Raw genomic sequence first — 137,668 nt, forward strand, 5'->3', positions numbered from 1 at the left:
TTCAGGCTGCCCGTTGGCGGCCCTCCATCTGCAGCAGCCCCTCTCAGGGAGGCCAGCTGCTCAGAGCCAGATCACTGCCCACCAATCCCCCTCAGACTTCTAGGCCTCTTTGTTTGCCCGATCATAAGATCCCTCACGCCTGGTTGATGCTGTTCCTTGCTGAAGTTTTTCTCCCAATTATTAGCAGCCTGTATTACCAGTGCTTGTGTATGTTATTTCTTATTTGGAAATCCAACAAGCTTTTAATTAGAGAAGCAACAGGAAGAGATATTAAGCTATATTAATGCACCTGAAAACCCAGCACAGCTAAAAGAAAAATAATCTCATAGATAACAGCACTGTTGAAAATTACAGGAACAGCTTCCAGTAAATAACTAAATGGAAAGTCCCAGAGAGGGTCAATTGTTGCCGATTAATATTTGTAGTAAAGTACAGCACTTGATAATGCTGCTGTTTCTTATTCTTATGGGAAGCAAACAACAAGAGTTGGGCTTTCCCCTTGAGATCCTAATTCCCAGATCCTGCTACAATGAATTTAATGAAAGTTTATCTTATAAATACTTCCTGCGCCAATAACTCCTAGAAAGGTCTCTAGGATGCTTTTCTTTCCAAGAATGTCACAGACATGACCATATCTCAGGTCTGAAGGCAAGCACCAAAGTATACTGTTTGCAAAAATGCCTACAATTATTCCCTTCCTTGTATGCATTCCTTGAATCTGGGCTCCCTTTGACTTATTTTGTCCAATTAAATACCGTGGAAGGCACTTGTTAATGCTGAGCCTGGGCTTCAATAAGCTAGCCAAGGCACCAGGACATTTGAGAGAGCTCAGCCAAGATCAACAAAGCCATCTGTAGCCAAGTAGGGGACCCAGAAGGAACCAGAAGAACCTAGCTGTTCCCACCCCAAATGGTCAATCTTCAGAATCATGAGCTAAGTAAATGATGTTTTGGATTTTTGGGGGTTTTTTTTTTGGTTGTTCTGTTTTTTTGTTTTTGTTTTTGTTTTTTGTTGTTATTCTTGTTGTTGTTTTGAGACAGAGCCTTGCTCTGTTGTCCAGGCTGGAGTGCAGTGGCACGATCTCAGCTCAATGCAACCTCCGCCTCCTGGGTTCAAGTGATTCTCCTGCCTCAGCCTCTCGAGCAGCTAGGATTACAGGCACCCACCACCATGCCTGGCTAATTCTTATATTTTTAGTAGAGATGTGGTTTCACCATGTTGGCCAAGCTGGTCTCGAACTCCTGACCTCAAGTGATCTGCCCGCCTCGGCCCAGGATTACAGCACCCGGCTGATGGTTGTTTTAAGACCCTAACTTTGGAAGTGGTTTGTGATATAGCAATAACTAATAGACATAAGCATTATGACTAAATTGCATCCTAAAAAGTTTATGTTTCCTGACTGAATGGAAAACCGTGATACACATTTTCTTAAAGGGGGCATTTGAGGGACAGGCCAAATAGGATTAAGGAGGTTGGGCCTTCTCACGTTGCTGATCAGGGAAGTCTCTGGATTTCCCTTTGGAGTCATCCAAAGTAACCCTGGCTGTAAGAAAACCTATTCAATCATTAGCAGATTCTAGTTAAGCAGATAGATTAAATTTTAATAAGGTATAATTCTGGTTGTTACTATACTTACCTAACTTCCTCATTTATTTCATGCCTAATTTATTGTAACAGCTAATTTCTCTTACCCTAGATTTATTTCTACTTCAATTTATATTGTTGTCTACACTCAAACCAATTTTTGTCCTAATGTCTCTTTCAATATGCTGCTCCCCTGCTGAAAATTCTTCAACATCTCCCTATTTCCTACCACACAAAAATAGTCTCTGCAAACAAAGTTAGCAAAATTAATTAATTAAAAGTTAACAAATTAGACAATAAAAATTTTAAATGTCTTTTCTTCTAAAAATACGGTTAAGACATTGAAGACAAGCCACAAACTGGGGGAAGATATTTGTAAATCACATATCTGATGAAGGCCTTGTATAAATAATATGGATTTTAAAAACTCTCACAATTCAATAAGAAATCAAATAAGCCAACTTTTAGAAAAACTGGAAAACCATGTAAACAGCCAAAAAGATATGAGTAGCAAATAAACACATGAAAAGATATTCATCAGCATAGAGAAGTGCAGATCAAAACTATAATTAGATCTTGCTGCACACGTATTAGAATAGCTTTTTTTTTTTTTTTTTTTTTTTGAGATGAAGTTCCACTCTTGTTGCCCAGGCTGAAATGCAATGACTGACCTTGGCTCACTGCAACCTCTGCCTTTGGAGTTCAAGCGATTCTTTTGCCTCTATATCCTCTGCCTCTGCAGTTCAAGGGATTCTTTTGCCTAAGCCTCCAGAGTAGCTGGGATTACAGGTACCTGCCGCCACATCCAGCTAATTTTTTGTATTTTTAGTAGAGATGGGGTTTCACCATGTCAGCTAGGCTGGTCTTGAACCTGCCTCAGCCTCCCAAAGTGCTGGGATTACAGGCATGAGCCACTGTGCCTGGCCAGAATAGCTTTTTAAAAGCTAACAACACAGAGCACCGGTGAGGATGTAGAGCAACTGGAACTCTGATATATTTCAGGTGGATATGCAAAATGGTACAACCACTTTGGAAAATGGTTTGACAGTTTCTTACAGGAGATAGGGAGAATTATTACATAAACTTTAGCACATTCACTCCTTGAAATTGTATACAGACTTTTAAAATAGCTAATTACAAAAATTGAGTTGAAATATTAGAAAATGATGAAGACATTAAATATAAAAAGTGGAGTTTATTATATTATAATATTAGTATAAAATACAGTTTACATTGGATAAAGATGAGTAAAACTAAACTTCTAATGTTTAATATCATTATATTGGTTAAATCTGAATTTACAGATCCTCCCAAATATGTCTTACTCGGGTATTCAGAGGTACTTACAACAATGTTTCTAAACACTTTTAGCTTTTTAAAAACTTTATTGATATGTAATTCAGATACCAACCAAGTCACCCACTTAAAGTATACACTTCAATGGTTTTAGTATATTCATAGATATTTGCACTCATCACCCCAGTCAATTTAAGAGCATTTCATCAACTCAAAATGCAACCTCACACCTTTTGCAATCATCCCTGTATCCACCACCCCCATCCTCTCTCAGCCCTAAGTAATTACTATTCCACCTCTGTCTCTGTAGACTTCTCTGTTCTGGAATTTCACATGAATGGAATCATATAATGTATATTCTTTGTGACTGGCATCTTTCACTTAGCATAGCATTTCCAAGATCCATCCATGCTTTTGCAGGTATCAGTACTTCATTCCCTTTTCTGGCCAAATAACAATCTATTGTATCATGTAGCACATTTGTTCATCTGTCAGTTGATGGCATTTGGGTTGTTTCCACTTTGGGCTACTATGAAGAATGCTGCTTGAAACATTTACATACAAGTTTTTTTTGTTTTTCTTCTTTCTCAATATAGACATTTACGATGATAAATTCTCCTATAAATGTTGCTTTAGCTGCATCCTATAAATTTTTGGTATATTGATCTTTATTTTCATTTACCTCGAAGTAGTTTCTGAATTCTTTTTTTTTTTTTTTTTTTTTTTTTTTTTTTTGACAGAATCTCACCCTGTCACTCAGGCTGGAGTGCAGTGGTGTGATCTCAGCTCACTGCAACCTCCACCTCCTGGGTTCAAGCAATTCTCCCTGTGTCAGCCTCCCGAGTAGCTGGGACTACAGGCATGCGCCACCATGCCCAGCTAATTTTTGTATTTTTACTAGAGACAGGGTTTCACCATATTGGTCAGTCTGGTCTTGAACTTCTGACCTCAGGTGATCCACCCACCTCGGCCTCCCAAAGTGCAGGGATTACAGGTGTGAGCCACTGCGCCCAACCACTTTCTGAATCCTTTTTTTATTTCCTCCTTGACTCATTGGTTATTGGGGAGTATTATTACATATTTGTAATATTTCCTGTTTTTTTCTGCTATTGATTTCTAATTTTATTCATTGTGACTGAAGAGCACACTTTTTATTATTCTACCCTATTTAATGTATTGATGTTTATTTTATTCCCTAGCATATGTCTTTCCTGGAAAATGTTTTATGTGCACTTGAGAAGAGTATATATTTTGTTGTTAAGTGACATGTTCTATAGATGTTGTTAGGTCTAGTTGGTTTGTAGTATTATTCAAGTCTTCTATTTCCTCAGCAATCTTCTGTCCGGTTGTTCCATCTATTATTGAGAGTAGGGTACTAAAGTATCCAACGATTGTTGAATTATCTTTCTCTCACATTTCTGTCCGTTTTGCTTGGTGTGTTTTGATGTTTCAGTATTAGGTGCATATCTATAGCCACTTCCACTTTCTTGTGGTTGTTGTTTACCTGCTACGTCTTTTTATCCAGTATTTTACATTCAACCTGCTTGTTTCTTAGAATCTAAAGTTGGGTCATGATTTTTAATCCAGCCTGACAATCTCTGCCTTTTGATTGGATTGTTTAACTTTTTACTGGAAAATAAATACATATATACACAGTATGCAAAAATGCATAGCTTAATGAATTATTATAAGCTAAATACCCTTGGAGCCCAGCACACAAATCAAGAAATGGAATTTTTCCAGGCCACCCACAGTCCATTCTCTGCCGCCCAAATTAACAATGATTCTGACTTTTACAGTAATCACTTCCTCAATTTCTTTAAAGTGTTGTTATGCAGTGTAAATCCCTACACACTATAGCCTCTCCCATTTCTTTGTTTTTCTAGTAAGCTTCTTTATGAAAGCAATATGGTTTGGTTCAAGCTGGCCTACCTGAAATGAGAATGGAAATGAGGCTCAGGCTCATTAAGAAGGCCTAGGTATTCAATAATCAGAAAACTGAACATCTTGCAGAGTTGCAGAATGTCAAATGTCTGTCGTGTGCTAAATGTCTGCCGTGTGCTAACGCCTATATATGAACAGAGGCAGAAGGTGGCAACATGATAGGAAATAAGATTGGGGCCGGAGAGGAATCGCATAAATGGGCAAAATGAGATCTGCAGTCCCCTGCCACCCTCTGCTGTCTGCCAGAGATAATGCCTCTTGCCATCATGGAGTGCCAGCCCTAGAAATGAGGCCTGAGGGCAAGGAACAGCTGGTTTCTACCCTCTGCTACTATTGTTTACCTTCAGAAGCAGAGGAAAGCCGCCACCTAGCTGAGACCTAGGATATGGTAAGAGACAGGAACTCTAAGGGCAGGATGCCCACTCAAGGGTCACAATGCAACATGCTTTCTGAAATTAGAGAGTAGAGCAGAGTCCCCAGGAATCAGATTGTTGATCAGCCTTTTAGAAAATCCTCAGAGCCGTTAAATGAGGGGGCAGGGATTACTTATCCCCAGATCTTGCCTGGCTTTCTCAATGATGCAAACAGGAAGTGAGCTGCTGGTGGAGGAGAATCCTCCTGAATCCTGCTCTCAAATGAAGCTGTGGAGAACAAGGGAAGAGGGAAACCCTTCCAGGGCCAAGCTGGAGGTCAGCCAGGTATGCTGTGTTGGAGAGCGAGGGCCGCCAGAAGCTGGAAACACCATTCTCTCCAGAGCAGCCAAGAATACGTACTGCTTCCATTGTTCTCCTGTTCCGCTTGGACAGCTGTTCTCAGCTGAACCAGCCCAGCCATGCACCGCCAGCTCCAGGGAATGCTGTGAAGGCACTGACGAGGTGGCGACCCCAGAGATCATCATAGGAGGTAGGGGAAGGCTTTGTGGATGAGCTCTCACAGCCAAATGAGGGAAATTTAGGGATGCTCTGGAAATATCCATGGCACTTGGGGGTGCTGGCCTGGAGGGCATCTCTATGTTATCCAGCCCTTGGAGTGCCACTGTGCTGTCCTATGTCATGGGCCCCAGTCCTGCCATCACAGATAGAATCCTGGAGGCTCAGCCCATAGGAACAACCCTTCGTCATGTGCTGGCAAGACAAACCCAGCTTAACAGAATCGACTTTAAAGAGCTGGTTCAACAGAGTCAGGAAGCTACCTTCAACCCAGCTCTGTGCCGGGTGCTATTAGGTATTCAGACGACACATAGGTGGCATCCTTCAAAAAGGCTTCGGTGCTCTTCAAGAAGGGGAAAACCAGCTTCTAAGGGCCACTTTGGCAATACTGGGGACATTTTTCATCATCAACATAGTTGGAGCTGGGATGTGACTTGCATTATCCGGCAGGGTCAGGGATGGTGGATGTCTTGCAGTATTCGGGGCAAGTCACACTAGAAAGAACTGTCCCATATCCTGCACAACTTTCCAGGGTCCTAACAGACCTTTACATAGGCAAAAACATGTAGGGTTTTACTTAAAACCTAGGCCAAGTGTAGGTTTACATTTAAACCTAGATCAAGAATACAACTCCTGGGCAGGGCACGGTGGCTCAAGCCTATAATGCCAGCACTATGGGAGGCGGAGGCAGGTGAATCACCTGAGGTCAGGAGTTCAGGACCAGCCTGGCCAACGTGGTGAAACCCTGTCTCTACTAAAAATACAAAAATTAGCCAGGCGTGGTGGCACACGCCTGTAATCCCAGCTACAGGGGTTATGGGAGGCTGAAGTAGGAGAATCGCTTGAACCCTTGAGGCAGAGGTTGCAGTGAGCTGAGATTGCACTACTGCACTCTAGCCTGGGCAACAGAGCAAGACTCCGTCTCAAAACGAAAAAAAAAAAAAAAAAAAAGAATACAACTCCTGTTTATACTTAAATGCAAAGTATTTGGGGCATAGTTTCAAATCCACTGCATTTTCCCAGGAATGTAACTGCTTTGCCAATTAAGGGAGGATTAAACTCTCTCTTGTCAAAAACTTTCCTAACATGTTCATATTTTCGGGTAATCATGTCAGCGACAACAGTGGCCTTTGGGTCACTGGCACATGGGTAAGAGTCTGCACTTGCAACTGCTGCATTAAGGTGATGAGATATGTAAGTACAAGGCTGCACAGTGGCTCACGCCTGTAATCCCAGCACTTTGGGAGGCCGAGGCAGGCAGATCACGAGGTCAGGAGATTGAGACCATCCTGCCTAACATGGTGAAACCCCGTCTCTACTAAAAATACAAACCGGGTGTGGTGGCGGGTGTCTGTAGTCTCAGCTACTCGGGAGACTGAGGCAGGAGAATGGTGTGAACCTGGGAGACAGAGCTTGCCGTGAGCCGAGATGGCGCCACTGCACTCCAGCCTGGGAGACAGAGTGAGACTCCATCTCAAAAAAAAAAAGAGATTTGTAGGTACAAGCATCTACTTCCTTATGCCTCCTTGTGTTTTCAGATGAGAGCATTTACTTATTGAATATAGGTCATTACAATTTAATGCTCCCTCTTTCCCCTTTATATTGCAGTTAGATCATTATAATGCCTTTGAAAAATTAAGTAATATATATGCATACACATACAGACACATATACAGACACATAGATACTATCAATTTCATCTCAGGAGAGTAAACTAGGTACAACAGTCAAGCTACATTGTGCTGAAAAAGGTTATTTCTGGCTCAAATTACATGTGCACATTGTTCTTTGCTCCAGCAGAGGGAACAAGAGCGTGCCAAATACACAGATTTTTAGTGTTTCAGCAACAAAGTGGCTCAGCTTTCTGCTGTTCATTGACCACAGCATGCCACATGGTCACACCCAACTTCAGGGACCTCAGGCCAAAGTCATCCAACACTGTTCCCTGAAAGAAAAGGATCAGAATATTTGGAAAAGCCTTAATGACAACCCAAGTGTTAAAAAAAGGAACGTGCAATTTTGTAGAGTTGTTAAGTCTTACGTTAGGAAGATCCTATCCCACACAAATTAGAGAAAAATAACTTCAACTCTAAGGTCAGTCTGCATCAGAGTAACCACAGGAGCCTCTTTGGAGGAGGTGAGATTTGCAAGGTGGGCTGTTAGGTTATGGGAACAGAGGAAGACTTTTCAAAAGTGGACTGGGTGGAAGACGGATGTCATTCAGGGTGCTTTAAAGAATACTAGAGAACGGGTGGCTTATAAGCAACAGAAATTCACTTCTCATAGTTCTGGAAACTGAGAAATCCAAGATCAAGGTGCCTGCAGAGGTCCCAGATCAAGGTGTCTGGTGAGGGTCCACTTCCTGACTCATCCATGGCCGTCTTCTCTCTGTGTCCTCACAAGGCAAGAAGGAGGAAGGGAGCTCTGTGGGGTCTCTCTGATAAGGACACTAACTCTATTCATGAGAGCTTCACCCTCATGACCTAATTGCCTCCCAAAAGCCCCACCTCCTAATACCATTCAGCAGCAGTTAAGTTTCAACATACGAATTTGGGTGGAGAGGGGGCCACAAACATTTTGTCTATTGTAATGTGGAGAGCTAGAGAATGAAGTATCTTGAGCACCTACTGTATACTGACAGGAGCTGGACGCTGTATGCAAGATTTCTGTGGAGAAGTCATTTGCCCTAAGTTACACACTTTGGGGTGCCTTTCTGTTCTACCAGGCAGCCTCTGAGTGGGAGAACAGGCTGAACTGAGGCACAATGGCTGGAAAGCTAGAGGCCTGTTGAATAGAGAGAGGATTCTGGCCTGGCTATTGGGATCCTAAGAAGGAAAGGGCAAGTGGGCATTGTGGAGGACCCTGGAGTTCACTTATTTCCACCAGCTTCACTGGTTAACGCCTGTGTAATGGGATTTTGCTGTGCCCATGAGGCATAGGAAGCCTGCCACCAGGCTTATAGGCCAAAAAAAAGGACATTTTCTCTTCTGAGGCTACAGGCCTTAGGAAGGCTTATGGGATCAAAGGACAGTATGGTTGTAGGACATTGGCACGGAGAATGGAATCAAGAGAGCAGCTATACAGGATGCATCGACCCTGGGCTCTCTCAAAGGCACAGTTCTTTTGTCCCAGGAGCATCTCTTGGGCAGCCACAGGTATTGGTTGCCAGCAAGGACAGGGACTACAGCATCCCTGGTCCTTTAGACCAGAGGACCTGGGCCAGACAGCAGAAGAGAGTGGCAGGTAAGCAACCATTACCGCCTGAGCTCTGCCTCTTGTCAGATCAGCAGCTGCATTTGATTCTCACAGGAGCTCCAGCCTATTGTGAACTGTGCAGGTGAGGGATCTAGGTGCATTCTCCTTACAAGCATCTAATGCCTGATGATCTGAGGTTGAATGGTTTCATCCCAAAACCATCCTCCTGCCACCCAGTCCATGGAAAAATTGTCTTCCATGAAACCAGTCCCTGATGCCAAAAAGATTGAGAACCACTGCTTTAGAAGGCTGCCTCTCTGCAGTGAGTCCAGAACCCAAACAAAATGCTTCAATGGATGTAATGTTATATGGAAAGCTCAGAGAATGCTTCAAGATCCCAACTACAGACTTTGGTTTATTTTAGGTTTTGTTTTTTGTTTTGTTTTGCCTTGTTTTATTTTGTTTTGTTTTTGAGACAGACTCTTACTCTGTCACTTAGGCTGGAGTGCAGTGCTGCAATCTCAGCTCACTACAACCTCCATCTCCCAGGCTCAAGTGATCCTCCCACCTCAGCCTCCCAAGTAACTGGGACCACAGGCATGCACCACCACGCCCGACTACTTTTTTTGTGTGTGTGTGCGATAAAGATGAAGTCTCACTACGTTGCCCAAGCTGGTCTCAAACTCCTGAGCTCAAGGGCTCCTCCTGCTGGGGCCTCCCAAAGTGCTGGGATTACAGGTGTGAGCCACTATGCCAGGCCCCAAATACAGACTGTAGAGTAAGTATTTGAAAAATGTTTGGTGGTCAACGCCATGGTTTAAAGTGAGTATCCTCAGCAGGAACTCAATGGAAGCTGACATTGACTGAGCCAGCACCATTGGAGATGAAGAATTATGACAGGAGAAAGGTTCCAATGGTTATAACTAGATATATGAATCACCTAATTTCTCAAGGGTAAGTTTTTGGAGAATTGTAGGAAAATGGATCTGGTGACAGTAGCTGGTTGCCATATTTTATTTTCACTACTGAACATAACTTATCCGGGTACAGTAGCCACACCTGTGATCCCAGCACTTTGGTAGGCTGAGGTGGGTGGACCACTTGAGTCCAGGAGTTTGAGACCAGGCTAGGAAATATGGAGAAACCCCATTTCTACACAAAATAAAAATAAAAATTAGCCGGGTGTGGTGGTGCACACCTGTATCCCAGCACTTTGGTAGGCTGAGGTGGGTGGATCACTTGAGTCCAGGAGTTCCAGACCAGGCTAGGAAATATGGAGAAACCCCATTTCTACAAAAAATAAAAATAAAAATTAGCCGGGTGTGGTGGTACACACCTGTATCCCAGCTACCCAGGAGGCGGTGGGAGGATCAATTAAGCCCAGGAGGTTGAGGTTGCAGTGAGCTGTGATCCAGTCACTGCACTTCAGCCTGGGGGACAGAGTGAGACCCTGTCTCCAAAAAAAAGAAAGGAACTTAACTGAATTCATCTTATTCTCCATTGTTTATTTCCTGTTTTTTTCCCTCTCTGCTAGAATTATTGTGCCAGTGATAACAAGATTGTCATATCTGCTGCTATGCCCCAAGGCCTAAAAGAGTGCCCAGCTCATTGAAGGCACTCAGTCAATATGTGTCAGTGGGCTAGATGAACAGTTCTTCCATGCCCAGATCTAACCTGACCTTCAAGGCAAGTTTTCCCTAATCCTGAAACTGGATCTTATCTTTTCTGGGCCTTGTTGATGGCACATGTTTTTGTCTAGATTCTGTAGCAGTAGAGCCTGAAGTAGAGATCCTTGAGCAGGGAACTTACAGAAGGAGTGCACTGGGAGACACCGAAGGGCAGTGAGGAAGCAGGGACAGGTGGAGGAAGGAGCCAGGCCTCAGAAGAATCAGCCTTATGCTGATTCAGCAGGAGGCACTGATGTGAACCACAGAGGTTGTCCCACCCAGAAGCAAGGTGGCTGGGCAGTGTTACCCCTACACCCCTCAGTCACTGGCTACTGGCCACCCTGGATGAGAAGGGTGAAGGGGGTAATGTTACCCCTCAGGATTCTGCCAACAATTGTCTGCAGAAGAGGGCAGGTAAGCTCTTAGCAACCCAACCTGCAGCTGCTGGACTGGGGAAGGCACCTGGTCCTGGCACTATCAGCTTCAGCGAGGATGCATTTCCCTGTTTGCCTGCTTTTAGAGTCTTTACTAACTTTCTTAAAAACAATAAAGCGTCTTGGGATCAAGATTCTTATCTCTTTAATTTTCATGTCCTCAAAAGCATCGGATGATGGACTTAGTAAATATCTCAATGAAAAGCCGAAGATGGATGGATCAGCTATGTTAGTGTTTACAATTTAGTGTGAAAATTCTTAGACACACGTTCACTTTCTAAATGACACCAAAGCCATGCTTCTTACATTTATGTGGTCTCAAGGAATAAATTTTCTGTATGATCAGAAAAAAAAGTAAATGTGTGCTTTATCAAAAAGAAATATAAAGGGTTAAACCACTGCAAAATCCTCTGTAGGTCACATTCTTTCTACAGGCAATGTAAGACTAAAGTTTTTCCTCCAAATGTAAATTATAGTAAATATTTTAACTTGTTCTTGCCCCTCATTATCTCACTTATGAGTCATTGTGTGGAAACAAGCCTGGTTGGCAGAAAAATCGAAACTGGGAAGAACTGCTATTTCCAAAGGGGAGCTCTTGGCTGCTCGTGTTAACAACCGAATGACCAGAAGAGGGCAGTGCAGACCCAGACGCTGAATTTTGCCCTAAGAAACCAAGATGGGGAACTTGTTGAGGGGCAGCTTGGTTGGGGGAGGAAGTGGCTCTGAGTTTCAGACATGTTCTATTGTCTGTTGCCTCACCCGCCACTCACGCTAAGTGACTGTGGTTGGGTCACGGCCCGCTGTAAGTGTTCCTCTGCTTGGGATCTGCCTTTCTGTGCTTCCAGGTTTGCTGCTGTAAACCAAAAAGTGCCTGCGATAGGTCTCAATTTAGACATTTATTTTGTCAAGGTTAAGGACTCATGCCCGAGAGACAGGTCTGTGCCTTTCTCCAAAGATGATTTTGAGGACTTCAATATTTAGAGGGGAAAGGGCAGCTAATGGGGAAAGAGGAAGACATTTTTAAAAGGTGTGGGTACGTAAGAGGCAAACAGTCGCATTCTTATGAATCTGATCAGCTTTTCTCTATGCGAGAGGGGGAAGAGAAACAGTCACTTATGCTTTCATCTAGCTCAGTAGATCTGCGCTTTTACAGAAGATAAAATAAACATAGGGCAGAGGAAGCAATCAGATATGCATTTGTCTCGGGGGAGCAGAGGGATGACTTTGAGTCCTGTTCTTTGTCCCGTTCCTATGAAGAGAAGCTATCAGTGTACTTTGTCGGGGTGAAATTCAACAGAATTGTTTTAGGGTTGAGACACTGGGGCCCCACAAGGAATTTCCCAGTGGGCAAATCAAATTGTGAGGGAGAGAGGGAGTTTATTTATTTATTTTTTTTCCTTAAATCTTTGTAGCTATCTCATTTAGCAATAAAATAAGACAAGTTTGCCCCCAGTTCCCAGCTTCACTTTTCTCTTCAGCCAGTGATTTGGAGGTCCCGAGCATTTTTTTTTTTCCTTTCACACTGCCCTGTGGGCCGGGCCCAATCTCAGGCCTGGTGTTGCTGAGAAGCTCAGTGCAGCCTGGGCCTCCCATAGGCCACAGGGCATGCAAACCTCTCCTCAGACTTGAGTATGTGGTTCGGATGGGGCTCCAGCCAGTCACTGGGGGGCCAGTCAAAGCTGAAGAGGGACATTCTGAGGACCAGGGCTGGGTCTGATATTTTGATTGCTTGAGTGGGCGACATAGAGTGGTGTTTCCTTAAATTCCCCCCAAAGATAGAAATCATTCCGTTCCCAACCTAATCCTTTCTTCTGTATCCCTTTCACTCTGGTGGGAGGACTCCTTTGCAGCAAAATTGTGTCTTGGAGAGAGGTGGCAATGTGCTAGCAGCCCTCGCTCTCGGCGCCTCCTCAGCCTCGGCGCCCACTCTGGCCGTGCTTGAGGAGCCCTTCAGCCCGCCACAGCACTGTGGGAGGCCCCCTCTGGGCTAGCAGAGACCAGAGCCGCCTCCCTCTGCTTGCGGGGAGGTGTGAAGGGAGAGGCACAGGCGAGAACCCGGGCTGCGCGCAGCTCTCGTGGGTCAGCGAGAGTTCTGGCCGGCGAGGGCTCTGCGGGCCCCTGCATAGGGAGTGGACAGCTGGCGCTGCCGGCCCAGGACAGTGAGGGGCTTAGCACCCGGGCCAACAGCTGCAGAGGGTGCTGGCCTGCACTGCCCTCGAATTCTCGCAGGGCCTCAGCTGCCTAGCCCCGGGGCAGGGCTCGGGACCTGCAGCTCACCATGTCCGAGCCTCCCCCCGCCGGCCCCGGGTGGGCTGCCGCGAGGCCCGAGCCTCCCCTATGGGCGCCACCCCCTGCTCCATGGCGCCAGGTCCCATCAACCACCCAAGGGCTGAGGAGTGCTGGTGCAGGGCATGGGACTGGCAGGCAACTCCCTGGGGCGGCGCCAATACAAGACCCACTAGGTGAAGCCAGCTGGGCTCCTGAGTCTGGTGGGGACTTGGAGAACTTTTATGTTTAGCTAAGGGATCGTAAATGCACCAATCAGCACTCTGTGTCTAGCTCAGGGTTTGTAAATGCACCAATCAGCACCCTGTCAAAATGGTCCAATCGGCTCTCTGTAAAGTGGACCAATCAGCAAGATGTGGGTGGGGCCAGATAAGGGAATAAAAGTAGGCTGCCCAAGCCACCGGGTGCAACTTGCTGGGGTCCCCTTCCACAGTGGTGGGAACTTTGTTCTTTCGCTTTTTGCAACAAATTTTGCTGTTGCAAACTCTTTGGGTCCATGCTGCTTTTAAGAGCTGTAGCACTCACTGCGAAGGTTTGCAGCTTACCTCCTGTCAGCGAGAACATGAACCCACCAGAAGGAAGAAGCTCCAGACACATCTGAGCATCTGAAGGAACAAACGGCGCATACACTATCTTTAAGAACTGTAACACTCACCGCGAGGGTCCACAGCTTCATTCTTGAAGTTAGCGAGACCAAGAACCCACCAGTTGCGGACACATTGGGAGCAAATAAGGACTGAAAACTGCCAGGTTCCTTTCCCAGGGAGGGGCCTTTCTACTGCCACTCCATCATTTCCAGGGCTTGAGTGTGAGGCCTGGAACCTGCTTACTCCTTTGCCAGGAAGTGAGAATGAGGATCAGGACTGGACTTTCATGGGAGAACTCTCCATGGCCTCTCCCAACCCTGGGGCCACTCCCAGTGGATCCTAGGGGCAACAGAAGACCCCCAACTGAGCCATGCTGCTCCAAGCCAGCTGCCAGCTCTTCCTCACCCAGTCATTTCTGCTGCCTGGTTCTCAGCTCTGGAGCCATGGGGCAGCCTGGGATGAGGCCTGGGCTTTGGTGAGAGTGGCCCCCTGGTTCCTAAAGGTGTGGAGCCTGCCCCTAACTGCGAAGATAAGTGTGGACTGCAAAAGGACCAACCAGTTCCCTGTCTCACCACTGTCAGATGACTTCTAGGTCTACAACCCCTGGGGAGCCAGAATGAATCCTGGACCCTCCTGGGGAAAGCTACTCTGGTTTATATAACACTGCCCTGCACACCAGGCCCAAACTCAGGCCTGGTGTTGCCAAGAGGCTCAGTGCAGCGTGGGTCTCACACAGGCTACAGGGCATGCAGACGTCTCCTCCAAGCTGAGTGTGAGGTTCCAAACAGGGATAGGGCTCCAGTCAGTCCTGGGGATGCCCAGTCAAAGCCAAGGATGGAGACCCTCAAGCCTTCTTCTCTCAAGCCTGGGGCAAGAGATGACCCAGCCACCTTCCTCTCAGCCAGCTGTTGGTTTCCGTTCCACTCTTCATAGACCATTAGCAGCATTTAATCCAAATGACTGTCCTCTCCTTCTAGAAACTCTTTCTTGGCTTCCCTGTCACTATACTCCACTGGTTTCCTCCTACATCCACACCCTAGATTTCTGTTGTCAACTGGCATCATTCAAATATATCCGGGTAAAGAATTTTCCAGAATTAAAGACTTGAATGAACAGATTGGCAAAAGCGTAACATGTGCCAAGCAGGGTAAGAATGAAACTGTACATCAATAATAAAGACCAAGCTTAAAGGCAACCAAAGAAGGAAAAAAAGTGTCAGACTATTTTTATCTTCAAAAACAATGTCAGTAGCAATCATAGTGTAAAAGTACTGAAAGAAAATATCTGCCTAACTGAAATACATAACCACTTTCTGAACGTAATCCTATAAAGACGGAGTGTTCTTCCCTACACAGATCTACTTTAAAATATTCATTTCGACAATAAGGCAAGATTAGAAATCAAATATTTTAAGCAAAGAAGCATATTGATAGAGCTCAATAAGCTCAAACTACAAACAATTATAATAACTATATTTAGAATTTTAAATAAGGTGTGTCTAAAAGAGTAGACAACAATAACAGATTCTGGAAATGTGAATATTGGAGAAAGTTACACATGCTTAAGTATGTATCTTGTTTTGGAGAAGGAAAGAAGGATGATCAACTTTAAAGTTTTATGGAAAAACATAAAATTAGGTATTTTGTTAAAATTGCAGAGGTAAACAACACAATTAGAATAGAATGTATGTTTGCCATATCAGTAAAAGAAAGGGAAGGGAAATAATGCAATGGAAGGCAAAAAAAAAAAAAAAAAAAAAAAAAAAGAGTTGAAACAAAGGCATGGCATGTAGACTGTAAGATAATGAAATAAGTTCAAAATGTCCTCAGTCGCAGTGAATAACCATAGACTAATTATGCCCATCTAAACATAGGCTATCAGTTTGGATTAAAAGAATTTTTTCAGCAATATGTAGAAAAGATATATCTAAAATATAAAGAGATAAGAGGACACAGTGAGAAGGCTCCATCTATGAACCAGACAGCAAGTCCTCTTCAGACACCAGATCTGCCAATTCCCTGATCTTGGACTTCCCAGCCTCCAGAAGTATTTAAACAGTCAAGTAAAATCAAGCTGGGTAATCATGGCAGAAAGTGGGCTTGATCCCTATGAATATGTTTGTTCTCATAAATATGCGATGAGAAGGCCGACCAGTCTGTTGTGGCAGCCCCAGTTCTGCTGCACAGACACAGATGCCTGCAAGAATGACCAGGACCCTGTGATGATAATGGCATCAGTGATACTATGATCTTGATGGCCTGAGTGGTGACTGCAGTGATCTTGTTCCTACTGAGTCCTCCTAATTGAAGAGGATCCGATGTACCTGAAAAGCCAACCAGTCCTCATAATGAACAAGATCCATCGGCTCCTCCTGTGGCTAATTTTGTGATACGGGAAGTGAAGGTGGTTAACACCTTGCAGGACCAAATGAACAACAATGACCAGAGTACTCTTAACTCTATAAGGACTGTTTTTCTTTTTGCATTTGCAATATGGGATGAGATGGTTTCCACCAGCCTCTAGAAATTTCACTTGCAAGCTTAGTTTTGCTTCCTTTATTATCGCCATTTCTAATTACAGCATATTTGAGTAAATGATTGCATTTTTAGAAGTTTCATGGGGTCGGTTGTCCTAAACTTAAACATTCCACTCATTCTGTTTGTAACTGTGATCATAATTTTTGTGATGATTTCTGGCCTGATGGAAGGAAATTTGAGCACTCTGCATTTAAATGCTTTAAATAGTTTTGATAACTTTTTAAATTCCTTTTTGATAAGGTATTTATAAAATTATTTGAGGCTGTCTGGGATTGTACAAAAAAAATTAGAATCATACTGTATTTATGTTTACTTTGGTATGTTATTTGTGGGTGGCAGTTTTCTCTGGTTCCTGGGACTATGGCAACTCTTGGAATATTTACAAATTGCAGCTGAAACCTGTATCATCCATTACAACTGGCTTATGTGGCTAGAGTAGAAGAACAGAAGAAGTGAAATGGTTGTTTACTTTTTTCCTACCCCCATTAAAAATGTCTAATGTTAAGAAAACTTTAAATAAACATGATTGATCAATATGGTAGGTGATTTACAGTCCATTATCTGACTTTGTAACGTAGCCTTACACAGTTCATGAACGGAGGAAAACATTCATTCTTTCTGTCTTTGCTCAGTATAATCTATATAGTAGTAATTTAAGCTATGATTTATGTTTAAAATGAGTCCCTCTTGGGAAACTTCTTTTCTGTGCTAATATTTCCCTGCTAATATGAAACTATCTGAAAGCTGTATTAGGGCCTGTTAGGTTACTAACATTTGAATGCTTATTTACTTATTTACTGTATAATTTTATTTTAAAAAGTCTTTGAGGCTTTTATTATCCTTATAATGACTTATTTAAAATTTTAATGAATTATTAGTTTATTTCAAGGAAAATTAGAAGCACTCAAGGATCTTCTCCCCTCTTATCTCACTCCTGTTTTATTGGTAATGGGATGAGTTGAAATGAGAAGGAACATTAATATAAGTACAATTGTGAAATGTGTAAAGAAGTAAAAGTTGCATTGTTTTGCTCAGTTTGAAACAAACTGAATACAATAGCATTTTAAAAGTCTGCATGACCTATGTGGTTGTGGAAATGTTTTCTATCAAGTGATTGCAGATTATTTATGGGGGCTAGAAGATATTTTGATACCAATGTAAGGAATTTTTCCTCTGGAAGTCTAGCTTTTTACTTTATAAATTTGAGAAATTACTTGTATAAACTGAATAAACTTCTGTATGTCATTGCACAGTTAAAAAAATAAAGAGGCAAAAAATTGCAAGTGAATGGGTAGAAATAGATAACACCATGTGTACATTAACCAGAAAATTGTTGCAACTATATTACTATCAAACAAAATGGAATTTAAGGCAAAAAATGATAAGCATTAATAGAAACACAGTGAGGCATCCCTTAGTAGTAAAAACGAAATGCTATCCACCTCTCCTTCCTTCTTCTCTGAGAATTGTTGAAAATTTCACACCCTTGGATCCAACTCTTTCAATTCTAAGTCTAGAGAAACTCCTGCACGTGTAATAACCAGATCTTCATAAGACATTGTTTGAAATAAGTTCAAAATGGAAACTACATACGTTTCCACAAGGAGGACAATGACTATGCCTGGCATGTTTCTATGATGTAATATTATACAATTAAAAGGGAATCATCTAGATGTAAATGTACAAGTATGAATAAATAAGTAGCACATAGAATTACTTAGGAAACAAAGGCAGAATGATAGATCTAGTGTGACGCCATTGATGGAACTTAAAAGCACACAGTCACACATACTAAATAATGTTGATGGATATTTAGTATAAGTACAAAAACATAAATGGCATGGATACATACTAAGTTCTCATTAGTGGCTGCCTCTGGAAGGGGAGAGGGAGGGAAATCAAACTGAGAAATGCTACAATAGAGACCAAATTCCATCTGTCATGTGTTCTTTCATAAAAAAATTAAAATATTTGAATCAAGCATAATAGCATATTGTTAGTTCTGGGGTGGACACAGAATTTGTTATGTTGGTCTCTGCACTTTAGTGCATTTATTTTAAAAATTCATGATAAAAGGATGCCTTTTCTATATCTTGTCCATTCAAATAAGCCTCCTACTCATCAGTCCCTAGGAAAGTCCATGAGTAAATCAGCCTTCAGGTGAGGCCTGATCAAGTGGTTCCAATGATAATGCCAAGGACCCCATTTCCTTCTCCTCTGCCTCCCCTGTCGTCTGATTCATCTTGAAGATCCCTACCATGTTCTCTGAACAGCTCCAGTTGTTTCTCTCATAATTACAAATGACTGTGGCACCTGCCAGCCTCACATTCTCATGTCATGCTTTCCAGGGGACAAGAGGGTGTCTCTCCAATAAGCTTCCTCACAAAAGAGGAATCCCTCTTTCCCAGAAACCCTAGAAATAGACTCCTCACATGACCTGTGTGCCTGTCCCAGAGATAGTCACTATAGCCAGAGGAATGAGTGATAAGGGCCATGTGGCCTGGCTTGTTTATCTGGGCCCACCCCAGGCTAGGAGTGTAGGCACCCAAACCTTGTGTTTGATCATGAAGTGGGCACTTTCCATAAAACAAAATCAGGGAATTATTGGAGGGAGCTCAGGGCAACGGAGGCTGAAGCAGCAATTACAAATATTTATTAACCCACAGATCCCTTAATACCTTAATTATACCTTATCACACACCATGCCTGGTTGATTTATTTTAGTCTTCTCCACCTGACTGTGAGGACAAAATGTTTCTGGTTCGTTATTGATGCCAAACTGTGCCCTCAGTGCCTCTACCACATAGTCAGGTCCCAGTAAGAGATTCTTGAATGGAGGGGTAACAGCCACCCATCTAAAGAGTGACCTGAATGCTCCAGAGAGCACATGAAATCGTTTGAAAACAGGGACCTCAGAAATCTCTGGTTCTCTGCATTACAGGCTTAAGTCTTGTAAAACTGAAAAATATCTTCCTATGATGATAAATAGATAAATGTGGGTCATATCCAGCACTTTCCAAGCCCCTCTCTCTCACTTGGATCTCAGAAATGTGTTCACAAGATCTTATGTTTTTGGAAAAGTTGGAAAAGTAAATTATTTGCCCCAAATTGGATAAGCCTGCAGCATCTCTCCACCCTAACATCTCCTCTACCACACCTTCTTACATGCTTGGTAGCACTCAACTGCCAGGAACACTTTGGGGATCCAACGGAGGGGAGGTTAAGTTAGACAGACACTCAGTTTGGTTCAGTGGGTTTCACATGAGTGTGTGCCATTGCTTCATTATACAGTGATATTACAATGTCCTTCCAGGAATACTCCTGTTGTTCACTCAGCATTATGTACAAAGGCAGAGAGAGGGCCAGAGATCATATCATATCATCATATTAAAATGTCCTACAGTGCCTGGCAATGTGCACAGTGCTGGAGAAACAAAGTTGGATGTGTATGGAGCCAGGTGCTAGTCTGTGAAAACAATCTTCCAGTCATCATATCTGTAAAACCGTAATTGGAGGATTCTGTTTTCATTGGTGCTGAGTCCAAATGTTCAATAATAAAATACACATTTTTATTAACTATGTGACTAAATTACACTTAAATTTTATGAATAGAAAATGATATAAATGTTGTCATCTAATAAAGAGATGATCAAAGAGTATGCAACCAAAACAAGTAGGCAAAAACCATCAGAGAGTAATTAATACAAAGATGATGTTGTTTTTCTGGATTTCATAATGTTTATGATAGTTGTCAACTTTTCTCATTCAAAAAATCCCTTATTTTTATACCTAATTTTAATTAAAAAGTTTTCATTTTGTATTAAAGAGGACTCCCCAAATTATATGAGTTTCCAGCTTCATAAAACCTAAATCTGCCTTTTTCATATCAGATAAAAATAGACCAGACAGACTGCCAAGTAGGTACAGTCTTGGAACTCTCTGTGGTGCTGGACCCAAGGTTCACTTGGCTCTCTCCATGGTACTTACTGCCCAAGCCAAAGCTGCTCCTGGTGGTGAATAGTTGGGTTTATTAATGGAAGTTAGGCTTAGTGTCATAGGAACGGATGCCTTTGTCCATGGAAAAAGTGTCTCAAGAGGGTTAAGGAGAACACTACAGATGACTCTCAAGTATTGGGGACACCCAAAAGATAAGGGCACCAAGAGTATAAGCTCAAAGAGAACTTGCCCCAAGCCATGCCTGAGTTTACATCAGGGGCAGAGGGGAGGAGGGACCTGGGGTGAGGGAGAAGAACCTAGAATACAATACAGTGCAAGTGGGGGCCTTCTGAAAGGGAAGAGAGAAAGAGGGTGACTGAAAGGGGTGGTCCTGAGAGGGCCCTGAGGGTCAGAACAAGGGCCCTCCCCATTGCATTGATGGAAGATTTGCTGACTAAAGCTGAGATATCACGGCAAAGTCCCCATTCAGCTGAGAGCCTGTATGAATTGGAATGGATACACATGATGTCTTTGTACAGTTCTGCCATCTGCTAAGGACTGCCTCTCTGGCCTAGAAAGAGCATATGGAAGAGCTCTTGGTGACTGGGTTTCACCCACAGAATTTACAACCTTGCATCCAGGACAGTGGCAGAGGGAATTTCCATGTTCACACCAGAATAACTACTGCAATGGGCTATCCACAAGGGCACAGTGTAACAACACTGGGAGGCTCAGAGCATCTACATGAGTTCATTTGAAGGCAACTGACAGTCAGAAATTACAAGACCTTTATCCCTCCCAACACCCCCATCACTACTCTGAGGATCCCCCAAATTAAAAAGAGACTACTTGATGTAGAAACCACCAACGCACAGAATCCACTCAAGAACTGCAGCCATAAGAGAGAGACTACCAGAAATTGTGCAGGCATGCTCTCACCCCTTGAAACTAGACTAGGTTGCAATGTGTGGGAAGACACAGCTGCTCACTTCTGATAAGGGGGGCTTTGTGGTCCAAGCTGGAGACTGTATTTCTGAGTTTGTTCCCAATATAGTAAAATAAGACAAACATACAGCCATATGACTCTGGTTTTCCACAGGTGTTGGATGAACCCAACTCACCACTAAGGACTGCCCAAAGATTTGGAGATTTGAGATTATGACACAAACTACTTTTTGCTGGTCAATATCCCTTCTTTCCTTCCAATGTTATTAAGGTTGCACTGCATTACCTGTCTTGCAGTGAGGTGTGGCCATGTGACTACACATTGGTTAATGAGATGTAAGCAGATATAGGCCTCTTAAAAGAAGATGACTGAAGAAGGGGAAGAGTTCTTTTGCCTTCTCCCATTTGCTTCTAAGTCCAGTGACATCCAGAGCTCCAGGGGCCCTGGAGCTTAGGGTGCCCTCAAGACTAGAACTCACCTGCTAAAGATGGAGGAGCAAAAAGATAGAAGCTTGAGTCCTCAGAAAGACCACAAAGCCACAGCACCGGTTCTGGACTGTCTACCTCTGGACTTCATATGAGAGAAGCAAACTTCTGTCTGCTTTAAGCCACTTTTTTATTGGAGTTTTTGCTGTCATATCCCACTGAACTTGATACTAGTTGATTCAGAGATGGTCTAATACTTACACTGATTGAGACTGAATGGATATGTGCAGGCTCATTTCCTCTTGGAACTTGTTGCTTTCTGTTCTAAGACACTTGCCTGAGAGGAAAAGGAAATTAAAGCTCTTGTTGCAAATGTCTATGCTTGTGCTCTGCCTCCTGGAAAGGTAATCATTGTCCAGGTCCATGGTTCACAAACAGGGACTATATTGCCCTTCCAGTGTCCTCAGTTAGAACCTGTAGAACAGTGGATCTCAAAGTACTGTCTCAAGACCAGGAGAACAGGCACAGCTGAGAACCTTTTACAAATGCAAATGGTCCAGCCCTACCTCAGACCTGCTGCATCAGAAATTCTGGGGGTGGGTCCCACAGTCTGTGTTTTAACAGTCCCTCAGGTGACTCTGATGCAGGATAATGTCTAAGAATCACTGGGTTCCCAAGAGGAATTATACACAGTACCAGTAAAACAGAGAGCATCATGAGGAACAGCCAAGATTCAAGGCATTTTCTGAGGGGCTTGTGAGAAATGAGGGCTTAGTCTATCAATGTTGGGAAGTGGACAGAGGAAACAGAATTTTATAAATGCTCACATGGACTGAGGAGTTTGATGATCTTCACTGTTGCCAAGAAATTCAAGCTTAATGTGAAATTCAAGCCTTTCAACTAAATTTTGGCTCTTACCTTTGCTTTTTGGACGTGACCTCTTTCAAAGAACAAAACATATGGAAGCTCAATTCATTATGGTCACATCAGTGAAAGTAATATTTTTCTGAACACTAGGGAAGTCTTCCTTAGGAAAGCAGCCAGCAGAGGCTGACACACAAGGAGACTAATGTTCAGCCTTTGAGCATAGGTTCCTTTTTGGAAGCAACTCAAAATATCTGCTAAGTGGGTCATATAACATAGCCTGGTCATCTCCTTTAGAACTAAAAGAAGAGATGAGTCTGGAGAAAGAGGAGCAGCTACAGCCTCTGGAAGCAGAACCAACCAGTGTCCCAGCTTAGGAACACCCCCATGAACACCTGGGAGGCATCTGGTGAGTGATCTATACAGCCCTAGCTGATTGCAGGGCTAGCACACTATTGGGCTAAAATCCATCTTTTGATTGATTTGACTTCTTCACAGTGGCCCACCTGATTGCCAGAGGAAGCTGGCCCTGCATTTGCTGTAGACCTCAGGCCTGTTGTGGTAGTGGGCATTTATTATTCCCAGGATTTTATTGTTATGTTTAGAAAATCTTCAGGCTTGTGACCCTGACCTCCAGGTAGAATCCAGAGAAGTCCAATTTCCAGTCTTCCTTGTAGCAAGGACACAGCCAATCCAATGGTGTTACATGAAACTCTGATTCGGAAGTGGGCAACTTGAGGAAGAGGGCTGAAAGTAAAATCTGATTTGATGGTGAGAATAGCAGCAAAGCTCTCTGCTTTCAGAGGTGGCAATAATTGCAAAGCCATGTCCCTGGCATGGAAGAGACATCACGGGGGTGGCAGCAACAACAGTGGCAGCAGGTTCGTCATCAGTCATGCAGCATGATATGGCTTCAGATACCTTTTCTAGTTTCTCCAGCCTTAAGAGAAATCTATGACCAGCTCAACATCTTTTTCGTAAATCCCTTTTCTGACCTAGCCAAAATTATCTTCTTTTACTAGCAACTGAACATTATGACCAATATGAAAATGGACACTGGGATTGTGACAATCAACAGAACCTCAAGGAAATGAGGGTTACCTTGAATTGATTATCTGGTCTGGCTGGGACTGATGGTTTGGGATATCCAGAAATATTAGGGGATGGGATCCTGGAAGCCAAGGATATACCTGTAGTTCCCTGGGATGAAATGCTCTCTGCAGTCAAGGTTTTGGGATATCTGGTAGGTACTCCCAAGGTACAATAGGAAGGTCATGATTTCACTCAGTTTCCATGACCCCTGGAGATCCTTTAAGGCCAAGACTTCTAATTTACTTTTCGGGTTTCATCCTAGGCTCACTCAGGCCCACTCTCATATTTCTCCTTTGGAATCTTAAAGGCCACTGGGCCTTGTATACACTGGATTACTCTGGGATGATCAAATTTTGGGGGTAGTCCTCTCCCCTTCCCCTTCCCCCTCCTCTCCTCCCTTCCCTCCACTTATGCCAAGTTACAGCCACCAGGAAAAATGGCAAAACATTTATTGAGTCATCTACAGCAGTCTGACATTCTTAACATCCTGGACAAGATTATGAGCACAGCATTAATGGCAGCAGCGGTAGCAGTAAGGTCTGTGGGGCTTATCTTTATTGTGGGAGATGAAACCCAGGCTGGTCCAGCTCCCACGAGTGAGGCAGGAACCATGTCTGAGATGCCAGGGGCTGCACCACTCCAGCCCTGACAGGCAAAGCTACAGAAGACAGACATAAGACAAGACACACATGGCCAAGTGCAGAAACATCCCAAGACTGTGGGTTCAGGAAAATAAGGAATGGGCACACCAAAATGTCCCAGATCCTTGAAGATGACTCCCAAGGGCATGGCTGCTGTCACCCATATGGAAGTATCCTCTCTCTGATCCCAACAGAAAACTGAATCAGCTGATGCAGATAAAGCTAGAATTCTGTGTCCATCTGAGCCTTCTGGCGTCCCCCTTACTCCTGATGCTGGTGGTTTTACAAATGGGGCGAAGGTTAACTCAAGAGGGCTCAAAGCAGTAGATAAACAGCAAGGAGTCCCTTCCAGCAGTTTTCATCCCAAGAACAAGCCCACATCTGTGTAGTTTCCAAAATCTTTTCACACACAAGCCATCTCATTTCAACCTTATCCTTGGCCTGTGGGACTAACAATGCCAATGAAGTCCTCCCCATTACTCAGATTAGGAGGCCGAGGCCCAAAGAAGGTAAGCCCTGGATCACAGAGCAGGTGGCTAAGTCCAGGTTAAAAAGCAGGTCTCCCCACACCACACTGACTCCATTGCTTCTCCTGCAATAGAGTCCTGGAAAACCATCGGTCACCAGAGCCCCTCTCCTGTGCAGGGTTACATGCGTACTGCGTGGAAGCCTTGAGTGTCACATTCTGTTCATGTGCAGGGCTGTGCACAAACTGGTGAACCATTTACTCATTCAGATTTTTAAAATATACTGGATCCCACCATGGTGGCAGGCACCATGCTAGGCCCACGTGTATCTTCTCATCAGCCCAATGGGGAGGTTTGACCTATAGATCTCCAAGTTTCCTCCCAGCTTTAGTATTTTGTGAGCCTCCTCAGAGACATATGGGGAATGAGTCAAGGTCAAATAAGCCAGGAGCAAAGCTTGGAGAAGCCCAAGTCCCTGCTCCTTGCTCAGGGCTCTTCTAGCTGACTTCCATGGTCCCTGGGCTCAAGGAGGACTTTGTGATAAACTATTAATACTTTATGATAATACTAAATGATAAAGTATCAATACTTGCTGGCTTCACTTTGAAGTGGCCATGAAGAGGGCAAGGGACTACTCAAAATAAAAGAGTCCCTTTGGGCTTTCCCTTCCACGAAGAGTGAGGGTCAGATGAGAGAGGTGAGTGGGCATCCTTGGCGGGGATTATAGATACAAGTGTTTCTCAAACCTCGGGCTTGGCTCTAGCTCCCTGGCCCTGTTCCACAAAGAACCCAGCTTGGAGGGGGTGGGGTTAGAGAGGAGTCACTGTAGGCCACTGGATGTGTCAAACAGGGTGACAGAGCTACACACTGGGACAGAGAATGTGGCTTGGACTTAAGTGGGGAGTCATGAAGTCTGCAGTGCTGGGGACCACCACAGAGCCACCCACATCCTGCACTAGGACCCCCCTCTCTGGCTCCCTGACAGCCTCAGCATCCTTGACTTGGAATCCCATTTCCCCCAGGATGAGTGTCCCTCCCTGACACTGCCTCCCTGCTCCCTGGCTGGACAGTTGTGACAGGGAAAGAGCGATTTCTTCATCCCAAGGATAATTCAGCCTCCCATGGGTGAGTTTTGTCCTTTAGGATTGCATAGAACGAGAACCCCCTTTCCAGGAATGATCATCAACAGGGGTGGAGTCTGACAAGCCTGCTCCTCCCCAGCCCCACTTTTCCCAAGCCTCTCAAGCTGTCTTCACTTGACAGTATTTCTTATCCTTTCCCGGCCCAGGCAAATACCACAGTCCTGGGGCCCATTCCAAGTAGATGGCTGGTGTTTAGACAGAGTTCCAGAGATGCGTTGGGCTACATACAAATCATCTAGTCTTGCTGCCCATTTTACCGATTTGAAAACAGAGGGTCAGAGAGGGAAGGGTTTTACACAGACCTTATGCTGTCCCCCTACTGCCTGTGACCCTGAAGGCCAGAACCTCCTGGAACATTGAGAATCCATCAGGTATATCTGCTCACAAGACTGGCAAAAATTCATTCAGACAGAAAAACCAACCAACCAACCAACCAATAGGAACCCGGAACCTCTATGAGGACACAGGGCCAGGCTCAGGAAGCAGCAGACTGCATGGGGTTCAGGATTGATTTTCTTTTTACTGTTTTGTGATGATGTCTGTGTAATGCCAAAGTTTCTTCTTCCACAATGAAACAGATCTGCTGTTGGGAGTGATGATGAATGAATGGGGTCCATCCCCAGGGAGCTGCTCCTTGGATCTGGAGGTGGCCACTGGAGGTGGCACCCCACCCCAGCAAGGTATATATGGCTGCATCTATATATCATGCCCAAGGCACCTGTTCAAATGTCCATGACCTATTCCTTCCTTCCAGGCCATCAGCTTCCACTGTGGTGTCCAAATGGAAGGGACAGAGGGTCCATTTCCAAGAAATGGAAAATAAACAGCATCCTGTCTCCATCCTTCTACACACACACACACACACACACACACACACACACTCATCAAAACCTGATAGGAGGCACAATGATGCATGCCCTTTTGCCTGCCTTGGTTTTGAACTGGAAAAATCACTTAAGTACAGGGCCTAGAGAAGCAGCAGAAGTTGCCTCATCTCACAAATGGGAAAACTGGAGCCCAGAACAGGGAGCATCATGTCCACAGTCACAGCAGTCTGAACCCAACTGGGATAGAGTCTAGTTTCCTGAACCCCGGGCTCCTTCCAAGCAGCCCAGACCCCCTAGCAGTACCCAAAGTGCAAGATGGCCACAGGACCCTTGCGTCAGTGCAGGTGGAGGGGATCATGAGGTCAGGTGCAGGGCAGAAGGACCACTGCACACTCCATGATCAATCTGAGTCGCCAAGCATGCCCAGGAAAGGGCAGGTAGCTCCTTTCTTCCTCTGGTTTTGCCAAAGACCCAGGGACTTACTTGACTGGCCAAGGACACAGAGCTCCTCTCTAAATTACAGCAGCAAGAGCCTTTTCCAGCCACTCTGAAAGCCTCTCCAGAAACATTTTCCCAAGTCCCCCAGGCCCCTTCCTCTTTATAAAATGAAGCAACATCCTCCTCCACCCAAAGTCCCCAAGCATTCCAGAACATCATCATGAAACAAGTCCACAAACAGAACTCGGACAGGAGTAATACCAAATGCTGACACGGAATGAGCTAGGCCACACAGGGACCACGTACTCTAGCACTTTCCTCTGACTCCTCAGCTGGGCACTGCCCTATTGTACATTCTCAGGCTGAGGGTGTGCAACCTGCAGCTGGGGAGCCAGGGCGGGTGGTGGGGAGCAGCCGCCCCATCAGCAGCCGCTTCTGCTCCTGGGCATGGTGGGTGTGGCTTCTCCTCCCGACACCCCAGCAGCCCATGGTGAGTCAAGGTCAAGGGCATATAAGGGACATCTTTGCAAAGGTCTCAGAGATTTCAATAATTGAGTCCAGGCCCGAGGAGCTGGTGTCTGGGGCTCCACATCATCCATGGGGGTGGAGGTTGAGGAGCCCTGGGCCCCAGACTCGGGTGCAGGTGCTTCAGGATTCGCCGACATCACAGGCAGGCGGCTGGTACATCCTAGTCATGGCTTTGACTTAGGGGAAATGGGGAGGGGACGGCTTAAGGGCTCTCTGTGGTGGGCATGGTTGGAGACAGCTTCTGGAAGGCATCCATGAGGGTGGAAGAGGTGGAAGGGAGGTGACCAGAAGAATCCTGTCCATCTTAAGCTGGGGGTAAAACAATGGAGATGGCGAAGGTTTTCTTCCATGGGCCTCCCAAACTCCATCTCTTTCCCAATCACAGCCACATTTCTGGCTCTCAGCTCCTTTTGGATCAAATGAAAAGCACCAGAACCTTCCCTGACCTGCACACTCTCCACCCAAACTGAAGTCTCTGATGAGAAAAGCCTTGGAGCTGTCCCACTGCCCTGGGACCCAGGAGCTGAGCACCCAGACACCAAGATGCCAGGCGAGTGCCAGGAGGCCTGCACCAAGTGGTGTGCTGGCCACCCGAGCTGGCCCTCTGCTAGGCCAGGGACTTGGGTCCAGGACTGAGAAGAGCCCCACGGTGGCATGCACACTTGAGGGGTCACACCCAAAATCAGATGATGGGGGGCTGTTGGGGCAGGTACCACCCCAGCTCCCACAGGCAAGGTCTCTTCAGCCTTAGCTCACAAGGCCTCACAGCTGGGGTCAGGCCATCACTGAGGCTGACCAAGACACAGTGGGGTGGAGCTGAGACCCGACTGGAAGTGAGCGGGGACACTGGGGCAAAGGGGGAAGGGATGGGACAACTTTTCCAAATTTGAGGAGTATTTACATGTCTGGGGTCAGGGGACCACAGTGAGTGGGACCAGTACCAAAACAAGGAGGGGACAATCCCAGTCTGTGCCCTGCCTCCTTCTCCCCCCTCAGGAGCCAAGCTTCCGGCCCAGGGCCTGCCCAAGGGGAGGGAAGAGGCGCGAACATGCGTGGGCTGGCGCCTGCCTGCAGTCCCAGCCTGTGGATGGAGGAGAGGAGGAGGAGGGGAGCACGGCTCAGGTGGCCAGGTTGTCAGCAGGGAGGCCAGACATGCGGATTTGGGAGCTGCTCTTGCTCAGGATGGAGAGCTGGGTGCCCCCGTTCACCCCACTGCTGGCCAGAGACGGGTGTCGGTGCTTGAAGTCCACAGCAAAGTAACGGTTCACCTTCCAGCTTCGCCATTTTCGCTTGATCTCCGCTTGTACCTGCAGGGAGCAAGGTGGACATGACTTCCAGGTGGACATCCTCTCCAGCCTCCAGGCCCTCTGGCCTGGGGCCCTTCCCAGACTGGCACTGCCACCCTCCCCCCTCCCCAGTTGCAGCCTGCGGCCTTCAAGGTCTCCAGTGGGGGCTTTTAGCAGCTGTAGGCAGGGGCGCCTCTGAGGAGCTGACCTGAACAACCCCTTCCCCTGCCACTTTCTGAGCAAGGCCTCCTAACAGCTTCCTGTTGTTTTCAGGCCAGGCAGAGACTAGTCCATCGGGTCCTTCAAGAAATCTTTAACAAGCAGCCGCACAGGGCAGGTGGATCGGGAAAGGATCCCCTCTCTTGGCTGACCAGTAAGAGGGCTACACATTAGAATCACCTGGCGGGCTTTAAAAATTCCAGGTGCCCAGGTCATACCCCAGAACAATTACATCAAAAGCTCTGCACAAGACCCAGACATCATATTTTTTATTTTTTTTTATTTTTTATTTTTTATTTTTTTTGAGACGGAGTCTCGCTCTGCCGCCCAGGCTGGAGTGCAGTGGCCGGATCTCAGCTCACTGCAAGCTCCGCCTCCCAGGTTCACGCCATTCTCCTGCCTCAGCCTCCCGAGTAGTTGGGACTACAGGCGCCCGCCACCGCGCCCGGCTAGTTTTTTGTATTTTTTAGTAGAGACGGGGTTTCACCGTGTTAGCCAGGATGGTCTCGATCTCCTGACCTCGTGATCCGCCCGTCTCGGCCTCCCAAAGTGCTGGGATTACAGGCTTGAGCCACCGCGCCCGGCCGACATCATATTTTTTAAAGCTTCCCAGGTGACTCCAGTGGGCAGTCAGGGTTGAAAGCCATTAAATAATGCACCCCTCTGGGAAAACACACACCCATGTAGCTCTTAGCATGGTGAGTGGGGGCCAGGCTGGGTCTCAAGCTCCATATGCCTTTTCAGTCAAGCACCTTTGTGCAGTGCACAGACTGCACAACTGGAAGCAGCACCTACAGCTACCCTCTCCAGTTCCAGCTCCTACTTCCACTGCAAGCTCTGAACAAGCTACACACATGCCCACTTCTAAGCTCTCCTGGCCACTACCTGCAGGGCCCTTTCTACCTCTCCTTGTCTGTCCTAATCTGATCCTTCTGTAGGTTGTCTGGGTGATCACAGAGCCCAATCTCTTTGTTGCTCAGATGCAAAGGAAGGAGGAGCCTGCCAAGGTGATGCAGCTAAGACCCAAGCACTGGTGCAAAGACTCCCGCCTACTCTCAAATCCATCCTAGCCATTCAGTCCCCACTGCTGCCCCGGCACCTCTGTTTCGGGTTGTGCTCAAGAGTTTCACCCCAACAGGGTACAGAGGGAGCCCCCGAACCACATCTCTGGCAATGGAATATTACTAGAAGGTTCCAGGTCTCTCCCTGGGGTCTCTTCCAAATTCTCAGTCTCCCTTTTATCAGGGGACAGTTTGGGCCAGGCTGGCTGGCCAATTAGGGGCAGCCTTGAGTGCTGGGCAGCTCCTGGCTCAGCAGCTGTGCCAAGCACAGCCTCATGGCCTATAGGTCCTATGCCCTGTGCCCCAGCCTTCCTTATTGTCAATTCCTCCTCACCATGGAGTGTCTTATGGAGAGGACCCTCCCAGGGAGATCTGCGCACAGCAGAGCTGACACTTTTACCAGGAGCTTTGCTCTTCAGGTGGGGCCTTAGCTGCATGGCTAGCAAAGTGGGACAGATTCCAGCACAGGGTGTGGGTATCAGGAGGTCCTGGCACCACACAATGCCAGGAGCTGTGTGACCAGCCCCTCCTCTCAGTGCTGGGAACCTGGCAGAGTCCCCTCTGGGGAGTCAGTCCCATGTGGCCGACAGGTGGCTCCCCTGTCTGCTTCCCAGAAAGCCCCACTTCCACTGCCAAGAAGCCAGAGGGCCAAGGTCTTACCTCGCCATTCAGAAAACAGTAGAGAACAGCCACCACAAAGCCCTGCGAATAGAGAAAGTAAGCCTGAGGATGCTAGCAAAGGACTTTCTGAAATGCTGTGTGGGGCATGGAGGGGGTGACTCTAGGAAGCAGAAATACACCATAATCTGGATGGGGGCACCTGCCCAGGGATCTGGGGTAAGATGGGACAGTTCTACTCTACCAAGATGGGCACACCCATGAGGCCACGTGGCTGGTGGGCAAGTCCTATCCCACAGATTCTAGCTTTGGATCTCACATTCCCTTGTTCAAATCCTTCCCATTCCCAAAGGCCAGCTTTACCCCACTTCCTATAAGAAGCCTTCCCTAAATGCCCTAGAATTTCTCTTGGCTCCTAACCAGCCTGCAGGCTTCTGAGGGTAGGACCCCTCCAGGACAGAATAGACCTGTGCCATCCTTGTCCACCATCTGCCCTCCCTGGGCCATCTTCCCAATCTGCCCTCCCTGGGCCAGATACTGTCATACACAGCAATGCGGAACACCACGCAGAGTAAGTACTTGGCACAGCATATGCACTTAGTTATTCTCTATATATTCTTTAAACCTACACTGAAAAAGCAGGAGCATTTTCTTGAATGCTGCAAATTAGTTCCTTGCAATCCCTGTGCCCTGTGCTGTCGCTTGGAGGTATTGGAAGAATGATAGCTCAAGGACCCCAGAACTGGTCAGCGAGCACAGAGACAGGAGCCCTGGGCTCTGACTCCTGGGCCAGGGCTTTGTCTATGAGCCTATGAGGCCAGTCTCAGATGAGACCCATGGTCAGTCTCACTAGACTAAGAACCTGGGCCAGGTTAAACGGCCTTGAAGTAAAATGGTGGAGGAGATCAAGTCAGATCTGGAGAGTAACTTTCTGACCATCAAGATCAAATCCTAATTCAAACAGCTGGCTTAGGGAGAGGCACTCTATCCCCAGACACTCCAGAGCTGCCCCTGCCTACGTCCGCCCACTGCTGCTCCTGCCTGCTTATTTCCTCACCGTGATTCGCCTAGCCCCTTACTCATTTCCAGTCCATCCAGTCCTTCCTCCAGGCACAGAGGCAGCATTCTGTTCGCCCTCTCATCCCCTCACTCACTCATGCCTGTTTGCTCGTGCACTTGTGCAGCTCACTGGGCTCTCTGCGGCCAGGCCCTGTGCTGGGGACCTAGAGGTGGGTAAGACAGAACTCAAGGGGTACATGGCCTAGAAAGCTGAAGTCAGGATGTGGACACACTCGGCTCTTGAGGACACTCCACCCTGCACCCCAGGCTGCTGGGAGGTGCCATCTCAGGTCACCCAGGGTGGGGGCCAGGATTGGGGGCAACTGGTTCAGGATACTCAGATGCAGTGATGGGCAGACACCAGTGTGTCTTCTTACAGAAGCCCTGAGTGTAGACAGCAGACAGGGCTCCCTCATCACCTCTACTCTAGTACTCATTTCATAGTCTAGGTTAAAGAGCCTCCAGCACCACCTGCCGGTGAGCAACTGGCTCCCAGTGAGTTCTGCCCTCCCCACGCGCCACACCTACCTGGAAGGAGCCCAGCCCCAGCTCAAACACGAGTCTTTCCCTTTTGCTGACGTTCTCTGGGGAGAAGGCGAATACCGTGTAGTGGATTCCGAATAGTGGGATGAGCAGCAGGGTGGACCGGGCCAGCCGCCTGTCGGGAGAAAGCAAAACATCTGCGCTGGGGACTTCCAGGGCTCAGGGCCAGAGCCACGGAGGGCAGAGAACTCAGCCCCAGTCCCTTATTCTCCCTCCGAGCCGGGGCCCGTGTCCACAGACCCCTCAGCATTCTCTCCCAGTGCAAGTGGCCTGGGCTGCCAGGACTCTCTAGGACATTGTGGGGAGACATCCCCAGTCTGCAGGGCACCCAGTCAGTAGCCTGTTCAGCCACTAAAAATGTGCACACGATTTACAGGGAGCCCGTGGGAGACGTGCAAAACCCTCGGGAAAAGCAAAGTCAGGGCAAAACACAGGGATCAGACTGAGAAGCTTGAGGGAAATGTTGGGTCCTCAGGCAGAGCAGCCGCTCTCCCGTTCCGGAAGAAAGCTCTTGGTGCCTGAAAGAAGCAGTTCTCGACAGGCCACAGAGACAGTTGGCTTTTCAGAGTCTAGGGCTAGCCCGGACACTCACCAAGTGATGGGGAGGTGCTGATGACAGGGAGGGAGGGAAGGCTCAGTGAGGGAACCACAGAGGAAGAAACTCGGGAGGGATTCTAGGGGGAACTTACTGACCCTGGGCATCGGCAATCTCCAAGTGGGCAGGAGGAACCTGCTGCTGGGAAACTGAGTCAAAGGTGGAGGAGAATGCTCTGAAGTGGGCCAGGCTGGGGAGGAAGGGCTGGAGGACTGCAGTGCTTCCTGAGGCAGCTCTCCCGGGGTTCCCCTGCCTGCCTCTGGCCCTAGGCTGACAGCAGGGTGGGGCTCCGTTCTGAAGGCACAGGGCCACAGAAGCCCACAGCTAGGACACTGGGACCATGTGCACTTGTGGGTCCTGCTCTATGGGGGGTGCTCCCAAGGGTTCCCCCAGAGTGGGCACACTGGCTCCCCGTGGGTCTCCCCAGAGAGTCCAGCTCTGCCCTGCAGATGCAGCCTCCCCCACATCTGCATCCGGCCCGGCTCCTCCAGAGAATCAGCCTCCCCAGCTCCCAGCAGAGCTAAGTCCCCTGGGGTGGACAGCAGGCATGAAGCAGTCATTTGATTTGGGGCAAATATACCACGTGTTCCTCTCTCCCTCATCCAGCCTTTCTGGGAGAGAACGTTCTGTTGAACATGGGAGCTCCAGATCTCTAGAGAAGCCGAACTCTTGGAGTCTGTGTGAGGCCCTTGACTTCCTAGCTTACACTAAGAGAGGAGAAGGAAGGAAGGAAGGAGGAGACACAGTGGGAGGAGGAGCAGCCTGAGGAGATCTTCAGGCAGAGGAAGCTCAGCCCAGAAAGGAAGAGGACCGTGAGTGTGGGTGCCCACCCCTTCCCACCCTGCTCACAGACAAGGGCCAACAGGATCCGAGCAGGTTCCTGCTGAGCCCAGATGTAATCCTGACCGGTCCATCCTTCCAGCCTTCCTCTTATCTGTCTGTCTTTGACTGTGACTCCCTGAAGGTGGGAGTGGTGCCTCATTTATCTGGGGCAGGGAGCTGACACTGGGAAAATGCCTGTTCCATGAAGAAATCCATGTGGCACACAGGCCTAGAGTGAGAGCCTCAGCATCCTCAAAACAATTATCTCTTGGGCGCTCGGGTCTTGTTCATCTCTGGTTATCCATGCCTGGCACCGGAAGGCAACAGGGGGTGCTTGTAGAAGGAATGAAAGTCAAGAATGCAGAGGAAAATGGCCAGAAACACGGGACACGGATGTCTTGGGGATTCCTCTGTGGCCCTACCTATAGGGGCTACTTTTAAAAAGATGTCTATTGAAGGAGTCCAGGAAAGGAAGCTGGCCCCAGAACATGCCTGTGGCCCCTGCCTTCCTCCTCCTGGCCTCCATCCCCACAGGTGGGACCATTTCCAAGTACCTGTCCCTGTAGTCTGAAAAGGGCCCTGGAAACCAAGAAGTCAAATCTCTCCAGCTTCCGTGGTGGCATTACATGGGACGGATTCAGAGTGTGAGAAACAGTGACGCTTCAGGCCTTTCCCAGCCCCAAGGTGGGTGCAGTGATAGTAGTGAGGGCATTCCACAGCACAGTCCAAGGGCAACACCTTCCCTCCCCGTCAGCCCTACAGCAGCCCCAGAACAGTCAGGGACTTCTGCTGAGGAGCCAGGGCATCCCAGTGGCCACTTTGGCAAATGGGGCAATAGGCACAGACAAGGGGTCTCTAGAGCCCAGCGTTCTGGGACTGTGCTTCTAAGCTAACCGAGGTCTCGAGACAGAAACATATGATGTGAGCCACTACCCATAATGACATGGGGACTAAGCCTCTGTCCTCCTGCCCTGAGGAGCCAGCAATGGGCAGAAGAGTCCTAAAATACCAAGAAGGGCATCAGAGATGCCCAAATTACAGTGGGCTGCCCAGGGGGACAATGGTACCCTGAGTAAAAGGAATGTCCAAATTGAGTCTGATATTCCAGCCAGAGACTCCCTGGGGCAAAGTGCTTAGGATTCCCTGGGTTCAAATCCTCCCTCTGCCAATTAGCAGTCCTTGAGTGAGTGACTTAATCTCTCAGCACTTCAGTTTTCTCATCTGTAAAATGGTGATACTACAAGGACCCAGCTCACAGAGTTCTTGTGGGGATTAAGTGAGTTAATGCTGACTCACACACAAAGTGCTATGGACACTGGAGTGGAGTTCCCTGCCCTGTGCAGAGGAAGGTCTATATGAACTCAGGCTCTGAGACTCTTGGAAATAATTTTGCAGTTGAAAACACAAGCTGAGAGAAGGTGGGGACTGAGGAAGGCCACACACCAGGCAGCAGCAGCAGAGAACATGGGGTGCTGCCTCCTCAGGAAGCACTCACAATGGCCGTAGATCCATCCCCATGCCCTGCACACCCACCCCATGACCATGAGGCTGCAGAGAACTCACAAGACACACAGACACCAACATGCAACAGCCAGGAATGGGTTTGGCCTGGGAGGCACAGGCTGGCTCTCCACTCTCCTCCAGCAGCGGCAGTGGCAGCATGCGTCCCCCACCCCTCCAGGATTCCTGGCCACAGCGTCGGCCACGCACACTTACAGAGTAATGGTGGACAGTTCTGACATCCTGCAAGAGTGCTGCTGAGCCCGCTGTGGCTTGCAGTAGCATTTCTGCACGCAGCTGCTGGGTGTGACAAGATTAGCACTTCTGTCAGCTGGGGGGCACCAGGCAGCGAAGAAACTCAGTTTACAGGTTAGGCAGAAAAGAAGAGGGTATGGAGACAGGGCCAGGGCAGTCACATGGAGGAGAATGAGGGAGCCAAGGGCCAAGACATGGGCAGCTCTGGACAGAGAAACGCACGCCTATATGTGGACATGAGTGTGCATGGCCGCACACACACACGCGCACACGCACTCACATTCACACTGGGACCACTGATAGGTGGGTGGGCTTAGAGGGTGTGTGTATCCGGAAGGTGGCCTGGGCTAGGTCTCACACAGGGAGTCAGGGCTGCCTCCAGAGTTGGCTCCAAGCTTAAGAGCCCAGCCTCGTCGAGGTCCCACTCAACAAGACAAGAGTTGGAAACTCACGCTGCGGACCTTCTGCACTGCCTAGCACAGGCAACCTGAGCCTCTAATCAGGCCAGTTCTAGGCTTGGCTGTGAAGGTCAACTTGGGTGTCCGTCCACTGGTCTTTCCCCTCTACCCTCTCCCTCTCCTCTGGTCCATAGCTTCCTCCCTCTGAGCCCCCCAGCAACTCAGAATCAGCACATACACAGGGGACAGAGGTAAGTCAGATTGAATGGATTGTTAATTCATCCAGACCTAAACTATTCCAATACGACAGCCACTACCCATATGTGGCTATTTGAATTTAAATTAATCAAATTAAAAACCCACATCCTCAGTTTTTCTGGTCACATTTTAAGGGCTCAACAGCCACATGGATCTAGCGGTTATCATATCGGACAGCACAGACATAGGACATGCCCATCACTGCAGGGAGTTCTCAGGGACAGTGCTGGGCTGGACTTCTTGATAAAAGTTCAATGGGCAGGGGCTGAACACTGAGAGGAGCGCCTTTGGGCATGGGCCCATGGCTTTCAGAAACAAACCACTTCAAGGAGGGGGGCCCAGGCTGCAATCTCGCTCTACACTCTCCTGGGTGGACCCAGGACTTCTGTCTCCTCAGGGAGGTCTCAGGCTGATTCTCTGTGTCTCCAGTATGGTCCTGCTTGGACTTGGGCTGACACAAGCCATGAACACTTTCCCCTTCTCTCACAGATGTGTCAGAGATAGATGATGAGCTGTATCATCTTCTCAGATTGCAGAAGGGTTGCTACTTCGTTAACTCTCCTCAGGTACCACACGGCTCTGAGGCTCCTGGTGCTGGTCAGTGAATTAATAAATCAGATTGGACCTGATGCAAATGAGGACAGCTACAGAGACCACACCCTTAGCATTCAGGATCTGCCTTGTGTGATTCCAGTTCTTTAAGAGTAAGCCTGAAGGTACCTGACAGGTGGTGACGTGTCATTTCGCTGAGGCCAGAATTTGTGTCACACACTTCCAAGATGGGGCAAACCCAGGTTCCCCCGACATCTGTGCATAATGGATTTGGGGTTCCCATTCAATAAACAGCACCATTCAATTCACACTACACTGCGAGGTGGGAACTACAGATCCCCTTTTCCAGAAGAGGAATGCTGAGGTTTGGTTTGATGCTTTGCTACTCAGACTGCCACCCCCAGACCATCAACACCAACACCCCCTGAGAGCTTCTTAGACACGCAGAATCCTAGGTGCCACCTCAGACCTGTGGTCAGAATCTGCACTTTAACTAGATCCCTGGGAGATCCACATGCATGCCAAAGCTTGAGAAGCACTGTTAGGAGGTATTCATCTACCTGAGAAGCTTCTTCATGATTCCTCAATGAATGTCAAAGGTCTATTCGCACACATACAAAGAGACAGACTCAAATAAGTATGTTTTTCTCAATTAAAAGAGCTTAACTGGGTATACAGAAATGGTACCTATTCTATTCTTCAAATTTATTATGTACCTTGCCCTAGCTGAAAAGTTGGTTAGTCTCAGGCTGGGCTCAGTGTCTCACACCTGTAATCCCAACACTTTGGGAGGCTGAGGCAGGTGGATTGCCTGAGTTCAGGAGTTTGAGACTAGCCTGGGCAACATGGTGAGACCCCGTCTCTACTTAAATACAAAAAATTAGCCAGGCGTGGTGGCAGGTGCTTGTAGTCCCAGCTACTTGGGACGCTGAGGCAGGAGAATCACTTGAAGCCAGGAGGCAGAGGTTGCAGTAAGCCGAGAACACGCCACTGCACTTCAGCCTGGGCAACAGAGCAAGACTCTGCCTCAAAATAATAATAATTGGTTATTCTCTCCTATGGCCAGTGACCCCTCAACCTTGGCTTGGGTAAACCACAGAAATCAGGATCCAGGAGACCCCCCTAACTTCAGCTGTTGCTTCCTACATGCCAACCTTAAACCTTCACCCCAAATTCTGAAGTTCTCCTCTGTAGTTCTGCTTTCTTTAGCTTCAAGATTGTTCCTGTCCCTCTTGGACCCTAGATGTTTCTATGGTAAACATAGACTCCTCCGATTTTGTTAAGGTTTCTTTGAAAGTATTCCAAAGACCATTTAGTGACAAGTTCCTGGGAAACTCTGCACCTGGCGAAGTTGTGTGGCACTGATGGGGGTCAGGGAGGGCAGATCAAGGAGCAGCTTGGGGGAGGACTGACCCTGGAGGGCTCTTGAAGGAGACGAGTCTAAGGAAAAGTCTCTCCCCAAACCTTCAATGGCTCTGCCCAAAAGGACTCATGGAAAAGAAAAAGAACAAACAGTGCAGGAAAGCCAGAGATGGGGCGGGAGACAGAAAGATGTCAGAATCTCTGAAAAGTCACAGTTAGGGAAAAGGGAAAATAAATTAAGTCAGGAAGAAGAGATGAACCTAGACTGGCTGATGCGATAAACTCTGAGTTGGATCCAAAAGAGACTAAAAGCTCAGGCAAGGGTGTTGGGTGGGGCTGTCTGGAGAACAGAGCAGCCTGACTCAGAAAGTGGGAGACCCTATCACAGGTGCAGGACCCACCCCCACGTCTGCCAGTCAGAGAGCCTTGGCCTCCAGGACTGGCTCCGCCACAGCTTCACTGTGTGTCCGCAGGAAGGTCACAGCCATTTCCATGTCTCGGCACTCACATCTGTCAGCCAGGGATCCAGCACACAGTTTCTATGAGGGCCAAACTCCAGAAATGCTTCCGCAGCTGTTGTGTGCAAGGCTGGCTGGGCTACAGCCCTGGGAAACACCCAGAGAAACGCTAGACAGAGACACCTGCAGGGAGCCCTTTGCAGGCAGCATCCCTTTCTTCTTCACGTCTGCAGTCCTAGGGATCAATGTGGTGCTGGCCACTTGGCGGTCCACAGAACGTGGTGGACTAAGCTGAACACACTCCATAGGGTCTCTCCTGATACTAAGATGCTATGCCACCCCCAGAGCCCTGCCCAGTCCCAGAAGTACTACCTACCACACTGGCACCCCACTAGCAGCACAGCTCACAGATCCTGGGAACTTCCTACCCACCACCACCTCCTCCCCAACCACAAGGACGAGCCACCCCTCCACACTCCCGGCCAGCCCAGAGGGGTCCCAGTTGGGAAGTCTGGGCACCCTAGCTCAGGATTTTGCTCAGCCACTGACTGCTGGGTCATCTTAGGTGATGCCATTTTCCTTCTCTGGACCTCAGTTTCTCTGTCTGCAACATGAGGGTAACAATTCCCTGCTGCCGGCCCCTAACATGAACTTTGAGGATCGGGTGCTCCTCGGCAGGGGAGGAGGTGCTATGGAAGTGGAAGATGGAGGCTGTGTGAGCTGGAAGGCTCTGGCTATGGAGGAAGCCCCTAGACTGAAAGCTGCCTGGCTGCACTTATGCCTGGCCCCGGCACAGCCATCTCCAGAGATGTGTGCATCCTCCCCAGTGGGGCCAAAGAGATCCCATAGGAGTACAGATGGGTTTTCCCTCCTCCACCTAAGCTGCAGCTTCCAATGCTTGTCTTCCAGGGAGGAGGCCCCTGGAATTAAGCAGCTCACTTCAAGGCAGGGGGCGGAGGCTCTCCCCGAACAGCTAATGTCTACCCTGGAAGCCTCACCTCTCCCCTTTCTGAACCAGTTACCTGCTCACAGAGCTCAACTCCAGCTAACCCTGACCTACCTGAGGCTGAGTGCCAACCCCCGTTGAGGGCTAAGCCCTAACCCCCCTCACCCCTGCTCCAGACCAAGTTGACCCTGAGCACATGCTGAGCCCTGACCCAGCCCCTGATGCCCACTTCCCAAGTCCTGGCACTCATCCTACCAGGAGCATCAGTCAGAGAGGATGAGTGGCTCAGTGCCACCGTCCCCCTGCAGAGGTCCCAGACCCCAACAGGTGCTTCTGAGGCTGGGTCAGGAACACCGTCTTGGTCTATGGAGGACAAACCCTTATCACCTGAGCAGCTGGAACCAACCTACAGGAAAGGGAGTGAATGCTGGTCTGAGGACACAGGCAGGGGGTCCTCTTGGGCTTTCTTGGGGACTCGCGGGCTTAAATTTGTTCTGGAAACAAGAGGAAAAAACCGGAGAGCTGTTGTGGGCAGATCTGAAGGGGCTTTGCGGCCCCACACATAACTCTGGTACCCCAGGGGACTCCGGCACAGCCCTGGAATCTCCCTCTCCCCTCAATCCCTGCCCTCTCACCTCCCCTGAGTCTGGCATTCTCCCCTCCTCCCAGTGCAGACACCTCCCAGCTCCAAGCCAGCTCTGCCAAGCACTCTGGGCTGAGGGGGCTTTCACACAGGCTAGAACCCACCAGGGGCCTCTTCTTCCAGGAAGCCTAATTTTGTACACTTATTTAATGCTATCTTTTCATCTGTGCATTCCTTGAGGACAGGGATGATGGTGCTGTCAAGCTTGGGGTGAAAGGCCTGCCCGAACCATAGCCATGGCATCCTCCTTCCTCCTAGATTCATGTCACTTCACTGATAACTAGTTCCCTCAGCTGTAACATGGTGATTCTATTTGACAGTGGCTTACCTATTCCACCAGATTCGCTGGATGTTTGCGGGTGTTAAATGTGCATGGATGTGGTCATGAGTATTTCCAAGTGACCTACAGCTCTTAGCAGTGTGGTCAATTGGATTACTACTCACATTGGCCGACAGGGTCTCCTTGCCCCTGTCACTCAAACATGCTGCTGGACAGAATGGGATCAAGCTGATCCCCTGTCCTCTGTGGGCACTCCCACTTGGCTCACAGACTTCATCCATCTGAGTTTTTAATCATGGGCACTCAAGACTAGCAGAGGTTTGGCTTTCTCTAAAAAAAAAAAAAAAAAAAAAAAAAGGATTTGCTGAGATTGCAAAGCGATTTGTTTTTAATGCCAGAAGCAAACCAACTAGCTGGATCTTTAAATGTCCCAGATTAATAGAGTACTTAAATGTATAAACCATGTGCTAATTACAAGTAGCCCTTATCTATGCATTAGGAAGACCTAACAAGACTCAAGGCTCCTGTGTGTGGAGAACCTGAAACCTTGGCTCACACTTCTTTCCCACCAGGCCCTGGGGATTCTTGCTGCCCAAAGCAGAATGTCTGAACTGGCAAAGTGTGTTCAGGGTTCAGTAGGGTATCCTATTTAGTATGGAAAGCTGAGAGGACCCCACAGAGAAGAGGCTGGGGGCCCTCAGTAGAAGAACAAATCCTACCAGGAAGGGGAGGAAATCAAGACCACTAGAGCTCAAATGAGAGATGAGGTTGACTTAGCTCCCTGCCAGCTTCAAATATGGGAGACAACTGTTAGTGTGTGACCAGATCCACACCCAAGCAGGAGAAACTGAGGCCAGACACAAGGGCAGTGTCCAACACTAGACAGGAGATGAGGCGAGCAGCGGGGCCCTATTTTGCGAATCCTTGAGATGAAGGCAGGAATGATGTATCTAGGGCAGGTTTTGTAGTAGCAGAGGGCTGGCCTCCCACCCCACAGTGCAGGGCCTCTAAGACTTTATGATTTATATTGATGAATAATTTTCGTCTACATAATATACACATATAAGCAAGAATTGGTAAAAAACTAGCAAACCATGAAAATAAAAACAGTAAAAGGATAGCAAAAAAAAAAAAAAAAAAAAAAAAAAGCACTTTTTCCAATGTGACGTAATCATTGCATAGGCAGAAAAAACCTGGCTGAACACCTCAGGCCCTGTGCTAGTCCCCCACCCCTGAGAAAGGGTTTCACATGGGGAGGTCCCCAGGCTGAACAGATTGACAGACCAAGAGCAAGCTCCACCTCCCTAAGGAAGCCTCAAGGAGCCTTAGGGAAGGATCTGGGATTTGGTCCCTGAGCAGTTCCTGCTTCTTCCCCCTAGGAGAATGACTGAGGAAGGGGGCCCTAGGGGAGCCCTGTACTGGGATCTCTCACTGTCCCACTTGTCATCTGTCCCACAGGGCAGCCATCAAGGTTGTGACCCAAGTCTCTGATGAAGGCAGTACCATGCACCCAGTGACGCACCTAGTGAAGATACCTCAGCTCCTCCTCACTTGCTTTCTTCTGAAGGAGCAGAGGAAGCCACACATAGGGCTTTTGCCTTACCAGCAGACGGACCCCAGGGACTGCCCTCAGAACCAGAGTGTGCCCATCCACCCCCCCCAGCCAACCACAGGGGACTACCAACCTTCCTCCCCAGCATCAGAAATGTCCTCATACCCCACACACCCAGCTGGTCATGCTCCCATTCACAAGGCCAGAGATGGGAGGTAGAAGGTGCTCTGTCTGATTTCAGAATGAGACAGGGCATAGAGAAGTGGGAAAGGGCAGGCAAAGATAGGCTGTTAGGGACATGACTGCAGAAATACTTCTTGCAAATCAAGTGGCCATGAAGTGGAGAAAGCCCTACGCTCTATGGTAAGAGGCTGCCCTCTAACCCAAGAATCCCCAAACAATCACATGTTCATCGGAAAGGAAGGAGTTGAAGAAATAAGACCACATGCAGAGGTAGAGCTGCCCTGAGGGCCAGTGGAGGAAAGAAAGTACCCCCATTCCAACACCCAGACCAGTGAAAATGTGTCCACCTGACTCCCTAGTGGGAACTGGGCAACTTCCACAGTCTGGGCTGGGGGTGGGAATATCAGGCAACAGTGTATCAAAGGTATTCATGAGCTTCCCATAGAACCAGGAACCCCAAAGGAAATTCAACTTCTAACCAACCAAGAACCTACCTCCCTTAAGAAATCTGGTGTTTTCCATCTTGACTCCTAGTCAGTCTCTCTGTCAGGCGCTCTCTCTCTCTCTCTCTCTCTCTCGCTCTCTCTCTCTCTCTCCCTCTCCCTCTCTCTCTCTTCCTGCCCATCCATATCATGGTCATGCAGCTGAGGAGCTCCTGGGTTTGCTTAATGCTGGAAGGGCAACTATATTAAAGGCTGTTTAATCAGAAGAAGATCTGCAAATGCCGATGCTAGGTCACCCTATCAGCAAAGCACAGGCCTTCTTCTGCCTGTGACCTGAATGCAGGGCCCGCGCGGCTGTCAGCAATGGCTGTGGCATCCACACAATGGTACTTACAAGTAGATGCTGGACTCATTGCCTCCCATGTCTGGAGACTGAAGTTTCTGCACAAGGATGACGATAATGCCAATAAAAAGCACAAAGTTAACCTGAGGAGCGAAAAAAAAAAAAAAAAAAAAGCAAATGAACATGATTCTTGGCAAAGACTTTCTATACCTCTGCCTCAGCATAGGCTATTATTCCTCCAGCAGGACCCTCCCCCACCTAGTCAAGATCCCATCTACACTTTTAATCCAAGATGGCGGCATGATAACTCGCATTTCTCTCTCCAGCCTCCCACAGTATCATTGAAATGAAGGAAGAGATAGAAGAAAAAGAATTCCATAGAAGTACGGGAAATAGGAAAGGACATCATGAGTAAGTCAGAAAAGTAAACCATTTCTAAAAGAGAAAGAGAAAACAGGATCAGGGTGATGGGAAAACTACAGCCCAAAAGAGATAAAGTAAGGCTATTGCAGAAGTGAGAGTTGTTCTTTAGAGAAATTCCAAGTTCAGAGTCATCAAATATGGGGAACCAGAATGGATAGCCATAAGCATTGCTAATTAAAGGGCTGCCTGGGAGTGGCAATAGTAGCATTGTCTTCAGATAAAGACTGGGGACAAAAGCTTCCTCAACAAAGTAGGAAGCTATGTGAACAGTCACAAAGGAGGAGGAAAGGGAGCAAAGAAACAGAAACAAGGCACAATGACAGGTCTACACAGGACTACACAATATCCTTTGGGTGTAGCCAAAGCAGCCCTTGGAGAAGAAAATGAAGAGCCAAAAACTAACTGATTAAAAAAATAATAAATACTGGAAAACACTTAAGCATTCAAATCAAAAGCTAGAAAGATTACCACAAATGTAACTTATATAAGAAAGAAATTAATAATTATAAAAAATTATCAGAAAGAAATAAGAAAAAATAAGAGAACTGATCAACAAAAATAAAGTTTTATTTTTGCTTTTATCTTGTTTGTTGGTTTTTACAGATAAATTTAATGACAAAGCCTGTTCCATGAGGGCAGGATTCTGTCAATCTTGTTCTCTGCTACATGCCCAGTTTGATCAGTGTCTGAAGTTTACAAAAATAAGCAATGGGGAAAGGATTCCCTATTCAGTAAGTGATGCTGGGATTGCTGGTTCACCATATGCAGAAGAGTGAAACTGGACCCCTTCCTTACACCATATTCAAAATTTAACTAAAGATGAATTAAAGACTTAAAGGTAAGACCTCAAACTATAAAAGTCCTAGAAGAAAACCTAGGAACCACCATTCTGGACATAGGCCTTGGGAAATAATTTATAGCTTTCTCCTCAAAAGCAATTGCAACAAAACCAAAAATTGACAAGTGGGACCTGATTAAACTAAAGAACTTCATAGCAAAAGAAACTGTCAACAGAGCAAACACACAACCTACAGAATGGGAGAATATATTTGCAAACTATGCATCCAACAAAGGTCTAATATCCAGCATCTATGAGGAACTCAATTCAACAAGCAAAAGACAAATACTTTTATTAAAAAGTGGAAAAAGATATAAACAGATACTTCTTAAAAGAAGATGTACAAGCAGCCAGCAAATATATGAAAAAATGCTCGACATCACTAATCATCAGAGAAATGAGAATCAAAACCACAGTGAGACTCCATCTCACATCAGTCAGAATGGCTATTACTAAAAAGTCAAAAGACAACAGATGCTGGGGAGGAGGCAGAGAAAAGGGAGTATGGAAACACTGTTGGTGGGAATGTAAATTAATTCAGCCATCATGGAAAGCAGTTTGGAGATTTCTCAAAGAACTTAAAACCATCATTAGACCCAGCAATCCCATTACTGACTATATGCCCAAAGGAAAATATATCATTCTACAAAAAAGACACATGCATTGGTTTGTTCATCACAACACTATTCACGATAGCAAAGACATGGGATCCACCTAGGTGCCCATCAACAGTGGACCGGATAAAGAAAATGTGGCACATATATACCATGGACTACTACATAGCCATAAAAAGAATGTAGACACATCCTTTACAGCAACATAGATGCAGCTGGAGGCCATTATCCTAAGTGAATTAACACAGAAACAGAAAACCAAATACCACATGTTCTCACTTAGAAGTGGGAGCTAAACATTGGGTACTCATGGACATAAAGACAGCAACAATGGACACTGGGAACTACTAGACAGCAAGGGAGGATGGGGGGCAAGGGTCTAAAAACTAACTATTGGGTACTATGCTGACTACCTGGGTGATGGGATCAACTGTACCTGTAACTTCAACATCATGTGATATACCTATGTAACAAACCTGCACGTGTATTCCCTGGATCTAAAATAAAAGTTGAAATTATTTTTTAAAAAACGAAAAAAAATCAATACCTGGTACTTAGTAATACTGTTAACTGTATGTGTTAGTCAATGAAAAAGGAAAAAATATAATTAAACAAATTTAGGAATGAGAAAGATGGCAAGACAATAAACACACAATATTTTAAATGATGAGAGAAAAGTGAACAAAATGAGGAAACAAATATTAACAAAATCAACTTAAGAAGAAATAGAAAATCTAAGTAGAACAATAACCTCAGAAGAAATTAAAAAGTAGTTAAAGGTGTATGCATTAAAAGGTACCAGGTCTAGATAATTTTATAGACCAGTTCCAGAATAACATTAAGAAAGATGTAATTTACATACTGCTTAATTGTTTCAAGGCAAATTAAAAAACAAAACAAAACAAAACAAAACCTTCAGGATTACCTATGAGGCTAACAAAATTTTGCTACGAAAACAGAATGAGGAGAGAAAACACACAGATACACACATGTGTACCTAAGACCGCAGAATTTTATGAACAATGCCAAAAACTTTAAACAAAGTATTAAAAAACAAAATTTAGCAATACAGTAAAAGAATAAACAGATCATGTTAATAAAGGTTTTACCCCAAAAACCCACCCCCAAAAATCTAATATTTGTTACAATAACAGACTAAAACAACGAGCTTCCATTATCCCCCATAAGACCAGCAAGTGTAATTCAGCAAAGACATGGGAAATGAGCGCTCTTGTACCTTGCTCATTGAGAGCAATCTGATCTGCATGAAAATGTTAAATGTACATACTCTTCATCCCAGAAATTAGACTCTTGAGATTTATTCTAAAGACATATTCACATATGCTCAAGATATGCACAAATATGTTCATTGTGGCACTGTTCATAACAAAGGAAAACTGGAATACTATAAATATCCATCACTAAATAAATGATTACTTGAATAAATTCCTCCAAAACACATTTGATACAATTTGTCACCCATTCCTGATTTTAAAAAAACAAAAAACAAAACAACAACAACAAAGAAACACTGAAGCCAACAAGAAAAACTTCCCAATTCAATGAGGGGTAACTGCCAAAACTAGAGCAAACACCATCCCTACAAAAACAAGGGCTAAAAGATGTAAACACTGGAAAGAAAGAGCAAAATCTATTTTCATTTGACGATTATATAATTTTCTACCTAGAAAATCCAGGAGAACCAACTGAAAAGGTATAAAAACCAGTAAGAGAGTTCAGAAGCATAACTAAGAAAAGACACAATACATAAAAAACAATAGCTTTCCTGTACACTAGCAATAGTCTATTAGAAAATACAATGAAAGAATGATTCCCAGACCCACTTAAAGCCCAAACTGGAAAACACCTTAGAGGTAAACATAGCAAGAACAGGGAAGAAAACTAAAAAGCTTAACCAAAATGACTCTGTAAGAAAGACTGAATACTTGGAGAATCACGCCACATTCTTGGAGAGGATGACTCAGTCTTTTAAGAAAATAAATTCTCTTCCAAATTAGTCTGTAAATGCAATGCAATTCCTACACAAATCTTAATTACACTTGTTTGGTGCAACTCGACAAGGATATTCAAAAGTACACCAGAAAGAGTAAACGTGCAAGGAAAATTTGAAGAAAACAAAAGAATAATGAAGGGATAATCTGCATACCAGAACATGCTACAAGGTTACAGTAACTAGCATAATGGTGCATCTGCCATGGGAATGGACAAATAGATTAGTAACCTAGAATAGAAAGTCTGGAACCAAAGACCAGTATATTGAGTGTTTATAATAAAATGACATTTCAACATAATGGAAAAAGGATTCAATAAAAAGGATTGAGAGGGTAGGATGTCCATCCATTGAAAAAATAAAATTAGATAAAATTGAATATCATTTCAGACCAGACAAAACAGTAAAATTTCAGCTGGATTGAAGATGCACATGTAATAGCCCACAAAAAGTGTAGACTTTGTTTTACATCCACAAAAGTGTTACGAAACAAGAATAACACTTTTATATCTTGGGTTGGGAAAGGCCTCTATCAACCAGAAATAAGGCTTGGAATTAACTAAGAGAAATCTTGACCATTTGACTATATAAATGCTACGCAGAAATCGCAATATACTTACAACATATACAACATAGGAAGTGTTAACTATCCTTTAAACTGTAACTAATAAAATCTGATAGAAAACTGAACAAGAGAAATAAACAGGAATATCCACAATAACAACAAATTGCCAATTAATGTTTGGAAACAAATGCTCAGTCACCCTAGCGAGATGGAGAAATGTACATTAAAATTAGAAGCCAGCAATCCTCCATAAACCTGTGCAAAAAATTAAATGATTGATATTATAAGTGTAGACAATGAAAGGGGGAGGTGAGCCACTCTTCCTCAGGAGGCATAAATTATTAAAGGGTTTTTGCAAAGCAATTTGGGATCTGAAATTTTAAACGTGTACCCCTTTCAACCCAGCAATTCCACTTCTAAGGATTTATTCTAAAGAAATATTTCTACATGCTCAAAATTATGCACAAAACTATTTCTATCTTTTGTAATAAGGAAAAAATGGGATAATCTAAATCTCCAGTGCTAGGGGAATAGCTAAAGAGTTTGTGCATCCCTGTTACAGATTATCATGCAGCCATGACGGAGTAGGAAGTCAGGGTTGTGTGGGGACTCTTTCATTTCTCTTCCTTACATGCCTTTCTGCCCAAGACCCTGTCTCTTCCCTTCCTCTTCATCCCAAGGACACTCACCATGATAGAGCCAACCACAGGGCCTTTGATCACCCACCACAGAGCTGTGCTGTCATTCATATCCCAGCAGCTGAAAGATGGACAGAGAGAAGCAAGATCGCGTCCGTGAGTCGGCAGCATAGAAGCCTGCAGGACACTGCCCCATCTAGCTGGGCGCCCAACACTTTCACCACTGCAGCTCTCTGAGGAGAAGAGAGCTCTGGCTAGAAGAAGAGCTCTCCAGCGGGCTGCAGACTCCAGCCTGGTCCTGGCTCTGAAAATCCCCTGCTTCTGAGCCTCTATCTTTCCCTCCGCTCACCTATCAAGGCAGGGCATGAAGCCCAAAAGTCAGGATCACCAGTGAGCTCCTAGGAAAGGACCATTTTTCCCCATAAGACCTACAGCTCTTAGGATGTGACCTCCCCCTCAACATGCTTCCTCCCCTCCCTAAAAGGAAAACAGGCACTCAGCTGAGTGCAGAAGTAGACAAGGGCTCAGAGACCTAGCACATTCTCTTGCTGGGTTGCTGGTTGAGACGCAGCTGGGTGGGTCACCTGCATGGGGCCAGGGCTCAGGTGGTGCCCAGTGCTGGGCTTTAGTCTGGGCCTGGCATTGAATGGTGTGTTGGGGGCAGTTCATGTGAAGTCAGGGCAGCTACTGAGAACCCATCTGTAAGAATCTACTCTGTGCTGTGGCCCTAACTCCTGAGCGTGTACTAACCCTGTGTCATCAAAGTAGAGTCTCAGCGTAGCCCACACCGTCACACACACAGTTGGGGTCCCTGGGAGAACAAGAAAAAGAGGTCCATGAGAACAGGAAAACCAATATGGCCAATGTCCACTGCAGACCTGGGGCTCCCAGAGGCTATCATTCCCCTATGACACTTGGAATTCCTGGGAATTCTAACTGTTCCTCACACCCAGGCCTCCTAAGCGTCTACATCTCCCTCAGACCAAGGGCTGTCTTGTCTCTCAGAGGACTCCTGGGCATAACTCCACCCTGAGACAGTGGGCTGTCCACAGGCAAGAAGAACGAGAAAGAGTCCAAGAAAGAGCCTAGGCCATTAGACTCGGGCAGGGCAGTGCCTCCTCCTCACCTGACACTTCCTGAAGGCAGAACCAAAGACACACCTGGACACACCTGACCACAGGACCTGAGCCTGTCCAAGCCACAGCCAGGAACCTACCCCAGCCAATAATGGTGTACCAGTAGAAGTATCTCCTTTCAGGGAAGAAGGTCTCCACCAGCAGAGTGAAGAGGTACAGGCCCTCGATGAACAGCCAGAAGTAGTTGGACACAACACAGTAGTGGAAGAAAACCATGATGGCCTTACATTCCACCTGCAAGGAGAAGCGCCAGGGTGAGGGGCGTGAGCCCAACAGGAACAGGAGCAGGGGAGAATCCTAGGGCCCTTTGGCTCTGGCATGCTCAGGCTCAAACATCCCAAGGATCTAAGAGAGTCAATATTCCTGGATCAAAGAGTTGAAAATTGCAGCATCCCATGATTCTGAGTCAAAGCTGTTCATGGAGGCAAAACTGCACACACAGGACAAAAACAGGTGGCAGACACAGAGCTTCCTCATGACTAGCTCATCCTCCTTCACTTTCCTGCTCCTACCCTCTCTCCCACAGAGGAGGGGAAGAAGGAGAGAATCAGCCAGAGGACCCTGCAGGAGGCTCCTTGGTATAATGAGGATTTGGACACCTTTCTGGTGGGGGGATACATATTCCTGGCTTCCAGAACTCTCTACTCATAGAGGCTCCCCAAGCATGTCCTCTGGTCAAGGCCCTGGACTTTACACTCTTCTTCCTAACTTACCTCCTCAAAGACCAGCTTCTCTGCATGCTACCTCCTCCAGAGGTATGAGACCTGGGGAGGTGTCTCTAAAGACCCCTGGCCAATCAGCACCTGGGCTCCATCCCAGTCTAGTTAAATGACCAGCATCAGTTTCCTCGTCAGTCAAGTGGGATTTGGTGTTCCCAGCTGACCTTCCTCCACTGCCTTGCCAAATGAAACACGCAGGGTAAGAGACAGGAAACATTTTGGCTGCAAGTGATGTCGTACATTGGCTCATCACCTACTAGTAACTTAATTCATGAGTTTTCACATAAACCAGGGGTGGTAGGGCAATGCCTTCACCTGCAGGAACACACTTGACCTGCAGGATGTCAGGCAGGTAATGTGCGTCCTAGGGAACCAAGGGGATGGTGCAGGGCCTTCCAGGCAGAGCCCTAATGGGCCTGCTCGGCTCACTCACTGTGGAGATGAAGCAGTGGTTGCTGTCCTGCTCCGCATACAGAATCCAGTCTTTGATGAAGACAGAGATCGCCCTCAGCATGAACGACACAAACAGGTTCATGTGGATGAAGTTGCGTGTGCAGTGTAGCTTCCTACATGAGTGGGCCAGGGGAGAAAGAAGCCTTGGACCCCACAGCATTTCACACCCACCCTCTATGTGGGCATCTGTGGTGGGCCAACTCTGTGGCTTTATCTCAGCAGGTCTCCCACCCAGGCCACCCTTCTGCCAACCTCTAAATCCTCACTGACTTTCAGGCCCCTGTAACCCAGATCCACCACCCCACATGGCCAGACTTCTCCCTCCTGTGGCCTCTGACTATCTAGACCAGGAAGACAAAAGCAAGTAATGCAGATTTCCTGCCCGGGCTCTGCCTGGCTGCATAGCCCTGTACAAGTCAGTTGCCCTCTCTGGGGTGAAGTTTCCCATCTGTTATCCTTGGGGTCGGGGAAATGCCTTCCAAGGGGTCTTCTAGGGCTGACATCAAGTGGGAGGGGAGAGATGGGCCAAGGCCTCTGAGGCCCTGGCCAGTTCTGGTGCTTGCTTGAATGTTGCTGAGGGTCTCACCGGAAGCGACACAGGATGACCATGGCAGTGGTGAGGGTGACGAGGGAAGTGCTGTAGCCAACCGTGTAGAGGGCCTTCACTGACAGGTAGTAATAATTCTGAAGGAGATCACAGGACAGGCAGGACTTCATGTGAGACCTGCCCACAGCCAGCCTGCCTCGGGCCTGCACGCAGTCTCCCAGGCCAGGGCCTGCCCACCTCCAGGCCTAGCTCCTCCTTTCTCTCTTCTGCTGATGTCATCTCCACCACCTCCTATCCCTGGCCAAGCCTCTTACTCCCCTTTGCACAGTGTCAGCATTCTGCAGATGCTCAGCACATGCCGTTGAAGGCAATAGCGCTGTCCAATCAGAACAGACCGCAGCCTTGGCCTGCACAAAGGTCCAGGAAGCCCCCTGCTGGGCCTGGCATTAACCCAGTGGCATTAATTCCAGTATCCTGGAAGAGCAGCCAGGTGTAGGTGGGGAGGAGTAGGCAGCATCCCAGCTGCTTCTCAGCCCCGGCAGGTGCTCATGAATGCTGCCTACTGACCTAAGTTTCCTCAGCCCCACCCTCATCACCTCTGAGGAGCAGGGTGCAGACACTCACCTGGTCCCCAGTCTCAGATTCATATTCATCAAACCCACAGGCATCAAAGTAATGAGGGAAGGGCTCCGACCAGCCATCCTCCGTGCAGTTCCGGCTCACCACTCCCATGTCTGCAGCAAAAAGAAAACTCAGCGAGGCCCAGAAATGATTAAGAGGGCCCTGAAATTCTAATGCAAAAATGACGTGTTCAGTGGGAATTCCTGGAAACCCCTAAGACCAACTGGGAAGCATGGGGAAAGGTTTCAGAAATCAGTGATTGCTGATCAGAGAGATGGAGAGACAAGGAGCAAGCTCATCTCAACCAAAGATGGGGAGACTGCACCAGCTGACTTCAGCATCCCTGCATCCCTCCCCTCTGGAACATTTCCAAATGCTCATCAGGGATGGGCCTGAGTCCTCCCCTGGGCCCTGGATCAGCACTTCTCAAACGTCAGTGTGCAAAACCACCTAGGAGACTGATTACAAATACAGATTCCAGGCCTGCCCTTAGGGATTCTCCGTCAGGAGATCTGGGCACTTTCAGGAATCCCCTCTGGTGACTGCAGGGTGTGGGTGGGGTCCTTGGCACACCTTGGGAACACGGTTTGATGTGATGCTTCCCCTTGGTGCTCTGAGCCTCACAGCAGCTGCAACATCTCGCATCAAGGGGACACAGCGCTTGCTTCATTAACAAGGTCCAGATTTCCACTAACACACGGCCGGATCTTATGAAGATATATATCTGGGTTTCTTTTAAAGTGTTGTCTTTCAGAGTTTGGGAGGGCTGTTTCCTGTCACTAATGTACTTTAATTCTATTTTGGTTGACTTTAAGGCCATTCAGTGGGACACTCAAGAGGGTGGGATCAGTCATGGCCATTAAATGAATCATGTGCTGGCTGCACCGTAGAGTCCAGGCTGGGTTTTGCCCTGCCCGGGGCTGTGCCAGTCTTTCAAGGTTGCTTTTTCATTCTCCCCTCACCCGATGGTTTATAATGGTGGGCCACTCATGTCCAGGGCAGGGGGCTGAGCAAGCAGCTCCCTTTTTCTCCAGCCCAGCACCTGAGTGTGACCCAGCCTGACACTGGAAGTATCTGGTCTATCGGGACACGTGTGGTTGGTTCTTCCCCTTACAGCATTCAAAGACCAGGACATTGTATAAAACAAGAGACACCTGCAGAAAAGGAGCTCCAGTACCCATATTGTTGAACAGAAACCTCCCCTCTGCAGCCAACGCCACCTCCAGGGAGCTCAGGAAGGAGGCAAGGAGGGCAGCAGGTCAGCCCCTGTGGGAGGCAGAGGCCAAGAGAGCAGATCCTTCCAGTTTTCCAATCTGTGTCCCTCGCTTCCTGCATTAGAAGATCTAAGGCCAGTTCTCTTTAGCCAAGAAAGTCAGAAATGAACTTCCTGGGATGTGGGTAATTCTGCCAGAAAGGAGAGTTCTGCCCACAACAGGGAGACTGGGCCCAGCCCTTCTCCAGCTCTGAGTTCTACGGCACAGGCTAAGGGGGAAGTTTGGCAAGCCCAAGGAGAGCAAAGGAGCTCACTTCTGTCCCACAGCTGATGCCAAACTGTCCCTTCTTCCAGCAAATCTGTCTCAGGCAACCTCCTTTTAAGTCCCTCTGAACACTTCTTTCAGAAAGTCTGAATGTCCCAGGGAAATCACCACTGTGGCCAAGTTCCTTCCCCTCCTGGGGCCTCATTTCCTCTCTGCTTTGCTCACATCAGGATGGTGGGAAGAGGAAAGGGAAGCTGCTTTGAAAAACAATTTAAAAAAAAAAAAAGTGTTCTAGAAGGAAAAGCGGTTTCCTTTCTTTTATTTTCCTTCTTTCTTTTTTTCCTTTTTATAACACAGTGTGGGCTCAGAGAAACATAAACCCTTTTGTTCAGAACTGTTCTGTGAATTTGCCACTGTATTGTTCTGATAGAAATCTCCGGAAGATGGAGTGCTCTTGAGATTGTCAAAACCCCGCAGTGATTGTGCCTACTTCACTAGGCTGATTTGCCCCAGTAACTGCACAGGAACACAAAACTTTCAGGCAGCTTTCCCAAAGGGGTGCCCGTCCCGGGATCAGCCCATCAGCATCACCTGGAAGACTGGCGAGACAAGCACATTCTCAGGCCCCACCCCAGGCAGAATGAATTACAGACTGCCAGGAACCTGTGTTTAACAAGCGCACGAGGTAACTGTGATGCACGGTTAAAGTTTGAGAGCCACTGTTCTACATGTTGGAGTTCAGAAACAGTCAATCCCAGAGTTCTTTATTTGAAGTCCACAAAGAGACTCTAAGACATCCGTGTCTCCCCTGAAATTCTACACATGATGTTCTGCCTGTGTGCTTTTCCATGAAGATAATCTGTACCTTTATCAGAGAAAAAAGTCACCTGCCAAAGATCACACAGCCACAGAGGAGCAGAGCCCAGCCTGGGATGGGGTTCTCAAAGCTCACACATCAGCAGATGCCCTTCCCTCCAGCCAGTCCACGGTCAAACCCAGCCTAACCCCTTACCTGAGAGATCTAAGGAGTTACTGTCACCAAAATCAGACTCTCCTGAAAAATACAGACATAGGCATGTATCCAAATGCCTGGCTTACAGTTAGCTACTGTTTACTCTCCACCCCGGAAGGCTCAGGCTACCCCTGGTCTACAGGAAGTAGGGGGTGGGGTCCTCGCCAAGAGGCAACATCACACACAGCAGCCGCGCACCTTCCTCACACACTGCACCTTCTAACACCACTCTCCCTGTCTTTGCATTTCTGTGATGTTCAGGATGGTCCAGGACTCAGTTCTCCACCACCACAGGTAATGGCAATGGGTACTGCCAGGAGAATGGGAGGGCCTCCAGAATGGAGAGGAATGGGAGAAAATGAAAAGGGATGGTTGGGCCTTTTCAAACAATGGGCAAAAAACAGCAAAATGGGTCCAGGGCTTGGGGTTTCCTTTTTGGTGCTCAATCCTCCACCTCAGCCTCCAAAACTGCTCTTCATCAAAGGGAATCTGGAAGACTTCATTTTCAGACAGTTTTTCCTCTCTTCCTACTCTTTATTCCCATTTCCACCCTTTTCTTATGCCAAAACCCCTGCTTGAAATGAGACCCCATTTCCACCCCACCCCCCCTTCTCAAAACTCCTTTCCCAAGGTCCAGCTGACATGCCACCTCTTCCTGGAAGCCTCCCCTGACTTCTTCACTATTCTGCCTGCATGCTGCATCATTCACTCTTCTGTTCTGTTGCTCACTGTGCATTCCGGCTTCTTAGCTGTCAGGGATGTCAGTATCTGCATGGACTGATGCACATGTTCAGGTCTGTGCATATGCACATATATGCACCTGCACTCATGTGTGAGCTTGTTTCTTAGCCCCTCCATTGGTGAGTATCATCCTCCCAAACAAGCCTGTGATGGACCTGAGGTCGTGCCTGTGTTGTGCATCTTCCTGTGCCCCCCTCCTCCTCCCACTTCCAGAATGGCCAAGGTTGGGGAGAGGGAAGGGAGGAAAGAGGAAAGAACCTGATCCCCAGTGAGCCTCTTATTCCACCCCCACCCCAATCCCAGCAGCCAGAGCCTGAGATCTCCTGAGGCTGGGTTCCTGCTGGATGGACAGAAAGACAGCGGTCTGTCCTCACCAAGGTTCCTCTTACCAATGGTTTCGGTCTCCCAGACTGAAACAGAGAGAAAGAGAGAGAGAAAAGTCAGAGGTGAGCAACGGGGTAAGAAAAGTCAGGAGCTGCTCTCCTTGGGTCTTGCTGATCACTTCCTGCTCCTTCCCAACCCCAAACATTAAAGAGGGCTCTGGGGGACCCAGAAGGCATGAGGACTATAAGCTGGGGACATTGGAGACCTTCAGAACAGAAACGAGTTGAAGCATTTGAGAAGAGGAGGGAGATTAGTGCTCCCACATGTCCAATCTCTCCAATATCCTACACAGCCACAGTCATCACAACAGGCTACCTGGGAACCGAGAAGAAACACAGGAATCCCATTCTCTCCCTGCAAAGTATTCAAGGCAAGTCTCACCAATCAAGCTTTGTGAATAGAGGTGCTAAAAGGCCCTGCCTTAATGAACCATTAAGAATCAGGTGTAAATAACACCTTCATTGTGTCACTGCCAGAGGAAGGAGGGAGTGTGGAGTAAAGTGTATCTTAAGAAAACCTTATTTTACTATTGATTCATTTTTGCCTTTTGTTGTTAAGAAGAAGGAGTCTGGCATGGAATCTGACCCAGAGTAGACGTTCAATAAACAAACTTTAAAGAAATGACAGAATGAAAGAAATACATGAGTGGAGGAAGTGATTAAGTTGGCCTCTACAGGAATGAATTGGAAATCAGGCTGAATCACTCACTGGCTGCCACCACGCCTGACAGCCCTCCAGTCCCACTGTATCTCTCACTGCAGCGCTTCCGCTGCGTGTATCCTCTTTCAAAATTCACTCTGGCCTGCTCAGGTCACACCCAATCCCCAAGCCCTCAGATGGCAGAGTTCAATGTCACCCTCCTCCTGGGCCGCCCGGTGGTCTGGAGGTGGAGGTATTGCTGCTGCAGGGTGCAGCACATGTAAACAAACCTTGGGGTGGGAGCCAGAGACAGGGGCCTGGGACCCCCAACATATGCCACCATTTTCTCTGCCACCTCCCGCAAGCCCCTCCCCCTGCAGGGCAGAGTCGATTATTGGAATTTGAGGTTTGACAGCAAATTGGCAAATTTGCCTTTTGCCTCTCAGAGAGGACAGGGGACTGCAGCAGGTAGGACTCAGTGCTGGAGTGGAGCCTGGAAACTTGCCTCTTCCAGAAGGACATCAGCCTAAGCCTTAGGCTGGAAAAGAAGAACGCTAAGGCCAGGTCGCATGGCCACACACAACTCGGACCCCTCTGATACCCTAGGGAGCCCCCGCCCATGGCTTCACAGCCAGGAGGTGGCTCAGTAAGTCACCTGGCTGGAGCCAGCCCCGCCAGCTCTCTCTGCCCAGCCCCAACTCAGTGCCTTCAGTTGGCCACCCTGCCTCCTGTGACACTCACAGGGATGGGGTAGAAGGCCCGTGGGGGAGTTCACAGGTCCCTTCCGTTCTGGAAGAGCCCAAGGGACCCACATCCAAAGAAGCCATCTGCAGCTACCCCTTCCCCTCAGACACCCCCTGCAAGGGAGATGGGGCTACCGGGGCTTCTGCCTGTAGGTAGAGCATCACCTTCTCTCCCCTGCCCTCTCCCTACATCCCACCTGTGCACAGAGCTCGGCCACTCTGCGCACCTTGTGGGCTCATCTATCATTTTGGTGGTCCCTGGATATCTCCACAGCACTTCAGTGCCCCCCAGAGACCTCAAACACAGATAAGCCCCGAACCCAGGTCTGCAGGACACTGCACCCCCCCAGCCTTCCCTCTCAGGGAGGCACCATTGCACACCCGTGCCTCCAAGCCCACGTTCACGAGTCACCGACAGCACTGTGACACTGTTCCCTGTGTGTGGCACCCTTTCCCCAGGCAGCCCAAGACCCAGCTCCTCCCAACTTGAGCCCATGTAACTGCCTGAGGGCAGCTAGGGCCCAGAAAATGCTCTGCTGAGCAAACGTGAGTGTGCGCCGGCCCCACTGGGCCTTATGCCAGCGTCTAAGTGGCTCTGAATGTGGATGTGGGTGTCTTGTGTCCAGCTGCCTTCCCCACGCGTCTCATTCTGCCTGAGGGGGGTGTCTACATGCACGTCTCTCTCCATGCCTCCCACTGGGCGCTGAGGATCTGTGGCTGTGGGAGGATGGTGACAATAATCTCAGCTAACATTTACTACTGCACATTCAAAACGCGCCAAGTCCTATGCTAAGTGGCGTCCACAGCATCGCTTCACGTTACCCTCACAGACGCACCTGGGAGGGGGCCACGGGGCCACATACCCAACTGACAGACAGGGGCCCGGGCTGGAGGGTGAGTGACAGCCGGCATGGATCCCATACGTGAGGACACAGCCTTGCTGTCATCCACAACCACGGTCCCCAAGTGTACCTGTGTCCCCGTGTGTGCACGTGTCTCTGGTTTCATCCCCCACACCACATGTGAGCTCGGGAGCAGGGACTGTCTGCCTATAGGGTGGCCTCCCTGTCCTTGGTGCTTGCCTGGGGCAGAGTTTGGGGAGCAGGCTAAGCCAGCGTGGCCTAAAGAGACTGGGATAAACCCACCTCGGTCTGGGTTGAAGATTCGGAAGAGCTCAGGGCAGCTGACCAGGACCATCTCACCCACGTGGGCCGGCTTCCAACACGTGATGTTGTCCCACATCCCAGGACAGCCTGTGGGTAAGACAGTCATGGTGAGAGGGGCTAGCCACACACACCCATACACACACATCACACACACCAACATACACAGCACACACACCACAGACACCACACACAGCAACCTACATGCTACATACACAACACACACACACCAACAAACACACATCACACACACACCACACCAGACACCGTGCACATCACACATACACACATACTACACATACATCACAGACACCACACAGCAACACACATCACACATATACAACACATACCACACACATGCCACATAGACCACACACACATCACACATGCATCACACACACCACATACACCAACCACTTGAACATGCACCACACACATCACACACACCACACACATATATCATACACACCACACACACACACCACATTCACACCCACACACATTACACACATCACACACACATACAACACACACATCACACATGCACCACACACACATTACACACACCACACAGAGATCACATACACACCACATATACCACATACACTACACACACACATCCTATACACACTACACACATGCACCACACACATCACACATATACACCACACACACAGCACACAACACACATCACATACACACCACACATGCCATACACACACACATCACACACACACCACACATCACACACACCATACACATGTATGCACATACCACACACACCACACATGAATGTGCACACATGCACCACACCCACACACACCACACATGAATGTGCACACATGCACCACACCCACACACACCACCCACACACACCACACACACATCACACATGTACACACACACACACCCACACTTATACATACATACACTGAGGTGTGCTCCACGGCTTATAAGCCAGGCCCTTGCAGGGGGCCGGAAGTGGTTTAGCGGAGGGAAGGTAAGGCCTACAGTCTGAGGGAAGGCTCAGCCCTGTACCGGGAACATCCCTCAAACAGGAATGGAGACACAAGGCACTTCAGGAGCACCTGGGTAGGGAAGGAGGGAGCCCGCACCTGTTTTCATACTGCCCCACACCCCCGAAGCCCCATAGCCTCACAGCTGCACAACCTCACAGGATTGTGGGGAGGGGAGACACACCAGGCCAGGGCTGGAGCCCTAGGAATGAGATGCTGAGATGCAGGGGTCTCTGCAGCAGCCTCTCCCACACGCCCCACCCTAGCCCCTCCTCAGCCACCACTGAGGGGTCCCACTTCAGACCCACCCCCTCAGCAGGGCCCCCCACCCACCCTAGGGGGAAAGGCAGGAACAGGCTGGTCTAAGGCTGCTGCTCCACTCCCCCCACCTACCCCCAAGGCAGGCCCAGCAGGGGACACAAATTCATCAGCTGGAGAAGAGGGGAAAGCCAGCCAGGCAGAAGCCTGCACGCGCCAAGCCAGAATTGTGAAAGGACTCGGAACCAGAAAAGGTGGAGGCAGGCACTACTGCAGAGGCCCCCACAGCATCTCCAGGCTGATGGAGAGGAAGGGACAGGCCAACTGAGAGGTGTTTAGGAATCCCCAAGATTTAGTGCCTCATTGGACATGAACTGCGAGGAAGAGGAAACTGTCAAGCTTGATGACCAGATTTTCAGGTCTAGGGGTCCCAGCGGCTCCTCTGACCCCCTTCCCCCGGTGCCCGCCTCTCCTTCCAGCTCTGCCAGCCTCTGTAGAGTTCCCTGCACTGCCTGACGCCACCTTTTCCTGCTCCATCCCTGCTTCTCTGGCTCTGTCCTCCCACAGTGCTGAAACACCTCTCACCAAGGTCACCAGAGACCTCTTCGCTGCCAAATCCAAGGAACAATTTCAGCCTTTACTGGGTCCCCCCCACAGCCCTGACTGAATGCAGGTGCTGGTAGCTGCCCTGCCTTTGGTTGCCCACCCTGCCCACCTTGGATGAGCTCACCCTGCTCATGGATGTTACAGAATTGTATGTGGACAACTCCCAGTCCTCTGTGCTGTCCACTCTGAGAGGGTAGAGCCCACAGCTGGTTGCCTGCTGGACATCCCCATCTTGAAGAACCAAAGATGATTCAAACACTGCAGTCCAAGACTCAGTGCAGCATCTCCTACTCAAAGCTGATTGCCTGTTCCAGCCCCAGCTGGAAACTTGGGAGTCACCCCACTTCATCTCCTTCCCTTTAGTGCTCCTGATCAAGCCCTTGCTGGTTTTACCTTGAAACCTTGTGCAATCCATGCCCCACTCTCTATTCCTTCACCCTACTCAGTGAAGGAGCTCAGGACCCCTCACTGAGACCACGGGTACATAAACCCCATACAGCTATGACCACAAGCTTTTCAAAATGAGTATCTGGCCATGTCAAAGCCCCCCACCAACAATCCCACGCTTTCTGGGCTCTTAGCACCCTCAATCCTTAACATGGTACTTACGACCCTACCACTCACTTTTCCTTCCAGCTTGTGGGTAGTGGTTGAGGCCATGGGATGAGACAGCTCACTTTGGGAAGGGACGTAAAGTGAGAAGAGCATGGAGGAGGGAACCCTGGAGATCCCATATTTATGGAGTGGGCAGAGGAAGCACAGGTAGTGATGCAAGCAGGAGAGAGTTGCAGAGGTATGGCGGGGAGGCAGGAGCGTGGAGCGCCAGGCAGCAGAGGGAAGCTGCAGGAAAGCAGCCTGCAGCTGTTAGGGATTATAAAGGAAGGCTATAGAGAAGGCTTCTGTGCCACGTCAGGGACAGCGAGTGACCGACAGCACCCGCCTCACAGGGCTGCTGTGAGGATTAATGAGTTCATATGTGCAAAGCTGTCAGAACAGAGCCAGACTCACTCAATGCCTCCTCACTGCTGTCAGAATCATTAATTTCATTATCCCAGTTAGGTGTCCCTGGGAACCACTCCCCTGAGAGGCCTTCATAGGCAGGGAGGTGAAGCAGGGACCTGCAAGGTGAGATGGCCAGGGCAGGGCCGATGACCGGCCCAGAGGACCCCTGGGAAGGTGCTGGAAAGAGGAGGGGCTTGGAGCAGGGGCCATGAGCTCACAGTCTCTGTTAGGGTCTGTGACGCTTGAGTGCTGTTTGGACCAGAAGGTATCCACAGCTTCTAGATGGAGAATATCCTGTCTCTCGGAATTCACACCCGGCTATTTTGGAGTTCGCACCCAGTCACATTGGCCCATAGCATCCTGCTCATGAAAGACAGAGTTTGGGAGCCAGAGGTACCATAGAAAGCTCTGAGAAGAATAACCCAAGAAGGCAAAGACATTAAAGGCCAGATGAGGGGAGCCGGGTATCAGGTCTCATAGCAATAGGCCAGTCATCGATAATTCCTGTGTAACCGTTAGCAGTGGACATCTAGCCAGCATGTGCTTGGCTGTGACATCATGTCCTTGAAAGAGACCCAACAGCACATCTTTGGCTGCAGCAGCCCATGTTGACCGTGGAACGGCCGTGGAGCGTGGCTGCGTCTGGCCCATGCCCCGGGAGCCCCAGCCAACAGATGTTCCTTTAATGGGGAACATTAGGCCCCGGAACAGCCAGCTGCTGCTACCATCTGACACTGCCGAGGTCACAGGGCCACTTCAGAGAGAATGAGCAGGGTCATGAGGGTTGAGGTCAAGGAAGGCTGCAGAGGTTGGGTGGGTGGCATGAGGGGAGAAGGGGGTTCTCATGTTGGCAGCAGAACAGGGGATGCATTCTCTTAACTACTATTTACTGAGTACCTGCCTTGTGCCAGGGACCATCTATGCACCAGGGCCAGATAGTGGAGAAAAAGACAAAGCTGTGAAATTGACGTTTGAGGGCAGAGTGAGGGGAAAGGGCAGGTCTCTACTCAGCGTCAGCACCGGAAGCCTTAAAACTTGAGTTCTGATCTCCTGCCACAGGCTCACTTGTGACTCAGGCCAGTCACCGCCCCCTCCACCATGATTCACATTTCCTATGTGCACACGGACAACTGAGTGTCTCTGTGAACTCCCAGCTGTGAGTGACCAGAGCTCAAATCTGGAACAGAGATTCACCCGGGACCTATTGGTGCCCAGAGGATAGCTGGGGCAGCTAAAGGTGCCTAAAGGGCATCTGCTGAAGTGCCCCACCCCAGCCCGGGGCCTGGGAGCTCTCAAGATATATCTGCCACAGTTCTCAAAGCCCTCCTGGCACCCCGTATGTCCCCAGCCTGGGCGCCCTCTAGAGTCCTGGAGACAATTTGTATAGTACCAGGGCAGCTGGGAAACCTAGAATGAGACCTCAGGACCCCAGGACCCGAAGACAATGTCCCTGACCCTATCGAGAGCTCGAAAGCCTCCACTCAGCCCTCTAGCCTGCATTGCTGGGGTCTCAGGAGACTCACAGCTGCCTCCCTGGGGCTCCCTAGAATGCCCTGGTGCCCATTTCTCTTGCAGTTACCACCTCCCAGCCCAGCACAGATGGGAAGACCCAGCAGGCTCCCACCTCCTCTCCTCTTCTGAATGGAAGTTGCTCTGGCCTCAGCGGATTGGAGCTGAATCCTCCCAGGCCCCTTCCCCTGGAGCTTGGGAGGATGGGAGTTGGGTTCCTGAGACAGCCTTGGGTTTTTCTAACTAAAAACAGCAGCTGATTTTCCTTCCACTCACACACAGTACGTCCAGCTTCTACAGACCCATATGTTCCACACTCCAGTCTCAACAAAGCTAAATTTTGTTGAGACTGGAAGATTTCAAGATGCCTTTTCTCCTTCTTCTCCCCCTCCTCCCCCTCCTCCTTTTATCCTTTTTTTTTTCTTCCCACTTTCTTCTCCCTCTCTCTCTTAATTACTCATTTATTCAAGACATACTGAGTCAGACGATGCAGAACAATACAAGAGTGAATAGAAAGGGCCCAGTGTCTGCCTTCACAGAGCTCTTAGTCCAGTTGTATTAATAATTTTAGATTTTTATCTAAATTTTTAGAGATGCCACTGGATGGTGTATTCATTCCCCACTGCTGCTGTAAGTTTGTAAGCAAACTTACTGTCTTAAAATGGCACAACTTATCATCTTATATTCCTGTTCAGAAGTCTGAAATGGGTCTCATTGGGCTAAAATTAAGGTGTCAGCAGGGTTACCTTTCATCTGGAGGTTCTAGGGGAGAATCCATTTCCTTGCCTTTTCCAGATTTAAGAGGCCACCCACATTCCTGGGCTCATGGTCCCTTCCTCCCTCTTTGAAACCAGCAGCTTTGCATCCTCAAGTCTCTCTCCTTCTCTGATTCTCCTGCCTCCATCTTTCACTTGTAAGGACCGATGTGATTATTCTGGGTCCACCCAAATAACCCAGGATAAAATTCTCAGTTCAAGATCCTTAATTCCCTCTGTAAAGTTCTTTTTGCTATGTAAAGTAACACATTCACAGGTTTCAGGGATTAGGATGATGTGGGCCTCTCAGGGCGGGGTGGGGAGCATTATTCAACCTACCACAGAGAGGCTTTAAGACAAGGAGTCACACTTGGATTTGATTGTGTGGGGAAGATCATATAGTCCAATAGCAGAGATGCAGATATGGGGAGGCGTGTTAGGACATGGCTGTAGTCTAGGGGTGGGATGAAAGAGCTGGATTTGGAGCGATGGCAGCAGAGTTAGAGAGGAGTCCTGTGTGGGACAGAGTCAAGAGCAGAGCTGACAGGGCTTGGCCACACACTGGACCTAGCTGGCAAGTGTGCAAAAGACTATTAGTGCTCACCCACATCACATGACTGAGGGCACGCCAATGGTGAGAGGGTGGAAATGTGGAACCCATCTCTAAAATATCCCTCACAAGCTTCCACAGCCTGCCTCTCTTCCTTCTCAGAACCACCCTTGAAGACCACATGTTAAGGGTAGCAGTGTTCCAAGATGGAAGAAACCTGGATCCCTGAATGACTGTGTGAAGTCGAGCTCCGCCTCCTACCTCTGCTGACCACACTGGCCTATGATACATGCAAGCAAGAAATGTACTGTGCTAAGTCTCTCAGATTTTAAGATTGATTTGTTACTGCTGCAGAGTCGAGGCCATCCTGACTAACACAGTACAAGGGAGAGAGGTACCAAGGATGTCACCCGGGTTTCTGGCTTCTGTGTCTGGATGAACAAGTGGATTGATGGGTGGATGGACGGGTGGGTGGGAGGATGGATGGATGGATGGATGGATGGATGAATGGATCATTTACCACAGTGGAAAGGGCCAGGTGAGAAGCAGATGTTGGGGGAATTAGGCAAGTTGGAAAGCAAGAGCTTAGTCTGGGGTATGTTCAGTTTGAGATGGTGCTAAGAGCCAAGAGGAGACAGCTGTCGAAGTAGGCAGCTGGAGAAAAGTCTGGAGTCTAGAGAAGTAGCAACTGGAGAAGAGGGCAGGGAGCGGGCAGCACAGGGATGCTATTTAGGCCACGGACATGGATGGTTTGTCTAGTGAGAGAACAGAGATCAGGGAAAAAAAGAGGAGAGAACAGGCCTGGCCCCAACAGAAATGCCAGCATTTAGAAGAGGCCTTGGCTAAGAAGACTGAGGAAGAAAACCAGGACAGGCGAGGGACACAGCAGCCAGGAAAACATGTTTCAGAGAGGAGATGGCCGAGTGCAACCAAGGCCAAGTTTCCGTCCTCCCCTTCTTCCTCCAGAGGTTGAAAATCAGAACAGATCCTGTTCTCTGTGAGACCTCTCCACTCCTGACAACACTCCAAGTCTCATGGCTCCATCTGTGTATAGGCCCCCACTGGGGGACATGCAGTGTATAGGCCCCCACTGGGGGACATGGGGAGAGGAATGCAGGCCCGGGGGTGGGTGGGGGAGTGCTGCATACACTTTCTGGAGCTGCTCCCACCTAAGACATTATAAAGTGCCCAGGAATGGCAGTGAAGTGTAAAGCAGGAGGGAAGGGATCCACTCAGGCAGGGCGACTGAGAGAGAACGCACGAGCTATTAGCTTTTGTCTGGAACAAAATAAGGAGCTAATCCTGGGTTGTCATGGTGATGATTTTGTCCAGTTCTACAGTGTTCAAAACTCCATAGAGCAGGGCACCAAAGAGACTCAGACAAAGCCGTGGTCCTTCCTTTGAGAAGCCACCTGAGGATGCCCGGGTATTGTTAGAACAAGATCCCCATTTTAGCATGCAATCCAGGGTAAAAACAATTCAATTTACTTTACAGCCAATGTTTCTGTTCCATAAAATGAGGACCCCGCTGTGAGCTGAGTGCTGGGGGTGGCAAAGGACTAAATATGCTGCCATCCCCTTTGGAAGTCAGTGGTTCTCAAGGTATGGACCGCAGACCGGCAACACCACCTGGGAACTTGCTGGAAATGCAGATGCTCAGGCCCCATCCAGATGTACTGAATCAGAAACTCTTGGGGTGGCCCTAGCAATCTGTTTTAACAGAAGATCTGATATTCAAGTTTGAGAATGACCAGACTTCAGGAAGACACAAGTTTGGATAGAAGTGAAACCCTCTGTCAGGGAATAAGTTCCTCAACATGAGGGTCCCTGCAGCACCACCCTTTCCTCAGGCTTGAGGACTGTTGAGTCTCAGAGCAGCTGAGAGGCCCAGACAAGAAGCTCCTCCTGCTCTAAGGATGGGGAAGCCTTGGGCCAGCCCTGATGTGCTTCCCTCCTCTTGGCCTCTCCCCTCTAGTGAAGGCAGAGAGGACTGGATCAAGGCACTTGGTGCCCTGGACAGGCCTCTGAGACCAGGTCAGAATAGCAATGAGCAGGCCTTTCCATCCTCCCTCCAAGCCTGCTCTCTGCTGCCCCTGCTATGGCCACCACAGGCCTCCTCTTCCTTCTCCACCAGAGTGTGGGGACCCCCATTGAGGACCACACTGACCAACACTGCTTAGATGCAAGGAAGGTTTCTGGGCTGATGAAAATCTGCAGCCCTGCAAAGAGGAGATGCTGGCTGGTCTCATCCTGGGCAGGCAGACTGCAGAGTGAACAGAGCCTGGGGGCTGTGTAGCCTGGGGATGCCAATTCCCAGGTACAGGTGTTCTTTGTCCCTCCCTTCTGGTCACGAGAGCACTGCGGGAGAAAGGGCACTTCCTGTCTGAGATAACAGACCTGGGTCCCATCTTAGAGCCAGCTCTGCCTCCAGTGTGGTTGGCCAATGACCACCACCTCTGGCCTCAGCCTCCGTGGGCATCATATGACAGAGCCAACTTGGTATTGGCTCAAATCCCATTAGCATTTAGGGGTTTGGAACCGGGGACAAAACGACTAACTATGTCTCCAAAGCTCCTACTCTCCTCAATAAACACCTTTAAAACATGACAAGGATTTTGCAAACAATGCAAGGCAGGCTGCAAGCTTGCTTTCACTCCCTATGGCCATCTCTCTGGGCTCTATTTTTCACTCCCATTAAGCGGCCTGCTACCATGGGTGCCTCCTCTCAGTGCATCTCTGTCTCCTGGCTACCATTCTGAAGGCCACTCTGCACAGCACCATTCTAGGTTCTCCTTGGGGTGGAGGTCCCAGGACCAGTGAGGAGCAGGGGCTTGAAGGAAACAAGTGCCTTCCTGGAGCCCCCTGGAGTCCCCCAGCCATGCACACACAGTGCCACGGACATAATTCAACTAAGATCAGGGCTCTTGTTCCAATGGACTCTTATTACTAGATTTAAAAGATTGTGGGAGACACACAAAATATATAAAAGTATGTTAAAACTCTATAAAAGACACTGTTGTGAGTTTACACTCACAGGCATTGGAACAAGCTGTCAGGTTTCCTTTTTCAAGTGTGTTTCAAGGACATCAGCTGACCTTTGGCCAGCATTCCGTGCATGGTGTGTGTGCTTGGGGACCACCCGGGCAGGGAAGGTGCAGGAAAGAGATGCAGCAGGAGGGCTGGCATGGATTAATAACACAACACATAGATGTCGATTCTTTGGTACACTCAGGTTTGACTCGGCTAGTAGTGAGCTCCCCAGCCTGGCTTATCTGGGCCCTGAGGGGCTACTCTCTGCCTGAGATCGCTTGAGTACCCTGGTGGATGCTGCGCTCTGGTCAGTGGTTCTCAGACCTGTATACACTTTAGAATCACCTGGAGGCTTTTAACACAGATCTGCATGGAGTCCTCCTGACCCAAATGCTGAGGACTTTGGTCTGGAGAGGGGCCTGGACATCAGCATCTTTAAATGCTCCTGGGGGCTCTACAGTGCTGCAGGTGTGATGACAGGAGTGGAGGCCCATCTTTCACACGTGTGTTTAATTTGGAGCCAAGAAGCCCAGCTCCAGCCAGGGCACCCCTAAGAGCAGGCCAGAGGTTCTTAAGGTGCAATGGGGTAAAAGTAAGGCCTTCCCTGGTGAGTGACAGCAAGGTCAACACTCTCCCTGAACTTGAGGTCCCCTTGAGGGGAGTCCTCCAACCTCAGCCTGCAGGGCAAGCTCTTCAGACCACAACCCCAAAGTGAGCGGGATGGACGCTGCTTCTCAGGACAGCTTTCCCAGGGGCCTCTCCTCACCCTGGGCTGCCCCTCTCCTTCCCAAGCAAGTCATTAGAAGCCGAGACCTCATTCTATCCTGGGTCTCAGAAACACAAACACCTGTTGGCCTTTTCATAGCTAAGGAAAGGGCAGACCTCAAGCACATTTCAGGGCCCCTCTCTCCCAAGGCCTCTTTCCAGCCTCACTGCAACTGCCTCTGCTGTATGACCTTTCACCCTGGCAAGGGGAAAGCCGAGGGCCAGGGTGTCTCCTCACTCCTCTTCTGAGCAGCAAATGCAGCCCAGGGGTGAAGGCATGAACTCCAGAACCATCCTCATGCACACCTTGGCTCCACCTTCCCAGCTGAGGGGTTTACTAGGTAAGAGACAAGCAACCTAACCTCTCTGTGTCTAAGCATCTTCATGTGTTAAATGGGGGTAAAACTCTACGCAGCCCATAGGTTGCTGAGGGTTAAATGAGTTATTGAGCGTGCGCACGCACACGTGTGTGTGTGTGTGTGTGTGTGTGTGTGCGCGCGCGCATGCGTGCATGTCTGAGAGAGAGACAGAGAACCCAGTGCCCGCCTTGAAGTGCTGGCTGTTACAGTGCTCACCCGCCTTACTCACTGCTCCCCTTCCACCCTTCTCCAGCTGAACGCCTCTCTCCACCTTCCCGTACTCTCCGTCTGCCCTCTGAAGCCCAGATCTGGTCCCTAACCTCTCCCCTGCTCTTCCAGAGAGCCTCCCAGGATTGTTCCAAGTGGCACTGACCTGCTTCCTAGAGATGTCTCTCTACTCCCCAGAAGAACTGGGATCTAGCAGAAGGTGGCAGCCCTGGAGACCCCCAACACTCCAAGATGACAGCTCCTAATAACTACAGTGTCTTAGTTAAGCGCTTAGCCAATGCCATATGCTGTCCTTAGCACTTCTCACAGGCTTTTATCACTTAATTGCAATAATCCCAAGTGGTAGGTATTATTTTTCCTCCATTTTTCAGACATGAAAATTAAGGTATTAAGGGCCCTTCAAAGATCCCCGGCTGGTGCTGGGGCTGGCGGGGGGGTGCTGGGACCCAGAGTGCGTCACTCTTCAGAGGTGGTGCATCCCAGAAGTTGAGGGTACAGGCTGCCTGAGGGCAAGTTCCACCTCTGCCTCTTAATGGACTATGTCCTTAAGCAAAGTACCTCTTTGTGCCTCAGTTCCCTTATCTATAAAATAGGGGTCATAATAGAACCACCCCCAACCCCCAGCCGCTGCAGTGGTAGAATGAAGTGCTGGCACAGAGCCTGGCACACAGGAAGTCTATAGAGGGCCTGGCTATTAACATGATCCACTCCACCCCACTCATTTTAAAAGAGAAGATCCTGAGGCCCAGAGCAGGAAAGGGCCATGGAGCTGGTGGTCCAGCTGGGCCTTCAGTCTTTTCCTCTTCCCCACCTAATGGCTGCCCTTTGCTTCTGCTTAATTAGCTCAGCCCCACCCCATGATTCAAGGAAGGGGACGAGTAGGGAGAGATGAGGGCCCCTCTCCTTTAGGCAGACCGTGAGAGGGTGCAGCCTCCTCTCCCATCTGGACAGGGTTAAAGGAAAGCTATTCACTCACCTCTTGGAGAATCCTTCACACCCTGACCTCCTATGACCAGCCCTGACTCACAAGGTCCCTGAAGGCGGACAAGCGGAGCCCCTGGAGCAGTGGCAGAGATACCAGCTCAGTGGGAGCCAGTCACTGCTTTCCCCCACCTTCAACTCCAGTGGAGACGGACATGAAATACACAATATCTGCTCCCTGGGCCCTCAGCCATGCCCCCTCAACAGCCCAACCCATCTGCTCCAATTCTGAGTTCCAAATACAGGAGGTTACTCACTACTGCCAAAAACACCAGGCTCCTGCCTCTTGTGGACTCCTCAGCCTACCGTGTTCACCCATTCGTCTATCCCTCAATTGTCCACCGCCTTCAAATGCCTACCTGTCCCTTGGGTCTAGCTCAAGGGTTCTCAACACCAGCTTCTCATTAGAATCGCCTGGGGAGCTTTTAAAACCTATGGTGACTATGACGGACTCAGGCTTCTGATTTAATTGGTTTGGATTGTGGCTGGAGTACATTTTTCTGAAGGTTCCCCAGTGATTCTGACGTGCAGCCAGGTTTGAGAAGCAAGGATCCAGTTTCAATATATGAATCCTTCCCACAGAGAACTTATCTCTTCCTCTCCTGAGCAGACCTGCAGGTGAGACCTGCTCCCCAGCACCGGCCGGGCCCCTCCAGGGATGCTGCATGTCCAGCCTGGCATCCATCTCCCTTGTCTCTGCTGCAACATCCCTGTGGACAGGCCTGTCTTGCCCTCTCAGCCCAGAGTTCAACAAGCAGGTGTGCAATTAAACTGCACACAGCTTACACTGAGGTCCCTATCCCACCCCAGCCCCTGCCTCTTATTCTTCCCTCCTGGATGCTTTTATTGCTCAACCCCAAATGTATCCAAGACATGTGATGCAGGAGTAATGGCCCTGGGTTGGGAGCAGGACACCTGGATTCCAGACCCACCTCAGCCTGATCCTCCATGGATCCACACCATCCCTGCCCTCAGGGCTCGGCAGTCCCACCCTCCAAACAGAGACTCGGACCAGATATTCTTGGGGTATTCTTTGAGTCTCCTCCAACTGTGTGCCCTTCTGGGCCCCCTGCCTCAGTTTCCCTCACTGGTGGGGCTCCAAATCCCCATTCAGCCTTGGTTAGGGCTGAGCAAGAGCTCAGCTGGAGGCAAAGGCCAGCAGAGCCCAGAGTAGCTCCCTCACCAGTTAATGTTCACTGAGAAGCAACTGGCCGGGGAGCTCCGTCCAGTGGGACCATTCCATTTAACTGGGCTGCGGATTAATCGAGTGCTTAAACAGATGGTGCTCAGAGGAGCCAGGAGGATCCAGAAGGAAAAATGAATCCCTCCCGCCTGAGCAGAGAGTCCTACCCTTAGGCAGCATGGAGCCAGTCCTCCAACGATTGAGGCGAAAGTGAGGCTGGAGAGGCCTCTGTGATGCCCCCTCCCCCAAATCCCCAACTTCCCCCGAGGCCAAGAGCTGAAGGCACCTTTGCTCTGTGAGCCTTAGCTTCCCATCTGCACAATGGGGAGTTAGGAGGAGAGGGGTTCAGTGGGGCCACTGGTTCTCACCAGGGATCGTGTCACTCCCTTGGGACATTTGAAATCTTGGGAGGCATTTTGTGGCTGTCATTGGGATCGGGGTATTATGGGCATTTAGAGGGAAAGGCTAAGAACGCTCAATGTCCTGCAACGTGTGCTTCCTCCAGCGCAGGGAAGCAGGACCCTCCTCAAATGCAGTCCCAGGAGAAGCATTGTATCCAAGTCTTCAAGACTGCAGTTCCTGCTGCTGCTTTCTTCTCTGACTTCTGATGCAATGAGCAGAGGAGATCGGAAAGGACCCCACATTTCCTGCCCTGGGTTGACCAAGTGCTCTACAGCTCAGCCACAGGCAACAGCTGTGTCCCTGCTGCCACCAAGCCCATTCTGCCTGCTAACAAGCTCTTGACAGCCACTGCCCAGCCCAGGCACCAACGCTATCCTAGCCCCTGTGGGAGAGAAGGCGGCCATGTCCAGTCACCCAGAACAGCTGTGAGGCATCCAGGCCACACTAGCCTTGAGGACAGCAGCCCCAGCATCATTGCCCAGAGCAGATCCAGGACATCAGTATTCCAAACGGCTTTCTGAAGGCCCCAGAAACCCATACCCTTGACCACTCTCTGCTAAGTGAGCCTGAGAACAGGGAAACAGTTCTAAAAGCTGGCACTGGGGATGTGACAGGCTCCCTGCTGCCCCGCTCACCTGGAGAGGATTCATTGAAGCCCATCAGCTCATTGGCCCTCTGGATCTTCTCCAGGCACATGGATTGCTCCTTCTTGAAGATGCAGTCAGAATGCATGGCGGGGGCCTGTAGGAGAACACAGGATGTACGGTGGGAGCAGGTAGGAAGGCCACCTGTAGTAGCTCTCCTACCAAAGCCCCAGGGGCAGTGTCCTGGAGGGAGTGGGGAGTAGAAGCAGAGAGGAGAGTGACAAGAGATGTCAGGGCCAGCAGGGGCCCTGACATTCACCTTGAGAGATACCATGAGGGCTCTTCTCAGTCACCAACCCAATGTGTGGCTTTGGACAGGTCCCACTCCCTCCTGGGCTCTCAGTTTCCACATCTTATAACAATATTAGCAAGTGCATATAGCACTTCACTCTGTGCATGCATTATTCTGAGTGTCATATGTGTGCGTGTGTATGGATATGGAGAGTACTATGCAGTACTATTTTTATCATTTTCCATTTTACAGATGTGGAAACTTAAGTACAGAGATGTTAAGTCACTTGCTCAAAGTCATGTGGCTCAGTAGACTGAAAAGCCAGGATTCAAAGCCAGGAGGTCTGACTCCAGCAGCCACGAGGCTACGACTGCAGTTTAAAGGAGAAAACAAGTGGTAGGGGAGAAGTCAGGCTGAGAAAGCTCATTGTCTGTTTCCTCCAGGGACTCAGGAAGAAGGTGCCCCCAGCAGCTGCAGGCTAAGGAGCGGTGGTGCCATTTAGTGGGGACTACTCACCATCCTTATTTACAGAAGGAGAAACTGGGGCTCAGAAAGGTTAAGAAACTCCAGCCCAAAGTTACACCGCTGCTTAATAGCAGATATGGGCTTCAAGTTCAGGACCAAGTAACTTCACAGTCTATGCACTGCTATTATGACAGCTGCTTCCAAATGCTGTCGCTTTAACACAAGACCCCAGGGCAGGGATGGTTCCCAGGGGTGTATCAGCAAGTATGGAGGCAGTCACAAGGCATTTGAGTTGCCAAGGGCCATGTTTGGGGACACAGTCCAATCCCTAGTATTCACAGATGTGCAGGCAGTTCTCAGGGAAAGGGACGGGCTTGTCTGTGGCCACACAGTGAGTCAGGGCAGAGGCAGGACTGGTACCCAGGGTTCTGAGGACAGCCTCACCCACTGCTATTCTGAACTCTCAGGTAGAGTGGTGGGACCAATACCTGGGAGTCCTCCTCTGCCCACTCCCCATTCCCACCTTTGCTCAGGGAGAGACCTGAGCAGGGGGCAGCCTCCTGAGTTCTGTCCTGGCAGGGCATTGTGGGCTGGTGACGAGAAAATCGAAAGAGCCTTCTGCAGCCCTGACCAGGGTTCCTGCATTCAGCTGAGCAGGTTGTGTACTGTGCAACTCTAAAGGTTGCCACACATTACCGTCATAAAGATTTGTAAATTTTGTAATCATTTCTAGTCAAATCAGTACAGGGTCTTGAGGAAGGCATGTGTTTTCTGATTCACACAAAGGCACTGGGTGGCCCACTGGTGGTGTTGGCAGAAATACCAGCCAGATGAATAGCTGAGCTGAGGGCACACATAAAACATGGGTTCTCTGGAGTGGGGGTTCAGGTGAGCCTGGGGCTCCCAGAGAGACGTTCCTGGGCCCTTACCATAGGCAGCAGGAGGATAGCAGCCAGGGAAACCTGCACGACACAAGCCATGACGCTTCTTGGCCAGCACCACTGGCCTCCCACTGACAGCAGCTGTGGGTCAGCCCCAACGTGGCTCTGGGCTAGAGAGGAAGGAAAGATGTGAATCCTGTGAGCCCAATGCAGTGGCAGGGGGCGAGACCACCTCCCTTCCTTATTCCCCCAGCTCCCTGCAGCACGGCTTTCAGCCTCCAAGGATAACCCTACCTCCCTGCCTGCATCCGTCTTGCTCGTTCTTCTTCTGCCTTGCAAACATGTGCTAGGCACTCAGTCTGTGCTAGGTGCTGGGATACTATGGGTACACACTGGCTCAGCTCCACCAGTCTCCTGGCATGGTCTGGAATGACTTTCTCCTTGGCAACAGAGGGATTGCCTCCCCAAATCTTCACATTTTCCCCCTCCTCCACAGTGACAAAGCTTTCGCTGGTACATGCATGCTCACCTAGAGATGCTATTTCCTGGTATCTCTAGACTGGAGGTGTGGGCACATGATGAAGTTGTTAGCACTTATAGAATGTGGGTGGCAGCCTGTGGCCACATCTGCACCCTCTGTGCATGAGGTCCTGGCATGATCTCTGCTCTTGCTCTTTAACCCTTCCCAAATGACAAACCCGACTTTGACAGTGTGGACATGAACAGGATCTGAGGGGGGTAGGGAGCAACGCTGCGAGAGGAGGCAGGACCGCCAAGTGACCTTGTGGAACCCAGCCACCCAGCCTGCCTGGAGGCCCACCTAGCTCCAGACTGTTACACCAGCAGGAAACCACCTTCTAGCTAATTACCCCCTTAAAGGGCCTCTTTGTTCCAGCTGCCTGGCCTGGTTCCCTAACAATTACACCCTCTTTTTGCCCTACCTCACTCTACTTCATCTTCGGGATAAAGCCTTAAACCATGACACAGAAAATACAGTGACAGCTGAAGCATGTGCTCAGACCTCAGAGCTGCAGGAGCTCCAAGGGGGCAGGTCTGCAAGGACTGGGGCCACTGGTGGGGACCAAACAGATAGGTTACAGGGAGTCGAGAAAGGAGGCTGCAAGAGCCCAGCATGCTCCCAGGGGAATAGTATACTCTGCTTCTAAAACTGATCATTACGACATACACCCTACAACACAGCAATTCTGCATCTGATAAATATTTGCACTTGGACGAAAAGAAGCACATGCAAGCACATTCGCCACCGCATCCTTTAAAATAGCATCAACAATAAAAAATGGGACAGCAAAGCATCCATCAACAGGCACTGCTAAATAGGCTCCAGTAGAGCTGTGCAATGGTTATGGTTATTTAAAAATTATTATTACTATTAAATTATTATAAAAGAGATTGAGTAGGTCCATATCAGGGCACTGCTAACCCACAGGTGTCTGGCCCAGGAGGCCACGGGGGGCCCGAGCAAATCCTTCATGTGCATCCCAACCATTAGTCCTTGCACACCCCCCTCAGCGGGCAGAGCTGCTGCACCCCAGGGGCCTTTGTGTCCCTCACTCTCTGCCTAACCACATCCCCTCCCTCTCTCCTTGCCTCCCACAGGGCCTCTCCAAGCTCAAGCTGGAGATAAGCAGGCATCCAAAAAGCGGAAATAAAACCAGCTGCAGGAAGGCTCAAAAAGAGGGAGCCCCCATCTCCCCATATTATGCACCAGGGCTCAATCAGAGATGTGGAGGGAGGCCTCAGATATCCCCAAGAGATGCTCCAAGAAGCCTTGGGACCATGGCAACACTGGCCCAGCCTCTTCCTGGGGGTCAGGGAGGGCAGGGCAGGCTGGGGAAGCACTGGTCTCAGCACTCCTGGGCACCCTGAGGCACCATCTCTACCAGGCACTCAGGCTTTGGTCTCTGTACCAGCTCCTAGGGCTTGCCAGGCCCCTGGTGGCCACAGGCTACCTCTGGCGTGACCTAGCACTGGTGGCCCCCAAAGGGCTTGGTCACTTCTACCAGCCCTGGGAAACCCAAGGCTCTGCCTGCAAAGAGACAACCCTGCTGACTTGCCTGGCTGCGAGGGAGGAGTGTCTGGCACCAGTGACCCTCGGCAGAGGCTGGAGGCCATCTCTCTAGGCCAGCAGAGTGTTTTGGGGAGATCCTGCAAGGCAGAGAGCCTCCAAGATCAGGGGTTGATTCCCTGCATCTTCCACAACCTCAGGCCACAAAGGTGAAAACAGAGCTCCTTGCTCTCAGCAACACCTTGAGATGGCAGCAGCACTACCCCTGTTAAGACTGGGCTGCCCCCTAGCGGATACTCACTGCTTCCCCAGCAAAGCCCTAACCTCTGACCCCAGTATGAAACCTGGGCTGCCCACTAGAGTCATCTGAGCTTTCCAAAACTACCCCTGCCCAAATGAATCAGAAGCACTCAGCTGTGGTTTGGGCAGCAGTGGTGTTTAAAGTTCTCCAGGTGATGTTCTTGTATAGTTAGGATTATAAAGCCTCTATTTTAACCTTTATTAGAAGCCAGGGAGCTGGCACAGAGGAAACCAGGATTTTGAACAGCTCTGGTGGGGTGGGAGAGCGGGTGGCAGCAAGCAGACAGTGAGTTTGTGTTTTGAGGATTTCAGATTCTGTTTCTCTCTCTTTCACACACACACACACACACACACGCACACATGCACACACGCACACACGCACACACACACACACACACACACGCACAGAAACAGGTCCACAGAGATGATCATAAACACATGTCAACCCTAGAGACAAAGAGACATTTATCCCCAGGGCCACCACTTGAAGATATCAATATAAACTCCCATGATGGGATACACAAGGTGGAGATTCTTTCAGGGACCGACAGGCAACCACACACACACACACACACACACACACACACACACACACTCCTTCGCAGACACATAGAGGACCACACACAGAAAGAAGATATGTGCAGATGCAAGCACACAGCAATTCAGATGTTGATATGTCACATATCAGACTGTAGATATACAGAACAATTCACGCTGACACACACTCACTCAGCAAAGGCCTTCAGCTATAGAGAGGCAAAAAGATATATTCGGATTCAGATATGGGTGCAGATATAGGCACGACACACACATACACACGTGTGTACATGCATGCACACATGCAGGGATGCCCAGACTTTCAGGGGCCTCGCCCGTGCTGTGGGAAAGGCAGCTCCTCAGCTATGGCTGCAGTGGACTGAAGACAAGCTCCATCAGAGGCCCTAGCCCCGACCCACCCCCAGCCCTCTGCTTCATCACCAGGCTGTTTACCAGGAGACAGGTGTGCCTCCAGCCCAGTGACCCAGGGCGCCTCCAGTGACCCCGCTGGGTCAGTGACTAGGGCGCCTCCTCTGGAACTAGACCCAGGGTTCCTGATTCCCACTGTTACCTTCTCTTGGTCCCCACACCCATTACAGTCCACCCACTGCCCAACTGGACACAGACGCCCCTGCCAGCAAAGAGGAGAAGAGAGAGAACCTGGGAGATTCCAGGACTTGACTCGGCTGGGGACCTCAGGGATCAGCTCCCACAGCCTCTCCCCTCTCTGGGTGGTAATCCTTTCAGGCACTTCTGCCCCCACTGCAATGCTGCACTGCCCCCCGCTGAACAACGCTCAGAGTTTACAGACTTAGGCCGCCTGCCCCAAATCAAGTGCTTCTCTGCAGTGTCCCTCTGAGATGCGTCCCCTCACTTGTTGGCCACCCCAGCCCTGCCAGTGGCTCCTCCTCCTCCGGACTCTCCCAAGCTTCTAGTGACACCCTCAAGGGACAGGCCAGGCCCCACGACTGCAGCCCAGGGTTGAACTCTCCCCTCCCTGAGGATGGATTTCAACCGAGCCGCAAAAGTGACTCAGGATGGGAAAACGGGTCACCTCATATTCCCTGGCTCTCTCTCTTGGGTCCAGGATCTGTTGGGGCAGATAGTTTTTAAGGATGATTAAAGTTACCCCCTGGCATTTAGTATAACAGACTTCGGACCATTTTGCCAGAAGTTTTTGCCCTAGGAGCTTGGGAAAACAGCTTAACTTCTCTGTGCCTTCTTTTTATCATCTGTAAAATGGGAATAATATTAATGTCTGTCTCACAGATGTTACAGTGAGGCATCAGCAAATTTATACAAATAAACTATAGAGTATATACTATAGCCTGGCACTCAGTAAGGGCTATACATGTGTTAATTATTATTATCTCACCACTTTGTGTTCAGACTTTTTGCACCCTCTTGCTGTCACCTCCACCCCCACAGCACCGTGTAACATTCAAAATGGGAACAGCAGGCCTCCTGTGATTTTATTTACTAGTGGCTAACATTTATTAAATACTCAGTACGTGCCAGACACTCTTCCAAGCAATAAACATGTGTTAACTCATTTAACCTGCCTGAAATAGTTACTAGCATTAGCTCATTCTATAGCAGAGGTGACTGACGCACAGAGAGCGTAAGCAACTTCCCCAATATCACACAGCAAGTCCCTGGTAGAGCTGGGAAGTAAACCCAAGCAGTCTGGCTCCAAAGTTGGTGCACTCCATCCCTATGCTTCCACTGCCCTCTCTTACTGGTCAAAGGAAGATCAGTTCAGAGTCCACTGGTACCCTACTAGGGACCCACACACACACCTCCAGGGGCTGGTCAGGCCCGCCACTACACCCATTTACATATCTATATCTAGTTTCCTCCTTAGGAAGAGTTCGTGACAGATACAACATTTCAGACCTGAAATAGACTTTAAAGCCCACCTCCCAAGGTGCAGATGGGGAAACTGAGGCCAGAGAAGGTGACACACTTTCCAAGGTCACACAATATAGAGCCTGGAGTCTTGCCTGGCAGGAATGGGATGTGTGGCAGATACCTGGTCTGTAAGGGAATTCAGGGGGATCCCAATAGCACACCATTCCCCCTTCCTCCTCAGGCTTCGTAAGTCCAGCCACCAAACCTGGAGTTAAACTGACTACAGCAGCCATGTCCTCCTCTGAGTTGCTGCACCAGGCAGCGGTGGCCCCTGCACACAGAGGATGGCGTCATCAGTCAGCACACGGGAGCGAGCGGTGACTCACTGGGCTAGCAGACTTTCCACATCTCTGTGCAGAGGGGACTCAGAGACCCTCCAGCCATCCCTGTACTGTCCAAAGCGCGGCAGAGCCCTTCTGCTTCCCCTGGCTGAAGGCAACTCTGCTCTTGAGATGGGCACTTGCCCCACTCCAGCGTCTGGCCCAGGCCCACAGTGGGAAGCTCTGATGTCCCTGTGCCCTTCCCAACCAGCCCACACAGAGGCACAGGTTCCTCTGCCTCACATGAGCCCACACAGGCGTGTGTGGACAGCCTACCCCACCTCTTTTTTGGGCCACACAGCCCTGGGACTCTCATCTGCCCCTCATGGGGCTGGGGCCCTCTGTGCCACCTCCTAATGGAATCCTCTGGCCACTCAGCATCCCTCCCCATTACAGGGCAGGACAGGCCTGGATACCAGAAAGGAGATGGCCAGGCTAAGTACATCACTCACCTCCCCTGCTCTCCCCATGCTCCCTTTACTCATGACACAGGAGCTGGACCGCCCCTACTTCCTCCTCTCCCTCCTAGGGCCAGGAACAAGGGAGAGAAGGCTGAAAGATGAAACACTGCGCCCCTCCCACTCACCCCTCAAAGGGAGGGACTGAAGCTGCTGCAGGGAAGGAGGGGAAACTCTCTAGAACCTCCTTCCTTCTCAAGAAGACCACAGCCGATAAAGGGCACAGACAAACTCCTGGGCCAGGGGCCTCCTGACAACGGCAGGCGTGACAAGGTGGCAGGAGTCAGGCCACCAGATGGGCCCCAGTGATGATCCCACTCGTGCCCTGCATTTTGTACAAGCTTGGGTGGGGAACCAGGTCCAAGGCAGGGAAGGGCCAGGCTGGGGCACCCATGAACGTTGGCAGTATCATCCCATCTCACTGATGAGGCTCTGAGGCCCTAGGAGACCAGGAAACTTCCCCAAGGTCATGCTGCAGAGTCCTTCCCAGGGTCCTGTGAGGAGTCCTCTTCCATACTGGATAGTGCAGGGACCTTTCCTGACCTGGAGGTGTCAGGGAGTGTACCCCCTGGGCCAGGTAAGAGGACAGGGAGGAAGAAGGCAGAAGATAAATGTGGGGAGAAGAGGGAGGTAGGAAGGGAAAGGATTGCGGGAATGAGAGGAGGAGGGAGGGGAGGAAGGGGAACAGGAAGCCTGGCCAGAGAGAGGCACAAGCTTGTGGACAGTATTCACTGAGCACCTACCAGGCAGGGTGTATGGCTTGGGGAGGAGTAGCTCTGCACTGAGAGCCTTTCCCTTTGTGCAGACCCTGGTTAAGCTTCAGCCTCTCCTAAGCGAGCATGAGCCCAGCTCTGATGTGCGTGTGCCCACAGCACCTGGCACAGGCAAGACACACGAGTGCCCAGAAAACTTGGATGAGTGCCCCCTGGATGGATTTGGGAAAGTGATTCCAGGGTGTCAAGCAGCACAACAAGATATCAGGAGTTGGTGAGGTGGATGAGAGGGTGGAGGGCTGGTGCCAGTCTGTGGAAGCTGGAGGGTTGTTCCACCGGACAGGGGTAGGGCAATGAAGAGTTCTAAGCAAGGGAGTGGAGTGATCAGCTTCTCATTTAGAAAATATCCCTTCAAAGGCTGGGAAGCAAAGACAAGGGGGGAAAGTGCAGGCAGAAATGTACCCTGAGGCCCTTTTCTGGATCTAGGGTAGAGGTGATGGGGTACTAAGCTGAGCAGGAAGGCGGTTGGGATGGAAAGTGGGGGACAGAATCCAGAGACACGGAAAAATCAGACAGGAGTGTCTCCTTGGCCCATCCCCACCACAGGTGGCAGGAAGGAAATTTCAAGAAGAGGCAGTAGAGAAAGGAAGAAACACAAGGCAGGACCTGGTTCACTGCACAAGCCCACAAGCGTCAGATCAGTGGCTGGGAAGTTCAGAGATGCCTAGGAAGGATACACACACACACACACACACACACACACACACATATGTTTGTCTCAGTCAACCCTCTGCAGTGCCCATTGATCAGGAGGAAAAGATGAGGGCAGCTAAGGCAATGCATGGAGTCTGTGGAGAGCTGGGATAAGGGTCCAGCTATCCTCCAAGGTCAACCCAAACCCCCAACACCACCTCTAGGAAGCCCACTCAGGCAGCACCCGCCACCTGCCCTTTATGACCTTGCCCTCCTCCACTGAGAAGCCTCAGCCCTGAGATAAGGAGCCCGTCTCCTCTGAGCTGTTTCAGGTCTTGTCGGGTTCATTGTGAGTTTCGAGTCTTGTCTAGAAAAAAGGGGCATGCCCAGGTTTCCGTGTGGCTTCCCCACCTGTGGGCATGGGCACAGACTTGGACACAAAGGGTGAATGGTAAAGGGGGCTCAGGAACTGTTTGGCAAGCTCAAGTGACAGCAGTCAGTTTTTCAGTCCTGAATGCTGTCTCCAGGTGTCTTTAGAGTGGGGGAATCGATCACAGGGGCAAAGCAGAGGCCAATCTGGTGGAGGGTGCTGAGGCTAGGCAGGGAGCCTCTCCTGGGCCTGACCCATTAAACAGACGGGCACTCTGAGCTCCACGTAGAACGGAGCGAAGCATCCAAGGTACCATCAGGCATCTCCAGCTATCAGCGCTAAGTCCCTCCCTTTGTCAACCTCTCTGACCATTTCTCTTTCCTAACCTTACAACCCAGGAGCTGGCAACCCCTTCCAGCCAGTCAGATCCAGCCTGTAGCCTATTTTTGTATGGCCAGTGAGCCAGGAATGCTTTTTACATTTCTAAATGGTTGGAAAGAATTAAAAGAATCATATTTCACGACACAGGCAAAATGTATGAAATTCAAATTTCAGTGTCCATAAATAAAGTTTATCAGAACAGAGCCATGCTCACTTGTTTACATATCATCTAAGGCTGCAGTAGGCTACACAGTAGAATTAAGCAGTTGTATATGGACACAAGCGTAAAATAATTGCTATCTGGCACTTTACAGAAAAAGGTTGCCTACCCTTGTTCTAGGCTCATGCAACACACGCACACATGTGCACGCGCGCGCACACACACACACACTTTCCTCCCTTCAATTCAATATGCAGCTGGACTTTTACTAACGAAGACCTTTGTGATCTTCTTTGGGCAAATATCTCTGAGTCCCTGGGTATGCCCAGATCTGTGTGAGAGGGTGTGTCTCAACATCCATTTGTCTTTCTGGTGTTGCTTGTCACTATTGTACCCCAGCTCTCTGGCAGGTGTCATAGAAAGCCTATATGCCTTTCTAGCTGTGTGTCACTCCCTCTCTGTGTGTCACTGTGGGGGTGGCTGTCACCGTTTGCCTCTGACGGCATCCAGAGCTCGGTGCAAACACGTTGCAGCTGAGGCGTTTCCAGTCTCCATCTTGCCAGGCGGCTGGACCACTAAGCCCAATTCATTCAGACCCTGGAATCTTAGATTCCTCTCCTCAGGGAAGGCTGAGGGTCTCTGAGGCCTCTAGGCCTTCCAGGGTGGAAAACCACTTGGCAGCCCCTGTCTTGACCAGGACAGGAAACTCATTGTCACCTCCAGTGTCAGCCCCATGGTGGGTCTCAGGCAAGCAAGGCCTGCCTGGCACCGAGCTAAACTCCGGCTCTGCACTTGGCACATCTTGGTTCTGCCCTGTGGCAGACAGCACAAGATGTCCTCCACTTAATCAGTGCCAGCCCCAGGTCAATGAAATGCTTGTCCCTGGGAGGGCGGCAACCTGGGATGCTCCAGCCTAAGCCCTGTCCCCAGGAGAAAAGCCACCCTGTGGCCTTGGCTTTCTTAGCCTCTCAGCCACATATACTATAAACTCCCATGTGTGTATTTATTTATTCGACACAAATTGAGGGAGTGTCCCAAAGCTGATGCACAACAGAGAGAGGTGGCCATGTGAAAAAGCATGAGTCCCAAAGTGTTTCTCCAATCAATCCCCTGCCAGCCTGAACCTTATACAAAACAGGACTTAATGCACTGCTTAGCCTAAATCAGTCCCAGCGCAGGAGAGGGATCCTTTCAGAGGCTCCCCACAGACACCTCCCCTCACCACACATGGTGGCAAACAGACTTTTGGGGGTCTTGCTCCAGACACCCAACCACCCATGAATCACCCACGGCCAAAGAGGAAAAGGACCGGGCCCGCCTCCATTGTCACCCCACACACACTTGTTGATGGATTGGTTGGAAAATCTGGCCCAGGGCCTGCTCAGCGTGTTCCATCTCCAATTTGTATGTTCAGATTTCGGCTTGTGTCCAAGCTGGTGCCTCTGCCTGCCCTCCCCAAGGTCAGTGAGGAGCAGAACTCAGCTTAGGACTGGGGACTCCACCAGTCCTACTTGTACCCAGCACCAAACTCATTTAATTGGGGTCTCCTGATAAAACCCGGGTGCCGCCTGCTGCCCCTGCCCCCAAAGGCTCAAACATAGTTTTCCATCTTCTTGGGAATCCTACTGCCACTCAAAGCTTCCACCCTGACCTTCAGGATGCTTGTCTGTCTCAGGCCAGCTTCAGTCCCAGGGCAAGTTGCCCCCCACATGCTGCGCCCAGCCCCTTCCCATCCCCCAGCGTCTCCCCAGGGCCGCTCATGGGAAAAGCCAAATGCTGTGTCTTTGGAGAGGGCCAGGGGGGGCTTTGTGGGACATTGTAAGGCTAGGGAAGATAAAGGGAGTCTGACGCACCTGCACCCAAAAACACAGAAATGGTCGGAAGAATTAGCAGGTGTCCACTCCCCACCCTCAGCATCTTCCAAAATGGGGCTGAGCTCCATCCAGAGGTGAGGCTCCGCTCCTCAGCTCCACGTGAAATGCAGTCGGCTTCCGGCTGGGTTCCCTCCTGAGGGTCTAGCTGCATCCATTGGTTCCCCTATTCCTTTTGAGCCCCCTAACCTGCCAAGGTCCCGCCGAGGATGTGGCCTCCGCCCCCCGCAGCTGCCGTAGGAGCCTCTGCCTTTAAAGGGGCAGGGGTCTGGGCAGGCCCACTTCAGCCTGGGAAGGCCAGTGTCGTTTCCCCACAGACCCCGCAGGGCGTTTCTTCTGGGACCACCGAATCCTTAGCATCTCCAACCCCAGCCCCTCCGCGCCACGGGAAACCGAGACGACGCTCTTTTGAACAATCCCGAATGTGTCACCACAGAGGGGCATTCTACACTGGCCCCTACCCCAACCCCTACCTAGCACATTGCTTGCCCACCCCTCAAGCCTGGTGCGGACTGCGGTACCTAGCCCCGGGGGACTTTCTAGCCCTGCCTTCCCGATCCGCGTAGGTGCGTCCGTCCGCCTAGGGATAGGGCGGCATGTCACTCCGGGTCCCTCTGGCCTCATGGCTTCCCTGCCCCTGGTCTCCCTTCTCCGCATCAGGAGGGGCGCGAGATAGCTAGGCTGACCCCTACCCCGGCAGGCTGCGGCCATCGGCCGCCCCGAGCGCAGCGCCAGACACTTGGGTTGGGGGGTGTCATCTTGACGCGCAGGAAGGGCGCACAGGCGGGAGGGGGCTTCATTTCGGATCTGGGAGGCTTGCCTGGCGCCTGCCCTCGCCGGCTCTCTGTCGGCGGAGGTCGCGGCTGGAGGAGACCGCCAAGCCAGAGGAGGGGATCCGAGGTCCCGGCTGGGCGAAGGTTCTGGAGCCAGGGGAAGACAGCTGAGGCATGGAGGGGCAGCCGCGGCAGGGCGACCCTTACCTGCTCACTGCGGGGCCTGTCCGTGGGGCAGCGGCAGACTCCGCAAAGGACGCGCAGCCTGCGAGTCCGCGGCCCGCGCGGCGCGGGGATGGGGAGCGTGTGCGCCGAGGAGAGCGCGCCGAGCCGGGTCTCCGCACCTGTGTGGCCGCGGGCGGCCGGGGTCCGTATGTCCCTGCGCGGCGGCGTGTGCGTGTGCGCAAGCGGGGACCACGCTCGCCCGGAGCCGCCGCAGCCGCCGTTAGTCCCCGCCCGGGGCCGAGCGCAGCGCCCCACTTCGCCCGCCCCGCGCGGCGCGGCACGGCAGCCCAGCTCAGCTCAGTCCTGCAGGAGAGGCGCCGCCTCCGCCGCGAAGCCAGGCCGGGCGCTGGAGGGAGGCGACAGACCACCGCCTCCCGCTGCACACTTCGCAGTCTGGGGAGGGGGTGCTGCACGCCAATGAGCGCCCGGGGGCGGGGTTAGGCCGAGGGTTGTGCGGTGCGGGGCGCGGTGGGGCGCGCGGTAAGGGGCCGGGTGGGGGGCGCGGTGGGGGCGCTGTGCTGCTTAACCTCACCCCACCAGCAGCACAGACCTGAGCAGGAGCTGCGGCGGGAAATCCCAGTGGCGGGAGTCGGGGGCGCTGAGGTGGAGGCCTCAGCAGCCTGTCATCCCCGTCTCCTCTATCTCTGGGCCTCCTGGGCTTACCACCCTCTTTCCACTCCCTCCATCACAGCCAGGACTAGAAAGCCTTCTTTCTTCTCCCTAGGTCCTCAAGATTTCCTGTGTATCAGAGCCTGTCTTCCCCCTCCTCCAAGAAGACTTCCTTACCAGGCAAGTGTCAGACCCTCCTTGGGCTCTTCTTTGCCCCTACCGCCCAGGTCTGGGAGGGTCGGCTAGTTTTGGGGTGCCTGTCGCGATGTACTCAAATGTGACCCTCCCCCCTACCCCCGCGGGAGAACGACCAGAAAGGGGATGGTGGTGCTTACAGGACAGAGACAACTTAAAATATCAGACTGCCTGGCTCCAGTCCCAGCTGTACCACAGCTCTGTGAGTTTGGGTAAGTGGCTCAGCCTCTCTGAGCTTCAGCTTCTTCATCTGCACAAGGGAACAGTAGTACTGGCTGCCAGGACTCTTCACAGCAGCAGTAAATAAAAATGGTGCACTCACTCCACAGTAGTTTCTCCCTGGTATCATTGATTCGCCGATGCTGAATAAATTACTATTGCTACTGTTATTACAGTCCTGTCCAAACTCCTCCTAGTAGAAATGGCTTAATAAGGAGAACTACACAGACAAAAGTGGCCTAGAGGGTTGGCAGTGAAGCCAAACCTTAGCTGAGAGTAGTTAGCTACCCATTCCCAGGCAAGTTCTCACCCTCTGCCCACCCCACCCCAGCCCCCATCCCACAGCTGCTCCTGCCTGCCTCTGCCCTCAGTTTTTGGTCCCTGCCTCAGGCATCAGTCTCTTAGAGCATCTCAGTTCTGCAGCCAAGCTCTATTCTTGCCCATTCGAGTAAATTCTCATTCAGCTTCCCTTTGGGCCCAAGTTCTAGGTATGGCCACCTTGTCGAGGAGGCCTCAAGGAGGGGGAAGGAGGAGGGAGAACCCTGAGCCTTCCTTTGGGGTCCCCAGTCTACCAAAGAGGAAAGGACCTGTGGGTGGAGAGGAATTCATATGGAAACTTGAAAGAAGCAATCTGAGGTCCCAGAAAGACACGTGGAGGTTCCTAGGTCCATGTTTCTCTTTACTGACCAATGGCCACTGGCCACTGACCCCCATTGACACAACACACTGGTAGTCTGATTGTCTCATATTCCTTTCAGTCCAGGAAAGCTTCCTGGTGGAGGAGAATATCAGTCTTATCTATATCAAGAAAGAATGAAGAGAATGGAGAGAAGAAATAACGGAAAGAAAAGGGCCAGGTGCTGTGCTAAAATCAGACACAGACAGGACCTCCCTCTAATCCTGGCTAACCCCTTTTTAGCTTGTTGCCCTAACCCCTGAGAGCTGATTTCTTCATCTGCCTCCAACTCTGGTGTTGTGAAGATCAAATGAGATGCTATGTGTAAAAGCTTTCTGTAAACTGTGAAACTAAGTGTGAGGGAAAGGAGGCTGCCAGGAGTCTCAGAGTCAAGAGGGACTTAGAATGCAGGACGTAGAGGGCCTGGGAGTGAGAGGAAGGGTGGAGATCAAGGTCGTCTATGGCAGACCAGCCCATCCTGGGAATGTGGATGCCCAGACTTCCAGATAGAGGCCCCCCTACTCTGAAGTTCAGCATTCAGTTCCAGATTTATTCCCTTTCCATACTCTCGGTTCTTCAGTTTCCACTGTGGGTTCCAGATCCCCTGGAAGGGGCCAGTGGGGCTGGAAATCCAGATCCTACTCTACCTACTGCCCACCAAACCAGGCATGCCCCCATCTACCCAAAAGGGGCACTGTTTTCTAGTGGATCCCCCTGGAGGCAGCACCTCTCTAAAGCTCTTAAAGATGCCATGTAGGCTAGCAGCCCTCGTAGACTTCGATTCTAATTCCAGCCCCCTGAGTAGCATCAGCCTGGGTGAGGCATAGAATACACATTAGAGATGGGATCCAGGAGGGTTGTCTAGTCTCCTTCTCTATGCGTGGGGTGCCTTAGCCCAGAGGGGCAACAAGACTAGCCCAAGGACACACAGGCAACTTTCTTATCAGAAATCTTATCCTGCTGCCCAACTTAGTGTTGTTCTACCTTGTGAGCTCTTTCCACCCCCTTAATTCTGGAAGCCACTCAGGCTTTCACGTCCTGCACTGCTCTCCACCTGTCTCAGGCATCCACTGTAGTCTCTCCAAATAACCTTGGAAGAGGAGCTATGCCAATTCTGTTCCCCGAGATTAGGCCTCCCCAGGGACAGGCTCCTTTTCTCTGCCTCTCCACCCAATCACCCAAAAAAAATCAACTTCACCTCAAGATCTAGCCCTGACCTTGTAAGCCAGCCAGCCTACCACTCCCACCCTACCCCTACCTGCCTGGCTTTGGGAAGACCTGAGGCCAAGGGACCACCCCTGGGAAGTCTTCTCTCAGAGGACCCCTTGGGCTACCTTCTCTTTCCTAGGGAGGGAGGCTGGGGGCCCCCTCACCAGCTTTTCCCTGCCTTGAGGTGCTCACTGCCTCACTCCCTTCCACAAGCCAGCCAGCCAGCCAGGCGGGCAGCAGCTGAAAAATATGGGTTTTAATTCAATTTTCTGAGACATGGCTGAGGGAGATGGATGCCAGGCCACCCTACCCAGCATTCATCTCTCCTGAGCAGCAGTTTCCTCCCTAACTACAGGGCCCCCACCCCAGCCCACCCACTCCACCCCACCCCACTCCAGCTTTTACGCTGCTCAGACAAGAACAGCACACACAAGGACACAGGTGCTTTATTGTAGACAGCTGGCATCGACCGAATGCTCACCATGTCTTGCGCCAATGCTTGTCAACCTTCCGGGCGCTACAGACTCCCCCCGGGGAGCTTTTAAAAAGTACCTACACCCAAGCCTCACCACCCAAGATAATTAGACAATTGGTCCATGGTGAGGCCTGGGCAAAAGAATTTTTTATAACTCCCCAGGGGATGCTAATGTGCAGCCACGGTTAGTTAGGAACCCCTGTCGTCAGCCCTCTGCTAATGCTTTGCGGGCAAGCATCCCAAGATAGCATGCTCATATGTCCAGAACAGGTTAAAAGTGTGCTGAGATGCTGGTCCCTCAGCCTGCTGGGCAGCCATAAGCAGCCTTTTCCACTTTCCTCAGGAGACATATAAATGTTTTCATTTTCCACAGGCACCAGGGTATGGAAAGGCTGGGAAGCAACTGCTTTTTGTGCATTGGCCCATTTAATCCCTGTTTGGGGAATGCTGTGAGCCTTGAATGCCAGACTGTGAAATAGTGTTTCTGTCTCTGGGAAAGCTCCATTGAGAATGCTGTCTGGTCTGCTACATCTGCAATGGGGTCAGATGGCCAGAGAAACACTGAGGAGCCCCAGGTGCCTCAGGGAGTGCTCCCTAGAAGGCCTGGAAGCATCAGCAACAGAACAGAGCAAGCAACAGAGAGGCTTTGGAAAGCTTAGCCCCCCAAAGCTGGGTAAGCCATGCCCATTGCCCCGCTAAGGCCCTTTGTCCCTGAACACACAGGCTGCGGAGACATTCCAGTGGCAGGGTTGAGTTCCCCTGGGAGGCCCCCCACCCCAGAAGCAGCCCAGAAGGCCAGGTGCACTCCTTTCCCCTGATGTCTCATAGAGGAGCCAGGAGGTAGCATCCTCATCAGATGAACCCATGCCATCTAGAGCCTTTTCAGTCACCCCATGGACCCTGGTCCCCAGGACTCTTGGAATCCTCTGAGAAACCAAGGGAATGAAGGTTAGGTTGCTTAGATCCATGATTTTCAAACTGTGTTCCAAGAGCTCTAGAAATCCTTGAAGCTGCCTCACAAAAAGCCTGGAGTCAAGGAGGAGTCAAGGGGATACCCATGTTCAGAGATGCCTGGGAGCTCCTTAGAGATTAGGCCTGAGTCCTCTCTGTCCGCCACCCACCACAGGACACAGCAATGGGTGAGGACGAGCAAGGGGAAAAGTGCTGTTGGGAGTGGGGGCAGGTGGGGCCAGGGGACAAAAGACTTGGGCCCTAAATGCTAAGTGCCGACTTGACCATTTAGCACCCCCTTTCACAGATGAAGAAAATGAGGCTCAGGAAACAGAAATGGTTTGTTCTGTTATGGGGCTAACTAGTGGCAGAGCTCGGCCAACACACCAGGTCTCTGGGCTTTTAGTCCTGTGCTCTATCCCCAGAATCGTGACCTTAGAAGGGAAGACATGCCTCTAGGGAGTTGGAAAGTGTGGGTGTGTTGGGGGTGGGATGGGTGGAAGAAGTAATTTCTTGAAGCCTGGGGCAATAGCAAGAGACATATGTGAAGAGTCAAGTGCCCTGAGTCTCTGTCCTTTGTGTACATAAATATCCAAATGCACCCTTACCCCCAGATGAGTATATGCTCAAATATACATACTTATTGCTACACCTGAGTATACTGTGCACACATACACATGTGCATTTCCATTTAATATGTATGCCCAGAGGTGCATTCACATACAGTCCAAGTATGTGCATGCACTCAGATGCGCAGGCGTGTGCGCACGCACACACACACACGCCATCCACAGATCTGGAATAGGAAAGCACATCTTTTCTACCAAGATAGAGATATTCCCTCTCCTGCAGACTCTCAGGCAGGCAGCAGGCCTGTCTACAGAGGCATAGCTTCATCACTGTCAGGCAATTCTTGTCAGACAGTGAGTGACACTTTCCATTCACCTACTGTAGTCTCCTCCTGGAGACACAGCTGTTTACACATGGGAGCTGAGTACCCTCCAGGGCCCCTGGTTGAAGGAGAATGAAATATTTCCATTCTCACTTCCAAATCTCTATCCACAGGACTTCCTTTTCTTATCTCTACCCCTATCCTCTCCTCCATCTTCTGCACACCCTGGCATTTGTGCATAGTATTCTTTGACTGCAGAAGGGACCTTCATGAGTATCTTACAAATAGGCCATATCATGTGTGTTCAGGAGCCACATTGCACATGCCCTGCCCTCTGCACATTTGCTGTCCTCAGTGGTCTGGGTCTGGCTACTCTTGGAGTGAACACCTGTACCCACTCTGCCTGTCCCCCTTTGCAGGTGCTGCAGTCAATCTAGGTCCCACCTGATGTTCCTATAGCTTCCTGGAGCCTGGCTTGACTGCTTTGAAAATAACAGTGTGCTCCAGCCCCACACAAGTCCTGGCTTTAACGCAGGGCCACGGCAAGCATGGAGGTGTGGAAATTACAGATAATTTGTGTGGGAGGAAGCAGCCTGCATGAGGCAGGGATACAGCCTTTCCCAGAAAAGCAGCTCAGGATAATATGGGGCCTGTGACAGGCTGAGCCCTGACTTGGTGTCATGCAAATAATGCTGATAATTATATTAAAAGTAGGGCAAATAGAACAATCTTTGATGAGCAACTTTGGGAACAGGTTGGCAGTTGTTGAAACAATCTTTTGCTACAGGTGATGGGAGGACTGCCTGCGAGAAATTCATTGAGGCACCCAGGGCTCTAGCCCTCAATCAGGGGCTGGGAAGGTTAGTGTGAGCTGGCAGGATGGGGCTGGCCCAAGGCCTTGCATACAATCAAGGGTCCTATAACAAGTTGCAGGAAACAGTGGCTTAAACAAGCGCACGTTGTTTATCCCACCATTCCCATGGGTCAGGGTCCGCTGCTCAAAGTCTTATAATGCTACAGTCAAAGTGAGCCAGGCCTGGAGTCTCATCTGAGGATGTGGGGTCCCCTCCCAAGGTTGTTAGCAGAATTCTCTTCCTTGTGGTTGTAGGACTGAGGCCCTGAGCTTCTAGAGGGTTCCCACCATTTGCCACCTCGTGGTTCTCTCCACTCATAGCAGTGTGGTTTGTCAAGGCCAAGGGAGAGAGACTCCACTGTTTCTCCATCCTGGATTTCTAGGCCCTCTTCTTCTTTTTTTTTTTTTTATTATTATTATACTTTAAGTTCTAGGGTACGTGTGCACAATGTGCAGGTTTGTTACATAGGTTTACATGTGCCGTGTTGGTTTGCTGCACCCATCAACTCGTCATTTACATTAGGTATTTCTCCTAACGCTATCCCTCCCCTAGCCCCCCACCCCCCGACAAGCCCCAGTGTGTGAATCTCCCTGCCCTGTGTCCATGTGTTCTCATTGTTCAACTCTTACCTACGAGTGAGAACATGGCGGTGTTTGGTTTTCTGTCCTTGTGATAGTTTGCTTAGAATGATGGTTTCCAGCTTCATCCATGTCCCTGCAAAGGACATGAACTCATCCTTTTGTATGGCTGCATAGTATTCTATGGTGTATATGTGCTACATTTTCTTAATCCAGTCTATCATTGATGAACATCTGAGTTGGTTCCAAGTCTTTGCTATTGTGAATAGTGCCGCAATAAACATACATGTGCATGTGTCTTTACAGTAGCATGATTTATAATCATTTGAGTATATACCCACCAATGGGATTGCTGGGTCAAATGGTATTTCTAGTTCTAGATCCTTGAGGAATCGCCACACTCTCTTTCACAATGGTTGAACTAAGTTACACTCCCACCAACAGTATAAAAGCATTCTCTAGGCCCTCTTCTAACGGGCTAATGTAATTAGCTCAGGTCCTCTCAGGATCATCTCTCTTTGGATAAACTTGAAGACAACTCATTAGAGCTTTTAGTAACATCTGCAGAATCCGTTCCCCTCTGCCACATAACTGGCCTGATCAGGAGATCAAAACCCCATCTTATCTATAGGGCCCACAGTCAAGAGGAAGGACTTGTACGGGCTTGTATTTTAGGGGGCAGGAACCTTGGGGACCTTAGAAGCCAGTCTACTACAGTCCCCCCACCTTCTAGCCTGGAACGTGACAGCTGGGGTCAACCCATTGACCAAGCTCCCTGAGAAGCTCCCTGGAATGCGAGAGCCCATGTCAGTCTTATTCCACCTCCAGTGCTGGGCGTAAAGTCAGTGCTCAGGAAATATGTATTGATTGAACAAGTGAGTAACCAACCCCTGCCTCCATAGTACCTTGATGGGGAAACTGAGGCGCAGAGAAGGGAAAGAACTGTTTTAAGTCATCCAAAGCAACATATGACAAAACAAAACAGTGATAGGCATTACAATTTACTAAGGTCCCATGCTATCTTGCTAGCTTGTCTCCCTGGATTGTTGTAAAGCTGTGATTAGGAATTATGATTATCCCAGGTTTACAGATAAAGAAACCAAGTCTTGGAGAGGTGAAACAACTCATCCAAAGATGCTGCTCGCTCTCTCCCTCTCTCGGCTCCACCCCAATGTCTCAGATGATCCCTTTTCTATGTGCCATAGTCTGTGTCTGCCAGCAGGACAGACTGAGTGCAGGGTTAGGAGGCCAGGCATACAGCGAGGGCCGGGGGCGCCTGGATGCATCCTCCCTCCCGTGCCTCTGCCCAGCCCCACTTCCTTCGGAGGGGAATTAAGTCCTCAGTCTGTTTCACACTGGGACAGGGCCACCCACAGGGGAAGAGGTGTTTCTAATTACTCATAATTAGCCAGCCTGATTAGTCCTGTCATGAGGGATTGTCTCTTCCAGCTCTTTCTTTTGTGTTCTGAGGACACTTATCTGTTAAGGAGGGGATCTATCCGCAGTGGCCAGGGAGGAGAGGACACACAGGAATCTGACTGCAGCCGGCAAAGGGGTCTTGGTACGCCCACAGCAATAAGCATCTCTCTGAGCCTGCCCCTCCCACCAGGTCCCCCTGGAAAACTTAGCCCCCCAGCACAGAGAACACTGGTCCGCCTTATTGGAAGAAGAAACCTGGCTGAATCCCTGAGGAACATGTCTGTCCTGCCTCCCTTTCCCGGATATCCATATAGATCACCCCCTCACCTTCTTTAAGTCTCTGTTTGAAGGTCCTTACCTGCCCTGTGTAAGCTACACCCTCCATCACTCTCCACCCCTCAACCCTGCTTTAGGACACAGATTTTGAAGCTAGATTATTGGGTTCAAATCCTGGCTTTGCCATTTGGACAAGTTACTTAACCTACTGTGCTTCAGTTCCTTCATCTATTCAGTGGGATTGAACCATCTCATCTACCTTTTAATGTTAATATGAGATTTAAATAAGTGAATACATGTAAAGCATTTAGAACAGTGCCTAGCACAGAATAAGTACAATATAGTATCAATTATTCATTGTTTGCTCTTTTTCTTCGTAGATCTGACATGTTGCATAGTGTCTGTCTATTTGTTTCAGATCTGTCTCCCCTAAGTGAATGTGAGCTGCTTGAGGGCAGGGTCTTTCTTTGCTCAGTGCTCTGTTCCCTGTGTTTAGAGGTGCTTAGAGCAGCTACTCGTGTTTGTTGAGTTGGTGAATGAATCCCACCTTCCCTTTCTCCAGATAGCAGGTTCATTCTTCTCTTCACTCTCAGAAACTGCAATTTAAAGAGAATAAAAGTGCATATCCCATGTCCCCATCATCTCTTAATCCCTCTCACCATGATTCATGGCCATAGACTGCATTTCTGGAATGACAGACTCCCCTGAAATACAATAACTCAATTCCAGAATACAAGTAAATGGTCTGAGACCCAGGTCACAAACCCACATCACAAAGTCCTGGAATTCTAGAATTCATGGAGTCCTAGAATGGATGACAGGACTTGAGAATTCCAGGATGAAACTCTACAATCTTCAAATGTAATCTGAGAATTGCTGGTAGTAGGACCCAGGAATCTTGGAAAGGAAGCCCAGAATTTCAGAAGAGAGGCTTGGAATTGGATCATTGGGAGAATCTGGTGAAACCAGCTGGCTTCCTTTCACTGGCTTTTTTTGCGGTGATAAAAAGGCAAGTGGTGCTTGTGTGTGCTCAGAGCCGAGGGGCAGGGTGAGGGGCCAGGATAGCGGTGGGAAAAGAGCTCCCCTGTGAGTGTTGCTAGGCACCGGCACCAGGGAAGGAGAGGACAATGGGGCTGGCCTGGCTGGGGTAGGTAGAGCCGAGGGCTGAATCCTGATCAGAATGCTGGGGGAGGAAGAGAGGGAGGGCTTCGGGACAGCACGCAGAGAGGCGGGCATAGCCAGGCCTAATCCCATTACAGCTGCTCATCCAGCTGCCAGGGCTGGCAGGCATCAGGCCTTGGCTATGCCCTCCCCTCCTCCAATTGTGGGCTTAGGCAGCAGAGGGCTTTGGATTCAGAAGTTTCTCCACCTTGTTCTGAAGTCCCTACCCCAGAGCAGGAGTGTGACTGTGCCTTGAGCCCTGGCAAACTTAGGGCTAAAAGTAGGGTGGGGACAAGGGGGGCTGGAGGATGGAGGAATCCCTCAAGGAAATAGATTGACCCAGGATAAAATGGGGATACTTTGTAAGAAATTTTGGATATACAACAGAAGTTCAACTAACGACCTTGACACTAGTTCTACCCAAAGAACTAACTCAACCCCAGCCAGAGCTTCCGCCCAGGTCAGACACTCAATCCTGACTCCATCCCAGTTTGGCCTCTAATCCCAGCCTCAGAACAAGTTCCTGCTCTGGCCACAGACTGACCTGTAACCCTAACTCAGGGCAGAACCCTGATCCCAACTACAGATTCCTTGAAAAATGACACTTAGATGAGCCCACAGATAGCGGAAAACAGGATTCATCTTAAAAAGTTCAAAAGACCAGTGGACTTCCTTAAAATGGTCAAATGGAGCCCGCTAAACATGCTGGCTTATGGAAACCTACAGCTGCAAAGACTTGAGCTGCAGTCCCTGTTAAAGCCCACAGCAAGCTGACTCATCCCCTTCCTGATGGAGGAGAGTCTTCTGCTCCAGGAACAGTTCCACTCCAAACCCTGAGCTCTTCCCAATATGGGAAAGAGTATCTAGAAGGAGATTGGTGGACCAGGCAGTTTATTTGACCCAGAGTCAAGACACAGGGAACAGTGTCTTGGGAATGGAATCAGCAATGTTGGAGGAGATGCTGATTGTGGTGGTGGGTGAGTGATCCTGGAGGGAGGTGGCCCTGGTGGTGTTGGAGGTGGAGATGCAAACTTTGATGATGTTAACAAATGGAGACGGAGCTATAGATGAATGTTCCTAAACCCAGCAGTAGCCACATACTCACGTGGGTCTTTCAACTTTTCTTTACTCTCATTGTTTTTCTTCATGAGTTGGGAAATTTTTAGGAGGAATTTTGTAACAATCCAAATAACAAATCTGAGTCTGTGTGTTCCCTGTTTCTCCTTTTAGCATCTCCAAGGTGGAAGAAGTTATCTTCTTCCCATCAATATGGCTGCACAGCAGAGCTGGAGGCTTCCCCCTTAGACACTCAGTCTGACACAACTGCTCACTCCCAGAAGTTCAAGGGAGTTCTGTCTGGGAAGGATGGATGGTCTCTCTCAGAGCTCCAATCACCTGCTCCTTTCTGATACTTCTGCCACCTGATCCCATGTTCACTTCTCAAGGAGGGCAGCACTGTAGATGTGTTCATCAGGACACTTCTTCTTTATTGGTAGGCTGCTCTTTGCCACAAAAACCATTTAGCATCCTACATGATTAGCATTCTAGACCTTTCATCTTGACTTTGGTTCTAAATGGTAGTGTCATTGCCCAGTTACTGTGACATTGAAAACACCCTCACACATTTTCAGCATTGCCCACCCTTTACCCCTTAGAAAACTATCTTGAGATATTATCTATGAAAGACTTGCAAAGAGAGTGGCCTCAAATCTGTTTAAACAATGTTATCCCCCACCCCCACCCCTACCTGCAGGTAATAGAAAGTGAGGACTTTAGAAAGTGAAAACCTCTGAAGATACATTTGTTGGGGACATCCAAGCAAGGCAGGTAGGAAGGGAATCTTCCTGTCACCTCAATCAAGTAAAAGGAGCTTGAAAGATTCTTTGGAGATCTTGGAAAGTTTCCCCTGAAATTGGGTGACTCAGGGATGGGCAGCTGACTGCACAGACACACATCCCAGAGTGAGGTGTAGGAAGAACAATGGACAGTTTGGAGGATAAGGTGCCAGAAGAAGCGTGGTAAGAAAAGCAGTTAGAAGGTGAGCAAGACCAGGTTATGGCCATGAATGCCAGGCCAAGAGATTGAATTTATTCTTGGAGGATGCAAAGCCAGGGAAGAGCTTAGGGCAAGGAATGTTAAGCAGGATCGCTTGGCTGCAGGGTGGAGGATGTACTGGAGGTAGGGAGATCAGTTGGGAACCTAATGAAACAGAGGACAGATGGTGAAAGGCTGACAGAAAAGGACAGGGCTGGATCTGAGAAGAAAATAAGATAAATGAATGGGAACCATTTTTGAAAACTCCAAGGGCAGGACCCATAAGAAGAATTTTTGTTATTGTTTTTAATCACTTTTTTAAAAAAGAAGAAAAATAGCGAAAACCTCTGGAGAATAAATACCTTGAGCCATTGCTGGCCATTAACATTTTAGCACAAATTCAGATTCATCCATACAGCAATTAAAATTTAGCACAGTCAGAGCACTAAAGAACGGACACTAGGTGGGGTGAGGAAAAAGGAAAATGTGCCAGCAGGAAAATGCAAGATCTAGGTGGGAACAAATCTGGACGCCTAGATATGGAGTTGCTGATACAGACAGAAGCAATAAGCGGGAGTGTCAGACAGACAGCTCTAGGCTGGTGTTCACATATATGTCCCTTCCACAACCTACCAGCCAGCCTTAGGATCCCAGTAAGTCACTTAACTTCTTAGACTCTCCATTTTTCCATTCGTGACTCAGGGATGATGCTGTCTATCTCACGGGGTCAAGTTCTGTAAAGGACCTTTTAAACTGCCGAGCTCTGTGAATTCCATCAGAATGCTGAAAGTCATCCTTGGAAGTGGTTCTCCATTACCGTTCACTGACTTGCAGCCAGGCCATCAGCTACCTGTCTCCTTAAAATTAGTTTAGTCTCTTTCAGGGAAAGCTTGATTAATCTTAATGTGTACAAGATGGGAAGGACAAAAGAAAAGAAGTGAGAATTCATGCAGCTAAATGTTACATTTACCAGAAACCCTTTATGGACCTCAGTTTCCCTGTCTGTCCAATGGGAGTGACAATATTTATCCTCATTATTTATAGAGAATCCAAGGAAATAGCCCCCATTCCTCTAAAAACCTTTTTTTTTTTTTTTTTTTTTTTTTTTTTTTTTAGATGGAGTCTTGCTCTGTCACCCAGGCTGGAGTACAATGGCACAATCTCAGCTCACTGTAAGCTCTGCCTCCTGGGTTCATGCGATTCTCCTGCCTCAGCCTCCCAAGTAGCTGGGACTACAGGTGCCAGCCATCACACCAGGCTAATTTTTTGTATTTTTAGTAGAGATGGGATTTCACCATGTTAGCCAGGATGGTCTTGATCTCCTGCCTCGTGATCCACCCGCCTCAGTCTCCCAAAGTGCTGGGATTACAGGCGTGAGCCACTGTGCCTGGCCACCTCTAAACTTTTTCAAGCAAAGGGACTATAGTCTTTCTTTTCATTTCTTGCCACTCACTAACTGTGATCTTGTTTTTAATTTTTTATTGCCTCAGTTTTCCCAGCTGTAAAATGTGAAGAATAATGGCACATAGGGTTGCTGTGAAGATTAAGTGTGTTTAAATGTTATAATGCCTAGGATAGTGTTTGGTGTGAGTCTACCTTCTAAGCAATAGCTATTACTACTGCCACTACTCTGCCACTACCACAGCCATCATCACCTATCCCACTGGCCTGGCATTCAGTGGACATTCCATGAGTGTTTGCTGAGCTAGACTGCTCATGGATTTGAACTTGTGGTGGGAAGTGTGCAATGTTACACAGGAGGGGAGCACAGACCCAGCCCTCCTGTGCTCGCTGTGCTTGCTACTCAGAACCTTGGCTTCCGTGACCATCTGAAGGGCTCAGAACGGACCTTTCAAGATTAGAATTCGGTAAGGAGAATTAGAGTAGCTCCCAGTTTCCAGATCCTTCCATCTAATGTTGGACCATGCCAAGACCTTCTGAATGGCTGCCCTCTTAGCCGACTTGACCCTTTATAACCTGGGTCCAGATCAAGAATCCAATGTCAGTTGGTTGAAATAGGACTTCTCTCCAGAGGTCCAGAGCCATACATCCAGCAGCCTATTGACCCCAGTGGCTTCACAGACATGTCCAGCCCAGTCTTTCCAACACCGGACACAGGATCTGCGCCCTCCCCGCCATGTCCCACCTCCACAGATGATACCACATTCATCTCCTGGATAAATTGGAAATCTGGGAGTCATTCTTCACACTTCCCCAGCTCTCATGATTCACCTGAGCAACGAGCATTTAGCACAGACTTCCTGTGGGCCAGGCACAGTGCCAACCACTGAGGTGGCAGTGGTCCCTGCCCTCCTGAAGCTTATAGTCAGATGCAGTACACAGAACTGGAACAATAATTGCACAAATAATGTAAAACAACCTGTGATATTGAAATAAAGAATAGGGTGCCATAAACCTATGTAACAAGACAGCCTGAGCTCACCCAGCGGTCAGGGAGGCTTCCCAAAGAAATAGTCAGTTTATCTTAGATCTGAAGAACAAATGAAGGGAGCTGAGCGCTGGGTGGGGACAGAGGGGGTGAGGATACTGCAGCAGAGTAAGAAACAAGAGCAAAACTGTGAGTAGAGAGGGAGGCACCAAGCACTCAACCCACTGGACTCAGACCAGCATGACTGGAGGACAGACAGCAAGGGAGAGAGGTTGGATTTGAGGCCGGAGGGCCAGGTCAGACCTTGGGGGCCCATCAAGGCCTGGGTTTTTACCTCAGACCAGTGGGAAGCTTCTGAACACATGACAAAGCCTCATTTGCATTTTTAAAATGTCACCCAGGATGCAGGGGAAAGATCGGGTTGAAGGATGCAGGGAAATCAATAAGGAAGCTTGTTGCAGTAGATGAGGCAAAAGATGTGATTTGGACTAATGGAATGGTGGGAGAGGTAGAGAGAGATGGAGGATCTGGAGACCACCTTAGGAGATAAAGACAGCAGGACTACAGTTCCCAGATTCTCTTGCAGCCAGGTGTGAGGTGTGACTAAATTCAGGGCAGTGGGGTGTGAGCAGGAGTGATAGGAACAACATCCAGTTTGTGCCCCTGAAGGGAGGGGTATGGCCTCCCCTTTCCCTTTTCCCTCCCCACTGGCTGGAATGGTGATGCAATGGTGGGAACTAGGGCAACAATCTTGGGCAAAGAGGAGGAAGCTGCTTTGTAAGGAGAGCAAAGCCACGTGATTTAGCAGGAGTCCTGCCCCACCCCCACCCCCCCTCCCCGCCACCCAACCCACCATTGCCCAAACCCGTGATTACGGAACTGGCATACCAGCCCTGAATTGCCTACTCACAATTTTATGTGAGGAAGAAAGCAATTTCTATTTTGTTTGGGCACTGCTATTTTGGGTCTCTCTGCTACAGCTGCTGAATCAAATATTCACAGAGTGGTGGATTACACATGAAGTTGATGGAAAAGAGAGGGAAGGCTGGCTGGCCCTAAGGTCCCTGTCTTATACCACTGGATGTATGGTGGTCATGTTCATTGACACAGGGAGCCCTGGTTGGAGAAACAGACTTTGAGATGGAGGGAGGCAGTGGTGGTAAAGATTATGAACTTGACTTGGGCAAGTAAGTTTGAGGTACCTTGAGGGGAACACAGGGAGAAACATCAAAGGAGCAGGCAGGGCACTCAGAAGAGAGATGGAAGTTGGAAGAAAGTGTAATCAGAGGGTGAATTAATCTGCAGTTCTCAACCTTGACTGCAGAGGAGAACTTGGTAAATCCTGACACCTGGGTCCCAACCCAGAGATTCTGAGTTTATCAGGTCTGGGAAGCAGGCCTGGCATGGGCATGTTTTTAAAAGCTCCCCGGGTGATTGTAGTGGGCAGCCAGGGCTGAGAACCACCGGTATGGATGGCAATTGAAACCATGGGAGTGGATGAGATGGCCCAGGGAGGAAGGATAGAGTGAGAAATGAATCAATCTTCAGGTCCTGTCGATTGCAGTGCCTCTTACATCTTCTGGGCCCTGCTGGGATGTGAGAAAGAGCGGGTGACACGTAGCAACTGTCCAGCCATCCCCAGCACAGCACCCATATGGACTGTGGCAAGGAAAGCCAGATAGGAAGCACAGTAGTCCTCTCAGACAGGGCCTTGCAGTGACATCACTGGTCTGTCTCCTCCCTCCCTCCCAGGGCTGCCTCTTGGCCACTAGGAAGCTGCTCTGGTCTTCACAGCTGACCTGGCCACAGGCTGACAGGGAGTGGGCTCCCCTCTCCCTCCTGGGAAGGAGCCCCTGCCCAGGGCAAGACCACAAATGTCTGTCACTGCAGCTGATGACCCTGTCTTCAAGTGCCAGGCCAGGCTGCACGGCAAACACACAGATGAGCACTCAGGGACATCTACCACTTACTTATTATATGACCAGCCAGTTTTTTGTTTGTTTGTTTTTCTAGGCCTCAACTTGCTCATCTGTAAAAGGGAATAGCTATGCTCAACACTACCAAGAAGGTAGGTTTTGTTGTGAGCATCAAAGTCATTAATGAAACAATAAGAATTTATGAAGTACCTTTCACTGGGCCTACCTCTACTGTCTTTTGGATGAGAGTGGACAGAAGAGCAAGAGAGAGACAGAGAGATGAAGGGAACCTATAAAGTCCCTAGTGCTCTTAGGGAGCTTACAGAAGAATGTGCCAGACGCAAGTGAAAGCCCAGAAGGGAAAAAGCCCATAGCATTTAGGTCAGGAGGAGAATGTGGTTTACAGGGCTAGGGTCAGTGGGAAAGGGAGGATGCAGGGAGGCCCACCATAAGGATTTTCCAAAGGGTCAGCCAGACCCGGTTTTGAATGTCAGCGTTGCCACTCTCTGGTTATGTGCCACTGGGAAAGTTACTAATTGCTTATCCTTTCTGAGCCTGTTTCTTCATCTCAAATTATTCAGCTTAATGCCTAGAATATAGTAGTGGTCAATAGTAAATACTAGCTCTTTTTGTTGTTAACAGGGTTATACCAAATTCAGAGGGCTGTGAGTGAACTTGCAAAATATCTGTCCTCGATTAGATGCTCACTATATATTGGTTCCTTTTCTTCATTTAAATTTAATCAAGCAAACCTTCAGTGTGGCCCAAGGGTAGCCCCAGAAGACTGTCAATGCTCTGTAACAGTGAGGTGTCCAGCAGCTTTGTGGCTTGTAGGGGAGAGGACTGTGGGAGACAGAGCTGGGGTGACCATCCACAAGTGTGAGAAAATGGTTATCCACCTAGGCTGCTAGGATAGGATGTGAAAGGGCAGACACAGGGCTAGGAGGACCTGTCTGACACAGGGAAAGTCTAGAAAGAATCATGCCCACAGTGGGTGGGTGTGGGAGGCACCCACTGGGCAGGAGCACTGTGGGAATGGGGAGGAAAGGAAAACCTAGAAGAAAACGTTTCCTGGATGGGCGGTACTGTGGTCTGAATGCGTCCCCCAGAATTCATTTGTTGAAACTTAATCGCCAATGTGATAGTACTAAGAGTTGGGATCTTTAGGAGGTGATTAAGTCATGAGGGTGGAGCCCTCTTGAATGGGATTAGTTCCCTTATAAAAGAGGCTGAAGGGGGTGCCCTAGTCCTTTTTGCCCTCTGCCTTCCACCTCAGGGGGACGCAGCAGCAAGGTATCATCTTAGAAGCAGAGAGCCAGCCTTCACCAGACCCGGAAACTTCCGGTGCCTTACTCTTGGACTTTCAGCCTCCAGAACTGTGAGGAATAAATTTTCATTATTTGGAAATGACCCAGCCTCAAGTATTTTGTTACAGCAGCACAAATGACTAAGGCAGGTGGGTACATGTATGGATGAATGGGTGGGCTCCTGGATCCCGTGTCCAGGCAGACTTGGATAATTGGCTGCTGAGCCCCTACCCTGATGCCTACTGGTTCTCCAGTCCCTACATCTTCCCCTGTTGCTGTGCCTCTGGGACCAGGATTGCCTATCCTGCCCTGTAGGAATTGCTCTACCAATGTCTGGACTGTGGCACCACCCAGATCCCTGAGTTGGAGGATTCTCCCAGGGCTGGCTGCAACCTCAGCTCCCAGTCCCTCCACTGGGACATGCTGGCAGGTCCTAAGTAACTTGAAGGAGTCTTCCATGTCCCCTCTGCCCAGGCCCTGCTCTTTCCTTCTTCGGGGTCAGGGGGAGGGGGAAGCATCTCAATCTGAGGTTGTGTTTCCCTGTGCTCTGCAACCTCCATTAAGGGAGCTGCCTGACTTCCTCTCCCAGCACCTGACCTGCCTTCTTGATGACCAAGCTTCCTCCTCTGTGTTCAGAGCCTGCTCATGGTGTTGAAGTGCTCCTTGATGGGGTCTTGAAGTTCTCAGAGAAGACGCCAGCCTGATCTGAGTGTCCCTGAGGCCCCTTTGTGGTTCAAAGGCTTTCAAACATCGAGGTCAATGAGCTTGTTCTCCGGGCTGCAGCCTGAGCCTGGCCTCTTCACAGGGGTTGGCCCTGGGAAGTAAGAGAGAGGCAGCTTCTGCCTGTTTGATTTGGGGCCCTGGGCACAATTAGTTGAGGCTCCTGAAAGTTCTGGCACATGTATAGAGCTTCATCCATATTTGCTGAATAAATTATACCTGGAAGGGACCTTAAACACCACCTGATCTAAGCCCGTTTATTTTTTAGACAAGGGGGTGAAAAGTACTAACTTGCTGGGAGTAGAGAACATGATGGGTGGTTCCGCCTTCACCCTGTAGAAGGTCGTTCCCTTAGCACGTTCCTCTCAGAGCCACAAAGCTAGGTTGGACTTGTGTGCCTCCCCTCCAGCAGGACACGCTCTTTCTCAGCCAACAACACATCCACTCTAGGTGTTTGCCTCTAACAGTGATCCGAAGACACTCTCCTGCCACACATACCGTAGTGATGCAGGAGGCAGTCTCCATGCCCCAAAGACATGAACTGTGGATGATGGAATCTCAGACAGAGGCCCTCCTTGTTAACATCACCCTCCCTGGCCAGCCCCCATGGGTGTGAGTGACCAGAAGATCCCAGCCACTCAGCAGAAGTAGAAGCAATTGGACTGCAGAAATCCATGAAAGAGAATGGATTTTCTTACTGTGTGCAGAGTCTTTAATTTCCTGTGTTTGCCCCCAGAGGGCTTTTTCATTGACAAAGCACTTGGTTCTGCGGGCAGTGCGGTTGAAGGGAAGCTGCTGATGGGGAAATTAGTGACAGGGAACGAGCAGAGGCTGGTAAGCTGGAATGGCAGATCAAGGAGGCGGTGGAAGAGACAAAACCAGGCCTGGGCTAGAGGTGGGGGGTGCCCAAGGCAGCCAAGAGTGGGCAGACTGAGGACAAAAGCCAGGTCGAGTGGTGCCAGGATCCAGGTGGCAGTGAGCAGATGTCAAACCAGAAACACGTGCTGCAGAGAACAGATTCCTGGAGACAGAGACCTTGTGAATCAGCTGAGAGACAGCTGGAGCGAGGGATGGGGGCCAAATGGAAACTTCTAGTGCCAGGGTCATGACACAGAAAGCTCAGATCAGAGTTTCTACCCACCTTTCCCCTCATGTCCTGAACCCCAAACTCTGTCAGAGCCCAGAGCTGAATGTGCTTTTCAAGGAGGAGAAACTTCTCTTATGGCCTAAGAAAGAAAGAGTAGTCTAGAGAAGATAGGGTTGACATGTTTAAGAGAGATCAGGGGAGGGAGTCCCACATCCACCCATTGTGGGCATGATTCTCCCTAGACCTTCCCTGTGTCTTTTGTCTTCACCCAAAAGAAGGATATGTTTATCTTTAAAGGATATTTATCTTAAGTACAGAAGTCACTTTGAAGCAGGTAGGGTTACCTGCTTCAAACGAGTGACCTGGGCCACCCTGCCCACACCTCAGGGCTTTCCTCCTGCCTCAGCTGGGGCCACTTGACACTCTCCTGCTCCTCCATGTCTTTTCAGGAACCAGAAATACCTAGCTGCAGGAGCTCAGCATGAAGCTGGCCACCCTGGAGGGCTTGGGCCTGGAAATGAGCCCAGCTCCCCAGATGCCCTACCTTGGGTCAATGAGCCCTGCTGCTATCTTGCTTGCTCCAGCCAGCCAGAGGCTGACAGGCAAAATGTGAGCGAGCCTGGAAACTGACCACACCCTCCCACTTGAGATACTTCTTCTCCTGCCTAGTCTTCCTTTTGCCTCACTGGAATCTCTCTCCCAGCCTCCTGCATTGATCCTTCTCCATGGCTCACCCTCTAACTGCTGGTATGCTTCAGGCTCTATCCTAGCAACCTTCTCTCCAACATCTACAATTTCTCTAGGTGATCGCATTGCCCCTCATGGCTTTAAATTCTATCAATGTACTAAGTCTGACCCCCAAATGTCTTTCTCCACCCCTGGTGTCCCTCTGCAAATCCAGCTGCTTTCTTATATGTCTATAGTCGTCTCAAACTTAGCAGGACAAACACAGAACTCTGGAGCTCTTCTTCCAAGGCCATACCACCCCCAGCTTCCCCATCTCAGCAAAAGGCATCACCCCCCACCTCGCTGTTCACAGCAAAGCCCTACTGAGTGTTCTTGCTTTCGTCCCTTCCCTTACACATCACCACGCCCACTCCATGAGTGAGTCCTGAGGAGCCCCTGGGAACGCTGAACCATCTCCCCTCTCTCCATGTGTTAGTCCACTTTATATTGCTAAGGAATATCTGACGCTGGGTAATTTCTAAAGAAAAGAGGTTTATTTGGCTTATAGTTCTGCAGGCTGTACAAGAAGCATGGCATCAGCACCTGCTTCTGGTGAGGCCTCAGGAAGCGTCCTATCATGGTGGAAGGGGAAGGGGGAGCAGGTGTGTCACATGGCGAGGGAGGGAGCAAGAAAGAGAAGAGGAAGTGCCAGGTGCCTTGAAACAGCCAGCTCCCAAGTGAACTAACAGCCAGAATCCACTCATTACCATGGGGAGGCCATGGAGTCGTTCACGTGGGATCTGCCCCCATGACCCAAACACCTCCCACTAGGCCCCACCTCCAACACTGAGGATCACATTTCAACATGAGATTTGGAGGAAACGAACATCCAAACTCTATCACTCTGTCACCACCATTTTCATCATAGCCAAGCCACCATCCTCCGGACATCCAGACCCTGGAACCAGCTCTATGTTTACTCCCTGTGTGGCCTTGGGCATGTTACTTAACCTCTCAGGGCCATAGTCCCCTCATATATAAGCTGAAAAATAGTAACAATAACTCCCTTATGAGATTGTTGTGAAAACTAAGTGAGGTACATAAAACAGAAGAGTGCTAGGACACAAGAACCGGTACAATGAGTATTATTGCTAGTCAACTCAATGCTGGGCAACAGAAATATAGTTTGTGGTCCATAAATGGGAATTATATATGGAGTGTTAAAAGTTCCAGTAGCCACATTATTAAAAAAAAAATAAGTGGAATTAATTTTAATGATATATTTTATTTAACCCAACATATACAAAATTTTATCATTTAAAAATGTAATCCATATAAAAATACAAGTGAGATATTGTATTCTTTGTATTGTGCTGAGTCTGAAATCTGATATTTTATACTCACAGAACTTCAGTTGGACTAGCCACATTTCAGGTTTTTGTTTTGTTTTGTTTTTTGAGACGAAGTCTTGTTCTGTTGCCCAGCCTGGAGTACAGTGGCAAGATCTCGGCTCACTGCAACCTCCACCTCCGGGGTTCAAGCAATTCTCCTGCCTCAACCTCCCGAGTAGCTGGGATTACAGGCACACACTACCATTCCCGGCTAACTTTTATTTTTAATAGAGATGGGGTTTCACCATGTTGGCCAGGCTGGTCTCAAACTCCTGACCTCAAATGATCCACCCACCTCAGCCTCCCAAAGTGCTGAGATTACAGGTGTGAGCCACCATGCCCGGTCATTTCAGGTATTCAAAAGCCACATGTGGCCAGTGGCTACTGCATTCAGCACAGGTCTAAGTAGTTGCGATGCTTCCCTTCTTCCTGTACAGTAGTTTCTCAACCTCTGCACCGCTGACATTTTGGACAAGCAGTGGAGACAAAATCTGAACCCAGAATATATATAGAAAGAGCCACAGGCTAGAGTACAGTGACCCTGGGTTATTCTTTTTTTCTTCCTCTTCTTCTTCTTTTTTTTTTTTTGAGACAGAGTCTCACTCTGTTGCCAGGCTGGAGTGCAGTAACGTGAACTTGCTCACTGCAAGCTCCGCCTCCTGAGTAGCTGGGACTACAGGCACCTGCCACCACGCCCGGCTAATTTTTTGTATTTTTTTTTAGTAGAAACGAGGTTTCTCTACTGTTAGCCAGGATGGTCTCGATCTCCTGACCTCGTGATCCACCTGCCTCGGCCTCCCAAAGTGCTGGGATTACAGGCATGAGCCACCACGCCCAGCCCTGACCCTGAGTTATTCTGAAAGAGCAAGGACCCGGGGGACTCCAACATCTTGAGCAGAGTTTCTCAACCTCAGCATTATTGACATTTAGAGCCAGATAATTCTTTGTTGGGAGTGGAGAGCTGTCTGCCCTGTGCATCGCAGGATGTTTAGCAGCATCCCTGGCCTCTACGCACCAGCTGCCAGTAGCACTCCTATCCTCACGCTCTGCTGACATTGCTAAAAATCCCTGGGGGTTGTGGGGACAACACCCGGTTGAGAGTCATTGTTCTAGAGTCTCTTCTGGGTCAGTTCCTCGAATGGCTTCTCATTGCACTGAGGAAAAAGTCCAGACCCCTCACAGTGGGTGACTGAGTCCCAAGATCCAGCCCCTGCCTCCAGAATGCATCCCCTCTTCTCTCCTCTGCATCCCCTACTCCTCCCAAGCCTCCTTGTTCAGTTCCCGGACAAGGCCAAGTTCTTTCCTTCAGTACAATCTTCTCCAACCTGGTCCCTTGACTTGCCCCACTTCTCCCCTTGATGCTTACGTTGCTGATTGCTTCGTATCACTCTAGTCTCAGCTTAAAGCTCAGTGAGTCTTACCAGATACCTACCTCCCAACCCCAAATCTAACATCACTTTTCACCCACCATCCATCCTGTGGTTGAGTCTTTGCATGCTGTCTGATAATTTTTCTAGGTTACTATTGTCTGACTCTTTCCTCTAAGACACAAGCTCCAGGACCACAGGGACCTTGTCTATCTTGATATCACTCCCTTCCCAGCATCTGAAAGAGTGCCAGGCACTGGATAGGTGTTCTCAATTAATATTTGTTAAAGGAACCTATGCCCTTTCTGTACTGGCCTCTGGGTCTAGGCTCACGGTCAACAAACCCTCCCCCATGCAACCATGTCAGGAATCTCCCTTGATTTTCCAGTGTTTGGTCAAAGAGTTGCTGCCTCTCCAATTCTGCTTGGCAGACTGCTACATACAGCAATTGAGGTTCTGCTCCATTCAATGGCACCCTAGGGAGGTGTGAGGGTGAGGGACTGAAATTCATGCACTGCAGGGCCAGGACTGCCTAGAGAGGGCGTCTTTTATTCTAATTCACGAAAGGGGCCCTGAGGGCCGACAGCATCCTTGTCTATCTGGCTGCCTGATGGTGCCAGTTGCCCCCTCCCAAGGGAGCCCCCCACTGCAGCAGTTGTGCCTGCTGGTGCTGAAAGCCTCTTGGTCATTTGTGGGACCCAACCTGGATGGGGGAATGCCTGGATCTCTGCTCTTTACCTGAGGGTATGCTGTAGGTAGGACAGCACCTCCTTCCCTTACCCTTGGTCCGTGGGTGCCGCCCTCCCTGCCCAGCTACTCACATACAGAAGCAGCAGTCTGTAGGACTCTTTACTCTCTGCACATCCTGCCTTCAACCCCATGTCCCAGGGTCAGCTCCAGCTTCTGCCTCACTCAGGACAAGGGTGGAATGGTGTCGTCAATGCAGGAGTGGCTGTGATCTAAAACAGAACTGCCCAGCCTCCAGAGCCTGCAAGTCCTGGGAGCAGCAGAAAAAACTACAAGGGCAAAGCCATCCTGGGAGAAGAGTCCTCACCAGTGGCATGGAGTGAGCAGCAGCGGGTGGTTTGGAGCAAATGGCCCTGGAGACATCAGCTAATAAATGCCCTTGAGACATCCACCCTTCAAAGTCCTTCAGTGGCAGTGTGGGCGTCTGTCTGAAGGCCATTAGCCATCAAAGCCTGTCCATTCCTCAGGCCTCTGTCATCCAGGCTGGGTTCTTGTCTTAGACCATTTGTCTGGAGGGTCAGAGACCTGGCCCCTCCCATTTGATAGATGGGGAAACTGAGGCCCACAGCTGAGAAACTCCAAAGAGAGTGTTCTAGGAAGCAGGGGTCACTGAGAGGGCAGTGTTGGGAGGATGAGATGGGAGGGGGCAGCTGGGGCCTCTTAGCTACTTTCCCAGGCCCCCGGGCTCCGGCGCCCCACCCCTCCCAACTCAGCCTTTGTCTGATTTGCTCCCTGTGACAGCTGGGAAGGCTGGGCCTCACCCTGGCTCCTGCCATCAGCCATCTCTGTGTGGCACTAAAGATCTGCGCGGGAGCCAGGCCCGGCAGCAGGCTTGGCAGGCAGCTCTGCGTTGCCCGGGAGACCACGGAGGAGGAAATCTGCGCCACACGGCTACCGAGGGCCAGATGGCCGGTGGTCCCAGAGGTGCCTCTCCCAGGGGCCACAGCCGCATGTACACACTGCTGTGGTCCCATGGATGCTGTGGGGTGGATGCAGAAACTGAGGTGCAGGGGGTGAGGGGCAGATTCATTGCCACTGAAGGTGTGTGACCAGGAGCTGAGGACAGAGCCCGGGCCCTTCCTCCCGCACGGGGCGCTGATGGCCTCACGAGGCTGTAGCCAAGAACATGGTTAGAGGGGCACATAGGTCTCTGTGGCCAGGTCTCTCAGGCCCCCACCTGGGCCCCTCTGGGAGCTAAATTTCCCTCTGGAAAGGCCTCAGACTCTATCAAAGACCTCCATTAACCCTTGCCCTTGGGAGCAGCTGCCTTGTGTAGGCCCAGAGTCTGAGGAAGGCTTCCAGCTCTGGAAGCATAGGATATAAGTGGGCAAGCACTGAGAGGCAGAGGCTGGGCTCTGTGTTAGGCCCAGTGGGAAGTCAGAAAAGAAGTGCTGAGATTGGGAGGCAGGACCCATAACCAGAGAACCGAGAGCTGGCTGGGCCATGGAGATGGGAAGTCCACCAGCTTCATTCCACATGGGAGAAAATCAGGGTGTGCTGGGTGAGGGGAAGGTGCAAGTCTCTCAGGAAGGCTGTCTCTGGCCTGGTCTTCCTTCCTTGAAGCGGGACTGGGGGAGAAAGAGAACAGAGAAGGGCCCACTGCAACCTGTCTGCAGGTGTCAGGCCTCTTCAGACCTCCAGAGACTCACCCACAGAAGAAGACCCACGATCCTCAGGTGGGCACAGCTGTTCTGCTCAAGGTGATTCTAACATAGCCGTTCCTCAGCCCTGCTATGTCTGGGATCCGAACCTTCCAGCCCAGTGCCTAGAAATGCTGAGCAGCCGAAGGCCCTGGGGTCCGGCCCTCAGAGCACCTATGACCTGCCTTCAGACAGCCCCGAGGCTGGTGGGTGACTCAACCACTTCCTCCAAAACATGAGTCAGTGAAGAGCCCAGACCTGGGCCTGCGCAAGGGTTGGAAGGTGAGGCTGAGACTCCTAGGGCTGGGAGCCGGTGGGGTGGGGCCATCAGGAAGGGATGGGGAAGCTGTGGGAGTCTTCCCAGAGAAGGGGAGGGAGAGAGCACAGCCAGCCCTGTCCCCACCTTTTGTGGAATGTCTGGAAATACCCGGCAAAGCTCCTAGCCAGGATCGTGATGGGCCCCTTCCGGTATAGCAGGGGATGGCTTGAAGCTCTTCAGCTCTGGCACTCAAACATAAATTAAACGGGGAGAGGAGTCGGGCAGCCTCTCAAGGTTCACATAACTGAGCTAAATCACTCTACAGCCCGCTCCTCCGTGGCGCAAACGGAAATCCCCCCACCTGCTGGAGCTTGTCACGCAGGCAGGGCAGCGTCTGCTCCCTGAGAGCTCCGAGCTGCCTGCAGCCCAGAGCCTCCCGCCCCCAGCCCCCGCCTGCTGCCTGAGCTGTCAGCCTGACTCCCAAACAGGCTGATTATCCCCATCTGGGGAAAACAAAACATGTCAGCAGCGGCGCCTGAGAAGAGGGCTGTCTTCTTAGTGAGAAGTAATCTGAGGAAAACTCCCAGCTCTGATCTACAATAGGAAGTGAGTGAGCGACCTTGCTGTTCTTGACATTGCTTTCTCCTGATAGGGACACAGGCAGGCCTCCACCAGCATCGCCTCCTCTGAGAAGCCTTCTGGGCCTGGGCTGACCCTGCCCAGGCTGTCTGCAGGGTCCCCTGACCCTCCCAGCGCCCACTGTGAAATTTCAGTCAATATTCCCCTGTGTGGCCCTAGAGCTTCCGTCTATTTCAGAATGAGACTGTGGGTCACACCGTTTGTTGCTTTGTAGGGATTTTGGAGATGGCTCTAGGCTAGAAGACTTGTGGACTCCTCCAGGAAGAATGTTCCGGTGGAATGGGGAAGCCTGGGAAGGCCGTTGGGATGCAGTGCAGCTATAGATCCAGCTTGTCTCCCTTTGGGGAAAAAAATAATCACGACTTGGACCTTCACACCCTTCACAATTTCCTGTCTCCGTGCTTCCCCACGGGTTCCCTCCACCTGGGATACCTACATTTCTTCTATCTTAGTTGCCCCTAAGACCCTAGTCCAAAAACAAAACCCCAACCCTCCCTAGCTGAAGGGGTCCTCCTGCCTCCAGTGAGCCTTTGCACCTCTAGCTGGCATGGTGTTCATTGGAGGAGATGGCAGCCCGGGCTGCTGTGGTCTCACCTGTCAGCCCCTGGATCCAGCCTAGGGCCAGAAATGGTCAGTGTCCTGGAAACATGCTAAGTGAGTGAAAGTGAAAGTTTGCTCTCTCCCAGCCTAGCCTCTCTCACGGCTTCCACCTGTGTTAGCTGCTGGGGCTGTCACCTCCATCTTCTCCCCAGTTTCTAAGGAGGACCCTTGTCATGACACTTTATCCAGGGCCCTCCTGCCTGTCCTCTCAGGGAGGGAAACTAACATTCCCTAACTCCAACATGCCTCCATCCTGCCAGGTAAAATGATAAGCATTTTACACACTTATCTAATCTAACACTCAGAGCAACAATGCTGTGTATTTGCTGTAATGTTAGCCACCTTACAGATGCAAAAACTGAGGCTCCGAGAAGATACAGACCTGCCCAAGGTCCTCAGTGGCAGAGTGAGGATCAGTGTTCCAAGTCGCTTGTTTCCGAGCCAGGGCTCTTTCCTCCGCAATAGGCCACCTCATTCAACCTTCAACCAGAGTTCTGGTGACCAAGCTTCAGACAAAGAGGGCTGCTCCTGGGAGATCCCGCACACCACAGCTCCCCTCCAGGGTGGACACTCATTATTATGAGCTAACTGTTCTGAGCATTTACCATATGTTGCATACAGGGCTAAGTGTTTTGCATAAATTGACACATGATAAATTGCAGAAGAGGAAACTGAGGCACACAGAGATTAGCAAACTTGCTGAAGCTCATAGCTATTACATGGCAGTCTATCTTCTTAATAGCATTCAGGCTGTGTGACACAGAAAATGTGGGTTATCTGCCTTTACTCTGCAGCTACACAGAATGCCCCCACACCGTTGTGGCAGGGTGTGACCTCCCCTCTCCACGCTGCCTGCAGCTCCTGAGGGTAGCCCCAGAGTCCACCACCCTCTCTCTCCAAACTCCCATCCTGACCATGAGTTTGTCAAGGGCGGGGGCCAAATTCAGCCTCCTTCATTTCCTCCCACAAGGGAGCAGATACCAGAGTCAAACGAAAAGGGAGCATAATGATTTTACATGTGCATTTATGATGTTTACTCTTCCTGCTTCCAGAGCAAATGTAAGGTGGTTTAGAATATTGAAATGCATAATTAGGACAATAAAATTATTCTTTAAAACAGAGCTGTTGGGATGCAATCAGCAGGCAGGAAGATGGAGTTCTAGCAGGCAGCTGGGAGGAATCAGGCTGGGATGTAAGAACTTGGGTTTGTGTCCCTGGCTGTGCCACAAACAACCTTGTGTAAGTAACTCCTTCTTTCTTAAGTCTCAGTGTGCCTATCCATAAAACAGGCAGGCCAAATAGAGAATGCAGAGGGACTGAAGTCGAGGGACAGTTTTTCAAACTCTACTACCTGGAGCCCTAGGAGTTCATCAAGGACACTTAGTGGCTGATACCGGTGGGCAGGAAGAGCAGGGTCAATAAGTGGGCCCAGGCCTTCCACCCACACTGCAATCAGACTGACTACTTTCATCTGTTTTAGTCATTTGAGCTTCTAAGATGCCCAGTCCTTTGAGCTGCTAAAAATGTTTGAGAAACCACACTGGACAAGACTTTCTTTAAAGACCTTTCCATGTTTAAGCCCCTCTGCTTTTCTTCTTGTTGCCAGCTTGCCTACCCACAGCAAGCCTCAGCTCTGGTCATAGCCTGGCATTCCTGATCTTGGAAGGACATTTGAGCACAGGGCTGAGATATGGGCATCCCTTGGGGAGGGGGCTACAGTTCAGGGGTTCACACGTGGTGGAGGTTGCTAAAGGGGAAGCCAGAATCCTTTTCCTCTCCAGGTAGGAGCTCACTCTCTGTCCCCAAGACCCAAGACTTGGGCATCGGTCTAGGGAGCTGATATGGTTTGAATTTGTGTCCCTGCCCAAATCTCATGTCGAATTGGAGGAGGGGCTTGGTGGGAGGTGATTGGATCATGGGGTTGGATTTCTCCCTGGCTGTTCTTGTGATAGTGAGTGAGTTCTCATGAGATCTCATGGTTTGAAAGTGTGTGGCACTTCCCCCTTTGCTCTCTCTCTTTCCTACCACCATGTGAAGAAGGTGCTTGCTTCCCCTCTGCCTTTTGCCATGATTGTAAATTTCCTGAGGCCTCCCAGCCATGCTTCCTATTAAACCTGCGGAACTGTGAGTCAACTAAACCTCTTTTCTTCATAAATTACCCAGTCTCAGGTAGTTCTTGTTAGGAAAATATGAAGGAAGAGAGAGAGAAGGCAACTCGATGGCCAAACAGGTTTATTTACAGGAATAAGCCTGTGAGGGGTCCCAGTCAGGAATCTGGCTGAGACCCTGATTGCTTACAAACTGAGGTTTTTATAATAAATTTCTATAGGAGAGGGGTTGGGGAAGTGCTGGCAGGTAGGAACCTTCTCCAGGGGACTGGAGAAGGATGTGGTGGTAAGGGCCATCAGGCTCTGCTGTGGTTAGGGTTGTTACGCTCTATTAAAAGTATGGGCAAGGTTGACACTTGCTTTGTTTCTGGGAACACCATCACCAAGGTAGAAAACACAGTCACCAATGTAGAAAAATGGCATCACTATTGTTAGTCCCCATATTTCTTTACAGCAGTGTGAGAAGGGACGAATACAGGAGCCATAGATTTCAAGGGTCCTCCCTCACCCCTCCTCAGCCCACGTCTGCAGGGCCTCCGTGCTGCAGGCAAGCATAGGCTGCTGAAGGAGATCACATCAGATATAGGTGAACACGCAGATGGTCCAGATAAGTGCCTGTCCACCAGTGGGACTGGATGTTCCAGGTGCAGTGGCTGCAAGGATGACCCAGTCACTGCCCAGATCACCAGGTGGCCCCTACATGTGCCTCAAGGAGGCTGCGCCATCAGCTCCCCACTACCGAGGGTGCAGACCCCCTCCCTCAACCTTTGCCATAGCTGTGAGCACTGATTTTTGACCACTGTGATGGGGAGGGCAACACAGAGCCATTCATGCTCCCCCAGCCAGTGCTCCTATAGCCAACTTGCTGATGGACTTTGTCACTTCAAAGTCTAGTCTCAGCCTCAGCCTCCTATTAAAAGTCTAAGCCCCGAAGCCCAGTCATAAGTGATCCATGAAATCAAAGGTCTGAGCTGCAGCATAAAATTCAAGTTCAGTCTGAGTACTCCTGTACTCCTGGAAAGAGAAAGTTCTAGGTCCTGGGAGGGGGCAGGAATGAGGATACACTCAGGCCTGTGGTGGTCTAGTCCTCTGGCCCTGTAGGTGGGAGGAAGAGAGAAAAGCAGGTAGGAGGGCAGATGGCCAAGACCCAGGGCAAATGCGCTGGGAGAGGGTAGAGCTGCTGTGAGTCAGCTTCCCCATCCATGAGCACAAGATGGGACTTTGGGGTCCCGGAGTAATGCAGCCCCACATTCTTTCCAGGACAGCTTGGAGACCCCAGCCTACCCAAGGGGTGCTGACAATAGCAGACCTGACTTGGCTTCTGAGACTTGGGCTTTTCCATCAGCAGCCCCCAGGAGGACTCAGAGTCCCCATGACCTCCTGGTCACTGGGCCTGCTAGCCTCATGCCTCACCTTACTCTGTCTCGGTAGCACTGGACACCTATGACCACGCCCCTCAGCCTCCTTGATCCTACCCACTGCCACTGCCTCCCTGGGTAAGCCTCGCCCCTCCCCTTCAAGGAGGGTAGTCCCCAGGGTGTGGGTCCTGACCTTCTTGTCCTTCTTGCCAGTAACTCTCAGCCAACACTTGAACTGGGACACAGCACAATCTCTGTGGGACGGGGGACTGTGTAATTAGAGATGTCTCCCAAGGGGGTCCAGAACTCGGCGTAGGGAGTACAGGGCAAGCCGCCCTCCAACATCTGGAAGGGCCACTTCATGCCATTGGCCCTTACCTGGCCTGATCAACAGCTTTGTCTCAGGGGAATATCTCTGGGGCCCCGGTGGTTCTGGGTGAGTTTTGTACCATGTCTTGTTGGGGGAGGGGTTTAGGAGCCTGCATCTTGCAGGGGAGAAGTCTGGGCCAGGTCCCTTGACTCTGGCATTTTCTTCTCCCCTCCGGCATCTACCTGGGACTGATGGCTGCTCTCGGACCTTGCTGACACCCTTTGATTCGGAAGCTGTTCTCTTCCTCCCTGCTCCATGTGCTGCTCATCACCCGCCTTTCTCCTGAACTGTAGGCTGAAAGCTCCAGGCCATTTTAGTCCAATTTTCTCCTCAAATAGGCAGGTGATTGTAGCATTAAGACCTGGTACATGCTGTTCAGAATCAGCAAGGAGCAATAAGTGGGACAGATAATGAGAGCTGTCGGGCAGGAACTGAACATGTCCTCTCTCCTCCCCACCATGTCCCCAGCCCTCAACACCCCCTAAGGTTTCTCTCCAGAGATCAAATTGAAAGGAGTCTCCTCAGGCACAGGAAGTCCCAGCCTCCCCAGCTGGTGAGATCCTCCATGTGGCTCTGGGCAAACTACCTGTTTTATCTCAACCTTAGTTTCCTCATCTGTACAACGGACATTAATATCTCCCTCAAAGGGTGAGAAATGTTTTTTAAAGCCAAGGAGGAAGCCAGTCATTGGAAACAGTCGCTGTTACAGTCCGTCATCAGCATGGATTCTCTCACCATCCACGGCAGGCTGTCTGAGCCCGGCTCATTCTCCTCTTTTCTGCGAATAAGGAGACAGGTGTGCAGGAGTTAAAAGTTGCCTGCTGTCTCTGCATCTGTTTGAAGCACCCCAAGCAATAATAGTACATATTTGGCTGGGTGTAGTGTCTCACATTTGTAATCCCAGCACTTTGGGAGGCAGAGAGGGGTGGATCATCTAATGTCAGGAGTTCGAGACCAGCCTGGCAAACATGGTGAAACCTTGTCTCTACAAAAAATACAAAAATTAGCCTTGTGTGGTGTCGCATGCCTGTAATCCCAGCTACTCAGGAGACTGAGGCAGGAGAATCACTTGAACCCAGGAGGCAGAGGTTACAGTGAGCTAAGATTGTGCCATTGCACTCCAGCCTGGGTGAAAGAGTGAGACCCATGTCAAAAATAAAAATAATAATAATAATACATATTTATGCAGACCCTATGATGCCCCAGGCTCAGTATTCTACTTAGATTATCTCATTCAAACATCACATCACCACCTTGAGATGGTTATTTTATTATCTCCAGCTTATAGATGGACAAACTGAGGCAGACAGCATTCAAGCTAGTTGCCCCAAGAATCATTTAGTCAGCAGCAGGCAGATATTTGAGCTCAGACAATCTGATCTCCGACGCACACTAGGCCATGCCCCCTCACAGACCACTCGATGCCCCGTGACTCCAAGGACCAGTCACCTGGAGAGAGAGGGAATGAACCTGGATGGCTCAGAGTGGTCACCAGCTCATGTGAACCAGGAGTCGTTCCTGAAGAAGGTACATTTTTAGCATTTCCTATAAACAGGTAGATTCTGTTTTGTCTGACCAACGGTAAGGAATGGGGACAACAAAACCCTTCTGGGCCCTCCGTCTCTTCTCCCTTCTGCCTCCCTCTTGGCCTCTTTCTTTTCTCCAGGTCTCCACCCTACCCTTCCCCTCCCTCCATCCTTTTCCACCTGGAGCTGCCTCTGGCTCACTCATCCTGTTCTCTCCCTTTTGTGTTTCCCCAAATCTCCATATGTCTACCTGCACCTCCCCCATGAAAGTGGCTTTCCGTCCCAGACAAGGACAGAGTGTGAGAATGAGGAGAGTGTGTCGCTGCTCACCCTGGCTGCAGAGCTTACAGCACAAAAGCCAGCATGTGCAGATCTTGGGCTCAAACATCCTGGGCCCCCGCCCCACCTTCTCTGGTCACTTCTGGACAGAGAGTCCCAGCTAGCCAGAAGTGACACCCATGCCTAGCCTCTCCTCCAGCACACCTGCCCCTTCTCTCTCTCCTCTCTTCTTTCCATGTACCTTCCTCCTGCATTCATTCATTCATTCTGCAAACACTGATCCAATGCCGATTCTGTGCCAGGTACGAGGCCTGGGCCTGGGGGTCAGAGGTGAAAAGGACACAGCCCAGGCCCCGGGACGCAGAGGAGTGGCAATTCCTCGCGTTGTGTGAAGGGCATACAGAGGCTTCCACAGAGAGGCTCGCGGAGCCTGAGAAATGGGCCTGTTCTCTGGTATTTGGAAAGTCTCCTGGTGCATTTCCTGGTGACCCTGAGCTGATTCATCTCATTTGAACATGGACATGTTGATGACCTACCTACCAGGGCATTGATGACATCTGTTCTGAGGCTTGAAGGAGGATCAGGAACTCCTGGGGATGGGCCCATCCTCACCCAATTTCTACCCTGCCCCACACTCCTGTCCCCAGCCAGCATGGCTGATGCCCAGGGAGGCCAGGGGCACAGACAAGGAAGGGCAGGCGCTGCTCCCCCAGCTCTCTGACTGAGCTGGAAAGAAGGCACAGAGTTCTCCCTTCCTAGTTGGGAAGCCTCCACCCATTCTCTCTTTCATAGCAAATTCTCCTTCACCAAGACCAGCACCAGCTTCCAGCTGGGCCTTCACCCTGTACCCCTGCACCTCACATCTGGGCACTGACTTGGCCTTCTGGGGTCCTCACCCTGATCCATAGCCAGCTTCCTATCAGCATGGCCTTGTCCTGGGTGACAGGCTAGGGTCCGGAGATGGGGGACAAGGAGGAGAAGAAAGTCCAGATCCTCACCTGGTGTCAAGTACTCCTGCCTCACATCTTCCCAGGTCCCCCCGACCCCCCACCCCCACCCCACCCCGAAATGGTCAGCTCCTCCTCCTGCTGGCATTGGTGGTGCTAAGGAGGAAGTGTGGGTGAGCATGGGGCCTTCTGACCTCCCTCCTGGTTCATGAAGTGGTAGGAAGTGGGAGACCACAGGAGCTGGGAGGGGCCCCTGGCAGATAGCAGGAGCTCTAAAGGTTCTGGGGGGATGCTGGGGGAATGAACTCAGGAGTCCCCCAGCAGCTCAGAAGTGGCTTTGGTCTTCTGCTTGGGCCCAGGTGAGAGCCAAGAGGAAAGATTAACTCTCTTGCACCCTGCTCCTCAGAGGACCTGACTGCTCCTTACCACAGGAAGACAACCTTATACAAGGCTCTTTATTTAACAGATGAGGAAACTAAGACCAAAGAGGCTATGTGAGGCACAGATCAAGTTCCTTGGGATGCACCAGATGATGTGGGCCCTGTGGCTGTGGTGGGCTGTGGGGTGGGCATTGCTGCTCATGATGAATGCCACCTCCTTCCCCAGAAGAGGAAGAATAGAGGTGGCCCCCACTGAGTATTGCAGAAGAGTAGCCATTGCTACCCACCTGCCAGGCCCAGAGAGTGCAAAGCCGATTCCAGCAAGACTTTGCCTCCCATTACCAGCCCTCTCTCCCACCTCCCTCCTGCCCTACTCACACCCAGGAGGGGTCAGTAACTGGCTTGTAAACTGGAGGGTGGCTGGAAGAGAGAAGGTCAAGGAGAACAAAGAAACTGGACATGTCCCCACCCCCTGCCCCTTCCACTGCAGGTTCCAGCCCTAAGTGGGGCATGGGGAAAAGATGCGCCATTAAATCAATTTCAGAATTTTAGTGAACATCTTGTCTGTGACATAGGAGTGAGCACAAAAGACATGGGATCTGCCTGAGTTTTCAGCTCATAAAGCAAGCAAAGATTTCTCCCATAATACAGTTTAAAAGGGGCTGTGTGATACAAAAATAAAATGTCTTTTCAATAGACCCAAACCCTGCTTGTTCTGGTGCCTGTCCCAATAAATGTGGGCTAAAATTAACATCATTCCCAAACCTTTGTGGTCTCGTCTCACCTCGATGGGACACATCGCTTGTCATGTACTCACAGGAGCACATACATTCTTGGGTCATCCTTCTGTTTATCTGCCCTGGGTACCTCCAGCTGCAGCTTGCCACTAACCCATTCAGTGCCTTTGGCTAAGGAGGTCTCTGCCCCACTGGGCTCCAGTTTCCCTATCTGTAGCAGGATGAGACAAATGAGACCATTTCTAAGGGCTTGGTTTATCTTAACTGTTCAGGGTAACAGCAGGGGTTCCCTCATCAGTGATCTTGAGAAGTCTTGGGTCTAGGTGGGCAGAGGAAGCTGGAATGAGGACAATAGTAAGGAAAAAGGCAGAATCAGGGAACTCTACATAATCTGGATTTCTGGCTTTGTCTAAGCAGTTGGACTCTGGCAGCATTGACCCAGCATGTGACAGCAGTCAGATGCAGCATGTAAAACAGTCCCTTCATCCAGAACCAAAGCTCTCCCCTTAACCACACTCCTTACCAATCCCCATTGCTCCCCATCCCTAATGCCAGCTGCATTCTACCACTGGACCTGAGCTGTTGCTTTAGTAGAGAATGATTACTCTGTCACTGTGTCACTATCAAAGGTAGAAAATTGAACTGGAGGATGAGAGGACTTGTGTGTTTCAGAAAAGATAGCAAAAGGAGACTATTTCCTTGGAAAGTACAACATGTCGACCCACCACTTGCCTGGTCCTGTGCTCTTATTGGATGTCCCAGCCTGAGGCTTCTAGCAATTGAATCGGGATTTTCAAGCCAGTCAGAGGACCGCCTGGCCCTGCCCTACTTGCTGCTCCCTGCTGCCCCAACAGGACTGAGGGGTCTGCACAGGCTCCAAGCCTGCTGACATTCTCTGGGGTGCTCCCTCCTCCCCTTTCTTCACCCAAGCTAAGACAACCTTCTCTAGACCCAGAACCTCCTGTGGCAGCAGGGGAAGCCCATGCCTCCTCCCAAAAGTAAGAATGCTTGCACGGCAGACGCGGGAGCCCGCCTGGAGCCAGGCTGGGCAGGTGAGACGTGGGGCACTAAGGGGCCTTCCTGGGTGAGGGTCTTTCCTGGGACTCTCACTCTTTACCGCCCGCAGATTCCCACTTGCAGAACCAGCCGATACTAGAATTAATTCAGCCCCCTCAGGCCCTCTCCCTCCCTCCCTCTGCTGGAGTTCCCACGACAACCAGAGTTCACCTTTGATGCCAAAAACACTGCAAAAACAACAAAACTCCACCCTCCACTAGGAGGGAAGTGGGGCAAGGCCCTTCCTCCATATCCCCCCCAAAAGAAGCACAGGGCTGGGAATTTGGGAATCTGCAAGGGACTGGAGGCCGAGTGGGTGAGGCAATTCCAAAGGGACTTTTCCATTTTCCCTCCTGGGCTGCACTCCGTTTTCTGCATACTCACTGGTGGCTTACAGCTGACCCAGGGTTCTCTATAGTATCCATCTGATCTGGCGCTATTCGGGATGGTGGGCAGAGGACTGTGGGGGAGGGGGCAGTGCAAGGCTCAGAGGAGAAGCCATAGCCCAGGTATGTAGATTCAGAAAGAGCCCAAGCTGCCCCACTCTGCCTGGCCCAGGCTGTGTGACCTCAGACAAGGCATCTCCCTCTCTGGTTCCCTAAATCCTCCCACTTCACTCCTTATCCCCCCCTACTTCCTTCATTCACACCAAGGTATAAGTGACTGATAAGTCTTCAAGTGGCATGAGGAGTGGGCCTGTGACAGTGGCATTTCAGTCTTGAGGAGCCAGGCTGAACATCGGGGAGCATTTTCAACTTTTCTGAGATCGCACAGATGAAGAAGGGAGTGAGTCTGACTCTCTGCCCAACCCCAGCCACTGCCCACACCGGTCCCTTCAGGGGACAAACCACCAGCATGGGCCACTGCCTGAATGCTCACCATGTGAGCTGAAGGACAGTCATCACCCACATCTTGCCCTCCATCCCATTCCCCTAGGATGGGGCAGCTTCTGAAAAGCAGCGGTTGGGCAGCAGGAGTGGGGAGGAGTGTTGGGGGAGGAACAGTGGGACTGAGGTGATGGGAAAGGACAGACAGTGAGCCTTAGAGCCCGTATTTGGACCTGTGAGCAGAGAGAAGTGGCATCTGGTCCTAGCTCTGCCCTCAGCTCCCTCAGCACAGTGTCCCCTCCCTGGGCCTCAACCTCCTGAACAAGGAGAGAATTGGATGAACAGTGGTGGAGAGCACGACATGATGATGTCCCACCAGACTGCACCTCTGTGGGACCTCGCCTTCACCTGAGACCCCAGGCTCCCAATTCAGGTTGTGGAATGAAGGAAGGAAGGGTGAGGAGGAAGGAGAGGTGGTGGGTGTGGAGGTCAGGAGCAGAGGCAGGTGGGGGGTGCTGAGACCCAGCAGGTGGCCAAGGCCCAGCCAATGGGGGCAGGTCAAGGAGCTGCCTCTACCTGGGGCCTCATGGTCCCTGAGTTAGGGCTGGGAAGGGAAGCTAAGAGACAGAAGGAAGTTGTTGTGCCCTGTGGGATTTACACCTGCCCCTAAAGCCCAAGAGGGGCTTTAGACACTCACTGACAGATAGGGAGACCCCCAGGTAAACAGTTACGGCTCCATCCCTGCATGGGAGGTGGAAGCTCTCCTTAGGGAGCTTCAGGAGAGAGTAATGAGGTGGGTGAGTATGATTCAGCTCTCCCTGCACGTGAGCTATCTGAGCAGAAGAGGCGTCCCAGAGAAAGTGACAGCAGAACCAAGGCCAGCATGAAGACCTCATGGGGCAAAAAGCAGGGCAGCAGCTGGCAGGCAGAGAGGGCCTAGCAAAACCTAGAGGATGGGAACAGCCAGGAGCATGGGGGACCCATGGGAAGGGTGTGTGTGCATGTGCATATATATGTACCTTGTGTCCACATATGTGTGTGCACATGTGCGCACATACATGCATGTGTGTGTGCGTGTGTTTGTGTGTGTATGACTGAGAAAAATCGAGAAGTGGGAAGGGGCCACAGCATGCAAGGCTCAGGCTCCTGAAAGCCTTGGCAATCCTACAGTGGAGAGGGCAGATTGGGAGGAGATTAGCAGGACACAAGGGGACCAGCCAAGAAGCTGTGACTGTCCAGAGCAGAAGGCACAGCTCACCTCTAGCACCCTGACACAATTCCACCCAGAAAATCTTTCCTGAGTGCACACTTCGTGATAACTGGCAACACTTTTGTAAGGCTCCTGTGTGCTGGACACAGTTCTAAGCACTTTGCATGCACTAGCTGGTTTAATCTGTACAACAATCTAATTTGCTAGTGTTCTATTCATACACATTTTATAGGTGAGAACACTGAGGCATGCAACAGTGATGGAACTCTGGTTTTCAAATCCAGGTAGCTGCTCCAAAGTCTCTGCCCTTGGCCATCCTGTGCTCCTGTCTCCTGCCCACCTGGCACAGGCAATGTGCCAGGTGGGGGCAAATAAAACATAGACCAGACATGCTGGAGCCTAACCTATGGCTGTCAGGAGTGGGAGGAATAGTGAGAAGAAAGTGGCTTGGGGAAATACTGGGAGATGACGTTTCATTAAGAGGCTATGGGGGGAGCAGTGACAGCAGTGGCAGTGGCAGTGGGGAAAGGGCTGGGGCACTGCCAGGGACTGTTCTCCACTGAGGTGGCTGCACCTCACTGAGCTTCTCACTGAGGCCCAGGTGGAGGCGGAGGAGTTGGCACACACTAGTGACAGTTTCCCCACCCACCCAGCCCTGGATCTGTGCCCAGCCTCTCGGAGGTCCCAATTAGAGCTGCGATGGGAAGACTGTGAAAGCAGAGAGGTGCAACAGGAGGGGCACAGCCACCATCACAGCAAGAGCAGCAGAAGAAATGTCCCCGCTTACTCTGGACACACCTTTCTCCTTGGGGTCTGTGGTGACCCAGACCTGGGTCCCGCTGAGGCCAGAGCACAGTCATTGACAGGGACTACTCACTCATCACAGCCTCCTGAAAACCAAGGCCATTCTCCCTCCTCAGGTAAAATGCTGATCCCTGCCCAGACCACAGTGGACTTCACCCATCCATAATTTAACAAGTACTTAACACTAAATATCTTGTAACATTAACTTATAACCTGTATAATTATAAAATATATTTCTATGAGTACATAATATACAATCTGTATATAATTATAAATTAATTATAACATTAATTAACACGTTTAACAACTCCATGCCTACTTTCTGCCAGGCACTGGGCCGGCCTCCGGAGGCAGAGTGGGCAGGTTCACACACCCTGGGCAGGGCAGTCACGAGCCTGCTTTCACAGAGCTTGCAGTGTGATGGGAAGACAGGACAAGGCCGGGGAGGATGCTGCAGCATGAAAAAGGATGGGCAGAGGGGACACCCGTGCAATTTTGGTGAGGTGGGGAGGGCTGCAGTGCTGTGGAAGCCTTCCTGGAGAAGTGACATTTAAGCTGACACCTGATGAAGAAGGGAGGTCAGGCAGAGGAAAAGAGGCGAGGAGAAGGAGAAGACAGGGAGAAGAGACAGGGACAACTCTGAGGGCTCAAGGTGAGATGTCAAGTGTGATGAGCACTATTTGGACTCCAGAGCACTCAGGGTGGGAAGCGGGGATGCAGCAGATGGGCCTGACGACAAGCCTCCTGGGCTGGGGCGGTGAGGAGCTGCCAGGGAGCTTCCGTGTGTATTTGGGCATGAGCATCATGATGAGATTGACAGAGGTCTCTCTGAGCCAAACTTGGAAGAACGACATCACTTAAGAGGCAGCTGCAGTGCAGTGGAGAACCGATGCATGGGCCAGACTGGTCAAGGTGGCAGTGAAAGGGGGTGACCAGAATCAAGAGGAAGTGGAATTTGAAGTGCGTGACGGCTGCCTGTCTTGGTGGGATGCATAAGGTGAATGGCAGGATTATTCCCTATGGCAGGACACAAGAGAAAGAGCAGCTTTGAAGGAAGTGGGGATGAGATCAGCTTCAGAGATGTTGAATGTGGGGGCCTGCGGTGCACATCACACACCCAGGCCTCTGAGGAGAGAGCTGGGCTGGTGAGTGGAACCAGGGATTGTCAGCATGGAGAGGAGCCAGGAGGCTTATGCGGCCCTATCTAGATGGCCTTCAGGAGACTTCTGGACCTTCCCCAGTCATTTATGTTCTCTACACAGAGCCCTGCAAAGGCCCCACTGACAGGAAAAGACAACCAGAGGAGACAATGGGAAGCAACATGTTTGAAAAGGAAAGTGGAGGAACAGTAACTGCCTTAGCAGAGCTGAGAAGGCGGAAAGCTAACTGCTTGTTGGGAGATGGATTCTGCCTGGGCACCTGGAAAGTCTCAGGACATAGAGCTCTCAGTTCCTCTGAAAGCAGGAGCGAGGCTGGACACAGAAGCAGTGGTGAACATCTCCTTTAAAAAGGATTTAAACAAGGACTTAAACACCGCCCACTGCACCCCTAAATTCCCTTCTCACCTGGCTGAGGATGGAAAGTTTACTCTCACAAGAAGCACACCCAGGAGTCCCAGGTCTTGGTGACTCGGGCTGTGAAGCAGCGTGGAGGACGAGGCACCATACTGGAAACAGGGGATTACACACAGAATTGCGGGTCTCCAGCCCCTAGCTGCTACTCCACTTGCAGAACACTAACCATCCCCAGAGAGAAATTAGATAGCTCCTCTCTGGAAAAGCTAACCAGCCCAAGAGGAAACAGACCTAGAAGCATTTGGACTTGCCACCGGATCACCTCCAGGAAAGCCCATGCCGGGACAAGCCCTGTCTATGCACACATACTCTCCTGTCAGATTGTTGGTGCCTCTGTCTTAACTATGGACTGCTACCAAGGGTCCCCAGACATTTTAGAAATGCCTCCTACATGAAAGACATCAGCCAGAGAGGAGGAGCTAAGAAAGGACTAGACCCACAGACAGAGACTTCAAGGAAACAGAGACAAATAGGAGAAAAAACTAAAAACATAGCCTTAGAAAATTAATAAAATATATTGCATACATGGGGGTTGGTGGGCAGGATGGGGAAGAACAGAAAACTTTTTTTTTTTTTTGCGACGGAGTTTCGCTCTTGTCGCTCAGGCTGGAATGTAGTGGTGTGATCTTGGCTCACTGCCACCACCGCCCCCCAGGTTCAAGAGATTCTCCTGCCTCAGCCTCCTGAGGCTTGGAGAAACAGGGACCAAAGATTGCTGCTTTTCATTCTAAACCTTCTAGTATAATTTAATTATGTGATGGTATTATCTGAATTCCCCAAGTACAGTTTTTTGAAAATTCGATCCCTGTATATCCCTAATCCGGCCTGTCATTTAGTAAGATCTCAAATTTATGCTACAGAAGGAATGGAGGGAGAGATCCCACAACAGGAGGCATTGGGAAGGGTTTCCTGGAAGAGAGAAGACATGGGCTGGGCCTAGAAGTCTGTGTAGGATGTGGATGAGCAGAGGGAGGGACCCCAGTTTTCTGGAGTAGGAGACGATAGAGCAGAGGGTCTTCAAAGACAGAGCAAGTTAATTTGTCGTATCAGTTAATCATTCTAGGAGTTTCTGAATTCTAAGAGAATTCACAAAGAAATTCCCAAAGGGATGGAGGTGGAAAAGCAGAATGGCAGTCTCCTTGGCTGATGGGACCTCTCTTGTCTGTTTGCATATAACTCTTAAACAGTTGCAGTCCCTTGTGAAGGGACCACATGGCATCTCCCATCCCTTCCCTTCTGCAACCCTCAGTTTTCATTTATTATTTCTTTCAGAGTGGGAGTACTCACACCTCTTATAGCAGAATTATCTGCAGAGCTTTTCCCAAATATTGCCATCTTGATCCCATTCCCAGAGGCCAACCTCACTGATCTAGGAGGAGCCCCAGGACTCAGGGCTGGGGTAGCACGAAATGAGAAAGGTACTTGTTCTCAGGCTCCTGCTGGCACAAGGTCAAACGCTGCCTTTATTTAAGTTTGATGTTTTGTTCATCATGGATTTTTAAATTTTGTTTTGTAAATATAGGACATTATTGTGTATTCTGGTTATGGGGTTTGGGGCACTCCTTAAATTTTGCAGCCCAGATGATTAGGTAATCTTTAGCCCCAGCCCTAGTAAATATCAGCAGTTTTGCTTGAAGCCCTGCCAGGGTCTGAACCATGGGGTGTAGTCATTGCTCCAAAGCCTCCAGGGAAGCAGGGCAGGGATTCCCACAGCCCTGCAGGAGATGCAGGACAGGTTCCAGATGGGGCAGCCCTGAGCTTCTGCAGGCCTTCCAGAGCAGAACCAGCAGCAGCCTGGCCTGGGTGGCTCCCTCTGCTTCCAGGGGCAGTGTCTAGATGAGCAGAAGGACTCCATTGCCCCTGTTCTATGCTGGGAAACTTCCATGGAGGGAAAAAAGCCATCTGCACAACCTTCTTTTTCTGGAAAAGTCATCCAAATAGTCCCCCGACACAGAACCCTTCAATTTTCCGAGGGAGTAAATTAAATGCCTGCTCATTGCTTGAAAAGCGAATGCTCCTCACATTGGTTTGAGGGGAAATTTTCAATCCAATGGAGCTGAATTTGCGTGAGAGCTAATTATCACTTACCATGTGCGAGACGCTGTGCTGGAGCTTTGGGAGGGTTATCTAAGCAGACTCTCGTGTCACCTCACAAGGCAGATACCATTATCATCCTAATTTTACAGATGAGGAAATGGAGGCCCAGAGAGGTTGAGTAAATTGCTGGAGGTCATATCGCTGGCAGAGGGCAGAGTTGGTTTTGACGCTCTGTCATCCTGACCCCCGTCCTTGTGAGTTCTCTATCATTCTGACAATAGGAGCAGAAATGTCCAGCGTCTAGACTGGAGCCAGCAACCCGGGGTCCTAGCACAGAACCACTGCGTGAGCTTGGGTAAACATGCTTTCCCACATGCTGTTCATTTCCTCACCTGAGAACAGGGAAGGGGTCAGCTGTGCTGGCCATTCTGGCCCAGACATGCAGGGATCCTGTGACTGGAGCCATCTGGGCATTTCCAGCAGTCACGTGCTCTGCTGTTGTTTGTTCTGAAGATGCAGGAGCCGTAGAGGAAAAGAACTCACAGAGAACAGCAGTGGGAATATTCCAGGCCAGGGTCTTGGAAACCACCTTAGTCACCTTCTTCAGGATCCCCTGGTCAGAGAATTCAACAGCTCCCAAGCTGTGAGGGTTCCCTCCTCTTCCCCCAAGGATCTTGGATCAGCAGGTAGAGAAGGGTAGAGAAGAGGGGAGTGCAAAACTCACTATTAGTAGGGGAGATGAGGAGCTGATCTTAGAGAGTACAGGCAGGGGAGTCAGAGAGCACAGGCCTACCCAGAGGGCCTGGGGTGATGGGGCCAGGCGGGGATGGAGCCCCGAGAATCCCCCAAGTGCTCAGGAAACAGGCACTCCCATGAAATATTTGTGTCTCCCTCTGAGGCAGGAGGGAGAAGGGAAGGAAAGGCTACCTGAGGTCCCCAGTCTGGGAAGAGGAATGCCCCCGCACCAGCCTGTGAGAGGGTGGGGTGGAGAGAAGGGAGTCCAAGAGCTGAGGTGCAGCAAAACCTCCTACAGGGAAGCAGGAGCAGTCTCGGAAGCTCAGATCCGCCAATGGGACAGGCTTGAGGAGCTGAGAGCTCACGGCAGTTGAGCATGCAGCTGACAGGAAGCTGCAGCCCTCCCTCCAAGAGACAGAGTAGCCTGCCATGTTCTCCAGAGCACCAGCGAATCCTGGAAGCTGCAAACTCCTGGGAAGTCTCAGTTGGGACTGAGCCACCACAGAGGCAGTGTCCAGTGACCAGTGGCTCTTCCTAGGATGCTTCCTTCTTCCTTGGTAGCCAAGTGTGAGGCCAGTAACTTTAACTGGAGCCCTGCCGTTTGCTGGGTGAATGAGAGAGGACCCTGGGCCTGCTAATGGCTGCTGGAGCCTCACTTCAATGCCACTGTCCCTCTCCTGTGGGAACACACAGTGACCACAGTGTTCCACATAGTTTTTCTTCCTTGGCTAGAAACCAAGATGCTTGTCCTCTGTCATCAACTCTTTCAGTGCCTGGCTGGGAAACTATGTGGTCCCCAAACCAGAGAGTTACACTCAATCATCACAAAGGGTCCTGGTGTATCAAATAGCTGTGGTTCTTGGTGACTTGGGGATCCCATGACCTTCACCAAAGATATGTTCCGATGGTGCATCTTGATCTCCTATGGCGGAGGAACACGTGATTCTCATGCAACATCTCAGGACCCCAGTCACCAGATAGCGTGAGAGATTCAGGAGAAAAACAACTGGCCCTGCAGAAACAGACATACTGACCAGATCCCTTTGATCTGTAACCTCCTGACAATAGCAAGGTCCCAGCTCCCCTCCCTGCCTCCCTCTTCTCTCCTTCCTGTCTCCTTCCTCCCAGAGCTTCTTGGTCCCCAATTACTCAGAGCTGCAGGAGGCCTGCCAGGGAAGAAATTAGAGCTACACATCAGCTATTCTATATTTACCACCTGATGGCTGAGGAGGATCTATCTTCTGCACAATTAAATGAAAAGATTTTTAATATCGGCAGGCAAAGGACTCTAGCAACAATGGAGAATTAGGTTAGAGCCAGCAATTGGATTAGCGCCGAGCTGTAAGTGAAATGAGGACTCGGACACGGGAGGGTCATACTTATCCTGGTGACAGGCCCTTTCTTGGTGTGGTGTGGGGAGGGTCTGGGATGGCGAGACCCAGGTTAGGTTCCTGAGCCTGGCCCAACCACCATCCCTGAGGACTAAAGGGGCAACCTGGCAGGGGCAACCTTTCCCAGAATCCTCTGCAGAAGAGGAAGCCCTCGGCCAGGTGCAGGGGCTGAGCAAACACAAGGGTCTTCATGGATGCTACCCTGGGGCCCCACTGACAGTCAGGAGCTTCATCCCCAGCTGAGAAGTAGACCTCACCCATGTCCTTGAACTCCTCCCTAGTTCAGGCCTTCCTCACCTTTCGCCAGGGCTGCTGCAGCCATCCCACCACCTCATCTCTCTTTCACCTTTCAGTCCGACCTGTGAGCATACACAAATCACTCTTCCCTAAGCCAGCCTCCTTCCCTGAAGTGTAGCAGAGGAATTCAGGGACACACAGGTTCCCATGTGACAGTTATTGAGGGCACAGCAAAGATGCCACAGTTGGAGAGGGTGCAGACAAACAACTATCCCTTCCCTTTTTCTCCCAATTTTGCACTGAGTTATTTTTTCAAGATTTATTAAATGTGAAATGCATGAATGCACCCTGTCTTTGCTAGGTATGTGTTTGGGGACAAATTCCAGCACTGCCTAGGGAGAGATGGCACATGCATCTCATGTTGTTTCTGGCTGCCATCTAACTTTGCTAGGCCACTGCTGCTGTCCTGACACAGCAAACTTAAATTCTTGGCTAGAAACTAGGGCAAGTCCTTCCCATCAGCTTCCTGGAGGTGGGTGTCATGCTTCCCATTCCAAACAGAGCCATGGGAGGTATCCAGTCTGACCCTGCCTCCTGAAAACATGCAAGTTCCTGTCCTGTTCGTGCGGAGCTCCAGAAGGGAAGACTCCACAGCCAACTGGATCTCTCCTAGTCACATTCCTCTTTCTCACTGACAGTGAGTTCTTCCTTCCTCTCCCCTAAGTCTCTCTGGGAGGGGTCTAAGTTTCCTAGCATTATCTCAAGAAAAGAGAGAAGTCAGCTGGTGATTACAAGAGAGCAGCAGTTAACTTCCCCCAGACTCTCAAATCTAATAGCCCTGAGTGTGAACCGGGCATCCTAGATTGTTATCCCCATTGCACAGGGTAAAACGGAGGCACAGGAAGTAAAATGGCCACCAGAGAATTAGGTGTAGAGAAAGGCTGTCCTGGGACCCCCTTGCCCCAAGATCAATAGGTGAAAGCATAAACTTTACTTCCCGTCATTCCACTACGTGCCCAGTCCTATGCTGAATTGGAGTTGGGATGTCAGCAAAAGCGCAATGTCTGAGATTTTCACCCAATTTACAAGTTAACAAGCTAGCCTGCTATTGTTCCATGGATGCCAGCCAAAGTTACAAGACTCCTGGGTCAGAAACAAAGGACTTCATCACTCACAGCAAAAGCACTAGCCAGAGCTGCATAGGATTGCTTCGGTTCTCCGACGTCACCCAAGTCCCACAAAGACAATGCAAAGGGCCCATGTTGGTGAGTCACGCAGTGGATCACGTTACAGGAGAGTAACACTGAGCTTGGAACATTTGCCACTTCTCTAGCTAGTGGAAAGAAACCTGGTCTTTTCCTGGTGGGAGGTGTTACCACATCTCTCATGGCTGCTCATGGCAAGTACAGCCTTGCAAAACAGCCCGGATAAAGAGCGACAAGAGCCTTGCATTTTCAGCACTCCCAGCAGGAATGTTCAGGAATAGGTCCATGGCAAATTGTCTCATGGTCCATGGCAAATTGTCTCTCTCAACTAGGAGAAGAGAGGGCCATGTACCTGCCCTCAGGATGCTCCAGATGACCATACCCATAGAAGCTGCCTGGTACATGCACAGCGGATGCCTCCTTGCAGTTCCACATTTTCACTATAGAAGTAACATCAGGAAGAAGGGCTGGGTTCCTGAATATCACACAGTAAAAGCAAGTATCTAAAAAGAATTGTTGTGGAATGAGGTCTGAGTGAGACCCATATTAAAACACTGAAGAAACATATCTAAATACATCTAGCCAAGAATAAGACTATACTCATAGAACTTCATGAGTGTGACAGGATAAGAAAGGGTAGGCCGCAGTAACAAATATCCTCAAAATCTCAGTAGTTTAAATCTTACACAGGTTTTTTTCTTACTCATGCTACATGCCTATCACGGGTTAAATCGGGCTCTGCTTCAGGCCCAAATGGATGGTTCAGTCAATATATCTGAACCTTTTCCAGTACCTGAAGTTGTAGGTACATGGTAAAGTATGTATTGACTCTTCTGAAACAAATAGAGACAGGATCTCAGTCTGTCAGCCAGGCTGTAGTACAGTAGTGCAATCATAGCTCACTGAAACCTCAAACTCTTGGGCTCCAGTGATCCTCCCACCTTGGCCTCCCAAAGTGTTGAGAATACAGGCCTGAGCCACCACGCCCAGCCAACTCTTTTATTTTTATTTTTCTTTTTTTGAGACAGGGTCTTACTCTGTTGCCCAGGCTGGAGTGCAGTGGCGTAATCTCGACTCCCTGCAGCCTCTGCCTCCCAGGTTCAAGCAATTCTACCTCAACTTCTTGAGTAGCTGGGATTACAAGTGCCCACCACTGCACCCAGCTACTTTTTGTATTTTTAGTAGAGATGGGATTTCACCTTGTTGGCCAGGCTGGTCTCCAACTCCTGACCTCAGATAATTCGCCCGCCTCCACCTCCCAAAGTGCCGGGATTACAGGTGTGAGCCACTGCACCTGGCCTCAGCCAACTCTTAAAGCGTCTGCCCAGAAGTGACACTCATCGTTTCTATTATGGTCCACTAGTCAAGCTAAGTCACGTGGCCATAACTAACTCCAGATGGGCACCAAAGGGCCATCCTACACTATGCGCAGAAAGAAAGAGAGCTAGAGAATGGGGACTCAGCCCTAATGACACCCAGCGAGGGATTTTATGTTTCCCTACTCTGTAAAGAAACCAGAACAGGAAATCAAAGATGAGACATCATGCATGTGGTTTTTTAAAAATAAAGACAAAAAAGAACTCTCATCAGCCAGCAGACTAGTGTTCAAAAAAGAGGCCTTGGCCACACATCAAGAGTGCTTAATGAATACACATATTTTTTAAATTGTCTCCAAATATTTAAGGTGTTTGTCATTGTTTATGATTGTCCACTTTGACTGACTTTTTTGGTTGTCTCAATAACCACATCTTGTAGGGCTTATCTTCCTCAAACTAAATTCTCTCTGGACCTCAAAAAGGAGTTTTCATTTTTTACTGAAGGGTTCAAATAAGTGTCCTAAAGTCACTCCAAACTGAGGGGTAAGACTTCAGAAGGCAGCTCACGTGACTGCTCTCCTGCTCTCTAACCCTTCCCCAGAGGTCTCCTCTTCACACGCCTTCTCCATCTGATGTTATTACTCCTCCTCATCAGTGGAGTAACCTTGATCAAGTCACATCATCTCTTTGTGCCTCAATTTTCCCATTTGTAAAATGGGACGCTGATAGTGCCTGGGTTTTGTGAGGATTAATTAAGGTGACACATGGGACATGCTTTAAACATGCAGTCTGTCATCAATGTCTGGAATAGGAAGGAGTTAGCTATTTGCGCAATTATTCCATGGACGACCAACCCTTCCCCTCAAGGTTAGACGTTTCAGCAGCCCAGTACATCCTAGAGCTTTGGAAACTGCCCTGCCTCAGGCATTTGCTATGTTTATGAGTCCCTGAGTCTGATGGCTTTATGTAAGAAGAAGACACTTCTGTCCCTTCAGAGTCCCAGAGGAAGGCAGTGGCACTTCCACCTCTGGTTGGTCTCTGTACTGGCAATGTTGTGCCGGTTTTTCTTTTCTATTTTCTTGAAAGCAAATACAACTCACCGAGTAGACTGATTTCCATCAAAGATCACCCTGTCTAGTTCAAATGAAGAGTATCAACTTCTCCAGTTGCCCCAGTTTTGACTCTAATCCATGGGAAATCATAAGCCAGGACTGTGAGCCTGAAGGTATGTATGTCTCTTTCCTGGCAGAGTGCCCAGACAGTGGAGTGTCCAGTGAACTGAAAGTACCCATCCCTAAGATAGTGGATGGTGCCCTGTTTGAACAGCTTCACTCTTGTGTGGTCAGCTCGGGCTGCCATGACCAGTAACCAATTCCACAGACAGGGATAACCTATTCCACAGACCGGGGAGCTTAAACCACAGAAAGGCATTTCCTTATGATTCTGGAACCTGGAATTTCGCAATCAAGGTATCTGCGGGGTTGTTTCTTCTGAGGCCTCTCTCTGCTTGGCTCGTAGACAGATGTTTTCTGCCTGTGTCTTCACACGGTCTTCCTCCTTTGTCTGTCTGTGTCTGAATCTCCTCTTCTTATAAAGACACCCATCATGTTGGATTAGAGCCCACCCCAATGAACTCGTTTGAACATGGTTACCTCTTTAAAGGTTATGCGTCTGAATAATCACACTCTGAAAGACTGGGGTTAGGACTTCAGCATATAAATCAGGGGCTAGGGGGACAAAATTAAGTCCATAACACCTTCCATCCTCAAGTTTCAATCCCAAGAGCAAGGGTGGGGGGCAAGTTTCGATTCATGTCACTGTCAGTCTGGAGTAGAAGTTGCTCCCCTCTGTTATCCCCCCTGTACCTGGCTCCTCCATTGCCTCCCCCTAGTTCAGTTCCTCCCAGCCGTGCCCTCGCCCACAGAAAGCCTCCTCCCTGGCCTGCTCTTCCTCCTCTAATCTCACACAGCTCTGGCTTTCTCTCCTGCTACCCCCAGCCTGGGAGGAGCCCTGCAGAGGGTGTGGACGGGGTAGGCCTGGCCCACGCTGAGCTGGAGACTAGGGAGTCTTGCGGTGAGGCTGGGAAAGTGCCAGTCCGCCCAGGTTCTGCAAGCAATGTTTGGGGTTTGGGAGCAGGAAGAGGCCTGGGGGGTGTCCCGCTGGATCTATTTGTCCTCCCAGTCCCCACCCCCTGCCCACACTAGCCCTGGCCCAGTCCTCCTCAGTGGGAGAGAATGGCTCACAGATGTTCCAGATGTTCCCAAGGGCTCCTCCGCCTCCAAGTCCTGAAAAGGGTCAAAGGATAGCCTTGTCATTTCCTGGTAGAAAAGGACTATAGCTAACCTTGGAACCAGTGCTTTGCAAAGTTTCCTCTGTGCCTCATCCTATTTCTGTTTTGAACCATTTTTTTTCCCCTGTGCATCCATCTGTCTCTTAATTGCCTTGTCAGTCTGTCCTTCTGGTTATGTGTCTCACAGTTGGAAGAGGGTCCATAATGGTAGTGAGGCATCTAAGTCGGGGACTGCTCACGTCTTTTCTTGGTCTGATATTTTTGTTTCCATTACTGTATCCATGATACCTAGAACAGTACCTGGTACAAAGTACATCATAAGTTTAATAAACATTTTGGGGGTTTTTTGTTTCCTTTTTTTTTTTTTTTTTTTGTGACAGATTCTCACTCCATCACCCAGACTGGAGTGCAATGGTGCAATCTCGACTCACTGCAACCTCTGCCTGCTGGGTTTAAGCAATTCTCCTGCCTCAGCCTCTTGAGTAGCTAGGATTACAGGCACATGCCGCCACGTCTGGCTAATTTTTGTATTTTTAGTAGAGACGGGGTTTCACCATGTTGGTCAGGCTGGTCTCGAACTCCTGATCTCATGATCTGCCCGCCTCGGCCTCCCAAAGTGCGGGGATTACAGGCGTGAGCCACCGTGCCTGGCCTGTTTCCTTTTGTTTTTTAGAAACAGAGTCTTGCTTTGTCACCCAGGCTGGAGTGTAGTGGCACCATCATAGCTCACTGCAGCCTCAAATTCATGTACTCAAGCGATCCAACCACCTCAGCCTCCAGAGTATCTGAGACTACACATGCATGCCACCACACCTAGATATTTTTGAATAAATGAATGACAAGAATGAGCAAACCTTGTCTTGGGCCCCAGTGTGCTGTGTAGAGCAGAGAAGAGGGGTCAGGAGCCCCCTGTATAAACAGGGGTAGAGAGAAGCCCAGGAGGTCCTCAGCAGCACCCTGTGGGAAAGCAGGGAAGGCCACAGGAAACCTGACCCGTAAGACCTGGGTCCAGGGCTCAAGAGAATAGAAATGGAGAGGAACCAAGAAGAAGTACAGACTGGTAGTGAGCACTCTGTCATTGTAGCTATGTGAGGTGATAAGGTTTGGCTGTGTCCCCACCCAAATCTCATCTTGAATTGTAGTTCCCATAATCCCCACGTGTTGTGGGAGGGACCTGATGGGAGGTAATTGAATCATGGGAGCAGTTTCCCCCATGCTATTCTTGCGATATTGAGTCAGTTCTCACAAGATCTGATCGTTCTATAAGCGGCTTTTTCCCTTTTGCTGGGCACTTCTTGCTGCCACCATGGAAGAAGGATATGTTTGCTTCCCCTTCTGCCGTGATTGTAAATTTCCTGAGGCCTTCCCAGCCCTGCCAAACTCTTGGTCAATTAAACTTCTTTCCTTTATAAATGACCCAGTCTCAGGTATGTCCTTACAGCACTGTGAGAACGGATGAATACACACGGTTACCCAGACACTAAGAGTCCAGCCCAGAGGAAATACACTAGAGGCCTTAAAAGAGCAGACACCTTCAGGCTCAACGGTGACACGGAACTCCAGACCTAGTCCTGCCTTGGGCCTTCGGACCCGGGGCAGGCCACTTGCCTTCTCCAACCCTCGGTTTCCTCATCTATATGATGTTAAGAAGAGATATGACACTCAATTTTTATGACAGTCCGTCTAGCCCTGTAGATTAGTTTTCTTGAGGCTTGGGAGAGTCTGTCGCAAAACGGCAGGCTGGGTCCTTCCCAGAGCTGCTCCACTGAGATAGCCATCCTCAGAGGGGAAAGGGAGGAGCCAGGGCACTGTGGAGCCCTGGCAGAGGCACGCGAAGGCCTCAGTGAGAACCAGCTTTGCCCCGACTCCCACGCCTCCAGCCATCCCCACAGGCCTGCAGCTCTGAGCTCCATGGCCCCAGGGGTGCTGAAGGGGTGGAGGAAGGCTTAGCAGGGTCAGGGGCCACGGCTTCTTCTGGGGGAACCTTAGACATAGGCTACAGATGGGTTCCGAAGAGCACATGTCTGGCAGTAGAAGGGCCTCAGGCAAGGAAGCAGGAGGCCTGGCCTCAGCCCCTGCCCAAGCTCTGATTCTCTGTGCAACCACAGACAAGTGACTCTCCCTCTCTGAGTCCGAACATCCTAATTTACCAAGGCTGGATCTGGGTTCTGTTGAGACGGCGGTAAGAAGGAAGCAAGAGAAGTGGAAGGGTCCCAGCCCTTCAGGAGTTCTCGGTGTAACTAAAATTTGAGGAAGGGGCAGAAAGTTACACACAGGAAAAGATGTTAATAAATAATAAATTATTTGTTAATATAACATATAATTTATAATAAACATGGCAAAATCTGTAAAATGGGCCCACTAATCTCCACCTGCCTTCCTGCTTACTAGTGAGGAGCAAGAAATGAAAGCCAGCATCTGCGTGTCACCTACAGCGTGCCCTGCAGCAGGTCCTCTCATTTGCCCTCCAAGTCAGCTCACAGGCTCAGCCTTAACCCAAGGAAACAGCTCCGAGGAGTTAAGAGACCTACACTGACTGTTCCCTCCTTCTGGAGCTTTCTCCCTTCCCATGGGCGCCCATAGTTCCCGGGCTTCCCTGTCACAACTCTCGTCACTGCCACCTGCTCCCTGTGGGCCTCCCCCAAGGCTGTGAGCTCCGGAGGGCAGGGTGGTGTCTCTCTCACATTTCTATTTACAGCATCCAGCATAGAGCCTGGCCTCAGAAACCCTCCAAGTGCTTGTTTGTAGCAGGCCGCGGTGGGGCTATGCCCTGAATTCCTTTGGAATTCACCCAAAGGAAAACAGAAAGATTTTTTTAGGTGACTTTGGTTTCAAATAATTTGAAATGGAAACTTCAGGGAAGTCATGGGAGAAATTAGAATTCTGGACATCCTTATGACTAGTTTAATTTCCATTTCAATTCATTTCCACAAACATTTTTCTCATGCCTGCTCTGTGCTAGGCGCTGCTGAATAAACAGAACAGAAAACCCACCCTCATGGAGCTTACATTCTAATGGAGAAAGAGAAATGATAGAACAAAGTAAATAAATAAGTTATGTGGCATTTTAGTAGTAAGTGCCATGGAGAAAAAAATAAAGTGAAGAAATAGCAAAAGCCACTGCAGAGGCTGCAGGTGGGACTAAGGGTGAAGCGGTGAGTGAGTCATATGGGTGTCTGAGGGAACCTGCTCCAGGCAGAGGGAGTGACAAGTGCAAACACCCTGGGGCAGGAACTGCAAGGAGGTCAGCAAAGCTGGAGTTGTATGAGCAACAAAAGAAAGAAAAGAAAGAAGATTCGTCCAGAGAGGCAAGACTCGGAGGTCTTTGTAGTCCTGCGTAGGCCATTGTTAAGGCCTTTGGTGTTTTACTTTGAGTGAAATGGGGAGGACTTGGCAAATGATAGGATTTACTTTCAGTCACAGTGGGATTTTATTTGGGGGGGGCGGGTTGAATAGTTGAATAGCCACCATATCTTCCTGTGCCCCCAACCCTGGCTTGAACCCAAGTGCAACTAACGGCAAATGCAGTGCCCACTCCAGAACCCACGCCTCCAAGGAGGGACAGGCAAGAGAGGAAGAGGCCCTCCACTTTGAAGGCTGAGCCCCGGGCCATGGAAGGACAGAGCTCTGAGTAGCTCTATGAGGGAGTGTAGGGCCCTCTTGGTGACTTAGCCTCCAGTGCCAGAAATGTGGTGTCTGCCCCCAGGCCGCCATTGTGGATTGAATGGGGAAAAGGTAAAGGGAGACATGCAACCCCCGGGGCTGGGGCTGTGCAGCCTGCAGGTTGCGCAATAGACTCTGCTGGCCTCAGGCCTGGCTCTCCACAGTCTGGTCCCCTCCCCACGCCCTCAGCAAGCCTCTGGGTCACGACTAAGAAGCTGCTTCCAATTACATTCACTGAACCCCTAGGGCCTTAGAGGGAGGAACTTGGCAGGAGCCACTGCTCCAGGAGTAGGGAGGAGGAGGAGGAGGTGACCAGGGAGGTGAGGTGGGAGGGTCAGGCAAGCACCTAATCACCGCTTGCCTGGGTGCCCACCGCTCCCAAGCAGTGCTGCAGGCAGGTGCGAAGAGGGTGACCCAGGAAGCTCCCATACCCAGATACAAACCCAGTCGTGACGTGCCCATGAGTGGCATGACTGAGCAAGCAGGTGAAGAGCCTGCGCCTGTTTCCTTATCTGTGGAATGCAGCGAACATGCCATGTACTTCGCAAGGCTTAATAGATGATGGAGATGGAGCATTCAGCACAGAGCCTGGCACGTGGTGAGTGTACATTATGCAGCTGTTCCTTTTCTCATCGCCCAGTCCACAAGGCTTCCTGTCTCCCTGTGTATCCAGATATGGACGTGGCTCAGCAGGGCTGGGAGTGGGAGACTTCTGGGCTCAGCCTGAGGGGGGACCTGGGCTGGCTGGGGGTCAATGCAGGAACCAAAATAGGATGCAAGAAAGGAGAAGGCAATCTACAGGACTGAGTGTCGTTCAAACTTGTTCTTCACTTTCCCATAGTGAGAAGTTCATTTTTCACTCTGACTCAGCATAAACAGCGTGCATGTATGTAACATGGAGTTAACAGCTTCAAGAAGCAATATTGACTCTCGTGCTCCAGCTTCTATTCTCTTCTATTCCATCAAAAAATATTAAATTTGTTTAAATATTTAATATTTTAAATATTACCACAACCCAAACAGAAGAAAGATTTTTAAAGCTAACAAAAAGTCCAAGCCTGGGCCTGGAACACAGCTGGTCTCACGGCTGGCCCCTCTCAGTCTGGGCCAGGGCTGTGTGGACCGACGGGTGAGCAGGTCCACAGCCATTGTGACCGTCCTCTTCAGGTCCCCAGAAGGCTACCAAGAGGCAGAAGGGGCAGACCCAGGAGGCAGCAGAGGCTGAGTGGGCAGATGATGCTCTGAGGAGCTGCTTCAGACTCTGTCCAGGACAGCCTTCTGTCCCACAGAGCCAGGTCAGGGGCAGTGGAGTGGCACCCACGCTGGCCATCTTCAGGCCATCCACCAGGCTGCCTGCACAATGTGAATCTGGCCTGAGAAGGGCCAAGGGCCTGGGGGACCTGAGAGAGGCCATGTAGCATGGTGGTCAGCACAGAGCTTCTGCTACCAGGCTGCCCAGGCTGACGGTCCATGTCCTGGCGCCATGGCCTCCCAGATGGACTGCTGTGGGCAAATCATTTAACCTCTCTATGCAGCAGTTTTCTCACTTGTAAAATGGAGATGACCATCCTTCCTCAAAGGGCCCTGTAAGGACTGTGTATGGATGTGTGCATCCTAGAACAGTGCCTGGTGCTGTTGTCATTTTTATGCCAAGTCAGATGAAGGCGCTGACTGGCTGGAGGCCAACCAGGTTGTGTGCCAACAAATGACATATGGCCTCGGGGCCCAGCTTTCTCTCTCCACAGCCTCCAACTGGTGAGCCAGGTTCTCCTTGAGATTGGCGGGGGTGGGAGCAGCATGGGTACGTGCCCACCTGCCGCTGCCCTCAGCCAGGGCCCCTCGACAGACACCCCCCGTGGTTCATTCATCACT

At 49.9% G+C, this 137,668-nt stretch overlaps 1 protein-coding gene and 1 pseudogene across 22 annotated transcripts; one reads left to right on the forward strand and one right to left on the reverse strand.

Annotated features, from left to right (window-relative positions):
- The first annotated feature begins 15,811 nt into the window (after positions 1-15,811).
- LOC135969894 (small integral membrane protein 14 pseudogene) lies at positions 15,812-16,816 on the forward strand (annotated as a pseudogene).
- Positions 16,817-24,154: 7,338 nt separating this feature from the next.
- On the reverse strand, positions 24,155-83,818 carry ADCYAP1R1 (ADCYAP receptor type I). 22 transcript variants are annotated; one of them, XM_065542154.2, is made up of 17 exons: positions 83,453-83,818; positions 72,781-72,902; positions 71,146-71,251; positions 57,849-57,956; positions 55,327-55,347; positions 54,197-54,238; positions 51,710-51,819; positions 51,125-51,222; positions 50,519-50,651; positions 49,447-49,600; positions 48,981-49,041; positions 48,282-48,351; positions 43,193-43,284; positions 35,685-35,765; positions 32,537-32,666; positions 30,992-31,033; positions 24,155-29,072 (listed from the first exon to the last, which is right to left on the reverse strand). In XM_065542154.2, the coding sequence occupies exons 2-17, from the start codon at positions 72,829-72,831 to the stop codon at positions 28,884-28,886; spliced, it is 1,488 nt and encodes a 495-aa protein (XP_065398226.1). In that variant the 5' UTR covers positions 72,832-72,902; positions 83,453-83,818; the 3' UTR covers positions 24,155-28,883. The 22 variants fall into 22 exon arrangements, with proteins under 22 accessions (XP_065398226.1, XP_015303037.2, XP_073891379.1 ...); XM_015447551.4 differs by having other exon boundaries at positions 35,685-35,768; XM_074035278.1 differs by lacking the exon at positions 35,685-35,765 and adding an exon at positions 40,108-40,191.
- Positions 83,819-137,668: the final 53,850 nt, after the last annotated feature.

Source organism: Macaca fascicularis, chromosome 3 (assembly GCF_037993035.2).
Source record: "Macaca fascicularis isolate 582-1 chromosome 3, T2T-MFA8v1.1".
Taxonomy (NCBI): Eukaryota; Metazoa; Chordata; class Mammalia; order Primates; family Cercopithecidae; genus Macaca; species Macaca fascicularis.

What these genes read in the sequence shown, in the direction of transcription:
- ADCYAP1R1 (XM_045388983.3), bottom strand. Translation starts at nt 82,626, where the DNA reads ATGCAGCTAGACCCTCAGGAGGGAACCCAGCCGGAAGCCGACTGCATT. An exon ending in CTGGGAGACCGAAACCATTG is followed by an intron (nt 54,239 to 55,326) that starts GTAAGAGGAACC and finishes TGTATTTTTCAG; the next exon opens with GAGAGTCTGATTTTGGTGAC. An exon ending in GTCATCCTGTGTCGCTTCCG is followed by an intron (nt 50,652 to 51,124) that starts GTGAGACCCTCA and finishes CCACTCATGTAG; the next exon opens with GAAGCTACACTGCACACGCA.